General features: G+C 34.1%; 3 protein-coding genes, 1 long non-coding RNA gene and 1 other non-coding gene across 39 annotated transcripts in view; 2 read left to right on the forward strand and 3 right to left on the reverse strand.

The window, feature by feature from the left end:
• The first annotated feature begins 4994 nt into the window (after window positions 1–4994).
• Window positions 4995–10718, forward strand: LOC149075422 (uncharacterized). The gene is made up of 3 exons (XR_016193989.1): window positions 4995–5220; window positions 8500–8544; window positions 8667–10718. It is a non-coding gene; the product is annotated as an uncharacterized LOC149075422 (long non-coding RNA).
• An 8381-nt stretch (window positions 10719–19099) lies between these two features.
• Window positions 19100–19181, reverse strand: TRNAL-AAG (transfer RNA leucine (anticodon AAG)). Its single transcript has one exon. It is a non-coding gene; the product is annotated as a tRNA-Leu (tRNA).
• Window positions 19182–28881: 9700 nt separating this feature from the next.
• On the reverse strand, window positions 28882–85888 carry LOC149075424 (CUGBP Elav-like family member 1). Of its 33 annotated transcripts, none has more exons than XM_089242725.1 (20): window positions 85795–85885; window positions 83062–83114; window positions 82336–82394; window positions 73375–73541; window positions 71989–72071; window positions 69870–69918; window positions 69593–69718; window positions 66268–66347; window positions 63811–63948; window positions 59966–60017; window positions 55552–55629; window positions 55033–55110; window positions 54739–54798; window positions 53784–53879; window positions 53159–53309; window positions 52021–52115; window positions 51531–51587; window positions 39075–39218; window positions 37572–37702; window positions 28882–31591 (listed from the first exon to the last, which is right to left on the reverse strand). In XM_089242725.1, the coding sequence occupies exons 3-19, from the start codon at window positions 82386–82388 to the stop codon at window positions 37575–37577; spliced, it is 1635 nt and encodes a 544-aa protein (XP_089098851.1). In that variant the 5' UTR covers window positions 82389–82394; window positions 83062–83114; window positions 85795–85885; the 3' UTR covers window positions 28882–31591; window positions 37572–37574. The 33 variants fall into 33 exon arrangements, with proteins under 33 accessions (XP_089098851.1, XP_089098850.1, XP_089098844.1 ...); XM_089242724.1 differs by having other exon boundaries at window positions 59966–60020; XM_089242718.1 differs by having other exon boundaries at window positions 59966–60020; window positions 63787–63948.
• A 6323-nt stretch (window positions 85889–92211) lies between these two features.
• LOC149075425 (F-box only protein 3-like) lies at window positions 92212–115461 on the reverse strand. 2 transcript variants are annotated; one of them, XM_089242751.1, is made up of 11 exons: window positions 115178–115461; window positions 109515–109604; window positions 108678–108832; window positions 107917–108031; window positions 102639–102720; window positions 98086–98287; window positions 97859–97943; window positions 96511–96633; window positions 95296–95411; window positions 93735–93848; window positions 92212–92505 (listed from the first exon to the last, which is right to left on the reverse strand). In XM_089242751.1, the coding sequence occupies exons 1-11, from the start codon at window positions 115258–115260 to the stop codon at window positions 92339–92341; spliced, it is 1332 nt and encodes a 443-aa protein (XP_089098877.1). In that variant the 5' UTR covers window positions 115261–115461; the 3' UTR covers window positions 92212–92338. The 2 variants fall into 2 exon arrangements, with proteins under 2 accessions (XP_089098877.1, XP_089098878.1); XM_089242752.1 differs by lacking the exon at window positions 115178–115461 and having other exon boundaries at window positions 109511–109599.
• Window positions 115462–115692: 231 nt separating this feature from the next.
• The window catches only part of LOC149075426 (salivary alpha-glucosidase-like), a 34726-nt gene continuing 6239 nt past the window's right edge, over window positions 115693–144179 (forward strand). For both annotated transcript variants that reach the window (XR_016193990.1, XM_089242753.1), the window contains exons 1-9: window positions 115693–115798; window positions 117721–117827; window positions 121405–121584; window positions 126140–126294; window positions 130191–130316; window positions 131141–131263; window positions 132722–132837; window positions 138235–138430; window positions 139352–139537. Coding sequence is in view for 1 of the 2 variants with exons in the window: in XM_089242753.1 (XP_089098879.1) it covers window positions 117722–117827; window positions 121405–121584; window positions 126140–126294; window positions 130191–130316; window positions 131141–131263; window positions 132722–132837; window positions 138235–138430; window positions 139352–139537 (1188 nt within the window). In the remaining variant the exon portion in view is untranslated. The remainder of the gene's footprint in view (window positions 115799–117720; window positions 117828–121404; window positions 121585–126139; window positions 126295–130190; window positions 130317–131140; window positions 131264–132721; window positions 132838–138234; window positions 138431–139351; window positions 139538–144179) is intronic.

The following is a 144179-nucleotide window of genomic DNA, read 5'->3' on the forward strand; positions in this document are numbered from 1 at the left end:
TTTTCTACGTTTTTTTATTAAATTATAGTTTAGGAAGGGGCTGTTTATGGCCCCGAGGAACGAGAATAAATTATAGAAAATTGAGAAAAAGCAGGTTATCTTTTTCATTTTGAAAAACAAAAACACATGGAAATATTGGCTAAGAGCCAAAATGATACATAGTATCCTGGAAATAGGAAAGAAGCCTGGATTCTCTCTGCATAGTGTCCTCTCCGCTATACATTTGTGATGCTCGAAGATGGATCAATAACCAATAAAAAAACAGTAAAGATTATGACGACAGTCATCTTCATCTGCACTTCATTTATTCATCCATTTTCGCGTTACACGCCAGGAATTTAGTATTAACCTTTATCCGGTGACTCGATTGAAAGTTTAATGCAATGGTCGGGATAAAAAAAATGGTCCCTCGATCGAACGAAGAAGTTGTCACAAAATAATTCGTAAAAAGTTTTGTACGGTATTTCTTATAAATGGACTAAAAAAGTTTAATAGTCCCTTCTTATGGAATGGGAGAAAACTACCTTCCAGGAATTAAAGACTGGGGACTTAGGTCTGATCTGCATCTTGTGGTACAGCCCATAATAAGTAAGAAAGTGTTGAAGACTTGTGGATGGCTACTTCAAACTTGCAAACTTGTACCGGCAGCTCTGAGGATTATGCCAAAAAAAACTCAGAGAATCCCAAACATTCCAAAGAGTTTGTGGGGGTTCCAAACAGGCACCTCTCTTTCACGCCAAAGGACTTTGACAAGACCGCAACATGCCGTGACATATTGATTGAGAATCACAGCTCATTATTCGTATTTTACCCCCGAAATATTCGTTCTTCACATTATTGACACATTCCTGTCTTGCCCATACAAAGCGCATTGCAAATTCAATCACATTGATATACATTGGTGTAGGTACGCAAAGTGGGATTTTGGGATTATAACCCCCTCCCCCCTCCTTTCGAACAGAGATTATAGTGTTATTGTGTGGAAAAACGTAAACCTCCGCCTCCCCCCCCCCACACACGCACACACACATTCAGAAAAAAACAATTTAACCCCCCCCCCCCTCCCCAGGAGAAAATCCTATGTACGCCTATGTCGATATACACCAAGGGTGCTCAACCTTCAAGACCACTTCATTGGTTTGAAAACGTGTCGCCGACCACTTTAGCGATCTGGAAGAGCATCACGGGTCATTTACTTGTGATCTATGAATGTGCCGCGGATCACGTAAATGAACTGCAAATGTTCCGCGGGTCGCTCAAGAAATCTAGAACTGTGCCGCGGATAGCATTAGTGATGTGGAACTACACAGAGGGCAGCTTAAATGCTCTGAAACTGTGTCGAGGATCATTCAAGTGATCTGTAAATGTGTCGCGACTCACTCAAGTAATCTGTGAATATCCACTGATCCCTTAAGATCTGAAAATGTGCTTTTACTTCATTTTTACAAGATTAGATTTTAAGGTCGCGGGCCACATCAAATGACTCCATGGACCACATTTGGCCATGGGTTGATCATGTGTCTTGTCTATAGGAATATTTTGTATAATTAGATTGCCGATAAAATAGCACGACTTGCTACTAGGAATGTGATTTAAGCTTGCCTTCTTTCACTTTTATGGAAGATATCATAAATTGTTTTGAGTATTGCTTGAAAAGTAAATTGATCAGTATTTTATTTATCAGAATGAATACTTTATAACACTACGCTATCAACTTTTTCAACTGCGTTAAGTTATAATCACTAATTTTTCCATAGTCGAAAATAGGAAACTTTTTTTTTATCGTTCACTCACTAACAGAACTTCCCCCCCTCCCCCCACGAAAATTTACCTTCGCATAGAGTAAATCGGAATTCTCATCTACGATCTGTGTTCAGATCCTGATCATGATCGCTCATTTTATGAGCAATTATAAACAGCGGATTGAACAACGCCGACAATTTGCAATCAGGCTCTTCGTTCCAAATTTTAATGCACTAGTTTGTCTTGGATTATATTATTAAAAGTGGATTCGGAAAATTTGTCCGTCTTCATGAATGTAACAGTTTTTAACCTTTTAACGGCCAATATTCCCAATCGGGAAAATCGTTTTTATTAATTAGAAAAATATAAAAAGCAAATTAGAATAGATTATAATTAAAAAAATGAAATGAAAGCACTGATATTTTTTCTTAAAAAGGTGTGTGTGAGGTTTCAATCTCTTAATTTACAAACAAAATTTCATCCATTTAAGCACTTGTGTCATATAAACTTAATATTTTTAAATCACCTAATTTTAAGGAAGAATAAAATTTGGTTTTTAATTTTAATGCTATTTCCATGGATATGGGCAAGTCCAGTGAGCACACTAGAAAAAAGTCTTCATGCAGATTTTGATTATTTCTCTGCAGATTATGTAATTGATTGTGTAATTTTGTTTCTCCTACTTGACGTAAATATTCACATTCATACGTCATGTGGTTCCCCCCCCCCCCCCAGATCTGTCAGCAGGGCTCTTATGCTGAGATCTTTGACGTGGAACCCGAGTCAGAATTTTCACAGGCCTCTCTCTATAGTTGTAATTTATAATAATAAAAAACAAAAAAAACATTGAAAATCCTTTGAGAACCCTGGGCTGGATCCCTGTCAGCCATGTCATACATTTATATTAAGTACTGATACTTTTGTATTCAAGCTGCCCTTGGAAGCAAACAAAAGGATTAAAAAAATATTCGAACAAACAATTTATATATTTATATTATCATATACCAGAGATCTTCAACCTTTATGTAGTCGTGAGAACTGCCTGTACCCATCACCAAAACAAGAATACTGTTACAGCAAGTTTTTCGAGGCTTAGTTCGTCCTGGACTGGAGTATGCTGTAAGGTTTTGGAGACCATACCTACAGAGGGACATAGACTTGGTTGAAGGGGTGCAGAGAAGAGCTACGCGTGTCCTTATTGGCACACAGGGCTTGAGTTATGAGGAGAGACTTCATTTTTTGAATATGCTTACATTGGATGAACGCAGGTGTCGAGGAGATATGATCGAAGTGTTCAAAATTTTCAATGGGATGGATAGGATGGACCATGAACTTTTAGTACACCGCCAATCGACTGCTTTTACAAGGGGACACCAGTATCGATTGGTGAGGGATAATGCAAGGTTATGGTGTCGCAGGGAATTTTTCTCTAATAGGGTTGTTAATAAATGGAATAGCTTACCCCCGGAGGTAGTAAATTGTAACACAATTGACACGTTTAAAAAGAAATACGATAAACATGTTGGGGTAAATCGAGAAGCTATCCATTCTTTGAATAAGACAACCATAAGTATCCTTTATGGGCATTGTATAATATTTTATCATGTGTATATATTGTTTGTAATTTGTGTTAATTGCATTTTTAATTGGGTTGCTGTTTTTTTGAAACATATGACATCCATATTTTTATGGGCATCTTTTTATCAGCCACCTCGTTGGGCATTTTGCCTGTTGTGGCGTTGTATTTGTATTTGTAAATAATTTTGGAATCGATAAATGAAATAATTCTACAACTGAAACGCTATCGATGCTTCAGGTTCAGGGAGCACCACTGTGCTCGCGAACTACTGGTTGAAGAGGCCTGCCTCACATATATCGACCAAGAAAAACAATTTACAAAAAAAATCTGTATGCTATACTTACTTTGAGATTATGCAATGAAGTTAATTCAGACAGTTAATTCAGAAGTTATTCAGACAGTTTTCATTTAATATGTTTAAAAAAGCCAAAAATTGTATATTTGAAATTATGTACAAGTATTGAACAGTTCATTTTATTAGATAATTGATAAAGCTGTAATGTTGCCATGATTCTTGTCACGAGTTACTGCCAGGGCCAAGTGATTTTTCCTGAGGCACTACCAGGCAAATTCTCGAAAATTTCAACCGGTTCTCATTTTTTTTTTGAGCCCCTCCTCCTTCTCTTGGGGTCCCCCGGACCGTGTCCAGGTAGGGCCCATGCGCTAACATGGCACTGCTTACGACCCATGGAAAGATCACTTCCCTTTTGGTCAAATAGAGTTTGTTTTTCAATTGTCTTTCTGTCTTGTTTGCTTTTGTGTTGTCTTGTCTAAAAATTGAAAAGAAAAAAAAATGCTTAAAATATGGGAGAAAAGAAAACATTTTCTGAAAAAAATCGACACGGACAAAAATCACGAGAAAATACAAAACTATCCAGAAGAAAGGAATTATATGATCACTATTTTCAAATATTGAAGACAATTTTGATGATAGTGGTTCGATTTTTTGGCCATTTTCATTTTTTCTGTTTCAATTTCCGAGTACTTTCCGTGATCTTAAAAAGCCACGATTACATCATAAAAGTTTTATGAAAGGTCTTTTATAAAAGATAATGATAAGAGATGTAATACACACACACCGGCCTAAGGCTAGGATTACACTATCAAAGTTTGATAAAATTCCTTTTATAAAACTTGAAAAATCTAGCCAATAAAGCTCATAGGTTACATTCGAGCAAATGCAACCCATAATCTTACTGTTTGAATATTTCAAATTTTATCAAAGAACTTTTAGAAAACTTTTGTAGTCTAATGCCGGACTAAACCAAATTTCCCGTATTTTTTCTATCAAATATGGTCAGGTCGGAACGACGCTCATCGTCAATGGATGCCATTTTCTTCGGAGTCCGAAAGACGTCATAAATAAACATTATTCTTCACTTCTCCACAGCATTTACTCTTCCCTCATCAAATTTCAAACCGTAAGTCATCAACACATGCAAAAAAAAACAAAAAAAAAAATCAACAATTCTTAAAATAAAAAAAAATAACTTTTCAAAGCAACATCCACTCAGGCGAAACAAATCAATCACGTCGAATCTCTGATTCACCCACATCACATCCCAAATGAAAGTCCGCCTCCGATTGGCCGACGCGCGTAGTCAGCCAACCACGCACGTATAGCCCTTAACCTTTGTTTGAACGTGTGGTGGCTGGCTATTCAACACACACATACACACAGCGTATATTTTTTTTTTATAACTACAACAACAGTTGCGTCCGCGCCATTTTTGTGTGCTCGAGTGCGATTCCGTTATTTTAAGCTTTTTCCGCTTAATTTGTAAAATAATTGCGAAATGAGTTCATCGGGGAATGCGACCGAAGTCGAAAGGAATGCCGCCGACAAGGAGAAATCCAGCCCGGACAAAACGGAAACATTAAAAAGACCGGCATCTGAGGTAAGTTTGTTTCAATGTACCCGGCCGTGGGGGTTTTTTTTTTCTTTACTCTTTTTCAATACAAGTCCTAAGAAAAATGCCGCCTTTTTTTTTTTTTTACCCACTATTGTTAAGATCGCTTTAATAACAATAAAATAATTTTTCATTATTATCTTAGGATAATTCCACGTATTTGATTCAATGTCCCGGAATTATGTTTTTTTTTTGTAATAATCCTAGTTTGTTTTGATTTCAAATATCAATCGGGTAAGCGTCACCAACGTGCTGAAGGCTTACTACACAAAAACAATGGTTTTTATACGTTTGTTTTAAATGTGTTTTAATTGCTTATTGCAATTGTTTCGTTTTTGAATACAATAATGGTTATTATTTCGAAATGATGTGGGATTTTGTGAAATGTGCTCGAGGAAATTGATCTGTTTCTCAATAGGATTTTTAGATCTTTTTTTTTTGTTTCTAGTACTAGTTGTTTGATTTATTTCCGTTATAATTCCGATTTATTGTGAGATTTGTTTTGTAGTGATGATTTATGGATTTGTGGGATTTTTATTTATTTGTGCGGGACTGAGTGGTTTTTTCCCCCCATTGTTGACAGGTTAACCCTAGTTTCCGTTATGGCGGTAAAAGTTGAAAAGAAAAAGGCGGCGGTGGGAGAGGGAAAATTGGGGAATTTTTTTGTTTTTCCGTGTGCTTTGTTTTTAACGTTTATTTTTTTTTTGTAGGGAATTTTTTAAAATGTTTTGTAATTTTTTTCCGTGTTGGAAGTTTAAGTGGTGTCCCATAAATTTTTTACGGTTTAGAAATTGGAGAAATTGGTGTATTCAAATGTGGTTTGTAAAGTTACTCTTGGGAAAAGGGGATATTTTTGGGGGGGGGGGGTACAGAAAGTGTACTTCAAATTTATGTTGATAGGTGGCACTGTTCGAAAGCAGATAGCAGGGAATATGGAAATTGTAGTCCTATATAATGCAGGGTTTAAGCTACAGTCACATTTTTTGCAAAATGCCAAAGAAAATCGTAGAATGCGTAAAAAGTAGCAGCCACTTTCGCAAAAGTGCGTATAGGAGGTACGCAACGAGACGTCCAACCATCAAACATTACATAAGCATTGCAGAATTTTGCTAAAGCTTCTCCCCCAATTTTCGCTTTTTTACGAAAGGAATTTTTTATCCAGCTTAAACCCTGATATAATGTGAGGTGTGTAACGCCAGGGTCCTGTGGGTGCTCATCTCAAACTTTATGTGTGAGACTTGAGCACCCCTGGCTGTGACTGGCTCTTAAATAACGTTTCCACTGTGGTGTTGCCATTCGTGGATAGCAGCACTATTGGTGAAGTTGTTTACCTCAGCCATGAATCGCCAGCTGAAGGGATCCGTAGCTGTACGAGATTTCGCTTTAATGATTTTTAAAAGTTGATTTTACGAATTCCAACATGCGAAATTTGAATTGAAGCTTAACTTCGATCCTGAAATCGGCTTGCAAATTTAAGATATAACAATTAAATCCTTTGATGACGAAATACATTGGATTTGATGATGCAGCCAAGACAAATGTGGGAGAAATTCTCAAATACAACTCAGCAGATCTCACTGATGAACAATGCTTGGTAACACATTGGCAGCAATGCCATGAGAAATTTAATCGGAAAAAATCAGTTCCAATGAAACTATAATTTTTATATTTTTGAGAAATACACAGAATTCTCTGGTTTTGCTGCTACCAAAGTTCATATCGGGAGATAAAAATGCAATCGCTTAGTGCATTTTCATCTTGCTATTTTACTGAACCAATTAATCGCATAAAGCGAAGGACATCTGTAAATGTTTCAACACCAAAGAGATTAAAGAAAAATGGAGGGTCATTATGCGATTTACTTTTGCAGCAAGCTCTATCGACAGAAATTTGAACTAAATTTTTCTGTACCAAAAAGAATTACTCTTCGTGAGAATAACTTTTTCCACAAACCACATTCGAATGCATGCATTCATTTAATTTTTAAACTACTTATGAATTTATGGCACACCCTTTATATGAAAATGATTGAAATGAAATATAGCGATGCTTGGGTGAGTATATACATTATTTCTGGTATAGGTAAGTAAGGCAGGGCTGTAACTAGGATTTTTGCTGTTTCCCCCCTACAACTTTAGGATTCAATAATTCTATAACAGTGTTCTTTATTGCCACCTAAAACTGCCGCCCAGGGCAGTTGCCCCCTTCTAGTTACGTCCCTGGGTAAGGTAGCCAAAGCAGAATATTTTGGGAACAGATGCAGTATGGTCCGCCACGTCTTTGGCAACTTTTTCCTTGCGATAAGTCGCCAAGACCATAATGGTTCTCTGGGTTGCCATATTTTTTAATATCTTTCCAGTTTTCGCTGAGTGGTACCAGATGGCGCTGGCTTCATCAAACAGGGTTTTTCTTTTGTTCACCGCGTTTTTTAAAAAATTCTAAACAGCCGTTGTTCCATTTCCAGCGCGTCTCTTGGATTGTTATTCCTCCCTTCTGTAGCTCGCGTCATTTGGATTATTATCTACTGCTCAGGTTGTATTATACCGTTTTATTATTTCGTTGTATTTGTTACTTATTCATCCATTGCCATGCCTTCTGTCTTATTGGTTTATTATTTAAAATGAACCTATATACAATGAGCATCTTACTATTGCACCACTCAAGCAAAAGACTGGAACAAGGGCCATGGTCTTCCATTATTTCCTGATGTTCCAACCTGTAACTCTTGCGGGCATCCTCGTTAATTTTTTCAGCTCTACTCATCATTTGGACCGTGAACGCTGATTCAGGCTTAGAGCACATACTGGCTTGTGATTTGGTGATTTTGTCCTGTGTGGTCTAATTATTTTTGGGATAGGAATTTGTGTGTAAGAAGTGGGAATTAGGCTGGGTTTTATTTTTGAAAATCTCCTTTTCGGTTGAAGTTCAATAAATCAAATTCTAAAAATTCTAGTTTGATTCTCTTTCCCCCCCCCCTTAATATACATTATTTTTCCTTACCAAAGATATGAGATATTTTCACTTTAAAACATAAACAGCTGCTTCAACCGAAAAGTTTATAGATGAAAGCAGTCTGGTTCCCAATTCTAGTAGCCTACGTGACGGCCATGAAAGCCTTTTCTACATTCCTTTTATCACTTATGTAAATGATGTGATTAATGATTAACTGCTGAAGCTTTGAATAGAAACTCAACATTTTATTTTCAATTTTTTTCAAAGACATTCATTTCATTTTATTCTGATGTGTTTTTTTAATATTTTCTGTAGGTAGGAAATGATAAAGATGATGAATCAAAGACAAAGGTACAAAAGGTAAGTTTCATTTTTCATATATGTTCATGTGGGGTTGTGTTGTTATTTTCTCACAGTGTACTGATGTGCAATAGAAAATCAAAGTATCAAATTTCTTAATTTTTTTTCTTCTTTTTTTGCAGACTGGCAAAGGTTGGTGTTACGATGATGAGTATATTATTCCTTAAATTTGCTATCCTATATTTGCCTGTGAAGTAAGATAGTGTTTTCTTATTAAAAATCACAAAATTCTTAAACACTTTGGACAAGATGTAAACTATACATATGCATCGTAGCTCTCCCATTATAACACACAAATCAGATATTTTGCATCTTTATTTAGAACCTATTTGCCTTTTATTTGTCTCCCAACATGTGGGTTATTGTATATTGCAACAAAGGGTTATTTTATATTGTTTTCCTGCCATATTTTGTATGAAATGAAGTTGTTTTCCATGTTAAAATTGTGATACTGCGCTATCTACCCCCTAGTAACTACTGAGTTGGGTTTTTTACTGTGAGTTTTGGCCTCTTTTCATTTCCTGCACCTCATATCTTGTTATATTCCAAGGTTGACCAATGTAAAAATCTGAATTAACAACTCCGCATTCCACCTACATGCAATACCTATGTCTAGTTTCAGATATATGGCTATACGATGATATACAGGGTGCATAGGTGATAGGGTATATGACATTTTACTACAAGATGCCATGATCCTAGAGGCATGCTTCCAGTTAGAAAAGGTATTCAAATAATGTCTAGTACTCAGATATATCATTCATGTTTCAAGAGGTTGTATGGTTATTAAAATAAAATTCTTTTTTTTTTTTATACTGTCACCACCCCTTCCTCTAACTACCAATTTTACAGTTTTTCCGCTGTAATTTGCCATAGTGCTTTATGTACTCGTCATTGTCGTTTTAGCTATAATGGGCAACTTTGCTCATTTTTGGAAACAACTGACAATTTTTAGTTCTTTGAAATCTCAATTTCCTGTATTTAAATTTAACCATCTTAACTTTCTATTAAAAAGTTGTTGCCCAGTTTCTACTAAGACCAACAAAAATTCACATTTTTGAGTATAATATTTGCCGAAATGTTGATCATTGATATTCGAAGGGTCATCTCAATTTAGAGTAAATTGCGAAAAAAAAGTTTTTAAATTTTTTTCTCAAGTGTGCCCGTTAACGTTTTTTACTGTCACCGCGTTTGTGTTCTTCTAGCACAGAAAGACTTACAGTTTAAAATTTTCAAGATTTTCTTCAAACATTTTTTGGTCGGCATATTTTTGTCTTCTAGGATATCGAAATTCCCCAAAGCAGAATGTTTTGCGATGTTCTGCAACTGCCCTCAGCTGACTGAAAATGTTCTGCGGTAAAAATTTGCATATACATAATAATGTTTTTCTACACTTTTCTTAAAATTCTTCCAGATTGTTTTGCAACAGCACTGGTTGTTCTGCAATGTATGTCGCACATTTCAGCATATTCTGCTTTGGGGTCGAAATTTTTAATGGAAGTGAATAACACATTATTTTTCGTTGTAAAAAAAATTTTTGCATGATACTTCAGAGCGTATTAACTGCATGCAATGTCGTGGGAAAGATACAATTGCTTTTGCTTATGTATAGTACTACAGTCATTAAGAGGATTCCTGCTTCTTCATTTCATAGGTGCCTGTGCTTCCCATTTTTTGGCCTTAATAAAAAGTTCCAGTCAGAAACCAAATTTGTCTAGTTTTTTTTATGTTGAAAGTGCCTAAAAATCCTCATATTGTTGCTTTGCAAAAATGAAAAATCCCTGTGCCCTTACTATCCCAGATCGACCATGTTTTCTTGACAGAAATACAGGAAATTGAGATTTCAGAAAACTTCAAAATGAGCAAAGTTGACCATGATGCTAAAATCGACCATTACTGGTAAATCTGTGCGCAGGTGGCAAAATGTTATTTTACATCACAGCAATTTTAAGATTCAAGATGTCACGAAAATTACTCAATCGAAATGACTTGCAATTTGTTTTTATTTTCTTCATAAAAAGACTTCAGGGATTTTGCCACCTTCTGAACATTAATGAACGAGACTAGAATGCAAAAAATTTTGGGGGGGGGAAGTGACATTTCGCCATCTGAGCACAGAAAGTGCTACTACAAATCACAGTAAATTGAAATGAATTATACAAAAAAAAAAAAAAGGTTAAGCATGACAAATGTGAGATAAATATTCATATTGGCCTATATGTAGCTTAGTCACAACTCTATCATAATATAAATTTATAAGTTGCAAAAGAATTTAAACCTTGTAGAATTGATAGCACTGAGATGCAATATGCTGTTTGGGTATCATATTGGAAAGCATTAAGAGGTCTTGAAAATGCAGCTGCATGTCATATTGAAGTGGAAAGTGTTGTAAACACTGCAAAAACATAACAAAAGTAGAACATCAATCGAAGGGTAAAAATGGTAAATGCTGTAAGTGCTAAAAAGGATTCAAACAGTTTTTGGCATTGAAGTGTCAAATGACCAATATTTTATAATGTTTTCAACATGAAAACTGCCTTGTAGTCCTCTAAGTAATTTAAAAGAGCGTGTAAAGATGTTGCAAATGTATACAGACTAAAAAAATTTTTTTCTGATTTTTCAACATTTCTTCTTTTGCCACTTATGGCGTTTATAATTTTTAACCTTAAATTATGAATTTAGATCAAGTCTGCAGTGGAAGATGTGTAAACCAGAGCTGGACAAATCACAAAAAAAAAAATTCATGTGGCAAGAAAAAGGTCTAAAATAATGCTTCTTTTGACTTTTTCAGAGCTTGGTGACCCTAGCAGATATGCAGCTATAAATTTCTAACATTTTGTGCTGCTCTCAGCCTTGCAATTCAGAAACTGCACAAAGAAAATTTTAAGTGCCAATGCCAATTTTTTTAGTTGGCCGCCTAGTACTTGGGATTTGTCCAACCCTATTGTAGGCTAATGATTATATGAAGCAGGGCTGGACAAATCCCAGGCACTAGTTGCCATTGGTGACTAGAAAATTGGTATTAGTGTCTAAAATTCTCTGCATGTGATTCTAGGGTTGGAATCAAAGGATGTTAGTAAAGTTTTCGACTGTTTGTCTTTCAACATAAGAAGGGATAATTAAGTCTAAAACACACCATTTAGGACCCTTTTTCTTGAGCAAAAATAAAGTTTAGCTTCTTAGGAATTTCGATTGTTTTTAAATATATATATTTTTTTTTTGGTTTGTCCAAACCCTTATGGACAGGATTCACTCAAGCATTGGGGTGCTCTATTACTGTGATCAGTGAAAATTGAATCCACAGATTCTCACACATTTGGGGGGAAGGGTTCAGGATATAGCTTGAATGGACGCAATAAAAATTCATTTTCACATTTAATTTTTATACCACCAGCCACTAATTTTTTATGTATAACTTGTATTTGCTATGGTACAGAGAAAGAAAATGGTGAACAGAAAGAAGAGGAGCCTGAAGACGATGACAGCAGAGATTACGATGATGAAGTCGGTCCAGAGGGTGAAGGTGATTATGATGAAGAGGAGGAAGGTGACGAAGACGGTGCCGATGAAGATGCTGAAGACGAAGAGGAAGAAGATGTATAAATGCAGTGACTGCCACAGTGAGGCACTTCTCATTTCTTGATATATAAGTTTTTTTTGTTTTTCATTCATTTTTTGCATCTCTGAGTAAAAATTGTACAAAATTCATTCTCGTTTTATAACATGAGGGAGGGAAAAAAAGCAGTTGGGGATAAAAAAAGCACACAAGCAGTGTTATAGTACAGAAAGTTCAAACCGTGCATCTGTACCGAGATTTTTTAAGGAAAAAAACCATTTTGTAATTTGTCATTTGCCTGTTTTCGTTATTTTTTCTCTATTTTTTGTGGAACGTAACCCAAGCTTGCAGTTATTGTGTATGATTGTTGTTTTTGTAATGCAAGTATAATTAATGGATGGCGATCAGTTTTGTTTCTTTTTTTTATATACACCTCCATGGTATAGATAGATTGATTGTGACGAGAATATATATGAGAAAAAAAATATGTTAGCGTGTATGTGTGGGCATTGCACAGTTATATATCGAGTAATTAACCCGAGATTGGAAATTTGTTGAACGCATCGATCACACAGTATAAAATGGGGGGAGAACGGTGACTCTAGAGCTTCGTGTTGCCGAATGGAAAAGTTCAATAAAAGCTGTTTTAAACCTTTGTATTAACGTTGTGACATAGTCTTTGTGGAAACGAAAAACTAGATTTTTAAAGTCTTAGACGGGAGGAAAAAATGTCTTATCCATTTCAGGCTTTTTGTATCTTTGCGGGGGTAAAAAAAATATGGGGATAAATTGATTCAAATGAAATTGATATATTATATATATGACCTTTTTATTCATAGAGGACCATGTCGATATTTTTTTTCTCACTTTGTGTAAAACATTCTGCGTGTCAAGAAATGGAAGTTTTATAACTAGAAAATAATGTGACGAATTTTTATTCCCCCGCCCCCTTTTATTACTTTGGTTATTGCAGCTGTACGACGAACACTGTTTTTTGTTTTCGTAGACTTACAGTGAATTACTGTATCTTTTTTTTTTTGGTTTTCATATGTCTTCTCTCATGAGTCATCCAATTTTGGTGAAATAAAACTGGGTACTTAAGTATCGATTGCTCTTTCTTTCGTTTGTTTGTGATTGATTGTTTGTAGAAATGATTCTGCTTGATGTGCGTGTTTAATGTTTTTGGTAGTGCATGCTTGTATATCAAGTTAATACACATTTTCTGTATACTATGGCGGGGAAGTCTGGGGGGAAAAAGTCATCTGGTCTCCGTCGGGACTCAAATCAAGGTCCTCTTGCACCCCAGAGCAGAATATGCAGGAAAACTGTGGCGTAAATCTCAATGCTGCCGTAAAATAATTTGGAAGAAAGATCCAGAAAACACCAGGGCTTAACAAATCAAAAATATTTAGGCGTTATCCCAATTTCTCTCTTTGGAGCCATACATGGTATTTTGCTTGTGAAAAACTATCCTAAATAATGCTTTCTTCCACTTTTCCTATGTCAGAAGATGTAGCGTAATGAAATTGGAAAATTTTGTCTCTACTGTAGATGGGATTACACTATATAAGTTTGATAAAAGTTCTTTTATGTGTTAACTTGAAAAATACAACCAATAGGCTTATTGGTTGTTTTGTAGATCTTTTTATAGTTTAATCCCGGGCTTCCAATTTAGAAATTTATTCCAATTTATCAATCAAATTTTAAAATTTTTAGGCTACAATACCAATTTTCCAGTTGCTTCCTTGGGTTTTTTCATCTAGCCCTGGAAATCACTTGTGAGAATATTTACTGCAGCATATTTCCAGTTAGTGGAGGGCTTGTTGCAGAACAGTGCAAGACATTCTGCTGTGGGGGCTCTTGCAAACCAGGTGTGCTACCATATACGGCACTGGAGACACAATTTTGCCTTCATGAGGCAGTAGCCTCCCTTAAAACTTCAGCACGTGGCCCTCTGGGTGGGACAGTGGAGAGATTAAAATGATTGAAGAAAAAGCTGTCTCTCTCTCTCTCTCTACTATTCTCTCCTGTAGGGCCATTTGCTGAAGTTGAAGGAGGCTACTAATGTCTCTACTTCAGCGCCACAAAGCGTGAAATAAAGAAGGCAGTGTTGTCTCCAGTGGTGCATATGGTAGCATGCTTGCTCAGTTTTCGAAAGGATCTGGGTTTGAGTCCCGGCGAAGACCAGGTGACTTATTTCCAAGATTGCCTAGCATAATATCCGGCAAATGTATATTTCCTTGATTTAGGCTTTAAAAAAGCATTTCACTTGTCTATGCTTGTATAGCTGAGCTTTGTTATGACAAAGGTTCAAGAAATGTCAAAAAATACATAAGACATTTTAAAAAATCAGCAAATTGACATGCAATTTTTTAACTAAATACTCACTGAGGTATAGGGTTTTTTTTTTATCAATTAAAAGGTCCAAAATTTCAATCATAGATGACTCTGTGTCAGGGAAAACTGGATATAAGGCATGAAATGTGATGCACAAATAGAGCATAATTAATGTTCGTTACAATTTATAAAATGACTGTGTTCCAATATGGCCCCCTCCTTTCACCTGTTCAGATGTAGCTCAAGGTAAAAATTTTATTTTTACCCTTTTATTGTTGGTTATGGACCAAAGTAACTAATAAAGGCACATGGTGAATAAGTTTTCAAAATATGGACTTCTATGGAAAAACTTTAAAAAATCTGAGAATGCTTTCCTGCTCTTGAACATGCTACCTTATACAGTATGGGGGGGGTTTTTTTTCTGTGCAGCAAAAACAACTCTGTACAGGAAGCAGTGTTATCCGAGAATATAATTTCGAAGAGTTATTTCACTTCTCTCGAAAATTTTAAGGGCTATTGTTTTTTTTAATCAGTGAGTAACAAAATTTGAAGTAGTACTTTCAGGAGAAATTTTTTTGGAGGATAAGTCTCTCAAGAGAAAACTAGAATAGAATGGATGAAGGGTGGCGGAAGTTTGAACAAACACCACACCCTGAACACCTGTGTATATATATACTGGGTGTTCTGTTAATGGACCGACAAACTCAGAGGGTTGTTAGTAGGCATCAAGAGGAAACAAAAATTGCAATGGGACATGGTGTCGCAAACCACGTTGAGACGGCGAAAAACGCATACAGGTTTCGCCGTCACGCTGGAACGACGAAAAGTACAATAACTGCAAAAAGATTCATTTGATTAATTATTACAAGAGTTTTGTTGGAAGTGGCGTCCGCGCTGACGTCGTTGCACAGTTTACAACGACGCAAAAAAGATTCCCGGACGCGCTCGAAGATACCAGGTATGCTTTTGATGTCTGCTGTAGCGACGACAATCCGTACTATGAGATCCTCCTGTGTGTCCACAGTCGTCGCATAAATTGTGGTAACATCAGATACGGTGAGCGAACCCACAAACGCATTTAGCGATCAATTGACATCCACCTTTCGTCTCCTCTAGACTCAGCCTGCACGCTTTTTTCGCGATTTTCTCAACGAGGTTTGCGACACCATGTTCCATTGCAATTTTTTTTTCCTCTTGATGCCTACTAACAACCCTCTTGAGTTTGTCGATTCATTAACAGAACACCCAGTATATTATAGCCCACGGGGAACAAAACTATATATCCGCCTCAGGCAAAGCCTTTATCACAGGGCCCTAAAATTATGTGGCCTTGTCAATAACACCTGATAATATTTTCGTGAAGTGCCTCTATGGATCTGAGCACTCTCCAGGCCGTGCTTAGTGGGCCCATGCCTCAAATGGTAGTTTATTAAGAATTGGGCAATATCTTTTTTTCAATTGAGAAATAAACAAAATGGAACTCAGTGCCTGATAATTAATAAATAACCCCTCCCCAGGTGAAAAGTACCATTATATAGGAGTGTGCACATATTAAAAGCGGTACGGTTTTGATTGGGAGAACAATTACTGCTCATTGTTAGTGTAGTGGTGCCATCTGTTGTATACATATGTAAGGAACGTGGCCGAAGATGCTTGAGCACGCGTCCTCATGTCCAAGTTTAGGAATTTTTGGTAACCCCACTGCAATGCTTTCAATCGCATATTTAGTATGTGAATAATATTGTTATGTTGGAACCCTTGCTGTCATCTATATGAAAAATACTAAACATCAGCCTGCATAAAAATCCAGCTGAGCCGAATAAAAGTTTTTAATTCGATGGTACGAAGGATCTCACCTGCGCAGACCTGTTGTTTTTTTTTTCAGCCGAGTTTCTATATCTGTTCGGAACGACAAAATAACGTTACATTATACACAATATACGAATTTTTTTTCTGCGCAGCAAAATATGTGTACATTCTCAGACTTTTCCATACCTTGCAAACTTATTCACCATGAAAAAAATAGTACCTTTCTTTGTTACTTTCGCCCATAACCAATAAACAGGTAAAAGTAAAATTTTATCAGCAAAAAATAATGTGCCTTTTTCAGAAAATATTGGAAATTACTACACAATACGATATTATATTACTTGTAAAAAACGTCATTAGACTACTTTACTGCACACTATAACTCCGATCATATCGCTAATTTCAAACCAACGGACATGGTTGGGAAATGAAGCATTGCACCCCCCCCCCTTCCAGTATCGAAGGTGGAGTCGTTTGATCTAATGTGTATATACGAATTGACATCATCGTCGTGCCCCCCCCCCCCCCCAGACTTTCAAGTCTCTCTCTCCGCCTATGAAATGAAGGCGTCATCAATCGGCGATCACCCCAGGCTCGGTAGGTGAAGAACTCGCTTTCAATGTTTATTCCTCCTGGATTCGAGCCCGTGGACCCTACCCTTCACGGCGGAAGGTGAGCATCTTACCACTGCTCCCCTCGTACACACACTATTAGACTAGAACCACTGCTGTCACATATCAAATAAAAAAAATACAACTGATACTTCTTCGATTGAAAGTGGTGACCGGTTTACAATTAATATGTGCTGCGTTATAAAACAATATGGATATCTCGTCATTAGCCTTTTAAGCAGCAATGACGAGATATCTCGCCTCCATAAAACCCTCTTATTTTAGCATAGACAAGCCCAGACATTTTGTAAAGACGATTTCTCTAAGGAAAACCTTTTCTTACCCCACTTCACGGGTTTTACTTGCATTATTTCGCAGTTATTAAAAACAACTGTTTGAATTCCGAAGCAAACAATAATTTCATTCATATCATTGCTCATAAAATATTTTTTAATATCTCGCCATATTTTTTTTTATTCGCCACGTTAGTCGAAAACCTGTCACCAATTTCAATCAAAGAATTATAATAGTTTCGTATTTTATTTCATAGGTGACAGACGCAAGAGTTCAGACAGCAGGTGTTCAATGGTGTTTTTTTACACGTAATATAAGTCTGTCCTGTTTAATTATTTTTCAATATTTTTCTAGAAGTCATATTCTTTAATAAACTACCTCAGGGTCGTCTTAGCGCATATGCGACCCGGAGGGTCTTCTCGGGTGCATTGGAAGCACTCCATGGTAATTGGATCAGGCGGTATGATAAACAGTTGGTACTGCTTAGGCAAATGCCTCATTTTTCCACGCATAAATTCGAGCGATTGACAAGGGCCTCATAATTTTGGAGCCCTCTCCAGAGCCAGATATAAAACGTTTGGTGGCCTGTGGGCTATTACGAATTTGGCCTCCCTTCACCCTGAGAGACTCGCGGCACATTTTTGAGATAAATTGCCCGCGATACGTTTCCATATAACTCGTGTCCGACGGCACGTTTTCAAACCAGTAGTTTGTGGCACGGGTCCGAGCACAAAACAGATTCGGAAATCAAATTTTTTACATAGAGCTCAAGACGAGCACCCACAGGTTCCAAACACTTCCACCGTCCGAGCATGTTGTTCCGTAGAATTTCAACTATTATTTTTCTGGTGGCCCAAATAGGGGGGATTATATATAGAAACTAATTTTTGAACGTAAGTAATCCATTTATACACAATATTTACGGTTGTTCAAATTGTGTGTGTGCGTGCCTGTTATATAAACTATCCCGACATATGGGCCCCTAACTATCACACCATTCACAGAAACTGAATGAAATTTTGGCATAAGGTATTTTGAGGTATGCGCTCAAGAATGATATGGAAAACAACAGTGTCACTCTAACAGTTACGGTTACGGTGAGAAAATTTCGGAAATATCAAATGGCAACACCAAGTTTTTTGTATTGGAATGCGATCTGCATTGTGAAAAACCCTAAATAGCGTTCGAACGGCAACTGTAGCACGAAAATCCCCGGAGCTAGGCAAGGAAAAGGACTTTGCCGTGCACCAGAGCATTAATGTTCGTTTCATTCGTCACACCGTTTCTTCGGCTGAGATCCCAGCCTGATTAGTCCTCCACAAGGTCATGTGGAAAATTTGTGAAACACAATAAAATGCTTTATTTCATGCTGCTTCTCTGTCCTTATTGGTTGTCCTCACTTTTAGCCTATCTACCGCCGGTGATTTTCATGCTACAGTTGCCGTTCGAACGCTATTTAGGGTTTTTCACAATGCAGATCACATTCCAATACAAAAAACTTGGTGTTGCCATTTGATATTTCCGAAATTTTCTCTCTGTAACTGTTAGAGTGACACTGTTGTTTTCCATATCATTCTTGAGCGCATACATCAAAATACCTTATGCCAAAATTTCATTCAGTTTCTGTGAATGGTATGATAGTTAGGGGCCCATATGTCGGGATAGTTTTTTTATAATCACCCTGTATATAACACAGGCAACACACACAAACAGGCTATTTTGCAGCAGACAATTACGGGGAGCTATTTTCTTCTACATTTTTTTGTAGATGGCAGCAGGTGTCCCAGTGTTACAAATTACTGTACCTTCATCTCGAATCAAAAGAAAAATTTCAACCTTTTTACACTTGTGGTCGAATGAAATGAATAAAAAATTTCGGAAACCTCAATAAACAACCCGAATGATTGCTATTCGTCTGTATTCCAAGGGGAAAAATATAATATGCACGTGGCAGCGGTGGGATTCGAACCCACGCCCCCGAAGAGACTGGTGCCTTAAACCAGCGCCTTAGACCGCTCGGCCACGCTACCTGTAACGGCAGCGATTGATAAAAATATAAACACCATTCACACATGTCTCTGCGGGAACTCTAACCACCAATCTTGCTCTGTTCAGAAGAGTTTTCCTAATCACAATAGTGTGTTTTCCTGACGACAATAAATAATGTGTATTAAGAAGTGGTGATGGAACCCTCTTTCACACACGCATTTTGGTCTGGGGCTATGATGCTGTTGAGACGGCACACTTTTTTTTGGATACATATTCAAAAATTCATTTTGAGTTCTCCATGGGAATAGCCTCATGATTAGGCTGACCATATTCGCACACAAAAAAGACGGGAAATTGGGCTTTGAAATACGGGGCAATTCCAATTATCGCCAAAAATGGTGCTAAAAGTGAGCAAAGTTGCCAACTTATGAGGAAATCTCAGAAAAGCCACCAGTCGCGGGAAATGAAGTGGCACTTCAAATAGCAATGAATTTAAAAAAAACATGACAAATATGTGAGATGAATATTCGTATTTGCAGTCGAAACTGTCGTAATGTAATTTCTGAGTTGAGAAGATAGTTTTAATCGTTGATTTGAAGAATAAGAAGTCGTCTTCATTGAAAATACGTGAAAAACTAGGACATTTTTGAAAGAAAGTAGGTACAAACAGAAAAAACCGCGACTGTCTCGGGAAATACGGGACGTATGGTCACCCCCACTTATTACATTATCAGCGTCGTCCTTTTTCAGAGGAGTGAGACAGGTGCGGTCGCACCGGTTCCGCCAACACCACACTAGAAATATCTTTAGTGCGATGTTGGCTTCACACTTGCGGTATTGTATGCCTATACTGAGTGGCCTCTGACACCCGAAGGGAGGATTCAGTTTCCAAGGAAGGGAAACGGTGGGGGGGACTCGCTAAAATAGCGCTAAAGACGTCAACGGAAAATACCAATTTGCTTCTTTTCCCTGCGACCTTTTTACCGAAAGAAGATAAATGAATCGCCCATCGTGATGTTTCATGACGTAGCCAGAGGCCAACTCAGCGTGGGTATACAATAATAGAAGTGTAAAAACATACATTATAGAAAACAAGGTGGCTGAGCTTCAACTGATTTGATTCTGGAATCCTTTCATCTCAATTCTGGGATTTTTCTTTCATCTCAATTCTGGGATTTTTCTTTCAATAATTATGAATTTTCATTGGTAAGTAGATATTTTTCAGCATTCCTGTGTATTCTGTGACAATGACCCAATATGAAACTTTGGATGCCCAATTCTCCTCCACAAAATATATAAAAAATCAGGCTAAGGAACCTCGAAAATATTTTCGTACCGAGTCCCGCGTCTCATAAGGGCTCCCCTGCTCATCATCATCAAGGATTTCGCGGAACATCCTTATAACTACCAAGGTTTCCGCTAAAAACTTCATATTGGAAACCCCTACGGCGATATTGCACATGTAAACGGTGTTTTTCACTAACAGCTCTCTATAGCCCCGTTTACACGGTAAATGAAGAATTCTCTCCTCAAGTATCCTTGACTCCACAATTGGGAAAAATCGCAAAGGATTTTGCACCGCAAAAATCCTCGTAGAAGACTGAAAGTTGCTGGTCATCCCGTATATACGGGACTCAAGTGCGTATGAAGAAATGAACAGACCGTTAAAATTACAAATTCAAATGAGCTCCATTGAAAATACGGGAGACAAACTGGTCACATCAAGCGTTTTTTTTCAATTTTTATAGCACAATGAATGAACTTTGCGAAACTAAGCACGCTCATCGTAGTGGTTCCGGATATTTGAAGATTGTATAGAACCGAAACTTAGACATGAGACCTACGCGTTCGTATCTTCGGTTAGGGGCCGTTCAAGTATTACGTAAGCAAATTTTTAGCCATTTTTGACCCCCCCCCCCCTTGTCAGCAAAATTTCGTCAGCAGCTAAGAATACGCTTACTAGTGCCACTGCACTAACAAAGAACAATTATTTTCTAAGCAAAAACAGAAACCGCTTACAGTATACATACTTTTTTAAAAAAGGAATCTTAACTGCACTTTTCAACGGAAGGTAATTATTTATTATCAGGCATCGGGGGTTGTTTTACCCATATCGTTTGTTTCTGAATTGAAAAAGGAAGAGATTGCCTGTGATACGTGTACTCTACAAATTTCGCTGCCCTTTACCTATCCAAGTTTAGTTTCCGTAACGACTCATTTGAACTCCAAATTAGCGCCCCCCCCCAGCATCAAAGACGAGCCGACTGATCTAATGAGCAGATATATGCATATATATGAATTGGTATCATCATCATCACGATACCAGCTTGGGGAGGGTGCTACTACTACTACTACTAATTTGCTTAACCGTACATGCACCTTGTACACATTCCTCTACTGAATTTCTAACGAACTGGTGCATGCCAGAATGTGTGTGTGCACGTATTGTGAACCCAACGTGAAGTTTGTTTCTGTGTAATGCGTGTTATGTTGGAGGCCCTACTTACTTTCTCTCAAATCGAGAACAACTCAGGTCTATCACCATCTATGAGCGATTTACTACCCAGTGAGTTGTGCCGGAAGTGTAACTGCGTGTGTACCTACCAGTCTGAGTGCGTATGTAGTGTTGTGTTTGATTTTTCAGTGCTGCCATATATATTTCAAAAGTGAAGTGAGTGATGTGTTATGATTGAATTACATTCGTACTGTTTGTAGGTCTGTCGCTCTCTGTGGAAGAGAGAAAGTATGATAATTGTTAGGCTGTCAATTTTTAAACTAGATAGGGTCACCTGAACATCACCCCTTTCCCCCTTGATGTCCATGATGCTCTTTTCATATGTCCCAAAAGTCGATGCGTACCTACGAGGTTGGAGTCCTGTAAACCTATTGGGAGGCATAATCATGGATCACAGAAGAAAAGGGCCCATACAAGAACTCTAACATATGCTGTAACCAAGTTAATCAATGATAGTAATCATTGAATCATAGTGTTCATTTGAGTTGTCTGTGCACATCTCCTGAGAACGAAATGAAGCTACCATCCTCAATAGCTTAAGTGACCCATGGTACCATGACCCCTCGCAAGGGTAGGAGGGCTGGCAGAGCTATAGTAGGGGGGGGGGGGCCGAAGCTAATCTTATCAGTTTATTTATTTACGTTTTTTTTTTTTTTTTTGCACTATTAATTCACTACAGGAGAGATCCACTAAAGATATCAGTCTAGAGCAGTGTTTCTCAAGCGCCGGGCCCTGACATCAGTCAAACCGGGCCGTGAATAGTTCAACAATTCATTTTTACCCATTTATACCGCTATTAGGCGTGCGTATGGCCGGGCCTTCCACACATAAAAGAAATCAACCTGGCCGCGAGCTTCCAAAGATTGAGAACCACTAGTCTAGAGGGGCCTGGCTCCATGATGTGGGGGCCATAGTGAGCACCGAGGTGCTCGTGAGGAAATGAAAATTGTATTTGAATGAAAAAAAAAATGTGTGCCTTCCAACTTTTTTTTTCAGATAAGGGGCGCATTCTTTTTTTTCACCTGCACAGAATTTCGATGCCTGTGCGGAATTATGATACCCAATACAATATAGGAAAATATTTTCTGAACAAAAAAATCTGTATATATACACGGAAGCATTCCTACACGCTAAACGACCGTACTTTGCAAACGTATTCACCATGAAAAAACGGTGTCTTTCTTAGCTACTTTTGTCCATAACCAATAAACGGTTAAAAAATAAAATTTCTGCAGTAAAAATTTGCGTTCTCTAGAAAATATTGGAAATAATTATCAATACAGTATTATATATCATATGCAAGAAACATCATTGAACTGGAACTACTACTGTTATCTATCAAATAAAACTATTATAATTCTTCTATTGAAATTGATAATCGATTTTGACTTATGTGCCGTTTAGGAAAAAGTCAATACAATATGACATTTATAAATATTTTATGAGCAGTAATATTAGCGTTAAATTATCAAGTTTACTTCAAAATTTTAAGTTTTTCGTGTACGGTAAATTAACATTAGTAAAACGCGCAGTCCTTTGTGATCATAATACCCCAGGCCACTCTCTCTCACGGTCTTTTGGATTTATAATCACGAAGAATATAGGCCAGAATCATTCAAATTTTTGATCTTTTTTGGACGTTTTACTGATGTTAATTTACCGTACACAAATAATAAATGTTACAATTTTGAAACATACTTGATAATATAACTAATATTAGTGCTTAAAAAATACCTATTAATATCATATCATATTGATTTTTTCTATGCGGTGCATTACTCAGAAGCCGATTACCAATTTCAATCAAAGACTTATAACAGTTTTATTTGATAGGTGACAGCAGTAGTTCCAGTTCAATGATATTTCTTGCATATGATGCGATAACTCTCTGTCAAGTTATTTTCAATATTTTCTAGAAGGCATATTTTTACTGATGAAATTTTATTTTTACCCATTAAATGGACAAAAGTAACGAGGAAAGTCATCATCTTTTTGGGAACAAGTTTTGAAAGCATAGCCGTATGTTAATATGTGTACATTTTCAAATTTTTGCTTTCCAACGGAGGGCATTTATCAATTATTAGATACTGAGGGTTCACCCCCTTTTGGTTTCTGGCTTGAAGGAAGAGAGATTGATTGATTCCACCCTAGGACCGTCTTAATGCACTTGCCCGCCAGTCATGGCCAGGGAAGCGTATAAACAAATCCTACTTTTCTAGCAACATTATAGAAATTTCGCGTATCGTGATTGGTCGAAGTTAGTGATGAACCATTACGTCAACTCATAGTGAAATACTTGGCGAAATTCAAATTTGGCGAAGTTGAGTGGTGTTTTCTTCTCCTCTATGGTTTTGTGCTGTTGTGGTGGGTTGGTAAGATACGAAGTCAGAAATGGGAAGGGTTCAGGGTGCATGGATTCATACCCACCCACAGGAAAACTACAGCCACTTTCTTAAGTTGGTGCTCAATAATTTTTTGCATCAGCATGTATCAGAAGCCACTAGGGGTACTGCTATTTTACATTTGGTTCTTACTAGTTCTGAGGATCTAGTTGAACATGTTTCGGTGGGGGAAGAGTTTTCTTCCAGTGATCATCGTATCGTCAGATTTCACTGTAACTATTCTTCGGGTAAGGTTGATAACAAAAGACTGGTTCCTTGTTTTCGGAGAACTAACTTTGATGTTTTGAGAGGAAGGTTAGCGGAAGTTTTCAAAGACCGGTTTGAATCAGTAGGGGTTGGTAAGTCAATGGGAAGAATTTAGTACGAAGCTGTCCTCTGTTTTGCATGACGTCATACCCTTTGTTCGAAAAAAGCGTGTTTGTACATCGCACCCTCTATGGTTTACGGATAGCGTGCGGAACCTTTATCTTGAAAAGAAATGAGCATTCAGAGAGTATATAAGTGGACGAGGTGACCTATCATTGTTTACTGATAAAAGAAGGGCATTGAAGAAAGCGATAAGGGATAGTAAAAAGGAAGTTGAATCTAGGTTGGCAGATAACATTGGCTCTGACCCAAAATCATTTTTTCGATACGTCAATAATGGATGTAAGGGGACAGGTGGCCCCCCTCTTAATAGGAGGCTCTAGGTTAGAGAGCAATGTAGGCATGTGTAGTGCTTTCAATGACTTTTCCGTATCGGTTTTTAATGGAGATAATGATATTCGATATACGGGTGTTGCATGGGGTGATAAAACCCTCAACGATATTCAAGTAGAAGACGTGGAGGTCCTAAATCTTCTAAGAAATGTATGAGCAAACAAAGCACCAGGACCAGATGATATCTATCCCAGGGTCCTCAGGGAATGTGCTAATGAATTGTTGGAGCCAGTCGCACAGATATACAGGAGTAGTGTTCCTAAGGGTATCGTCCCAAGGGATTGGAAACTTGCTAATGTTGTTCCGCTATTTAAGAAGGGTAGTAGAGAAGCTGTGTCCAATTATCGTCCACTCGAAAATTTTGGAAATTATCATCAAAAGGCAGTTTGTGAAGTGGATAGACGAGAATAATGTATTGTCGGATAATCAGCATGGGTTCAGGAAGGGGAAGTCATGTGTGACTAACCACCTTTGCTTCTATGATCACGTGACGAAGGCTTTGAGTAAGGGACCATTCAAGTATTACGTAAGCAGATTTTTAGCCATTTTGACCCCCCCCCCCCGTCAGCAGCCAAGAATATTTCATATCTTCAAAAACGGGTGGTTGATGACGTAAGCAACCTTCAAACCCTCCTTTCCACCCCTTTTTGTCAAAAGTCAGCAAATCCGAAACCCCCTCTCCCCCCCCCCCCCGATGCTGACGTAATACTTGAATGACCCCTAAGGGCAAAAATGTAGATGTTGTTTACCTTGATTTCCAGAAAGCAGTCGATCGGGTCCAACATAGTAAACGCTTTCAAGCGTGTACACGAGATTGGGGGCAACTTGCTGAATTGGATAGAACCGTGATTAAGATATAGGTCACAACGAGTTATGGGGAACGGGGAATTCTCTGGTTGGACACAAGTGGAGTTTCTCAAGCAAGTGTTCTTGGCCCCATACTTTTTTCACTTTTTATCGATAAAGTCGATCAGGATATCGATGGGATTGCTAGCAAATTCGCAGCTGATGTGAAACTAATGGGGGTAATCGGGAATCAAAGCAATGAGTTGCTCCAGACCAACTTAAACAAGATTGCAGCATGGGCAAATGAATGGAGCATAACGTTTAGCGTTGACAAGTGCATGGTCGCTCATTTTCGTTCGAACAACCCACGGTTCTCTTATGATTTGAATGGGGTCACCGATTTGTGGAATTCTCATTGATTTTCAACATTTTCAAAGTTCTTAGCATTCTTGACAAAATTAGCTGTTTCACTACGATGATGAACTAGCCGATTACCATGGGAAAAATAATAATTCTGTCCTGGGAAATACAGGATGAATTTTTCTATTTGTTCAAGATTTCTCAGTTTCACGATATCAAAGTTTGCATCACTGTGTTCGAGCAGCAACACTGTAAACCAATAGTGGTTCCAACCTTTTCCCCTCCATGCCCCACCTAAATATTTCGTAAAAGCCTGATGCCCCCCCCCCCCAAGAGACACACAGTGGGAAACGATCGAAAATTTAAAACAAATTTGTAAGTTAAAATAATGAAAAAATCTATGAATGCCGTTTCAATCAATTTCTGTGAATGTAAAACGCTTTTTGAAGTTTAAAAACATAAATTTCCTTTTGTAGATTCTCTTCAAACCTCAAATTAGCCTGTGTTCTCTCCCCCCCCCCCCCCCACACACACACAAAAGTAGTCTCTATTTATGCCCTTGTCTCTTTCCGTGACATACAGTCAACAGTCAAAGACTCCCTGTTTTAAGCAAAGAACATAAGAAGGAATTGTAAATACGCACCCGGGAACGTGGGGGTCTTCTCGGGCGAACTTAGCACTCCACACGATAATGGGATCAGGTGCCGCTTGGGCAAATGTCTCATTTTTCCTCGTGGAAATTCAAGCAATTGACAAGGGCCACAGAATTTTAGGCCCGCCCTCCGAAGGTGAATTTATGGTTTTGTCGCCTGTGGACCGGAATTAAGGGAGGGGCAACTGCGCGGACAGCAGTTTTAGGTGGAAACAAACAACACTGTAATAAAATTATCGAATTGTAAATTTGCGGGAGCGGCTAAAATCTAAGTTACAGCCCTGTGTGTGAGCTACCCATATTTTGTCACCCTTCACCCATTGTAGTCGTGTTTTGAGAGAGCTCATTTCTCCTATATATATGTATGTATATAATTGGCTACCCCCCCCCTCGCACTGTGAATATGCCTCTGTCTGAGCTACTCATTTGGTCGGTCGTTCACGCACTTTCACACCCTCTATCATTCGATTCGTCCTTTGCTCACAGGTCATATAGTCATTATTTTGGTTTACTTACTGTTTTGGTCACGCGCATGCTTGCACACTCTCTAGGTTAGTTGTTTCTAATGTGAAACTTCTTGCGGAACCCTTGATGATAATAAGGCCGCTGCAAGGAACTCAAAATTTTTAAATACTTATCGAAAAAAAAATTGCATCCTTACAGCCGCCCCAGGGCAAAATAAGAGGGTTTAGGCACAACCTTCTAATTTACATATTGTCATAAATCATTGCCACATCTTATCGTGGAAGTCTGTATGCCTATGAGGTTGCCTTACCCGGGTGGGACTCATGCGTTAAGATGGACCTGGGTGTCTCGTAAAGTACACGTCTTGCTATTCAAGAATATCACTAGTGAATGAAAAACTTCCCAAAACGCATCGTTTATACAACTTATAATTTCCTGATGAAATGAAGAATGACATTCATGAACTTTGGGAGCTTGTGATTCAAAATATTGATGTGAAAATATGTAATGTCACTGTTTCCCAGTCATCCAAGTGGTCTGGATATTTTTTTAAATGAGACACACGCTATCTCGTTAAATTTCAAAACAAAGAACAGCTTTGCGAGATTATCAGTGAAAAGAAAGTTTTCTTCATTGAAAGCTTCCCGGGCGATTTTTAAGGAACGTTTGATCATATGGAACCCCCAAAGAAACTGCCACCAGGGTTCTGTGAAACACAAGTTGGAAATCCATGCACGCAAATGACTCGTGAAGGTTTTATTGCATGTTTAATTTGGCTTACTTTAAGGAAAAATTATGTGAAATCTTACATATCAAAAAATAAACAATGCATGTGTGAGAACTCTTAAGGCTGAAACACTGCACTGACGTGGTGTTTTCACGTCGTGTCAGAGACGTTGTAAATTCTGATTCGTCGAAATTCTGTGACGTGGGAATTTCACACCATATAATTTCAACGTCACAGAATTTCCACGAATCAGAATTCACAACGTCTCTGACGAGACATGATAATCGTGTCACGTCAGTGTAGTGTGTGTCAGCCTTTATTCTTGCATCTCATGTACTATCATTAGTATCTCTTTTTTTCATTACCCTTTCAATAATAATCTCCAATTATGAAATCAAGCGCTCTCAAAATTTTAGGTTTCAACATTATTGTTGTGGCTATGCAGCGTTCGAAATCATTGATGGTCCACTGGTCCGAGACTAGTGATTAAACAATCGGACTACCGAGAAATAAAATTTTTGTGGTCCGCGGGACCAGTCGCCAAAAACGCCACCAGTCAGTTTGACACTTGAAAATGTCTTAATTTTTGCTAAATATGCTAAAAAAAATACGCGCATTTATGTAAAGATATTTTTTAATTATTTCATAATAAATATTGCTGTTTGAATCTTAGCAAAAAAACTATTCAGTATATTATACTTTCTTAGTAACAAACCTTTTGCAGAATGTTTTCTGGAAATATAATTTAAGAATGTCTCTTCAAACCTCCACACTTATTGATGAAGCCACACATTAGCACATAATCAACAGTGGTGTCTTCATAAGGTTTGACTATGGTTCTAATTGTTTTTTACGGCTTTTTTGCACTCTATGGTGGTATATCTCTCTTCTAAATGACAATATATTTAGGATAAATGAATTATTATTCAGATGAGATTCTTCGTTTAGCAAACCACTCATGCCTGCAGACCAGTAAATAAAAGAACTTTTTCCAGGGCCCATTTTCTTCCGATTCCCTCAGCACACGCTTATTTTGCATAATGGTTAATACAGCCCTGAATACACAAAATGAGCATTTGATTCAACCATGAAATAAATGAATTAAAAAAAACACAATCAATAAAACACAAATGAATGCAGAAACTACTTACTTCTTTTTATTAATGAAAATTTCCCAAACTCCATAGTATAATTTGAGTATTTTTCATCTTTTTTTTCTCTTTTTTTTTGTTTAACGAAAGATATAAAAGTTTCAGCTAACAAAACGCTACAAACGTTTGTTACTTTGCAAATTGTACACACATACACACGCTGTGAAATTTTTTTTGACATATACTTCAGCAGATTCAGTTTAAGAGGATATGTTCAAGCCTGATGATGATGACGACGACGATGTCAGTAAAACATCTAAATTTTTAAATGGCTCGAGAGGTGGAGGGAACAAAACAAGAAAAAAAAACCCATCCAATACAATTTATGGTAAATCAGTCGATCGGACAGTAAGACATATTTTGTCTAATTAAAAATAAACAGAGGAAAAAAAATATTACTTATAGGAAAAAAAGAACCCCTAAATTAGGCAGGGGTTTAGTTAAAAATGCACCAGGACTGCTCATCAAAAATGCACAGAAAAAAAACATTGGTGCTCTGAAACGACAAACAAAATTATCTAAATGTGGAAAAAAAATCATCTAACAAAGAGACTAAGTACCAAACCTTACTATCACAGTGGTATTGAAATGTCCAAAATATATATCTCTTTTAAAATCAACAATGTCCTACTACCACGTAAAAGACCAAACAGTAAACCACCATTAAGTAAAAGTCAGCAATAGAAACAATTTCATTTTTTTCCATTTTTTTTTCGTTAAAAAGCATTTCGACGTACAAAAAAGTACTTGCACTGAACGTGTGACGAACATGTCACCGTGTTTTTTTTATATATCATGGACAGCAACAAGACACAATCAGTATTTTTTTTTCTTATTTTTCTTTCAAAATTAATTTTCTAACCCGTTTTTTTTACACTATTTTGACGAAAAAAAAACATTTTAAAATTTCTTAACAACAAACAGCGAAAAAAAACAAAAAGAATTTATTAAATGCTTTATATAAACAAATTCAATAACTTAAACTACATCTATAATGCACATGTAAGAAAATGAAGAAACATCGATTAAAAAAAAAACGTAACTGATATCAATAATTTTTTCCCCTTTTTTTTTAACGGCATAAATTCCCCTATAATGCCTTAAAAAATTTTCATACATAAGAAATGAACTGAAACATGTTTGGCACCCAAATTTGTGTAGTCGGGCAGCAGCTCTTGTAAATCACAGTATGATATATATATATATGGTTGAATTTTTTTTTTAAGAGGCATTTGCGAGATGCATGGTTTTTTTTTTTTTGAACATGTAATATGTGCACTCATACATACACACTGCATACACACAGAACATGCACATAGACAGCCAAAAAAAAGACATGAAGACTATAATATATATATACGCGTGGAGCGAGAAATAGAGATAAATCGTTACAGAGCAGACAATAAGATAAATTCCCAACGGAACTATACGAAGTGATCAAAAATAGCATAGAAAATTTTTTTCTCCCCATGCATAAAAGTAACGCTGTGTGTGACGAGACAATTACAGATATAACCAACCACATTACTACACTCAAGACAATTGTTTACACTTTTGTCGCTATCTTGTTTTTTTGCAAATCACGAACAACACCACACATCTATAAACTGACACACACACGCACGGGCACACACACACGAATATTGTCTGGTACACAAAATTTTTCAGTGCCAAACAGTTTAAGGCAGCCATATTCAGTAAATACATGCTTATACAAATTCTCTTTGGTTCCTTTTACAGAAACACGACGAAATTGGTGACAAATACGGACTAGATATCCGTCCACATAATATTTAAAACAGCAAGCTCATGCGGAGCAGTCTCTTCTTCTTTTTTTTAATACTGGGGGTTTTACAATAATATTTACGGATAAATTACGCTCTCAAAAGACATTAGTTAACATAGAAAAAAGACATTTCACAATAATCACCATTTCGTGTATGTACTAAAAGTTGCCTTTGAAAAAACTGAGACATTTTTTTTTCTCTCTTTTTCTTCTTCATTTTTCTTTTTATTATTAATATCTTGGTCGGATTTTAACAATGAGCAGTCAATGCCTAGATTCACATTAATTCTTTTTTTAATCTATTACGTTTTACTTATAATTTTTTCTTCTTTCTTTGCACGAATTATAAACTGTACAGATTGGACGACAATATCAATACAATATTTTCACTTTTTCATATTAAAAGAAAAAAAAAACACAAAGAAGCTAAAACTAAAAAAAAATTATTTTTTTTCACATCAACGAACCAAATGCGCCAATTACTCCCATATGAAAAATGCTCGTCTAGATACATATTGCACACCTTAACTTGGGTGCGCCTACAATTATAACAAGACCATGCCTTGATACTACAGTTAGATAAAATAATACTGCGCACAAAAGTTAACAAAGCAAACAACCAAACATACCTTACAATATACATATTCTAATAATTATATATATATATAATATATTTATATTTTTTTTCGAATTTACACAACCATCAAGAAATATTAAAAAGTATACATAAACCAAACATGTTAGTCCTAGTTTTGTTTCATTTTCTTTTAAATTCTCTTTTTTTTCCTTATTTTCCCCATTTCATTTTGTATAGACCACTTCACTTTCTGGGAGTGAGGCGAATAACAAGTGACGAAAAATTAAAACAATACAGGCGCCACACATAAATGCTGTCATAAAAAAGCAACCTGGAAGAAAAAAAAAACCGAATTACTGTTAATGAATTTTTATTGAATATATTTCCATTCAAAATCTATTAATATACAGTGATATCTCAGATTACAAATTTTTTGGCTAACAAACATTTCAGTTATGCATGCGTTCAGATTACGGATGTAAAACAGCTGGTCGCGAGATAAATTTTCATGGTAATCAAAATTAGTCCAATGAGTTATATTACTTGAGCAAAATTAATTTATTTCTACCTCGGAATTGCTTTCCAGAGATACATCTCTTTCAGAAATATTCTGAGCCATTCATGTCAAATGAATGATTAAGCTTGACAGAAATCATGGTTTCAGTGCATACGTTAAATGACTCTTAATACCAAACTGAACAATTTGAACATTCTAGGACCTCCTCTTTTTCCTCTGCATGTGTGTGTGAGCACATCAAAGACATATCAGCTCATTTTCCTCCATTAATATAAATTATATTCTATGGAAGAAAATGAGCTGACTGTATCATATAGCACATCACTTTGCACACTTTTTTCCACACTATGGTTCATGAATCCAACTGCAGAGCATATATAGTATAAAAGAAAAGATATGCGTTCAGTTTTTCCTCTTCCTTTCAATTTTCCATCATCCCATTGTGAAGTTTATCTCAGCCTTCATTCAGTATTTGTATTTTTATGGCGCTTCTTAGTGTTTTATGACACTTATTTTTAAATTTTAGATTGTTTCTGGAATGAATTAAACAATTTTCTGTAGAAGCCAAAAAAAAAAAGTAGAATAAGTTTTCAAAGTAACAAATAAATCTTATCGTCCCGGCAGAGACGCGATGACGTTTTTTTCCAACGTTTTTTTTTCAAACCCCAGCAAAATATCCGGAAAATAACCGTTTCCTTGATATCTCAGGCTGAGAAAAAGCCACCTATCTCACTCCAAACTGTCCCACCCGGAGGCCATTTCCTGAAGTTAAGAGAGGCTACGATGCCTCTACGTCAGCGCCTCACGCCACATTGCGTGAAATAAGGAAGGCAGGGTCATGTCTTCAATGGTGTATATAGTAGCATGCTTGCCCGGTATGCAAGAGGGTCTGGGTTCGTGTCCCGGCAGAGACGTGATGACTTTTCTTTCCGAGTTCAACTCAGCAAAATACCCAGAAAATAATTGTTTCCTTAATAAATCTTATGCTCAATTTACTCACAATGCCCACAAAACAGATACTTATGTACTTGATATAACAATAAATCTCTCCACAACGTTATTTTTCAAATATTGTTTGGAATAGCCTATAGTCTGTAATGTTGAACTTTTCTCGATACAAAACGATATCTTTTACTATAACAAACTCCTATATAACAATATTTTTAGAAGGATTTTGAAACAGCTACAACTTATTTATTTTTTGCTCAAAATATCCTTGAGTATATTTTTTTAACTCGTGTCACATGTTTCAGTTCTTCTGAGGACGCTTAATAATAAATCGGTGTTGGGCATCACCTAATCACCAAAAGTGTACAGTATTGCTTTGATACTTTTTGTGCAACACACCAAAGTGTATTGTGATAAAACCCTTTTACAGGAACAATACACTTCTAACTGAATTTCTTTTATCAGCTAATCAATTAAAATATTTTGCAGCAAATAAAATACTCAAAAGCACATTTTTTGGTGGTACTCAAAACATAAATTTAAAAAAGTTACCAACAGCAGCATAAATTTGATGACACATGATAATTTTGACTGCTGTTTTAAAGATAATTCCTATACAAAGATACTTTTTCTTGGTTCAGTATCATTATGTACAACAAGGTTTTACAGTATCTTATGCAGAACTTGAAATACCAGATCGTCAGATCAATTCCTTAATCTGTATTATCCATCATCTGTTCTTTTTCTTTACGGCACAAGTATTGTACATGTTCTTTCACTCTCTCACTATTTTTCTACTGAATTTCTAAAGAAAGTATCCTCAAAGCCGAAACTTCCACATCTTTTACCTATTCAGTAAAGATCATAGACTGTATTTGTCCTGTTTACCCTGCCACCCCAGGAGCAAATTTTTAAACTGTCTCACCAGCTAGCAGCAACCGCATTAGTCGTTGTCATCCTATTTACAAATGTTTCTAACCTGATAGTGTCATACAGAAAATCTGATTGATCCGAAAAGGTTATGTTGATGCATAAAGATTATAAGGTTATACAAAAAAAAACCCTATCGGCTCTGAATGCACTAGAAAGGAAAAAAAAAACCACAAAAACTTGTTTTTTCCAAACTCTTATCTATGGCTGCAGACAGGTTGGCCGCTGACTGTATTAAAAAGTAGCCGCGGAATGGGGTGATTTTTGTATCATGTCTATGGAGCCTATTGTCCGTTCGGACGAAAACTGGCCGCAAAGGAGGTGACCAACTAGGGGAGTTTCACTGTACTTCATTTTTAAAAATTGGTCTTAAGTGAGTGGATGGGGCACTTGTGAACAAAGCTTCAGAAGGCAGATATAAACAGTTCACAAGAGCCCCCTCTCCATCAATTAATTTATTTTAATTTTTTATTTTATTTTGCAAGTATTATACTATTTAACTACAGTAGAGTCCCGCTTATTTAATGTCCCACAGCAAAAAAAACACAAAACGTATTAATTGGCAATAAGAACTGCAAGTTGCGAGAGTGAGCACAGTCTATTTTTTGTTGCTCCCACCTCTATCACAGTACCCCAACTAAGTAAATTAGTTACCCCAACTGTACAGTGGTACACCCGTCTACACTATGACTATGATGATCAGTATGAAATAACTGATGAAGAAATTCTCACTATTTCCAATTGCGGTGACAAAGAAATTGAACAGCAAGATCAAGCACCAACTGTTGAGCTTCTCCAAATTTCGCACAATGACTGAGGCTCTAGAAACTGTAATTACATGAGCAATTACAATTGCAATACATTGAGCAACAAGAAGCTACAGGAATCGACATAATAATGCTTCAAAGATGGCAAGATCTGGCAGCGAAGAAACGACACTCATCAGAAAAGCAGACTATGATAAAAAATTTCTGTAAATCATTACAGGACTGAACTTTTTAAACATACTGTATTCAGAATATTCTGTAACTGTTAATTTTCTGTAATCAGTCAATTTTTTCTGTTTTGTTGCAAAACATGATTATTAGGTTCATAATGTGTAAAATTTTAACACAGTTTGACATTTAATACACTTTTTCTTAACATCTCGCTATGACCTATTATCCGACATTTTCGTTTACCCGACGTTCTGTCTTCCCATTTATGTCGGATAGGCGAGACTCTACTGTATGTAAATAAAAACCCAATTTGAATTTCCAATAATGAACAGTAACAAATACAAGATTAAAAACTTAAAATATGACTCTAGCTGAGCAATGGCGATTAATTGTGCATTATTTATACATAAAATAAGTCAAACATGGTATATGTTGCAAAGAGATACCTTTTAGCAAAACAAATTCTATACTGCTCATTAAATAAATATGAGAAATCATGTGATTATTTTACTTTTTAGGTTACATTATTGGCAAGTATAGCAAGAAATCGCATAAGACTGAAAGAACTGTCATTTCAGAAAAAAAATGTAACAGATGCTGTACATAGGCTGTTATCAAGGAACAAAGTGTCTTAAGAATTGTGCAAAAAAAACCTTTTGATTTAAAACTGACAAAACTTTTCAAGAAAGTAGGAAGGTTAGTAGTGAAAGTGATCCTGATGAAATAATGCCAATGGAGAATAATTTTTGAAGCAAGTATGCCATTAGATAAGTAGAACAGAGAAGAAGAGAGTTGAGAAGAATTTGAGAAGTTGAACAGAGAACTGTTCTGTTGTAAATAAATCTAGAAAATGAACGCTATAAGCATTAAGTATAAACTCACATGGCATCAAAGATATCTGCGAGTAAATACAAAATAGTATAGCAATGAAAAATAAGTATTTATGATTGTTCACAAGTGACCCAGGAACGTTAACTACCTCCCTTAGTGGGGCACAATTTCAAACATTATTCAAATTCCTTTAAAAATAAAGAAATCAATTTTTAAACAATCCAAAAAATTCCTAAAGGTATAATTGGAGAAAGGTGAAAATTGGAAATATTGTTGTGAATCTTTTTTGATCATTTTGTTTTCAAAAGCATTAAGAAACAACCATAGATGTGAAAAATGTTCATGCTCCTCCATATCTGGAAAGTGATTCTGGGATGGATATAAATTCATCAGGCTCGAGTGATCATAGTCGTGATGATGAATGGTGCAAAAATTAATCTCAAAAAGCAAATGTCAAAATCTCTCATTTTTATTCCTGACTCCATTATTGATTGTCTTGTTGAGTTGAATTTGTGATTTTAACACTTTCTTTTTGAGATAAATTTTTGCACCAATCACCATTACAACTATGATCATTCAAGCCTGATGAATTTATATCCGCCCCAGAATGACTTTCCAGATATAAGGGGAGTGTGAACACTTTTCACATCTATGGCTGTTTCTCAATGCTTTTGCAAACAAAATGATCAAAAAAGATTCACAACAATATTTCCAATTTTAACCTTTCCCCAATTGTACCTTTAGGAATTTTTTGAATTCATTCTAACAAGACAATTAATAATGGAGTCAGGAATAAAAATGAGAGTTAGGTATGACCAAGATTTAACCTGAAACAGTCCTGCATAACCCTTCTTCTACTGAAGGTACTTGAAATACCACTTTAGATAATTTGTTACGTACAAACTAATTGTGTGAAAAACATTTTTTTAAATCTTTAATTAGAAAAAACGACCTACGACCAACCAAGCAGTCCACATAATTATTTATCATGTTTATATTTTTATTTATATTTATTACCATTTTCTTCTCACTCTACTATTCACCATAAAGATTAAGGTAAGAGTTAATATACATATATATAGTTTGGTAGAAAAGACATTAACCCTTTTCTACCAAAATAAGTCCTGATTATAGAATTCCCCAATGTTGTTTCTACTATGGATTACAGAGCTCAGCACATAAAATTTTGATTTGGTCATGTAAATTTTTGGAGATTTGTCCAACACTGCTGTGGATGCCAAAAGGCCACAGAATCAATTAGATTAGTCCCTTGAAATTATGCTTCTGGTTTTTGTTTTTAAAAAAATTAACTTTTCCTCCATTTTACAAGTTATAAAACCACTCAAGTGACAGTGACCTGTGTGACCAGGTTAACCTACTCTCTCCAAAATCTGTTTTAATCTATTTTTGACTGAAGTCGCATTTGCGCAACACTTTGTTAAAAAAAAATTGCAATTAATTTTCATACAAATTTTATGAAATTGATATTTTTAGAAATTAAAAGGTCTAATGAGTACTAGAGTATTTTTTAAAACTTAAATTCATTTTTTATGACTTTTTAAAAATGAAATTTTTAGAAATTTCATCCCGATTTTTGATCTGGGTAATTTCGTTTACATGACCAGAAATAATTTTTTCGAAAAACAGAAAAAAACAGTTTTTTCTAGTCGCATAATTACATGAGGCTGCCCAAAATCATAATTACTAATTATTTCAAATAAATTAATTTGTTAATTAAACAATTAATTAATTGAAATTTACATTAATTACAAAGGAAAGGCTGCTAAATTACTATCCAATTTTTTGAAACTTCTGTTATTTAAGTAGCCAGTTATGTATAAAAAAAATTTGGAGGAGCGGTCGAAAATGGGTTGAGTAATAAAGTAAAGTAATAAGTGGTACTTTGGTAAGATGACTATTTAAAATGTGAAACTTGTCATCTAATGTTTGCTTCCACGACTACTAGTGTTTCACTGCATTTTCCCACCAGTCATTTTGTTTACCAAATATGAATAAAAATTAGTTTCAAATCAATGTGTCAACTGCACTTTTAAATTTTTAAATACATTGAATTTTTACAGTTCTTTATTTGAATGAATTGTAATTTAGAATTTAATGTATGGAAAAACTGTTTTTTAAACACTTACTCTCTAATAGGGCTTGCTAGCATCTTTTGAACGTTTCAATTGAACTTTTAGTCTTTTCATACCAATCTGAAATCCATTCATAGACTGGATGGCACTTTGGGCACTAGCAGGGCTGTCGTAACTAACAAAACCTATAAGGAAGGAGACAAAAAACAAAATCAAGTCAAGAAACAAAACTTTTTATAAATTGATCTCATTCAAGTCTTGAATTTATCAAGTTGCTTCTATTTCACATGGGATTTTTTTAAATTTAGAAATTATCTCTGAAAAAAAATCAGTTCATAACATAACAACATGTGACATAAAAACATGAATGGATGTTGAGAGAAACTTAATTGATAATTTTTTACAAACACCATAAGTTACCATAATTTCCGGTCTTCCTCAGTCTACTGCAGAGCTACCAGCTTAATATAAAAGCACTTGCTACTCGCATCCTTTTCTCTCTATTAACTTTGCTTTTCAAATTCCTCTCTAGCCATCTCGATAAGAGACAACCATTCTCGCAAATTAAATGGATGGACTGTTTAAAATATAGTTTCCTGTCTCAAACATTAACAGAATGGACCCCCCCCCCCCCCATCCTCCACAACCAAGTCTAAAGATTATAGGTTTTCAACAAGGAAAAAGATTTTCTGGATATTAACCCATCAATGTTGAGCGACATGGTGAGTATGTCAGGCCTGGACTTTACATACCATCAAGCAGCAGTTAATTGCACATCTTAATTTTTTAATCCATCATATTATTTCACAATCTATGCATGTTTGGTATCATTCAAAAGAGGAATAATGTGGCTTTGTACAATCATATATATAACTACTACATTATTTTCATTTATCATATTTTATTGTGAGTGAAACATTTACGGCTTAACACATGTGGGGATCCAAGATATTGGAAGAACATTTTTTAGCCCCTTGCGTTAAAATGTCCTGTATTAGTAGTTCTTTATTGCAGGCCATGAGGCTGAGTTATGAATCCGACTTTTGGCAGCGGCAGAAGAGAAAAAATAATTTTACAGAAGAAAATGATATAAATTTTTAGGTAAAACAAGTGATACTATATATATTATATATAGACAAGAAGCTATTTTATAACAAAAAATTCAAATTAATTCAATGATTAATTTAAAAATTTATTTTTATTTGCTAAGCATCAGATTGTATTTGAATGTCCTCTGACCTACGAAATGGGATTCATTTAAATTCCCTCCAAGCCTGAAGAGTTAATGCCAAGACGAACGTTAGAATGCAACATTGGTTAGTGCACATGCCACGAGTTGCAAGAGGAAGAGGGTTCAATTTCAGTAAAACTGAAGACAACCAATTTTTCTTTCCAAAGTTCACTCTGGCATTGATATCAAGAAAACCACTTTCCTTTCTGTGTAATGTGCTCAGAAGTCACTTCTCTATATTTTAGATTTTGTTCAAATCCCCCCGTTCTATATTTAACAATATTGAATAAATACAGTTCTGTTCACATGATTCAAATACAACATACCAAAACATTTGCTAAGATTGGTCTGTTTGTCGATAAACACTTTTGCTGAAATAACGTTTCCGAATGGTGAAAAGGTCTGGGCCAGGTCACTATCAGTGAATTCTTGAGGCAGATGATAAATAAACAGATTTGCTCCTTCTGGACCTAAGCATAAAGAAAAAGGGACCTTAATGACAAATCGCAAAAACAAAATCAGCATACTTATGACTACTCAATACGATAGACCATGAATTCTATTAACTTTTTAAACAATAAATTTTGTACACCTTATTTGAACACTAAAATTGATTTTTAAGAAACCCTGAAAATAACTAAAATTCCCTTTGCTGACAGTGGCTGTTGTACAATGTCACTTAGCTACAGGTGATGTAAGAATTCTTGATTCACATACTAGCAAGAATGATCAAAACAGGTTCAGCTTAGTTTCTGTAATTCACAAGATCTATTACTTTCCTGTGTTTGCCTCATGCACAAGATTAATGAAATACTCATATTTTCTCAGCAACTTTCACATAAGTTTCACATAAGTTCACAGGGATGGACTGTTGCATGATAAAAAGAAATTCTCTTAAGGTTGAGATTATACTATAAAAGTTTAATAAAAGCTCTTTGATAAACATTGAAAAATTGAACCAATAAACGTATTGGTAACATTTGAGCAATCATGGCCTATTGGGTTTTTTTGACAACTTTTAGAGTCTAGGAATCCAGATATTCTCTCGGGAGCACCCCCCCCCCTCCTCCTCAGCTACCATAGCCCAGATTAAAAGACATTCATTTTTGTGAAATAAAAAAAAATCAATTAAAAGGGAAAAAAAACCAGGCTGGTGCCAGACAGCCACGATCATCGCTGTACGCCAAAGGTAACAGAACACACAACCAGTTGTCCATCTAGCGCTGTTTTTCACAGAGGAACCTGTTTCATAGTAGAAAAAAACTGTCAAGAATTATGCGACTTCACTGTCTGCGATCACCAGGCAACTTCAGTTCACTTTTCAATTCTCAAAGCATATAACGAAAATGACACGTGCAGCTAACATTTGTAATTATTCCACTAAAATTGGGAGAAAGCTAAAAAACTTGGGAGAAGTTTAAAAAAATTGAGAGCAAGAAGAAGGGTAAAAAATCAGGAGTCTCCTACCTAAATCCAGAGGGTAGGCAGGTCGGTAACTTTTCATTAATTTATATTTTAGTGTAGTTTTTCCATGAATCAAGCATGAATTTGTATGTTTACAATGATTAAAAGATTAACATCACACATAAGTCTAACATTTATGAAATATGCATTCTGGAAACCAACCTCAATCTGAAAGTCTGCCCCCCCCACTCACTCTTAATTACTTTATAATTGTGATGTATATCTATAAACCTGTTTTTTCTCTCACTATGTCACCCCCTCTCACCCTCCACTCCATGCAGGAGGGAAAAGATATAAAAAAAAATGGAAGATCCTTTGCTCTGTTCAATTGTTGATAAAAAAATTTGAGTTTTAATGAAATAAAGATGATGGAAAACAAGTGTTTTTCTCATACAATCACAGGCATAAATTGTGGCTAAACACCAGTGGAATAAATTCAAACACGTTCTGTTTTGTTTTCTTTCTCTTCACCATTATGAAACTTATACCCCTATTATGAAAGTTGCTCTTTTTTTCCCTTTTTATAATCCTTTCAATGATTTTTTCCCCCCCATACACATAATGTATCTTTTTACTACAGATGTAAGAGCGAAAGAGAACACTAAATTGAGAGTGAAAAGAAGACTCTAAAAAACTCTTATCTACCTATTACATTTTTTTCCATTTATATATATATTCCCCCACTCCCATCTTTTTTCTAAAATGTGGTTAGGCTAGGACAAGGTCGCCAGATTTATCACTGATTCGTCAAATAGAGATAATCCAAATTTCTTGCCAAAAGCTTGTACATGAAGTGGTTAAGGGGGTCTCATACCTTTTAACATGGTGGGAAAAAAACTGTGCTCTAATAGAAATATCATTAAAAATAGTATTTAAACATTGATTTATTTCAAATTTTTTATATATGTTCTTGATTGTATATGCTACCTTATGCGGGTATAAAGTTTTACATGTCTTGGATACTTACTTTTATGTAAATTTAAAACAAAAAGCATTAAAAATAGCTTGCAAGCATGATAAAGTGCCATGGCATTAATGTAATTTGATAAAAATTGATTCAAAATTAAGGAAACTGTTGTATTTGTGAAGAAATAAAGCAAAAGGTTGAGATTCCATTGACTCAATCTTATCTAACTCCTTCGTGTACAAGCTACTGCCGATAAATTTGAATGATCCGTATTAGGTATATAGGAGATAAATGTGGTAGCCTTATTCCACACAAAAGAAAAAAAGAGTGGGGAGGAACAGTACATAGGGAAGAGAATATTAGTATAGTGCCTTGCTTTTTCGCCCTCACCAACAAACTTGTTTTGTAGTTTCTTTTACTTGTCCTCTTTCTCACTTTTATGTACAGTATGTAATAGAAAGATTAGCTCTGAGAAAGATACATTATATATGTATGTGTGGAGGGGGGATGCCATGGAGAATCGTTACCATTGTTATCTTAGTTGCTCGTTATCTCATTAGGATATCATAAATATGGCTGGAGAACAGGGGGGCAAAGCAGAATGTTTTGCATTGTTCTCAGCTGACTGACTGGAAATGTTCTGCAGTAAAAATTCCCACAATAATGTTTTCTACACTTTTCTTGGTTCTTTTAATTTGTTCTGCAGGAGCATTGATTGTTCTGCGACATACATCACACATTTTGGCATATTCTACTTTGTGGTGGGGACACACACACACACATATAGCTTTGTTTCATAAGGTTACAATAAACCTTTGTTGTAAGAAAAAAAAAGAGGTAGAAAAAACAGTCAGCTAGATTGAATTTATTCCACTGGCATTTGGATACAATATTACGTCCCTGATCGTAAAGAGGTAAAAATTAAATTTTAAATTAAGTATTTACGATACGTATATATACTTTATGACAGCATAAGATAACACCTACAATCAAGAAAACGTGTAAAACATTTTAAATAAATGAATGGTTTAATAGTAGTTTTAATGATATTTCTATTAGAGAATAGTTTTCCACCCATGTTAAAAGGTACGAGACCCCCCTTTAAAAAAAACGTTAATGTAAACGTTTATTGCAACCATTTCATTTTTTTTTTCAGTGTTGCATATACATTAAAAAAATAAAGCTGAAAGTAAAAGACAGGAACCAGGGCAGTCACATCATCTATACTTTGGTGTATAGTAGAAACGTAGGCTATGCATTACTGGAATTGCAAGGCTTATGTATTATTCAACAAACGCAAACACTAATTTCTAGAAGATAAGTCGTGTTAGTAAACTAATAGAAGAAAAAATTATTCAGTAGAAATCTCAAATATCACCTAGTCTTATTTTATAAGTAAATCCTATAAATAATTCAGTAACATCCTACAATTAACTTACTTACCCCGTTTCCCAAAAAAAAAAAAAAAAATTAACATTTCACAAGACATTAACAAGAAACTCACTTATCAGACTAAAATTCATGATCAGATAAAAAAAAAAAAGAAATGGGATTTTAAATTAAATCCTTCACCCAAAGCGCTGTAGATTTTTGAATCTATCTCAAGCTATGTAATATACAAATCCCTTGCTTAACATTGATTATTACAATCAGGCCGGTCATTTGGGGGGGGGGCAGCTTTTGAAAATACACTAAAAATAATATATATACACACATACATTGAGTACATGTGCTTTGCCGCCCGCCCCCCCCCCCCCCGGAAAAAGTGCTTCTGATTGATTTTAGTGAACCTGGTAAGATAGGTTGATAACTCTTTTTAATAAAACAGTTGAGATTTGCCTGACAAGAAGCATTCTTCATCTTATTTATAAAAACTTCACAGTAGCAAAGCAACAGAATTCTGAATATTCCTTGAAAAATATAAAAATTCTAGTTTCATGGGATCTATTTTTTTGATTAAAATTTTCATGGCTTTGTCAATGAGTTCCCAAACTGTTCATCAGTGAGTTGCATTTGAGAATTTTTTTCATATTTGTCTCAGCTATATAATCAAATCCAACAGATTTTGTCATCAAAGGATATAATTATGTTAGCTTCAATTTGCAAGCCTATTTCCAGGATTAAAATTAAACTTCAGGCTGAATTTTGCAAGGTGCTATTTCTAAAATTAACTTTTCAAAACCACATAAAGCGAGGGATATCTGTACTTGAAACACTCTATTTTAAAGTACAGTAAAACCCCAAAAAACTTACAATAATTCAGTATTCCAAGACAGATGACTAGGGGATACATAATTTTCGTCCTTATAAAATACATGTGATAAACACGTAGATATAAATAGGCCGATTTAAACCAACTTGATTTAAATCATGATTAAAATCACAATTTAAACCACTTGAATTTTTTTTAAATTGATTTAAATCACAAAATTTAAATTTCATTTTTCCTTTGTAATAACTTCAATGATATTGAGGAAAAAGTAATCTACTATGGTACGCATGTTATTGATTAAGAGAAATATAGAAGATTTGGTAAATATATAGACTTGAGCCTAATCCTTAGATACAGTGCAGAAAGAGTTAATTTTAATAAATATTTGATTTAAATCAAAGAAATTTTTTCTTGTTTTTTTTTAAATTATTTTTTTCATACCCTGGTGATAAATGTAAAATTTGCCATTTTTGAATAAATAAATATGCAAATTTGATTTTTACTACTTTTCCTATGAAATCTTGATTATTTACACTTTTTACGGCAGAAGTAGGTCATGATTTTTCAGGGAACTTCAATTCTATCTGAAGATGTCACTCTCTGCCATTCATACAAAGGTTTTAACAGGAGGCGAATGTGAATATTAGAATTTGCCAGTCACATGGCCAATTTTCTCATTTTTAAAAGTTTGAAGCTAATAAAATATATATTTTCCTGATTAAAATTTTTTTTATGAATACATTGAAACAGAGTTCATTATGTTCTTAATTGTGTTTTTAAATCAACAAAAAAAATTAATAATTGAACTAATTACTAATTTGTTTTCAAAAATTGAAATAATTAGACCAAAAATTGTCAGGACGGCATAGCCGGATGACTGGTTTAAGTGCTTTGTACTTTAATTCTAGCTCATGAAACACAAATTAAGTTGACTTTCATTTCTGAGTTATCAGAAAATTATGGAACTAATAGACAATTTGGAGAGATCAAACAATCTGCATATGTTTTGAGCAGTAAAGGTACTATAGTAGACTAGAAAGCGCTAAAGCCAAAGCCATTTTAGCAAAAAAAAATTGACAAATGAGTGGTGAAACTGATGAAGAGCACAATATTATGCTGAGGAGAGCAGAATATATCACCTACAAATACAAATTCATTATGGGGAAGCTTCTTCAAAACATTTTTTTTCAAAGATGTGCCATGAGGTGAATTCATCTGTAGATACAATCAAACAACTACTTTCAATGATCAATTAAAATGCTGCTACTTGAACTTTACAAAGATTTCTATTCAAAATAATAGAGCGTGAATGCTGAGATATATTTTAGTATCTACAACATCCTTATTACTGGCAAAAGGCTAAGGCTAGAAGAGAATATAGGAACTACTGTAATATAGCTAAACTAAGAGCAATACTTAGCCTCATAATTAAACTGGAAAAAAAAAAATAACTATGCTATTTTAGTTTGTTTTAACCCCTTTGCTTACAAGTGAATTGGCAAGAAATTTGGATGCTCCCCATTTGATGAATCAGCAATATTGGAATTTTCTTTTTGCCAAATTTATGAATCTCTACCAATGATACACATTGAGGAAAATTTTTTCACTGATAAGGTCCCTCTCTCCTGAGGAAGGGTGGTAAAAATGTGTAGATTTTTTTATCCTTTCTTATCTATTCGTTTTTTCATATGAAACTCTAGTGGAGTAAACATTTCAGTTCTAAGAATGCAATGTAAAAAGCCTTTAACATTTGCTTAAAGTGTGTCTAACTAGCAAAAATCATTTTCAGGATGAAACATAAATGTGGGGTGGCACAAGTGGTGATATTACTATATGTGAAATAAAGTTGAAGAAACTAGGCTGGTTCAAGCTTCTTATTTAAGAGTAGAGGTATGGATCATACTAAGAAAAAACTGTTTAGAACTGGAACACATTACTCAAAAATTAATATTAAAAAAACTTCAGTGGCATTTCATTACTTGCTAATAAATAAAATACAGTAAAACCTCGATAAGTCATCACCTCAAGTTATCGAAAAATTATGACGGCTTATGCGGAGTGACGACTTAAGCGGAGTGCCGTCAGTTTTAATGTGCAATGTTATCAAAATCGTATAAATATAAAGTAATATGACATTTATTAAAGTATGAATCAAAATAAAAATATCAATAAAAATTAGAATGCGAAAGAAAAATAATAGCAATTTTTTATCTTTTTCATCTTTTATTACTTAAATTATTGTGGTGAAATGTACTGTACACTTTGGTTTATACTAGTAATTTTTAATTTAGACTAACAGAGCAACTGTTCGAATAAATAGCTTTTTTCTTCATAATAGAACTCTCTCTATTGCACATTAATTTAACATATACATCAAAAATTTAATTTTAGTACTTTAATTCTTGATTAGTAGTTCATGATACATTTACAAAGTAATCTCGGACACTTTTGACTTGGTGGAGGGGCCCTGAGCAGGAAAAAGTAAACAGAAGACCTCAACTTGGGGAAGAATGTCTCATTTTTTTTCAACAAAGATATTTTGTTTAAATTTAAAGCCCTAAATTAGTAGAGCCAATGCTTTCTATTATTATTTATTATCCGTGCCCGTTGCACTTTAACTTGATTAATTTGATTCTTCGATTTACATAATTTTTGACTTCCTTGCACTATATGAAATCTTTGACGTATCAATAAATTTTGGTTTTGCCGAAGATGCCATGGGGGGGGGGGGGGAAGTGCTTACGTTGCTTCTTGCGACAGAGTTTGGGTGTCTCGCGGTTTCCCCAGTAGAGCTCATGCAGAAATGAGATCTACCTTGAACAGTCCCCAACGTTCCAAAAATCTTAGTCGGCAAATTAACTTCACCAGCGTAACTTTCGTTACTTAAACTGTTCCGTCTGGGTATATAGGATTTTATGGCAATGCTGTTAACAAGCTCTTTTTTTAATGGGAGCTATAAAAATAGTCTGTTCCTCTTTCTCAAACGTTTTCATAGTGATGACTTAACCGAAATTAGCGACGAGTAAACGAGGGTTTAATAACATTGTTGTCTATGAAAGCTGGAAGGACCTGAAGAAAAACGACTTAACCGAAGTGACGACTTAACGAGGTTTTACTGTATATTCAGGAGTCAAATTTGAAATTCTTTGTGAAAAAAATATAATTTTAAGCGTGTTAAGAGACACGCAAAACCTCCTGTTGCACTTCGACATTTCAGCAGACATTTGAAAACAATGTGTGTTTTTCATAAATTTCTTACATTCTGATAGCTCATTTTAAATTTGGAAAATCGCTGATAAAGATTTTTTTTTTTTTAAAGCACACATATCTTTTTTTTAGATTTTTCTGTTCAGCAAAAATTATAGATTAAAGGGGGGGGGGGGGTGTTTGGAGTCATAGTAAAGACAAATTGTGGTAGTACATTACCTCTTAGAAATATATTTTATGGAGAAAAACATTTCAGTTCTAAGATGGAAAGTTATTTTTCAATAAAATGGAAAATGACTTTGACATAGCCATGAGATAGGCATTTAGTCGAGAATTATTTTGTTTGAATTTATTTCAAAATTTTATTGATGAAAAAATAACAGATGTGGACATTTATTCAAAAATCAAATATAAGTACTAAATAAAATGAAAATAATTAAGTAAAAACAAATTTGCTGGGGACAATTATGACCTATTTCATGCTGTCCTGTATCCATTCTAACTAGATGATAACCACAATGAAAAGGAAAGCTTAGTGATGCAAACATAAATAGAAGAAAATGTTACTACCTTTCTACACACAAGAGCACAGGCCCATATCAGAATGTGGGTCTCAAATTACCTTTTCTCAGCATAACCCTTTCAAGGGGGCCAGAGCCTAATGTTGACTTTTAACAAGATAGGGCTTACTGTACACAATATGCAAAAAACGTGTAAATGATATAATTCAAGGCATCACGACCTTACTAGAAACCATATACAGGGTGCATAGGAAAGTCCCTTTATCCTGGATGGCATGCTAACTAATGCAGGGGAATACGGTGTCATCATGAGAAATTTATCCATTACGGATAGAAATTATTTAATAGATATTTAACAATGTAAAATCTTCCAGACCAAGAAATCATTGGAGTTTGCAAATGCCCCCCCCCCCCGCCAAGGCCAAGATTATAGTGTTATTTTGCAGGAAAAGAAATAAAACCTCCTCAGAAGGGGAAAAAAATTTGACACCCCCCCCCCCTTGAGAAAATTCTGCGTACGCCTATGCAAGAAGTAATAGTTTTTGTACAAGTTTATCTTCATAGATGATATTGATGTAGTAGAACCTGTATGAAATGCAAGAGACCAAAATAATATTTCATTTAAAAACAATTATCTGTTTTATAAAAGTGCACATCAAACCACTAATCATCGATTAATGGTTTAAAAAAATTTATTTCGATTAATTAATAAAAGCTTGCAAATCACTGATCCCAGAAACATACTTCGAATTGGAAAAGTATCCATATAACATGTAGACCTCATATACCTCATTCATATTGCAAATTAAAATTAAAAAATTAATTTCATCGGCCATCCTGTCCTAAAAAACACAATTGGAAAGTTGTTGCTTTGTCCTTGAGGCCAACAAAAATTATTCCATGTTGCTAAGTGAAATAATATTGGCGCCAAGATATTTGAATTTAAAAATTACTGAGCTGACAGAAAAAATATGTATTGCTGATAATGATGGAAGAAAATATGATATAGTCACATAAACTGAGACGAGCTAATTCTACACTTGACACACTGCTCTTTCCTTCATTTTCAGCGATTTTCAAATCCAAATATCTAAGCTAATATCACACTTAAAAACGTGTAATTTTTTTGTACGATTCAGGAGAAACAGCAAAAAACTTTCGAAATTTTTTTAGGACAGGATGACCAAATAAAAAGTTAATTTTTCTATTTTAATAACTATACAACCTTTTACAATATAAATGATGTATCTGAGGTATACACGTTATTTGGATACTTTTCCGAATTGGGAAATTTGCTTCTATTATCAACGGTTCATGAGTTATTTGTAAATAAAGGAACTTATCTATGCACTCTGAATACGTATAATACAGCCAAACTTCACTACAGAAAACTCAGCGTATAAGTCAAACCACTGAATATGGTGGAGAAAACTTTTTGGTTGATGTCATTATTCCTATAAGAGATCTGATTTTACAAAAGAAATTTTCTGTCTTTTGCAATTTGTTAGAATGATCATTTGATCATTTTTGTCACACCACGGTCATTTTCTGCACATGAGGGCTAATTAGACTGGGACCAACAATTTATTGCCGATTCCGAACGACAGGCTTGTTGTTTGTTATAGTCAGAGAGGTTGGTGCACTAACCCCTCGATGGGGACTCCCTGCGGTAGCAATTTTTTCTGCCGTTGTGTTGCCATTTTTGTTGTACTCGTGTCAGGAAAGTTTTCTGGCAAGGATGAACCGGTATCGAACTCACGACACCTCCAAACATTATTCTGTACTTTAGGCGAGTATCTTATCGACCTGGGTTACCGTGCCCTTGTTAGAATAAGGTTTGACTATCACAATATTTCTTAAAATATAAAAAATTTTGAATTTATGTGTGCTTCCATGCTTTCTAAATGGAAACGGGCTAGTAAGATACGCAAGCAAAAGAGCTGCAGCTAAAATTCTATTTCACAGTGATTATTCTGAGAAATGGACTACAATTTAAACTTAATTTACTAGATTAGCTGTCAGGCATGAAAAAAGTTGTGCACAGATTTTTTTTTTTTTTTCAATATGTGCCCTAGATGCAAAATTGCATACTATGCCATCTATTTATTAGCAAAATTAGCAGGCAGCAAAACGTATATCTTATCAAAATGGAATGTAAACCCAAGTCAGGTTGGAAAATAGGGAAACAGCATTTTCAAGTGCCTTCCTTTAGAGAGGAATCTCAAAGTTTCTGTTAGTTGCTCTTGTGATAAACCGCATTCTTCTTTCATAAAACTCGGCATCTTCCACAAACCAAAATCAGGCATATGTTAAGGCTGCACTTGCTTATGTCAGTTTTTATTCCACTGGGCAAAAATTCTTTTGGGCATTTGAAAATCTGTTCTTTGTTTTGAAAACTTTTCAATTTCTTTATTCTCTGATAGGTTTGCTTGCACTGTACAAAAGGGTGCACATGGGGTTTAGCACTGGTAGAGTGTCTGCCTCCAATCACTATCAAATAGGTGATTTTGGGTCTGAATCCAGATTTTGCAATTGTATCACCCCCCTTTCTTTTAATTGTATAACTGAGTTTGATTACCATCTACCTTTCACAAAGGAAAATTGAAAAAAAAGGAAACTATGCTGACAGTGAGAGAAGCATTTCTCTGACTGTTCCTGCAGCGTAAGGCTTAAGAAGACCCATACATAATAAATACAAAACAAATAAATTATTCAAACCATTATTATAAAAACTTACCATCATGTTAATATCATTCAAGATACTAAATTTAACAATAAATCTTTTGGATGCATTTTCATCAAAAACCCATATTGAGAAATTTTCAAATATATAAGAAATGATGTCACAACATCCATATCAGCATTTTATACAGAGCACTCTGAATTTTTTATCAATATTTGTGGAATACAGTAACCCATTTTAAAAACTGTACATTCGAAGTACAAAACAAAAAACATGGAATATCTTTAATTCTATAGGTTGCAAACAAACTGTTATACATAGCACGAGATATTTCCATTTAGAAAATATTTAATTGATTTAATATTGCCTAGCATCAACACCATCACAGTAATATATAGTAATGGAAACCATCTATCATATATCACCACCATTTGTGCAAAATGTCATGCATCAAAATTATCAATTTTTTTAATGCCACTAAAAGCTTCAAGTGTTTCCGTGCACTGTAAAAATGTCATATTGGTTTTTCTATTGGTCAGAAACAAACAAATACAAATCAGAAACCTAAACCGGCAAATTGTCCAACAAAGTGGCTGGACAAAAATAAATTATAGAAAAATGTCCAGAAAAATATGACTGTCATAGCCTATATATCCAATAATAATCAGCCAGAAAAATTAACTAAAATATCTGCCCATAAAGATATGGTTGTAATTCCTTAAATATGGATAATATTAACTCTTGATCTTATTATAACTTCTTGATTGCTCCCACCCATCTTCTCATATTTCCTCTTGAAGGTGTCTGTCTTGGGGAATTCATGACATCGGAAGATAAATCTATTCCATGCATTCACAAGCCTGTTGGAGAGCATAACAGTGTTTCATGATCCATCATATCTATCCTCTTGAATATCTTAAACCCTTCAATCATATCTCCATGCCGTCTATGTTGTCCCAAAGAACACATATTCAACAAATCACGTCTCTCTTCATCACTTAAGCCTTGCATACTCACAAGTGCTCTAGTGGCTCTTCTTTGCACCCGTTCAAGTCTATATCCTTCTGAAGAAAAATATGACATTTTTACAGAACACAAAAACATGTAAAGCAGCTTTTAGTGGAATTTTTTCAAAAAAAGGTAATTTTGACATACAAGATTTTGCATTAATGGCAACATATATTATATCAGTATTTGAAATACTTGTAAACATTTTAGTTTACACTACTTTGTAAAAAAAATCAAAGCTCCGAAACCACAACCTATAAGAAAGAATGGAAAACAAGTTTAAAAAAAAAGAGAGAGAAGAGAAGAAAATCACCCTTTTTTAAAAGTTTGTGAAACAGAAGAATCATGAAAAACACACGTCAGCATAAAAAACCAAAACTGACAATTGACTAAGGGAAGTGACAAACAGCCTAGGCTACAGAAGTTGAAGCAACATCGTTCAATCATGTTCAAGTAAAAAAGAAAAATAGAACAAAACATTATGGGGGTAAACTATTTTCAGCAGCAGCGAGGTATAGATTCATAAATTTATGCATGCTCTTCACACAGCACTCAATAAGCATTGCACAGTGCAATAAAAATTTCCATTTGTCAAATTCCTCGTAACCTTTTCGAGTATAAAAGCGGACAACTTGGAAAGAATTAGAATTCCATAAACACAGATCACTTATTTTATCTAGTGAAACTATCTATCCATTTTTTTTGTCATTAGAAAAACTATAAGAAGCCCAGGTGAACTGCATTACTTAAAAGTAAATTTGACAATTAAAAATGGCACACCTTCCAACTGTTTCCCAGGTGAACTCTGGTGCTGCATGCCCATGTTTGAAAATGTGCCTAAATAAATACAAAATAATGAATTAGCGTAAATAAAGAACAAACCCTTAAAATGTTTATGAAATTCTTTTTGTCATTGAAATATTTTAAATGGAAGAAGCTATTTCTGTGATTGATAGATACACAAAGCTGCCATGTACCAGAAGCCAGTTGTGAGAAAAGCATTTAGACTGTAAGTGAAAAAGAAGAGCTATGGTACTGGATTAAATAAGGTTTAGAAATGATGTGATTTTATATGACCAACTGCCAGCCAGCTTTGTATGCATGTTGGCATACGAGATGCATGAAAAAAAAAATTCCAGAAGTGAGACTACAGTTATTGAAGCATAAAAGATCTGTGGAATCCTATAATAAGATGTGAACAAATAAAGGATTATGCAAAAGAAGTAGTTAATTTTGTTAATAGGCTTGGATATTTAGCACAAACTCTTACCAGAAAACTGTTGTATTCCCTGTAATCCTGAATAAGCTTGTGCCAAAGCATCAAGGTTAGACCCATTGGCAGCTAAATTTGCCATGTTGCCTATGCTGGAATGCGATAGAAAAAAAGATACTTGATAAGTTCTCAAAAATACTAAAAAAATATAAGTCAAAATCATTATAATAAGCACAGAATAAGCACTGCATGGCCAGAAGCATAGCAGTAAAGAAAAAACACTTGTGATCTCAACATAAATGGAACATGCAAATCTTCTTCCCATGATAAAATTTAGCTTTAAAATTTATCGTTATATCTAGGCTCACTCTCTTATAGCTTAATATTTATTCTTTTTGTTTATATATCACACAAATAATTATTCGAACAAATTTTTAGATTTAATTTTCAAAAATTTGATGTCTTTCTTCCCTTACTTTAAAATCTCCAGGACTCGTCCTATAATAAAAATTTAGCATCACAACCTTTTGAGCTGCATAAACGGTGCAAATTAAGTAATTTTTCTTTTTGCAGTTTATTGAATTAACTGGTTTGCATTTAGATTTTATCACATCATTAAAATATCATTTTCTTTAGATCAAAAGTTTCACATGCAAAACCAAACACGGGAAGCCAAGACAGCCCCTTACAGAGATGAGTCTGATGATTTTTATGACCGTAAATTCATTTACCTAGTATTAATGTGCTGTGAGGCTGAAGAAACAATGATGCATGAAGTATACAATCCGATGGTAATATGAACATCACACATAACAAACAAAATATAATTTTGGGTGCGCTACGAGATGAAAAAGATTAAAAATAACCAAGTTATTTTACTGAAGGGCATTGATTTTTATTTTAAAAAATAAATTAAAATATTTGATATGAAATTAGAGTTTTAATACATCTGGAAATTTCTTGTTGAAAACTATTAAATTTTAAAACTTATCAAAGATAAAAACTGAAATATGTACATTTGTATAAATTTACTATCAATTAAAAACAGAAAAATATAAATTATTTTCGGATAACTTGAAAAACCTAATATTAAATGATATTTTCTTCTATGAAGAGTTATTGACTGATATCAAATTACAATGAAATTAAAAAAAGCTCAAAAAAATCTTTTGGTAGAAAACAACACGAGGCTCACATTTTGGTTACTAACCCATTAACTCCAGTAAGGGCACCTATGTTCGAGATGGAAGTATTGTTAAGACCCATGGCCATACTGGTTACTGGGCTGACAGATCCAACGCCACTCATTGGAGAACTGGCGCTTGATGCACTGCCAGACATATTACCTGTAACACGTAAAAGAAAAGATATAAATCCCTATTTAAAAAACGAGCATGATTCAGAGAGTATTCATATACTTGTAAATATTTGTGTTGAAAAAATATTTATTTCTCCCAAAAATCACTACTATAAATTTTTTTAAATAAAAAACCAGATGAATATCAACATTAAATAAACTGAAAGGACTAATTTGATTGAAATTGTGCTACAGAGCTTATTGCTTTTTATCTAAACTGAAAACAGATGACATGAAGCACACAGTGCTGAAAGAACATTTTTATTTCAGTTTATTAATATATGTATGAATTCATTAACTAAACCACAAGCATAAGGAAATAAACAAAACTATGGGAAAAATCAGACATCCAAGTTTACAAATTTTTGAAATACAGTATTAATATATTTGATTGGCATGTTGACACTCACAAAGATAGAATTTAAAATAAACACAATGAATGAAATGGTGTGAAAGAGCATACCACCAGAAGGCAAGCCAGGAATCCCGCCTGAGTTGTTGCTGCTTCCAGCAGCAGCTAGTGCAGTCAAGTTTTGCATCATCACTGAATTCATGCCAACTGTAATAAAAATTTGGTTTTCGAGTGATATTCCAAAAAGAACAGATAAGTCTACATTTTATTCGTGAAAAGTACATATTTTAATTATATGTAGTCAAACTCAATACAAGCACATCTGATACGAGTATTTCCAAAACAATCTTAGATCACTATATGAAAAAAACAAAAAATTTCATGCTTTTCGCGACTGTTAAAATGAGAAGTTTGATTAATATGAACAAATATTGGATTTTGAGTGGGTAAATTATCTTTGTGTTCCCTTCTTAGAAAAAGCATAAATGTGATAGAGCACTTTATCACTTTCAAAAATGTTTTCTAATCTGAGGTGAGGTCAAGGGTGCTAATCAAGGAATTATCTGCTGAATAAAGCCTCAAGTGATGAATGTTATTTAAGTTCTGCTTAGTGTTATGATTATAACCCTACATGGTTGATCTATTTTCATTATCTACAGTGAATGTGATAAAAATAAAAGATGAAAATTTATTTTTTGACTTGAATTTATTCAAATTTTACATGAACTGTTTTGACTGCTTTGGACTGTTTGATTTTTCTATCTAGAGAATTATGAATGATGGCTAATATAAAAAAGGCTACATTCTTCATGTAAAAAAAAGGTAATTCCTTTTACTCAATTAAGTTTTTTTCACTTTATTGAAGACACCCAATTTGTGATGAATGATGAATTCACACACACAGTGACCTATCTTAGAAGATTTATAAAATTCAATGGAGTAAAAACTAGAAGTTAGAACTTATTTGTGGGACAGTAAATGTTTTTGTGAATATAAATTCATGTTAATCATGGGGTAGAAGAAAACTATCATGATATATCCAAATTATCAATGACCTTGAACTTACCAGGAGAATTTGTTAGATTAGCTAAAGCAGCCAAGCTCTGAATATTAGCAGCATTTATGTCTGGAAAACAAAAGTAAGAACACATATTTACAACACATGTATATGCTGCAAATGTAATTTTTTTTTGCTACAATCAAAAATTAAAATAAACTGTCAGGTTGTGTTTAATTTTCAGATTAAATTAATTGATATAGAAGGCCAGGTCAGGCGTATACTGGCAGTTTAATATTATTCACTGAATTCAGAAATCCTGATTAAACTTTAAAACACAATATAAGTGAAATAAAAATTCACCTGAAGGATGATTGCTAGAATTGAGTGATAATCCACCACTTTGTCCACTTAAACCCTGTAAACCCAAAGCATTCAAGCCTGAAAATCATGGGGAGAAAAAATTATAAGAATAAATGAATAATTCATTATATAGGAAATGTGAAAGTTCATGAAAATAGATCATAATTTTTTTAAATATAGTTTTTAATTCTGTATTTTTACATTACATGTTACAAGTATTTTGAAAAATAGATTCCCTAATAATTATTCTATCATCTCATTAATAGGGGCAAACTGTAACTGTATAAGAAAGGGTGAAAATAATTATAACAAAAATAACAGTAGCAATAGGAGTGGAGAGATATTTTTTAAATGAAATTTACTGAATATGAAAGAAAGCATAAAATTTTCAAAACTGAGTCACATTTATGTGACCACCAGCTAATAACTAGAAAAATAGTTTGTGTCCCCTGAGCCACAGCGAGGTAGTCAAGGGTTACTATAGACAATACTACAAAAATTATGCAACAAGAAACAAACCTGAATTGGTGCTGTTCGGCGACATTTGTGCAGCAGCCAAAGCAGCCAACTGCTGCTGCACATTCAAGGAGCTTAATCCTATTTGATAGAAAAAGGGTAACAAAAATTACATAATTCATGATTAGATTCTAATAAATGAATTAATATCCTATCATTAAGCATCATCACCTTTAAAATCTCTACAGAAATCAGGTAGATTCACAAACACTAAAAAAATTAGTTATACTAAAGCTTCTGCCATTTTCACTCCCGATTTGAAATATTGATGTCAGCACTTCAAAAATGCAACATATACATACCACAGACAATTAATTAAAAATACAGTGAAGCCTGTACAAACTAATTTTGACACAAACTATTTTATCTAAAGGTGTACATCCTTACCTGATAAAAGCCATTTCTCATTTTATGAAGGTAAAATGAATTCCTCTGTATTCCCATTATTTACACATTGATTAGGGTTGATAAAAAATAATGATTTTATTTGAATTCAATGTTTACTTCTTTTTAATTAAGAAAATTTCTCTTTTATTATCTAAAAGTTAAAAGAGAAATTATAAAATAAGTTAAGCATTAACTTATAGATAATAAGTTAAATGCTAATGATTTTGCTTTTGAAAAAACTACTAAATATTTCAGTTAGCATACCAATGATATCTAAGCATGAGTTTATGTTCGAAACAGTATTGAAATTTTTACTCAATAAAGTCAAAAAGAGCATAGTCATATGCAACTAACATTCATTATTTTACTCAATTTAAATATTCTGGAGTAATATCTTTATAAAATATTGCTGCAGTACCACAAATTTCTTTCAGAAAAGAACTACCTTGAATGAACAAAACGTTCATAAAAAGCTATGAAAAACTGCATTGTATTGTAGCATAATAAAAAGCATTGAGGGGAGAAATTAGAAATGTGAAAAAAACGTAATTTTTATTACTTCTTTGGAAAAGAACCATAGAATGAAACCTCAACATAATGATACTCTGTGGAGCGGATCAAAACAAAAAAATATATTTTGTAGATGGATTATTGTTATATTGAGAGGCAACACTTATATGTAGAAATGTCCTCTCTACTTGTTAATACATGATTCCTCGAAAGACTGGTTATTTTTGGAAATGATTACAAGGAAGAAAATTCATCTCTGCCCCTGCGGGGACTCAAACAAGTTGTTTGATTTGCCAAACGAGTGCTCTACTAACTAAGCTATGGAAACCGAACATTTCTCCCCTGGAGCATATATATATGTTGAAAAGCTCTGTACAAAGATGGCGGCAGCAATCAACTGATAGCTTGTGAATGACATATGCCACCAGATGGTGACATGTATGCAGAAAGATCTCTCCACTTGTTAATACAAGATTCCTCAAAAGATTGGTTATATTTTTGGAGATAATTACAAGAGAAAAAATTAATCTCTGCACCCACACAGACTCAAATCTCCTGACTTTAACATTGTTATACCAAGTATCATTATAGCGAGGTTTCAGTGTATCTTGTTTCACAATTGCAACAATTATTCCTATAGATAGTGAGTTGCCTACTTCCTCAAAGGTTATAGTACATTCTACGCCAGGTATATAAATCTGTCTACACAGTTAACACACTCTTTAACAACCTTACGTTCTTCCATGGAAGAATTCCCCCACTTCCATATAGAAACCTCTTTCTATAAAATCTTCTAATCTGAGAAAAACTGAATTAATTCGACCAACCTCACTCTTCATCCAAAATGAACAAAAAATACTGTATACTCATGTATAAAGCCGACTTGTATATCAGCCGACCTCCCACTTCAGGTCCACCAAAACCGCAATAAATTGAAAACCAGTGTATAAGCTGACCCCAAAAAATCTGTGCATTATAGAGAAAAAAAATTCTTATATTTTCATGCAAAATGAATAGCTTGCGGAAATTTACAATAGAAAATGATTCAAACTTTTTAAACCATTTCTTCTGAGTCTCCAAGCTCATCGTAATCCATCAGATCATCATAAAGTGCGGCATCTTTGTTTTTATCTTCATCTGGGCTGTCTCATCGCTATTGTCACTTTCAAACAGGATAGATATCATCTTCAGTTCCGTCCATTGTATTGCTGATGCAACATTTTTTGAAGGATCAGATGATAATTTCGGCGGAAGCAGGAATTCCACGCCTCATGTACCCATTGGCACACCAGGCCAGTGCCAGTTTTCTTCAAGGCACCACTTTATCATCGGAACTCATCCATTCAATCCACAAATTCCTCAAATAGTCTTTGAGAGGCTTGTTGATGCTCACATCTAAAGGCTGTACAATCAACGTTAGCCTACCTAGCATCAAAGCCAATGATGTTTTCGATTTCTTTGCCTCGGCTTTGACATTATCGGATCTGTGAAGTTTGAACATATCCCATACCAATAATGCCTGTTTCTCGAACACTGCTACAAAAATGATTTGAAGGGGTAGATATTTTTTCATCAGAAACTGACTGAGTATAAGCCAACCCCCCCCCCCCACTCGAGGAACAAATTTTTCCACAAAAAAATTGGCTTATACACGAGTATATACGGTACTTCTATCACATTTTTTCAAAATATTAATTAATGTGTAAATAATTAAAATATGAACCTTACTATCTTATACTTACCCACATTGCGTCACACAAGTTAAAAAAAATAGATATTTCAAGCAATTTTGAATAATATGAAGTATCTGAAAAATCATGTGATTTAAACTTGGATACCCTGACATTAGTAATATCATAACATGAATTTTCTGATATGATGGGAATTGTGTGAGAAATATGAAATCAGAACATTGTGCAACAAATTATCAAAAAAATCAATAGATGGCGATGTCTTAAAACATGATTTTGAACTATGGAAAAATGTATTACTTCTTTCAAAATAATTGGAAATAACAAGCAACAGTAAAATGTCATTTAGAGGATAAATGAAATCAAAGAACCTCAACCAGTCAATTGACAAATTTATTTGATGGCATATGGTCAGGAGGACTAATTTTAAATTACGAGATAACTGTTCTAAGAATTGACACATTACATAAAAAACCAAAGCTTGAATTTGTTAATCAAATTGAAAAAGTTTCACTTATAAAACATTTTGATTTATTAATGACTCTTTTAGGATCCATCAATGGTCAAAATTGAGAAAATAAAGTTAGAGACAAAATTGAAAAGTTATTTTTCGCTGGATGAATTTGTTAAATATAATTTTGTTTGAAATATCAAATTGTGACCTTTAGTATTCTATATTTCCAATTCAGTATCATTAGGCAAATTCACAAATAAAATTAAAAAAAAAAAAAAAACTAGAATGACAGATGCGTTTTCTAACACCGATACCATTAAATAACGATGATTTTTTAAAAACTTAAATTTTTAGATATTTAAATGGGGAAATTTTTTTTTTCGTACAACAACCCTTCGCTACACTATGCATGTCAGGAGACAAAGGAAAAGAATGATACAATATGCTTCTTATAACTACCCCCTTCGTTCCCTAGAAAAAAGATGTTATATGGGAGGGGGTCATTATATAGAAAGTTTTGAAGGAAAAAAAAAACAAAGTAAGCTTGTCTGGTAAATATTATGTATATTGTATTATAATGGAATTTAAAAAAAAAATTCTCTCATTTTGTTGCAATGAAAATATATGTAGCTATACAGGGACTGTATGTATATTGTACTTACGCAAATACTGTGCATGGTCTAAACCTACATTTATTTTCTACTATATGCAGCAAAACAATTAGTTCACTAGCCTGTGTATTCCCCTATTGAGAAATCAATAAGATATTTGCAAATTAAATTTAGAATAAGGTAAAAAAGCATCTACGTGGGAAGTGAAGTGGGAATGAGTCAATACATGAGAAAATAAAACAGAATGGTAAGCAATTTCTCCAGTGGTAGCACCATTTGGGCACCGACTTCTACACAAGTAGAAGTACCCACTTCTCATCTTTTAAATAATATATGCTTCATACCCCTTTCTTCTATAAACATTAAAGGTCAAGTCAATGACAGATTTTTCCAATAATCAAAAAAGAAAGAAAAACAGGAAGTCAAGCTGAGTTTGGTTATTGTTAATGGATTGAATGATATTTACTGGTCATTATATTGGATAAAAGAATAGCCTGGCAGAAATACAAAAATATTTGGGACCTGTCATACACCGGTCATTATAATGAAATGGTCACTATAATTGGGGGGATCGTTATAACGAGCATCCACTGTATATTGAAATACTGTGTATTGTGCAATGTAACTGGCAAGATGATTTAAGCCCTGATATTAGTTACATTTTTTAAAGTGAATCCAATAAATGACATGAAATATCTGAATATGCATTATAAGGAGGGGTATACTGTAATATAAAAGTAAAAGGTTTGAGAACTACAACTTACCACCAGGTAATTGAGGGAGGCCAGTAAAATTCCCATAACCACCAGACTGATTCTGCTAAAAATTAGAGAATTTAAGAATTAATTGAAATTTTCCAAACATCCTTTTAAGTGAAACTAAACTAAAAAATATAGATGGAAAGACAAAACACATTGTAATACAACAAATACCAGGATTTTAAATGTACATGTGCTATGCCTATAGCTATGGTTGGGCTAGCAACAGTGTGTGGCTTAAAAAAAGTGTGACATTGGAATTGAAGTTTTTTGGAGCAATAACCTGAAAAAAACTACTGCGCCAAACAATTCATTAAAGCCAAAAAAAGTGATACTATATTGTTATAATATACACTGTTTCTCATTCAAGCCTCACAAATATTTTTATTCGACTAATTACCTGTTTAAGTGGTTTTTGGAATTTCCCTGATCTTCAATATAACTGCCACAGTGGAAAACACTAATCCTTCTGCAAAATGCTACATTTTTTTTCAGGAAGAATACTTTCTTCCAATTTCATGCACGTGCTCCCCACTCCCAAAAAATTCTAATATTAAAAAAAAAAAAACCAAGGCAGAAATACTTTATATTTTTCTATTATTTATACTGTACGAATATTCCTATACTACTCTGAAGAAAAAGGGAAAAAAGTATTTCTCCTTCTGTTATCAAACTTTCAACAAAAGCTGCTTCTGCTAACACGCAATTGATCTAAAAGGTTAGGGGGGAAACATTATCAGGAGAAAACTTACAGCAGTATCTGGGCTGGACATTGCTGCAATAAGAGAGCTCTAATGAAGCTAGATATCTCAGAATCACCAAAATACAAGGCATCAAATTTGGACAGATATCTTGTGATTGCTGTTGTAAGGGTTACGCGTCAGTAGTACTGTGAAGCAACAAAATCCTAACATAACTGACCAGTAAACTAACAGCCTTCATGGGACAGAGGGTACGTCTGGTCTAGCAGTTACAGTAAACTAACAGCATAAATTCTTATCCATTAATTTTTTCTGAAGACCATAGGTATGTTCAAAGAATATATTTACTGATCTCAAACTGTGAAATATTGGCTTAAAGAGCACACAGCACATCATTCAGATAGTTGGATTGGTCATCACCATATTACATATTGCAATAGAGAGCCAATGAGACTGGTCATGTCAGAAAGGAATCTGAAAGGTCATTCAACTGTCTTGAACTAAGATTATCTCACTGCAATATCAGCACAAATTTGGCTGAAAATAAATGCAGAAATAATGCATGACCAAACCAGAGCACAATCTCAACCTTCCACGATACAGCAGGTTACTGTTACCACATGTATTGTACGACCTCATAAAAACTATTGTCTGTAACAATGAACAAGAGAGAACATAATATATAAATACGTATGGGTTATTCTCATGAAATTGTGTCGTCCCCAGCAATTTACTTTAAATATATTTGGGATAGAACTTTTTTTTAGCCAATTGCTATTTATATTTCTATCTCTGAGACATGTTGTAACCCTATTTAAAATTTTTTTATCAATAGATTTTTAGAATTTGCTTGAAAAAATTTTCTTAACAAAATGCCCTTCTCCCTGGTTGTCCCCAGCCCATTTCTTCAAATTTTAAAGTGAAAATTTTCTATCGTAAAACAAAAATACATATTCTCTGTTTCAATAATATATTTTTAGGACCATTATATTTTCATATTTCATTTTTTTTAAATTTCAAAATATTTTTTATCAATAGTTTATAGTCAAATGAAAAATTTCCCCCGTTTTTTTTCTCCATTTGTGAAAGTTGGAAAACATAGGTGGCAACTGGTGTTGTGTAGGATTTGAACCAATCAAATTTTGCTCGAAAAAAAGTGAAATGGAGCCATCACTTGAACTTTCATTCAAATTGAAAATTACTTAACAAATTAGATTTATTCAGAACAAAAAGAGGAGAGATTTATTAAATGCCCATCCCCTGGCTATTATTTTTTTGTGGAAATTCTTTTCACTTATGTTTCAGTTCAGAGACTTCTATTATTTCTGAAAAGCACATGCTTTCAGCATGTTTGTTAGATCAATGTTCAAATAATATAAAAATGTTTTTCTCCTGGAATTAGGTAACCAAAAGATAAATTTAATCATAAGTTTGGGGGGGGGGGAGGAATAATGAAAATTTTAAAAATCCAGATTTCTTGACTGCAAATCGAATTGCAGTAATGCTTTATCTGAAGACATTGATTTGAGAGTAACTCTCATGCCCTAGCAAAACAAAAACAATGAAAAAAAAAAGGGCGAGATACAAATAAAAATATTAAAATGCAATTGACAAAAAAATCTTTTAGGGTATCAGTGCTTGTCTACATTGAAAATGAGCTACCAAAATAGATGGAATATGCTGTAAGTAGAGATCTCAAATTATGTTACTCTCCACTTCTCCTGCAAAATACGAAATAATGGATACCAAGCAGAGATGGATGAAGTTCAGAAAGAAAATTCACATTCCTCTGTGGCGAATCAAATCACCAACCTCTACATTCCGGATGAGTGCTCATTATATTTTATGAAAAGCAGAGAATATAGCATAGTTTCTCTCTCTATATGTCGCCATCTGGGGGTCAATTTGTTGTTAAGAGCTATTAGCTGACTGAGGAGGCTGTACATGCTCAGTGCCATTCAGCACAACTATACGCTCTAAGGTTAGAAAATGTCTGTCCTTTGTAGCAAGAGCACTCACCTAAATTGTGAGAAGTTGGTGGTTCGATTAAACACAGAGGAATATGAATTTCCTTTCTGAACTTCATCCATCTGCGATTGATATCCAGTCTTTTGTACTTTTCATGTTGCAAGTTTCAAGCATAAATATCAAATTGAGTAATGAAACAAGAAAAATGCCACAACAAATTTGCCTATTTATCAACATGGTTGAACTTAAATTCATTTTTTTCAACATGAATTTTGAACAAACTGTGCTGCCGAATATATTTTATTTATCAGCAGGAAAAGAAAAGCTTTCTACGAAAAAAAATTTATTGATTTATATTTATTTTTGATAACTTTTGGTTTAATTTCATGAGAAAGGCTCATGCCTATCTATATTATTTCAACAGGCAGTTTATAACATACATAAATTAAAAAAAATCAAGATTTATGTTATAAAAATATGCATCCAGTCTATATTAAAGTATTGAATAACTTATAAATCCAAGGAAAGTGAAAGTTATATGTATTTGAAATCTCTATAAGGTTTATTTTGGTCCCGCAAACAGTCTCCAAGAAAAAGGTTACTCAGCACAAAAACATTAACCTCTAAATAAATGGCTGTCACACTTCCATCAATAAAAACTCATTGTAATCAGTTGCGTATAGACGATTATTCACTTAAACAAGTAATCATAAACATTAATTAAATACATCCAGTATTCTGACTAAGCCTTCTTAAGCTTCCAATAGACTTGACCACTCCAAAAAATTGAAACATATTTTTGCCTCCAAAGACTGTTTGAAATAGTTTCTTTCCTAATACCATAGTTGAATGGAACATGCTCCCCTCCACTATTGTTAATTCCCTCACGATCTCAGATTTCTTGTCAACTGTTGCAAAACATCTATGTGTAAAGCCACCACATCCTCTTGTATAGGCCTTTGAAAGGCCAGCAATATTGCATAAATAAAAATAAATAAATTACCCCTAGTTTGCTAAAAACCTGGTGTTTAAAAAATCGGGTGATTCATTCATTTAATGCTTTTAGTTGAAATATATTTCAAAATCTCCTGTTACAGGCCACATAAGAATTATAACGAATTTGAAAATGCAACAAAGAGAAGAAATTTGAATAATAACCGAAAGCAAATTATATAAACTTGCCGCAATGTACTGAGAGCCAAGTCCCAAATTATTAAAACTAGTCATATTCCAAATATTAGTCATCATTTGCTGTTGCCTCTTGAGGTCTTTTTCTTTTTGAGTGTCAGCAAACTTCACAACTAATGGACTGCTACAACCCTGAACAAACACAAAAGAAAGAATATTTAATATAGCACATCAATAATGGTACAGAGAAACTATTCACACTGATTTTTTTCCTGAAAGTTTAGACCACTGTTTCCCATCCGGTGTGCCCTGGCACCCTAGGGTGCTGAAAAATCAGTTAAGGAGTGTCGCGAGATGTTATGGAGATAAATAAAAAAATATTACAGTCCACTTAAGGTCTTAAAATAAATCAAGTCGAATAAATTACTCTCATGCATGACAGACTTATCGGATAAGTCGCCATCTGTGGTTGCAGTGTCAGCAATGTGAACTTTGCCTGAGTCTAACTGTCCATGTATGGTCCCGTTCAGAGCACATGAGCTCTAAGGGAAGATGATTTGTTGGCTTTGTAGTCTAGTGCGCTCATTCGGCAAGTGAGATCGGCAAGACCTAGGTTCACAATTTCCCTCAAAGACAGTTGAATTTTTTTTTTTCTTGAATTTATCTTAGCATTAGCCAGCTGTCGAAACCTTCGCAATAATAGCAGAGGGTGAAATAATCTTCGAATAAGCTGAAAGACTTCATTTTTCAACACTTATCAAGATTGCAATATGCAATAGATATGTACTTTCCATCTCTTTCCACTGAGAATCTCGACTGGGTTGTGTCACCATTTGATTTTGCAGACAGTGCTGAGAAAACAGATTTCATTACTTGCTGAACCAGATGAATTTATTGATCTTTGCGGTGATTCCACACTCACAGGTAAGCTCACCAAAAGTGAGGCGTCAGTGGCTGTTTTTGGGCTTGGATTTAGAGAGGAGTATCATAATCTTAATGATAACACACTTTCACCATTTTTGACATCATATCATTCTATGCGAGCAAGCCTTTTCTGATTATGAAGACAATAATATACAAAGCAATAAATACACTGCAAGGCCTTGAGGATGATATAAGTGTTTCGTACAACTGTAAAGGAAGGGTGCCCCAAATTTTGATGTTATTCCCAAGGGTGCCACAAACTTCAAAACGTTGGGAAACACTGGTTTAGACACAATACAATAATTGGGAATTTCTGATGGTATAGTTCTTTGGATGAAATAAAATTTTATCTTTCAACTAAAATTTTATGCTATTACAGCTGAAAAATATTCATTATCATTACGAATTAGCAGCATGTCATACTTATAATTCATGCCATAAAACAACTAGGTCTGGCTATGTACGCCAAAGTTTGATATTAAAAATATCAATAAGTATGCAAAATTTAGTAAAATCTTTAACATGTGCACATCATATCAAGTGTAATAAGTATATCCCGAATATTTTACTAATGTAGTCATTGTTCCATTTATTTTACCAGGTATAACTATAAATTTATGAGTACTGCATGAACATGGAATCCATTCCAGCTCTCCCTCAGTAGAAAGTCACAGGAAAATGTAATCTTGACCTACATTTAAGAAATGGAAGGGAAGTAGGTGAATAGAGACATGTTTATCCCCTTTTCTGGTTCAAGAGACTTTTGGTCATGCTTAAGCATCCCCCCCCCCACAATAATAAATTTCGAGTTCTTTTTCTACCGTTATAAACAGCTACACTGACAGACAAGACCAGTAAAGAAAACAATGACTTAATCGAATAATTTTTTTTGTCTGTGGATGAATAATTTTCATATCCCAGCTTGGCACGGGGATGAATATATAAAAATGTATGGCAGTCCTGCATATATTTTTTCATACTGTAGCAGATATTATGCTACTTCAAAAACACCCTCTTTTGAAGCCCTACCACCTCAATAACATAACATACAGTAATCAAAGTGTTGAAATGCATTGGTGTTGAAATGCATTAGGACTTTTATTATTTTTTGTGTATTTGCCTTATTCGTTGGTGTCTTCTAAATAAAAATCAAAGTGTTCTCTATAAATTGTTGACTTAGAGAAATAAAATATACAAATACAATCATTCATGTTCAAACTTAATTCCAATGTCTTCATTACAATTCAAACTGCCATGGAGATCATAAAATCACTAACAGTTAAGCACAGTGTTTCCCAAAGTAGACAATATCAAGCTTTGGTGAGGGGAGAATGGAACAGTTTGGAAGGGGGGATACGATAGAAGCTATAGGGTGACTTGAGATTGGGGGATGGTAATGAGTACAAAAATTTTCTGATGAAGGGGTGATGTAACTAAAATTTCAGGAAACTGGTTTACCCGAATCAATATACAAAATCAAATATGCACATATATATACTACATATAAGAAAGAACTCTCAATCATTACTAAGCTAGAACAAGTTTGCAAGCAAAAGACGAGAGCATCTAAATCCATTTTTTACTCACATCCATTGTCTGTGAATGATTCATAGATTTTATGGCATTCAGTGCACATTGTCTGGATGCATATGTGATAAAGGCGCACCCTAAAACCACATAAAAAAGAAAGATTTTAATAAAGATCTTTTTCATACCGCAACACTTTCATGTCTTTAACAATGAAAGAAATTAACTGTGATTCTATTTCTTCACAGAATTTCTTTTACTCTTAATTCCAATACTGTTAATTTGGAGTTAAATAAATAAGTGCACAACACTTATACTAGATTCTGTTTGAAGACTGAATTCCTTTATCAAAAACAGTTCAAAGTTAAGTAACATTAAAAACCTCTTATATAAATGTTTTCAATCATTCATATCATTTTCCCCAACTTGAAAACTTTATTATAATTAATTTTCATTAAAATATTATTTGTTTTTACCATTCAAAAAAAGAAGTAAGTTTCAGAGCCAGCACACACAGTTCTCTTTCTCACTTAAGATTTCAAATTCAGACAAGATTTCTCATAACACATAAAGACTTCATCTATTAATAAGAGCTGAAGTAAGAACTAAATGGCAGTCCTGCATGTATATTTAAATAAAATGACTTGTACAGTAGAATATCTTTTATATGGCTCTCCTTAATCCCTTTTGGCAACCCATCCATCATGGGACCCTTTCTTCAATTTTTCTTAGAAAATCACAATAAAAATTTATTAAACTCAAAAATTGTGAAGATATTTGCATTTTTCACCCATGAGATTGGTTACGATCAGATAAAAAGCAAAAATTCAAGTAAATTTTTATACATTACATTCAACAATAAATACAGACAAACCTTATTACGAGCTTCATGGAGCAGAAAATTTGGTTTGCCATAGTCAATCTAATTTTGGAAACATTAACACTGGACAACAATGAAATTGCATCCAGGTGAAAATATACAATATTGAATAATTTTGATCTGCTTAATACAAATATCTCAATGAAAAAGTTTTATGTTCATAGCTGAAAAGTGTTTTATGAGCGTTATTATATAAAAAAGTGGTAAGGACCATAGAACGTTATCAGGGGAAAATGGCCAACTTTCATGCTGGCTGACTACTGTTGGACAGTTGTAAGACGCTCTTTATGTCCAGAGTACAAGCATAATGCAAAATGAAGTACATGTCAGATAACAATAAATAAACTCTTGCGCTGTAATACATTTACATTTCTTTGTATTCTCTGGGTTTTTATGTATATTAATGTTGTGCAACTATATATTGAAGTTTCCAAATATTTGTGTGGTTGTTTTTCTGCATATTTACTTTGATTTTTGCTTAACTATGTTGTGATTTAATGTTGTGCATTTTTATATGTGCATTAAATGTGCACTTTCAGAGAAAAATGGTAGCCAATCCAGATTTTTTATGGTCACATTTGTGGTCAGCACAGTGAATTACCTAAGAAATGACTATTTTTGTTTTGGATGGAGAATTTGTCAAAATTTGTTTTATCCAGTGTCATAATCTCATGAGAAGTGGCCAAAAATTTTATTAGCTATAAGTTTGATATAGCAGAATTCAATGGCATGTAGAAAAATGAAATAGCAAAAAACTGATTTTAGAAAAAAAAAATCAGTTAAAAATCATAACTGATTTTTTGGAAATGAAATCACACACACGTCATGAAGTAAAGATGAAAAAAAGTCATAAGTCAAAAAGCCAATCAAGTTTGGTTGCCAAGCCCTGATCTAGACCTTCCCTTCAAGTGACTTTAAAAAATACTATTTACTACAACTATGATAATCTACAATGATATTTTTTCTTGGTCTGCAGAGCATAGTTACATTGAGGTTTCACTGTATTACAAATATTACAGGAGTGCTATTCAAAAATTGGCTAATAAATTGATTTAAACATTCACGGACTGTTTTAAAAAAGCCATTAGGTGTTTTTGCTCTAAAAAATTAAATGCTATAAATATTGCTATACTTGCTTGTGTGCACAGTATTTTTTTAGTACGAAAAAACCTAATGGCTTTTTTAAAAAACAGTCCCCTAAATGTTTAATATCAATTTATTAGCTAATTTTTCAATAACAATCTTCTATCATTCAATAGCACTAATATTTGTAATACAGTGAATCCTCAATATAACGATACTCTGCAGACCAAGAGAAACTATCATTGCAGAGGGATTATTGTAATATCGAGAGGCAGTAGTTTAACATGAGTAGACATTTCAAAACAAGACGTGAAGAAATATCGTTGTAGGGGGATTTATTGTTATATCGGGTATCATTGTATGATGCACCTAACATTTTCAGTATAAGATATTTAGTACATAACAAATTTGGCACTTGCTTCATTCTCTGTTGATTAACCTGATCCCTTCAGAACATGTGAGAATCACATTAATTAAAAAAGAGAAAAACTTAGGCCTGATAAAAGTCTCCAATGCACTTCCTACATGTCTGATATGTACTGTATTCAACACACACGGCAAAAAATGTCTGATACAAAGCCACACAAATATTATTTATATAGCTTGATTCAGACAGCAAAAAATGGGAGCAACAAATGGCCAGAGCCAAATTGAAGTTTCCTTACTTGAAAGATATAACACTTTTAAAATAATTTTGAAACAATACCTTGAGTTTTTTTATCAGACTATTTTGTTGACCCACAGGATTTCAATTGGTTAACTCACAATGTTATCTGTTAAATGTTATTGGTCATTCTATCATTTTGCTGCACTGCTGTCATTTTGTGCATATAAAGCCTATTGAGCAGATATCCATAGTTTCATACTAATTCTAAATGGCTTTACGTTTTAAACCTAATCCTGTTGAATTGAGGAATTGGCAAGTTGCCCAATCATTGGATTGAACGTATTGATTTCAGATATTAATTCTGAAGCCATTTGTTTGGATTTAAGTTATATAAACATTGCCAAAGAACGTCACGGGTTTTATTTTCATAAACTTCAAGACTATATTAGTTTTTCATACACAATCCACAAAATTACCAGTCCTCTTCTTTATATACATTTTTCCATTTAAGAAAGGGGAAATTAGGTTGACGAAAAAGATCTAAGAGAGACAGAACAAAATTTTCAAATGAAAATCTATCAGTTGTCAGGGCCCCGTAACTAGGATTTTTACCACCCAGAGCAAACATTATTTTGTTGCCTCCACAACTTTAAAGTTTGATAATTCTATAACAGTGCTCATTGTCCCCACCTAAAATTTTGCTGCCTGGGACAGTTGTCCTCCCTGCCCCCTCTAGTCCTGGCCCTCTCAGTTGTAATTCAGCAGAGAACTTGTACAATAACATTAATATATATTTTGAAAAACATTTTTTTTACCTCTACTCTGTCCATTGGTGTCTCGTAAAACGGTACATTCTTCAATCTGACCAAACGCTGAGAACATTACACGTACATCATTTTCATTGCACTTTTTTGACAACATACCAATAAAAAGCTTGCGTTCTGGAAAAAAAACTGATTTTAATTAATTTTCTAAATCATTTAGCAATAAAATATTAATTTAAAATGCAATCAAGTTAATATCGAAATTGTATAAGATCCCAAATAATAAATGCTTACAAAATATATGAAACATTTAAAAAAATTAACTAACCATTTCGGTTTTCACTGTCAGCGGGTTTCATTTGTATTGGATGGTGCATCTATAGGGTGAGAAAAAAAATATTAACATGAAAATTCATTGATAGCCTATGAAAATATATATATATATTGTAAAAATATAACCATTGCAAAGAATATTTCGCAAAAAATTTTTCAATGTGTTGAGGCGTCAAGTTTTCAAGGTAAAGAAGAAAATAAACTGCTAAACAAGCCACAACAAATAGCTTTTATGAAAGTATAAGTTGTCTGACCCTACAACATCATTTCTACATGCTTACTTAGTCAGCAATAGTCTACATTTTTAAGGCAATATACTCTTTCAATGGACATTTTTTATTTCACTGTGTTTAGTAGCACACTCATTTTTCTTTTGTTAAAAAAACCAGCTATAAGCATTAATGATTCAAAGAAATAACATTTTTACTACTAGAATATCGCTCATATCTGTCCAAATCTAAGTTCAATCTGTCATGGAACCTAGCTAAAGGTCAAGAACTTGAAGGAAGCATCCCAACTATTTCACAATGTTCTTGATGAAGTTCAGATCTGAGAACTTGGAGCTATACAGTGTTGATTGCTCACTAAAATGCTCTTGCAACCAATCTTTCCCTAAATATGGGCAATGTAGGAGGACATTATCATGATGGAAGTCTGCATCATTATTTAGCACGAAGTACAATTCAATAAGCATGAAAGATCATCTTACACATAGACATACATCCCAGAGCACATGTTACGGATGTCTATCTTTTATTAGACATTATATTAACTCTTAAACTTCTCTCATCACTTTTAGATGATGGTCTTAGCTTGCTCAATCATCAGGAGATGATTTGAATCGCTTGGTTTAGGAGTAAAATTCTCTAGAATTATGTCTTCTCAGACAATTCAACCAACTGATAGAAAAAGTGAAATTCTTAATTCCATAGCTTTATGGACTTAACACCTTTGTGCTAATCAGAAGGGTTTTCTTAGTCTTCTGTCCATGACAGAAGCAACTTTGGTCAAGGAAATAAGCTTCGGTCGTGGCAAACATCTTTTTCTATAGATCTGTTCATAGTATGTGATTCAGCTTGAAATGCAAACAGGTAAATCAAATAGTTATGGGTCCTGTGTGAAAAGCCAAATGAAAAGGTGATGGAAAATGTAACTTTTCTGTGAACCCCTCTGTTAGAAGCATTGCAGATTAATAGTTGGGTGGAGCTTGTGTGGTAATAATTCCATCCTTAGTTCAATTCTTGATGAAAGAGAAAGGAAAAGAAAAAATTGGCATTTTCAAGACTTTTAAGTCGCTATAGTGAATGTTATCTAATTTTCAACTCGCCATAAATGAATGTTTTTTTTTTGTATTTTTAACATCCTTTTTGAAAATCACCTGTGAATCATTCATTATGGTCAGTTTCTTCCTATAAGCCGTATTAGTTATATCAGACTTTTACTACATATTCTACACTTTTTATTATTTCCCTATTTTCTGACAGGTTTGCTTGTACTACTACTAAACCACACACGCACCTCGCCCATATTCCTCTGCAGAACTTCTAATGAGTTGGAATGTGTGTCTATGCTGTGAACCTAACATGAAGCTTGTTATAGTGCTGCCATCTATCACCAATTTTTCAAACCATGAGTAAAGTGTAATAATTGAAAATTTTACAGTTATAGCTTTGTTGCTCACTGTGGCAAGACTTTTTGAGAAGATCGGCTCATGTTTGCATAGCGAAAAAGTTGAGAACCACAAAAAACCAAATTCAGCCGACCACCACAATGACGAAGGTTGGGTTTGAACCCTGGGTCTTCACAATGTGAGTGTCACTATGACCACTCGACCACCACAGAGGCAAGTTTGCTTGCACTGTAATAACCCCACCTTTTTGATTTTATTGAATATCTACAATGTCTGAGTATGGTTGCCACCTATCTTTCACAAAAGAAAACCGAAAAAGGAATTTTTTTTATGTACACCCAGAGGGCAAAGTAAATGCCCAGCCAAGGGATTGAACAATGTTTTTAAGATGAACTGGCCCTGTAAATCGTCACAAGTAAAATCTAAGCAAAAATTAAAAAAAAAAGTTGAATAGGCTCTAAAAAAGAAATTCCACACTACTCACCCCAGGTAGAATTTTGATGTTATGTAAAGCATTCTGGGCATCAACAGCAGACTTTCGAAAATAAAATGTAACAAAACAGCAACCTGTGGAAAAAGTCACATCAGATAATTTTTTGCAATTCATTAAGTCCTTCAGCAGTGGGTTTTGTTTTATTTAGCACTAACAGACCCCAAAAGATTTCTGACCATACCACTGAAGGAGTTAATCCACCAAATGGGGAAACTGAGTTGGAATATATGTTCAAAATACAAATAATCATAACGCTATTATGATATATGCTATTTTGATATGTAAATGCTATTTTGATATATTATCAATATGTAACACCGTAGAACCAGGGTTACACTATTTGAAAAATGCAATGCAGCTAAACTATCTCTGCCAGTATTACTTTTAAATACCCTGATTATATTCAATTTTATTTAGCAATAAGTATTAAATGTGAATACGTATGGAATACTGCAAATAGACAAGTTACTTTGCATTAGAGCTCTAACTCAACTACCTATTTGTTAGCAGGATCAATAATGATTTTTAAACAAAATGAAATTTGTCAGTTTTTCGATTTAACCCTACAGTGCATACTGCCAATTGGCAACATCTACTTTAAATATGTTTCTTTTCCCGTTGAAAATTGACAACTTCATGTTTGAGACATCCATTATTCCCATTTTTCATTTTCATTCGAAAGCCATTGATAGATAGCAGTGAAAACTCCTCAATTAAAAAAAGAAAAATAAATCTGTAATCGGTCAAAAAAGAAAATTTTGCGAAATGAGCGAAATGATTTATTTGCATTTCTTTTTTTTTATGTTGAAGTTTGCAACCCAATATTTTTTTCTGTCTATAGTTTGAATCATAAAGAAGGTAGTTATGTATTTGGAAAGTAATAATACTTCAATACATTTATTTAATATATGATTTTACGTCATCTGTATGTCCTCTTGGAGATTTTGTATGAGGAATACAATTTGGAATAGATTTTTTTTAATATTTTCCCCGGCCTTCTATAGGCTTCATTAATTATGGAAAAAATTATCAGCTGAAAATAAAAATTCATGCATTGTAAGATTAATACTTTTCTTGAATCAACTCCTGATATCAACCCATTTCTATAACAATTATCAGTGGATCTACATTTGAAACAAACATCTCCATAAGGTGACATTTGTACCAGAACAATTATCTGGAAAATTCCTGTGTGCAGACTTTCATTGAACTAAGAAATATATATATAAATACTCGTGGCATTAAAAAGTTTAATGACTCGTGTCTGAAAATGACAATAAAAACTCTAACACAATTGATTTCAACTTAATATCAAGCATCTTAAGTCCTGCAACAGATAACTGCAACTTCATAGAAACTTTCAAAAAAAATTTTCACCTCTACTAGTTCCAGTAACTTTATCTCTCAGTACATTTATCTGGTGGACAGGTCCAAAGTCTTCAAATAGCTTTCTTAGATCGTTCTCATCCCAGTTTCGAGGGATCTGTCCAACAAACATTTTGATGGCATCAGAATCAGGCTGGTCTTTTTGAATGGAGTTCATGCTATGGAGAAAAAAAAAAACCAGATTTTTTAAAATTAAGCATCAAAGAATTCTAAAATGTCATGAAACCAAGAGTTATACCAGAAATTTTCAAAAACAAAACCCCCAGTAATATGATAGGCGACGGTGGGGGGACCTGGCATAAGAGGTGACTCAAATCTCAAAATAGAAATTTTTGTGAAACTCACAATTTACATATACTATATTTTTCATTCATATAAAAATTTTCATGAAAGAAAACTCCACAATAATAACACTTTTCAATTTACAAGATATTTACAATCGTGAATTTAGTATAAAAATACTCCCAGGCTTTGGTTCAGGCAGGTCTACATCTGCTTCTCAGTGTGAAAAAATACAGTTTCATCTACAGGGGAATATGCTTGTATTCTGTAATTGCTATTACTTAAGCTAGCTTACATTATGTAATAGAAATTTATGCTATAAAACTTGCTGAGATGCTGAATGCCTCAGCAAAAATTTTTGCAGCATTTCTTTACATTACAAAAATTTACATCTTTCAACAGCCACCTATAAATTTTGAAGATAAGGAGCAACATTAGCACTAGAATGTTCTCAAGAGTTCTTGAGATTTTAAATGATGAATAAAATTTAATTGAATTTATCATATTTTCCTGTGTATAATCCTAGGATTAAACAATATCTCTGCATTGAGGCATGTATAAATTTCATTGATAGAAACATCACATGCACAACACTACTCAATATGTTGAAAATTTAACAATTTCTTCTTGTGCCAAAAGTTGCATGTAAATTTTCGGACAATTCAGTAAATTTTCAAACGAAAACTGCAGACAACCCCATTGGACTATAAAATATGTATTATGGTTTCAATTAATCGAATAGCAAGCAATTCAAAAGGCGGAATTTTATTTGCTTTTCATTAACTGTTAAATTTTATTATTTTAAAGTACTCTACAAGTACTCATTTTTTGTTGAACACTCACAACATATATAATCATCACAAATCTGACACTCCTCAGAAGGGTACACCAATTTGAATTAGCTTGATTTAAATCACATGATTTTTTAAAAAATTAATTTAAATCACAAAACTTAAATTTTGTTTTTCCTTTATTTAACTTCAATGATATTGAAGTAAAAGTAACCTAGTATGGCATGCATGCATGTTATTGAAATATGAATTTCTCGATTAAAAGAAATATAGAAGCCCTGGTAAATATTAATCCCTAAATATAATAAAGATAATAAAGATAACTGTCCCATTTCTAGATAGCAATGTATATTTATATGGTAATATAGTATTTATATAGCAATATATTATACACAGCAATCTATTTCTGGCAGGGCCGTCCTTACCAGTCGCAGGGCCTGGGGCAAAAATAATTGCAGGGTCAGGGATGTCTAGCAGTTGGGGGGGGGGGGAAACTAGACATACAAAAGTTCATATATTATTACAGAATAGGAATACTGAAAAATATCCATACAAAAACACGTAAACAATTTGAATGTAAATTAACACAAAAATTAATGGAAATTTTGAATTGATGAAAATTCAGAGTGAAAGCAAATTTTAAACTAACAAAAGTATTCCAAAACTAATGAAAATTAAGACATAATGAAATAATTTAAAAACACATGAAAATTATGATTCATGAATAAAAAAAAAAAAAAAGATTTAAAAAAATATTAGCATCAGTGGAAATTCAGTATTGATGAAAGAAATAATTCTAAAATTAGTGAAAGAAAAAATTTTGGAATTAATGAAAAAAAAAATATTCCTGAACTAATGAACAAAATAATTCCAGAGTTAATGAAAAAAATAATTCAAGCATTGATGAAAACACTCAATAATCTGGGGCTTTAAACAGCCTTCCTGTTTGATTCAGGACTCTTGAGTCTCTTTGTTCTACAAAGAAAAACAAAAATCCATTTATTGATCCTGGGTGATAGAGTCCCTCTTCCCAAGATGAATAAAGTTTCTGTAAAATATGCATAAATTTATTTTCCTAGTTGAAGCTCAAACACCTTGTTTTACTTAAAAAAATATTTATCAATTAAATTTTTTCTAGTAGCTCCCATTACCATGAGCACGGGCCCGGTATAATTGCATCTGACGTTTTTGCACAATCCAAAGGGCAGCTCTGATTTTCTAGAACAATGAATTACAACGGAACACTCTGGTTCACCTGATGCAGAGAAATGAGTTTTCTTTAAAGCATTGAATTTTATGCCCTAATTGTTGATTTAAAATAATAGATGTTGTGCAAACAGAAATACCGTTGTTCTTGAAACTTTAATACTAAAGGTGAAAAACCAAAACTCATTAAACTTGTGGTAAAATAAAAATATGTAAATTAGTAAGCAACCTATAATGTAAGTCAGAAACATCATAATAAAGGCATCCATCAATTGCACAAGAAAAAAATCTTGTAAACAGAATGTTTTTTATTTAGTTGATGCTGAATGACCCTTTGGTTATACATGGAGTGAATTGAAAAAATCTGCACCATATGTGGATACTGAGCCATGACCACACATTTACTTCAAATGGGGAGGAGGCTCTTAATAAAAGCACTCTACAAGAAAAATGTTAATCTGTGAAGTTAATTCAGGCTCAACAATTTTTGATGTTGCATAAACAGATTTTTTTAGTGTTCATTTTTCATACTTGCAGTTCATTTGTTAATTTATTTATTCATTGATGCTGAATGAAATTTGAAAGATTAGGTGAGAAAATATAGTCAATGATTAAAAATATGTGTTTGAATTAAAAAGCAGCCAGTTAATTTTAATAAAAAACATATTTGAGTAAAAAAAAAATTTTGATTTATCCGAGGATGATGCCATCGACAGCTGGTCGATGCAAAGATGAATTTAGGAAAGAGTAAAAATTCAACTGCCCCTGCGGGGAATCGAACCAATGTCCTTTCACTTTCTGGATGAACACCTTAGACTACAGAGGCAATGAATATCTCAATCTTTCCCTGGAACTCGTGCACACTGCATGGGGCCCGTACATGGACGGTTGACCTGATTTAAGCTAAAGTACACAATTGCTAGCACTGCCAGCACATCGCAACTTATCCGAGGATATAATGTCACTATCCGCTATCTATACAAAGGTTTTAATAGCTGGCTGATGTGAAAAACATGTATGGTCCCATTCAGTGCACGTGAGCTCTAAGGAAAGATTGAGATATTCGTTGTCTTTGTAGTCTAGTGCTCTCACTCGGCTAATAAGAGGACATGGGTTTGATTCCCTGCAAGGGCAGTTAAATACTCTTTTCTAAATTCATCTTCGCATCAGCCAGCTGTTAAAAACCTTTGTATATAAAAAAATCAGATTTTTTTTACTCATTTAAAAAAAATCATTATTTTTTCATACCCTGCTCCTCAGGTTGCTGGATTTTTGAATGAAAACCTGTACCAGTTTAAATGCATGCATGATTCTCTAAGGTCACATTTTAGCTTTAATCATGAAAGCATAGCAAACAACAGTTCTGAAAGTTGCAGTTATCTAAAATTCTTGGAGATTTTCTATACACCACAAACATGATCAATCAATCATAATGGTTTTATCACAAAAGCTTACAGGAACTCCTGAATATTTCATTGGAATATGTGCTGGAACTTTTCATAAATATAAGGGGTCATTCAAGTATTACGTCAAAATCAAGATGGGGGTTTCGGATTTGCTGACTTTTGATGACAAGGGGGGGGGGGAGAGGGGGGTAAAATAGCTAAAAATCTGCTTACGCAATACTTGAATGGTCCCTAACGCTTGCACATGAATAGTGTTGGTGTATTAACTTGTCTTAACTTACTGTTTAAATGAGCATAATAAAATGTGTACTGCAGATACTGTTTGAAAATACAGTAAAATCCCTCTCAACAGTCAACCCTCTTTCATGGCAAAATAATATTTTCCTGTATAATAAAAGCATGAATTTTAAAGCCCTGATTAACAGGCACCCCACTTTCATGGATGGATTTTTTTTTGTCCTGGCGGTGTCTGAAAAAAAAGAGGACTTTACTCTTTCACTGTAAATTTGTTTTCCTCCTCTAGCAGTCAACAGAAATAGACTCCAGACCATCTTGGGTACCACCCACCATTTTTTTCCTGAACATACTTAGTGTTTATCACTGAGGCCTTGACATGAAAACCCATGTAACTCACAAAAAACAAATTTTACAGGATAAAAAAAAAGTCTTCCTTGAAATGATTGTTTTCTTGTAAGACACTTCAAAATCTAAAGTGTCTTATAAATAGGAAAACATTTTTAAAAATTAATTTTTTGAGAGCTTCCAGGAACGAACGCTTTGTTATCAAATATTGCACTCCAGTGACTTATAGACCAACCCCTCTTATACACTGAAGAGCCAAAAAAACTGGTATACCTGCCTAATATCGTGTAGGGCTCCCGCGAGCACGCAGAAGTGCCGCAACACGACATGGCATGGACTCGACTAATGTCTGAAGTAGTGCTGGAGGTAATTGACACCATGAATCCTGCAGGGCTGTCCATAAATCCGTAGGAGTAAGAGGGGGTGGAGATCTCTTCTGAACAGCACGTTGCAAGGCATCCCAGATATGTTCAATAATGTTCATGTCTGGGGATTTAGGTGGCCAGCGGAAGTGTCTAAAGTCAGAAGAGTGATCCTGGAGCCACTTTGTAGCAATTCTCGACGAGTGGGGTGTCGCATTGTCCTGCTGAAATTGTCCAAGTCTGTCGGAATGCACAATGCACATGAATGGGTGCAGGTGATCAGACAGGATGCTTACGTACCTGTCACCTGTCAGTCATATCTAGACGTATCAGGGGTCCCATATCACGCCAACTGCACACACCCCATACCATCACAGAGCCTCCACCAGCTTGAACAGTCCCCTGTTGACATGTAGGGTAAATGGATTCATGAGGTTGTCTCCATACCCGTACACGTCTATCAGCTCGAAGCAATTGGAACCGAGACTCGTCAGACCAGGCAACGTGTTTCCAGTCCTCAACAGTCCAATGTCGGTGTTGTCGGGCCCAGGCGAGGTGTAAAGCTTTGTGTCGTGCAGTCATCAAGAGTACACGAGTGGGCCTTCGGCTCCGAAAGCCCATATCGATGATGTTTCGTTGAATGGTTCGCACGCCGACACTTGTTGATGGCCCAGCATTGAAATCTGCAGCAATTTGCGGAAGGGTTGCACGTCTGTCACGTTTAATGGTTCTCGTCAGTCGTCGTTGGTCCCGTTCTTGCATGATCTTCTTCTGGCCGCAGCGATGTCGGAGATTTAATTTTTTACCGGATTCCCGATATTCACGGTACACTCGTGAAATGGTCGTACGTGAAAATCCAAATTTCATCGCTACCTCGGAGATGCTATGTCCCATCTCTGGTGCCCCGGCTATAACACCACGTTCAAACTCACTTAAATCTCGATAACCTGCCATTGTAGCAGCAGTAACCAATCTAAGAACTATGCCAGACACTTGTTGTATTATATAGGCGTTGCCAACCGCAGCGCCGTACTCTGATTGGTTCCATATCTCTTTATTTGCATACGCATGCCTGTACCAGTTTTTTTGGCTCTTCAGTTTATATACACATGCCGAACCATTTGGAATAAGGTGGCAGAAAAAGGGCCTATATATGCAGAGTTAAATAAAATAGAAATCTGTTTTCATTCCTGTTTTCTAATTTTAGGACAACATCCTTAAAAAAAAAAACCCATTTAATCTGTTTTTCTAACATTCTCTTAAAAAAAAAAAAAAAAAACAGAAATTATGATAACGCTACACAATAGAAACTGATCTAACTCAATACGTAAGTCACTTTAGAAACTTAAAAGCATTAAATTGAAATATCAAAAAAAAAGTTTGAGAAAAGAAAACAATCATGAAAACCCTAAGAATAAAATGGCTAAACAATATAAACAAATGCTATACCAATATGATGCACATGGGCCATTCTCACGAAATGGTACAAAAAATTAACAAAAATAAATGTAAAAAAAACCAAGAGGGGCACGTCTTTGCCTGCGTAAAATATGGTCAGCAGCGAAATTGGTTGAAAACTCATGCTGAAAAAGGATAATGTATGTTTAGCAGTGTTGAAAGATTTGGCAAATCCACCCTAGCATTTTTGCCTCTCTTGACTTTAATTCATGCTTGCCCCCGCAATACATCATCCATTTTAATAGCTATTTTTTTTTTTGTCAACTGCATTCGTTTCTTTTTTTAAAAATTAGCATTTCTTGCTTTTTTTCTCATCAATTTTATGGGGGACAACAGATTTCTAACTTGTTTTTGTTTTGCTAGAGCACAAGAGACACACACAAAGAAGTCTTCAAATGAAACATTACCACAACTTGATGTTGCAGTCAAGAAACCTGGATTTTTTTTAATTCCCCCCCAAATTACGATCAAATCTTCCTTCTGGTTACCTAATGCCACGAGAAAGACATTTTATGTTTCACAACACTGATAAAAAGCTAGGCATGTTGATGTGCTTGTTATAAAAAAGACATCTAATAAAAGCAGTTAGATCTTTTTCCATGAAGTTCAATTCGTTCAATAATTAGGCTATCCATTGTTGTTGCTGTTTAAAGTAAGTCTCAATAGCTATATTTCTCTACCTTTTCTGCAAAAAATTTGATTTTAGGCCCTATATTTACTTGTGGTAGATATGTTTGAAAAGTCATGTATAAAAAAAAGCTGGCGAAACTTCGATTTGGCTTATAAAATATTGGTTAAAAATATTTAAAGTTATAAAATGATGAAATATGAAAGTACACAGATCATAAAATATATATTACTAACAATACAAATATATTTTTGTTTTAAGATTGAAAGTTATCTTAAAATTTGAAAAATGGGATGAGGGACAGCCCAGCGAAAAACATTATCTTTAAGAAAAATTCTTTTTGAGGTGAATTAGAAAAATATATCAATGAAAAACTCAAATAGAACTGGGACATGCCAGAGACAGCTAAAGAAGAAAATGACAAGAGAACGAGTTCTATACCTAATGCGCATTTTGCATAAACTGAACTGTTGGGTACATGGTTTAGGCCAGCGGTTCTCAACCGGTGCTCCGCGGCCGGTCAAGAAAAATAAAAAAAATTATAAATATTTTTAAATTGTAAAAATAAATCAATAATTTTGATGAATAATTAAAAAATTTTTTACACTTTTTGAATTTTTTCACTTAAAAGGGCTCCGCGAGTCAAAAAAAGTTGAGAACCGCTGATTTAGACCAATTTCTAGAGAATGACTCATATTTGTGAATAACCAATTATTGTGAGTATAGCCTATAGATATAATTAATACTGGCATTAACAACATTGCATCAGCTAGTTTGCAAAATAATTTAATCAGCTAAATTTTTTTTGTTTAAGTTTCTACACTTTAGTGTCAAATGTGAAAAAAAATTTTTAATAAGAAAAATAGGATGGATTTCTTTTTGCACGAAAGTTTAGTCTCAAACGTACAGTATGTCTCAAACGTAAAGTATAAAGAGAATGAAAAACAAAAATCAGAGTACACGACACCTATAAATGCTGAAACAAAATATTTTCTACAAACTATAACAAATTTGCAATTCTTAATCAGGAAATTTATAATTTAAAAATAATTTATACAAATGGAATGGCCACAACAGGCAAAATACCCAATGATGCTGCCCGTCACTCAGACAAATATTCTTTCCGTCAGCATAGACACGACAAATGATTTCAATACAGATTATGAGTCATGCGAATGTTATGACCCATACTTATACCTCATACTTTCAAAACCTTGTGAGTTCCCCCTTAAAGTTCGAACTGCAATAAGTCCAACCAAACATGCTTCTTTCATCTACCGTTCCAAATACAATTATATTTTTCAACTTAAAACCACATCATATCTTCTATTCACATAAAGACAGTAGACATAATGGTTTTAAATTTTTTTTTGGTTCAAGTAAAACTATTACTAAGTCATCATAATAGACATGCATTCTACAACTTTAAATTTTCAAGTAATCTTTTGCAAGGTAGCCTATCTGCTAGAACAATGTATGCATGATAATATCCGCTATAAATGAAGAAATAAATCAAAAAGAATCAAGGATTGATCCTTTATTGTTTTGAACTAAATTTAAATCATCCCTGTATGTATGACCTAACTCACTTTATTAGATTTATTCACTATGATTGAATATTCACGCTTCCATGTTCATTTCCAATTATTCAATTCCCCTTATATTTTCCCTTGTCATGCTATTCTAACTTATTTCTGGAGCTCTAATATAATGTCTACACGAGAAGTCAAGGAAAGTCCTTTTTTAATGTATGTTTATTCATGCAGATTCTTATGTTCATATTCAAGTATGTATAATGAATTTTCCCTTTCCAAATATATTTGCATAATAAACATTGCCATACTGTCCATATATTGGCAGTTTTAACTTTAAAATTTGATAAAAGAAAGAGAAGGAAAAAGTATTCAATGCAAATTGAAAATGGCACATCTTAAATTAATTCAAGTGAATTTTGAGCAAAATGTTTAAGAAACCAATCGTGATGAGTACATTATATAATTGATTTTTCCAATTTTCTACATTATAAGAAAATAATGAGTGCACTAACCATTCAAACACTGAATGGATTATTTCTCGTAAAGGTTACAGCAAGCAGCTAAAAATTCAAGTTAACTAAGAGCATGGTTAGCCAATTAAAAAAAACATTGCATTTATTTGTTATTAGTTAGTAAAGCAAAGCATAAAAATATATATTTTTTAAAGGAAGGGAGAGATAACTCAAAAGTATAAGTGACTACCTGGTGTTAGTTATGTTGGGCCTTCTACCTGACACAAATTCCCCAACGAACATTATGACCTAAAAAAAGACAACATAATCACCACCATTTTTTTAGATACTAAAAATTCTGCTTCCACAGGGAGAATAATTGATATGAGGAAATAAAATTTTTATAACTTCCAAAAATAATACAGCCTGTAAAAATTAGCTGCAAAAATAAGAAATTATAAAATATGATAAATAAAGGATTGATATTCATACATTATCAATTAGACAATTTTTTTCTGTATGACCAAAATACCGCATCATAATATGTTTGATATTCTTCCAAAGTGCTCTTTTTTTGTGTGTGTGCAGCTATTTTGTCACTTGTGACTTATGAGTAATTACATCTTGACCAAAATGTTAGTGCACATTATAGTTAGTGGTGCAAGCAATAGATCAAAAAATTTAAAAGTATATTTTTCCAAGAAACACATCAAAAACCAAACCAAAAATAAATTTACAAGCAAACATCAAAATTGTGAGAAAAATCAAAAAATGTCAAGCAATCCACCATAACCATTGCAACTGAAATGCCTATTTCATGCTTTGGTGTTTCATTTTATGGCAAGATAAAAGTATAATATGAAAAAAAAAAAAAAAATTGATGCAATAAGGAGATAAGTATTTAAAACAGGGAGGGGAGAAAAGAAGTTGTGCAGATGCTTATTGAAATTGTAAAAAAGAAAGAAAAGACACTCACCTTCTCACCAAGTGTTTTCTAACAAACACACAATACAAAGCTGACAATCACCACTGTAAATAAACAAGCAGTCTTTGAAAAAAAACATAGCATAGTAATAGAAAATGACAGCCAGTTATTTGTAACAATTTTAAATTAACACATCTTTCTACAATGTATATGTTCGTCTCCACATACGTAGAATGTTTTTTCACAGCTTTTCAAAAACTAAATGGAATATTTTACATGAAAATCAGAATTTAAAAAAATTGCCTATATTTTCCACAACATTTAAATATTTTAAATTCAGATATCATAAATTCACATAATAATACTGAAATAATGATACAATACATCCAGTCTGTAGGGGAAAAAAGATAACATTTTCTTAGGAGCCAATATTTTTTAAAAGATCCTAAATCAAGTGCATTCAACAGCACATGGGCCACATTCAACATTTTAACGAGGCCTACATTACAGAAGAGCTCGATAGACCTTGTGCCCCTACTTTGAAGCCTACTGCAATTGTCTGACCACATGAAATCTTTGTGGCCGAATTCCAATAATGAAAATGTATCCTGATAGCTTATTAATATCAGTATCAAAGAGTATTTAACCAGTCATGACAATGAAAATTTATAGAAAATTATAAAATATACAGAAGTAGGCCTAAGGTAAAGCTTTGCTAATCGAAATTTATTGGTGGCTGAACCTAGAAAACAAGGTGAGAACAAAAAACCAAAAGTGAGTTTTTAATTTGTTTCGTAAAACCATAGAAATTTTCCTCAGGTTCAATGAACTTTTTCTATGTCTGTGGAAAAGATGACACAATTTCTGAAAACTTAGTGTTATCCTAAGACTAATAATAATCAAATCTAATAATGGAATATAAATTTTAAGCACCGACATAAATTATTTAGTCCATGTTGCAACTAGGTGCCTGGATTATATAATATGGCTTGAGAAGCACCAGAACACCATGGGGGTAACTAAAAAGTCTGTATTAGCGCCTAAAACTTTCTGAAGGTGATTGCTAAATTGGAGTTTAAGGATGGCACAAAATGTTTTTATTTAATTGCAGTATCTCCCCAACATAAGAAAACGCCATTAAATACCAGAAAAGTTTCAAAAAAGTTCAAGGCTGTTTTTAATGAGAAAAATAAATAGCTCACTCCTAGGAAATCTCGCTAGTACCTAAATATGTTTCTTATCTATCAAGCCCTCTACTATGCTGCAACAGTGTTTTTTTCCCTACACGACGATATTCAAGGGGGCTGAAGAGACATAATTATAGACGGAATATATAAAACATATGAAAGGTGCATCTAGACAAGAAATAAAGTAGGCTCTCAGTAATCTACACTTTGATCTTAGCCAAAAGGCTGAGAAGCGATTAACTGGAAAGTTAACTGAAAAAACCTATTTAAATAATGTAAACATCTGTGCACAGGCATACAATGACATGTTTTCATCTTCTATATATATACACAAAGAAAACCCACCTAAATAATGTCGGCTTACTAAATAGACAAGATTAACGCACTGCCCGATTATCGAGAGTATAGCATTGCTACATAGTCAAGCAATGTTTACCGTTGTACAAGATTTTAACTATATATATTCTTGCCAATTAAGATCAATCACCAAAAAGGAATACACTATATATGTGCTATATAACTACTAATAGATGTCGGAGACTGAACTATATTGAGTTCAGTCTCCGACATCTATTTGACTCATCACCCCCCCCCCCGATAAGCCAGCTCATTGGAGCTTAATGTAACATCTATAGCTTTAACAACCCCCTTTACTTTCCATGTTTCCTTCGGGAAACACTGCTGTAGCCATTTAACGTCTATGTCCCACATATACTGAATTCATTCAAGTTTATTTTCACAACATCCCTGAATCAAAACACTAAAAACTTAATAACAAAAATCAATCGAAAGATATGTAAACCTAATTAGACACATACAACCATCAAAGAATATTAGACACATATCTCTCTACCTCAACCAATACAAATAAAAAAATCCCAAATTTATCAGATAAATAATTATCATTCCATCTGAATTTTTTTATTGGATTTTTTATTAAAAAGAACCACGAAATTTAGATGAAAACAACCAAAAAAAAAAATCCCATCACGTTTGTCACTACACTGGATGTTGATAAGATATTCAAATACAACCAGTCCTACATATCAAAAAGAAATAATAATAATAAACACACATATGTTCATAGAAATTCCATATATTCAACAGGATTTATGTTGATAATAATAATAAATCAAAATCAACAAGCTGCGCGACGAAAATAAACCACCGATATACGGTTACAACTACAATACACACTTGTGTTGTAAAACCCTACCATATGTCATGCGCTGAAAATTTTCGGGGAGACTTGTTGCTGCGTAGTTAATAATAAAAGTTACGGCGACATATTAAATCCCCTAAACAACCATTAAACTCCCCGAAAACTTTGTGGGAAAATTCGAAAAATAAATCCTCACTCAACTTGGACGTGCGATAGAGATCTTAGCGGATCCAACAGGGAGTAACACGTATATGGGGTATTTAAAACCTCGTAATAACTTTCCAGGAACCCTGTACTTTGTTGACATTCCCAATGTAAAAAAAATAATAATAAAAACTAAAATGAAACACCCGAAACTGATCGAAACGCGAAAAGATTTCGTTTTGATCGAAACTCGACTCTAATTATAATTAAAATGAAATGAATCCAACTAACCTACGTCACAACGAAGATTACACAAACAAGAAACACTTCACGGAAACAAGACTAAACAGCAAACAAAATGGCGATGATGTTCACGACCTTTGATGCCAGATTTGTCAACGTAAACAAACGTGACCTATTCTTCGATGTTATTATTATTAATAATAATAGTAATAAAATTAAAATAAATGATAATAAAAACTATTTTACACGAAAATGTTTTGAAACGAAACCTAAAACAATGAATTTGTTTGTAATGAAGTGTTGAATCATCGCAGGTGAATTGTATTACTATTTTGTCGCTGGTGTGGGCGTGAATTATGGAACCGATGATGGGATGAGTCATGGTTTTTTTTTAGCCACGTGAGAGGAAATAATTTCAAATATCAGTCAACATTAAGTTTAAAATTAAAAAAATGTCAAATCCTATAAAATCTCAACCAACCACAAGCATATTGTTTATTTTGTCTAGATGATCATAAACAGGGGAGCTATAGCCCATGGCGGCAAATTTTAGTTGGTAGTGAAGAAAATTTGGATGGAACGGGGGGAAAACCCCATAAATTCGCCTTCGATCAAACTGTCAATGGGAGCGGCATCGGGGCTAACAACATCAATTCAGTATTCAAAATCACAGTAACAAATCCCCCGTGGTGGTCAGCTGAAGCTGGTTTTCTGTGGTTTCCCTTTCAAGGCGCGAATTCGTGCCGATATCCGTTAAAAAGTCTTGCCACAGAGAGCAACAGGCCTACAGTGGTACAAATGTTCAATCATTAAACTCACGGGCATTCGCGGGATCGACATTTTGGGGGGTGGCACAATAAAGTGCTTGGGGCACAAAAAGTTACAAGCCCCCTCCAGCATACGCCTCTGATTTTCCTTCACTCATAGTTTGAAAAATAGATGGCAACACAAAATTCACGCACGCACAACAATAGATACCCACTCACATTGTTGTCAGGCCCCGGCTTTTAAAAATATACTAAAAATGATATATATATATATATATATATATGCGCGTACATTTACATGTGGTTTGCACCCCCCCCCCCGGAAAAAGTTGAAATGACGGCCCCGTGTTTTGTACACACACACTTCTGGCTCAAACTCTATTGGCAATAAATTGTTCATGGTGATAAACCAGAGTTGTGCTCAATTTAAAAGAAAGAAAGTAATCAAAATCTGCAACTAAGATTTTGCACTGGACCAAGAAATGCATAGCCCCCTCAATGGTGCGGTTGACAGGGCCTCAGCCCACGTGCTAATGAAGATTTTTATCATTTTTTTTGTTTTTTCACTATAAAAAGGCTCATGAAAAGCATTGCCCCTACATCATGGAGCAGGGGCCTCTAGACTAGAATCTTTGGCAGTTCCTAATCTAGACCTTCCATGGGCCTTCTACAACTAATTTATGGTGTTAAAAAAACAAAAACAAAAAATGATGGCAATTGTCCCAAACCATGGGACTGCAGCCGTCAGCCCTACCCTTGTGGGGGTCATGGTGAAATGTATAGCCTGGGGGGTCCACCAAAGGTTCCAACCCAAGGGCCATGTTGCATTATTTGGGGCCATACGGGGACTGAATTTATCCTTGATCTGCTCTTTCAAAATTATACGGGGATGCCACAAATTTCGTGCTTGCTTCTGCTGTCCTTATCTCTGCATTGGGATTCTGATTAAAGTATTCCCATATTAAGCTTCCAAAGGTTTAAAAAACTTTTGTACCCCCCCCCCCCCCCACACACACACACACACACATCCTCAAGAGACATGCACGCCGGGATGCTATTTTACTCAGCTCCTCTCCAGAGTATATTTTTTCATACAATAAGGATTAGGATCATGTCTCCATGGGTGCAGAGCCCAGTCAGCACCACCAGACAGGGTTATGCTGACATAAAACCATGAAAAATTTTGAAATATTGAAAAAATACCTTAACGTATTTTATAATTATAAAAAATACCTTAAGGTATTTTAATTAATTAATTATGTGGTTTTAATCAATTTCCATTAACTCAAAATGCTTTTCAAAGGTTAGTAGTACAAAAATTTTCTAATAGAGATTTTCTGTGCCCCCCCCCTCCCCATACACGAGCTTCACATCCATGAGACTACCCTCAAAAGCAGGTCCTGTGCACACCTAAATATCATCTACATTTCAAAAGGTCATGCAGAAAAAAAATAAGAATTTAGGCCCACATTTATTTGCAAGTATAAAGTATATTAGAGAATATAAAGTTTGAAGGATAAAATTATATGTGGGAAGTGGTAGCCTAGGTTGATAAGATACTCGCTCACAGTACCAAAGGATGTTTAGAGGTGTCCTGAGTTCAATACCCAATTTGTCCTCGTATGGGCATCCTTGTATGGGTCCTTTTTATGGGCATCTTTTTATCAGCCACCTCGTTGGGCATTTTGTCTGTTGTGGCGTTGTATTTGTATAAGAAACTTTCCTGACACTGGAGTACAACAGAAATGACGACATGACCACAGAAAAAGATTGCTACCACAGGGACTCCCACATTGAGAGATTAGAGCACCAACCTCTCTGTGAGTATAAAAAAGAAAGGCTGCTATTTAGAATCGGAATTAAATTGTAGGTCCCATTCTAATTAGCTCTCGTGTTCATAAAATGACTGTGCTGTGACAAAAATGATCAATGATAAAATTATAGGGGGGGGGGGCAAGAGGAATTATTACAATTATCATGCAGAAATAAAATCTGGCTCATTATGTAAATACATAACTGTAATATAAAATAAATTTTGTGTGCATTTTCAGCCTCTTGAAGCCATTTTGGTGACTCCGTCATGCTGTACCCTCTAGAACGTAGGTTCTAATCCTTCTCTTTCTAAGGATTCCCTTAATAATAATGAGGATGAAGGCCACACACCAATATTAAGCATACAATAATATTAAAAAACGAGTAAATTCTTTCTCTACCCAAGTGTTCTAGAACCTTGAAATCTTTTCAAGTACCCCCAAGACGTCTGTGCTCCCTCGGTTAAGAACACCTGATGTCATTGATGAACAACAATTTTTTTTATATTACAGCGAAACTCCCATATAACGATACTCAAGGAACAAGAGGAATGTATAGTTATATAGGGCTAGGATTCAATTAAAGTTTTTAACTGGTTAGTCAAAAATCTCTAATCAATTCATAGATTAGTTAATCAAATTTTAATTGACCATTTATCATAACTACATTATATAAATTGATACTATAAATATGTATTTTATTTATTTCTCTCATGCACCTATTCACCACAGATGTAAACAAATATAAGAATAGCTTAAGAAAAAACATTGTCCGCTTGAAGCAATTTGATATACTCAACATATATGTCAAATCCTGGAATTTCTTCACTTAGACCTCATCAGATTTTTTTAAATCAGTTAGTTTAGGTTATTCAATGATTTCAAAACTACTTTCGATTATACTGTTGCTGGTTTTCCTAGAAACTCTTCCCAAATGTTATAGTATAGTTAATGTTAATTAACTAAATGTTATAGGAGTATAGGAGTTGATGCTTCTCAAATACGAAAACTGCTGAACTCAGCAGAGAAAATAAATTTTGGTCTTGTCTTCTAAAACTACAATCAAACTGAATTTCAAACTGAAAAATCATCAACTTCCTTTAAACCAACATGTATTTTCACCTTCTGAAAATTTGATCAAAATATTGATTCAAATATTTTAAAATATTTTCATATATCCAAAATGTTATGTAGGAATATAAATTAAAAGACATCTAATCAGTTTCATCCATGGGCAGAGATATGTGGGAGGGGGTGGGGAGCCCCCTCTGCCTTTGGTGCTGGGAGGCAGAGCTGACTGATCTAATGTATATGCATATATAAGAATGAAAAATTTAGAGGAGACCTTCATCCGGCAGTGGATTGATGATGATGATGATGGTATAATAGAAATCATTAATCATTGTGCCCCCAGACTTTCAAGAATCTGTCGCCACCTATAGTTTCATCAAACAGTTCAATTTAAAATATTTTAATGAATATTGATTTTATTATTTATAGTGATTATCAAGTTGATTAAATCAACAAAAATTTTAAACAAACGATTGACAGTTGAATTATTAACCGATCTTATTAATCAGACCAGTCCTAGTTATGAAGGATTCATCGTTAGAGATGGAGCATATTAACACTATGAAAAGTGATAATTTTTGTCCCACCATGGTCATTTTCTGCACACGAAGGCTTATTAGACCAGGACCTACAATTTATTGCTGATTCATTTCTGTTGTATCCCCCACTAAATGAATTAGACCTTCTTCATCATTATTTTGATCTTTAATTATTACTCAGGAGCAAATAAGTTGTGTGTAACTTTTATGAACAATGAACATTCATTAAGCTATTAATTTAATGGTATAAGAAGAAAATTACTCAGAACATATTTTTTCCCTTAAAAATTCTCAACATCAATATTATTTTGCCTTTGTCAGGGCAGCATTTTGTGTATCACCCACTCCCTCCGCTTTTCACTTTTTTTTCCACTTTCCACAGCAAAATGAGTGCAAAGGAAGGATAAATATGTATCAGCCATTAAAGAACAAAAATAAAACCTTACGCATCTGGTAAATCTAAAAGCACATTCACATGGTGAAATCCAATTAAATCTACACTAGTTAGCTGCTTCCATTATGACTAATAGGGTACATAGTCTAAGTGACAAAACAGCCAGCCATACAGAAAAAAGAAAAGAAGAAAGATCAGTAGCAGATTGCTCAGGTATAGAGCTTGTCACTAGCCATAAAATTTAGGCATCCAAATGAACTAAATTTGCTTTTGAAGATTAATAAAAAACTCTTTCGAACACTTTATCAAACTCTTTTTCCCACTAGAGCATAAACTTGTCATTGACTGGTGCATTAATAATACAGAGGAACCTCCATAAGAGATACTGCCAATTAGTGGGCAACTCTCATTAATGGACTCTTCTGAGGAACAGGACCTTAATATATTTCACTATATATTAATAAACACTCTCTGTTAGCAGATGAAAATTTGCCCCCCCCCATGTTGTCCATTCTCAATAGGTTTCACAGCAAGATTTTAACTCCATATTGCTTTCAGGCATTCAATAAACATATTTCATAAATATGCCTTATATGGAATAAAAAGTCCACACATGTGAAATTGCTATGAAAGAGAAAAAATTGAAATCAAAATGAAGTAACATTAAAATTATAGGGTTGATTGAATTAATGTAATATTGTATACAAAAGTAATACACTAATTTAATAGAGAGAGAGAAAAAAAAATTGAAGTACTGTATGTGATACCACAGCACAGTGATCCGACAAAAACTATAATTATATTCTTTGCTGAGAACTTCTGACAATTTATCTGAATATTTTACTGCAGTGGTGTTCTCCAAAGCAAAATATGCAGAAATCTGTGACATACATCACAGGACAATCTGAAGGAATTTTAAGAAAAATATAAAAAACACTATCATGGAAATTTTTGCTGCAGAGAAAATTTCCAGTCAGCTGATCAGAAATGTTTGGCAGAAGAGTGCAAAACATTCTGTTTTGGGGGTGGTGTTGAATGGTGAGCAAATACTGCCTCAAGTTGCATTTTGATACTGAGAAGTGATAAATTATCATGTAACAACCTAGCTAACCGAATGATTAATTTACTTAAAGAATGTAAATTTGAGAAGGAAGCAAACAAATGCTTAAGAGTGCATACATTTTTCTCAACCTCTCTCCTTTGGCATGTGTGCAATGTGAAACTCTTCAAAGCATCATCAAAGCCAACCAACTAGCTGTATGCTTGGCAAGAAGTGCCACATTGTATTCCCCCAATCTGACCAACAGGATATGAAGGAAATATACAAGAATAATATAATGTGAAATTTTTCTGACACAAAATACATATGGAAAAAAGTTTTGAAGTCGCAACAGGCGAATCGCCCAAGAAGGTGAAATCACCTCAGACAAAAAAAAAATGTAAGTAAGAAATTATTTTATAAGAGAAGATAAAAAAATATAAAACACATATAATATGTATATCATAATGTGTGGGGGAAGAAAAAAAATATATAGACGGCTTAGTTCAAAAACTCAAAATTATGTTTTAAGAAATCTGCATTTTAAAGCTTCACTTTGTATAGAACTTAATGGGAATCAACTCAGATTTAATTACAGTAAAGAGCATATAAGCAGAATTGGGACTTGTTGTTGTTTTGGAATATGTAGAGGCATTTTCCACCATTTAACGGTAAACGTAACTCAAAAATGCCATTTTCTGAGTTGTTGCCTTTTTGAAGTGGGCTGTTGATACATGTATGCTAAAAGTTATAGAAATCAAATAAAAAAAATATTATACATACAATACCAGAGAAATTTCACACCATAATACTCATGCATTAGTGAAGGAGAAAGTGCTTAATATTTGATGAATGTGTAATGATTTATTCTAAGTACACTGTAGTGGATATTTTTGAAGATGATGAAAATATATATCATAAAAATGTATTTTACAAATAGACATTTAAGTTTATCACATTGTCAGCTGATTTCATTTGGCACAAGCATCTGGTAACTGTTCAGAAACTAGTTCCATCATGGTTGGCGAATCACTTCTTTTCTGCTTCTTTGCTTCTCTATTAGAAGCCCTTGACTCAGCAGTTATGTAAGGCAAGCTCTTCACATGAAATGTAGGACACACCACTTTGAGTCGATCTCCTGAAAATAAAAGTTGTTTTTGACGAGATGACAACCTAATTCAATCAAAAATCTAGGATGAAATTCAAAAATTATTTTGCTATAGCACTGTTATATCATATTAGACACGCTCTTTATAGCAGTTGACAACAAACAATCTAAACAAATGATTTATAACTCTCTCTCCACTCGACTGTCAGGCGGCAGTCAAGTAGTTAGAGAGCTAGCTTCTGACTGTGCAGGTCTGGGTTCAAATCCCGGTTCGGGCATGGATGTCTACTGATGCTAATAAATTCTCTGGACAGATGATCATAAAAATCTCTTAGGAATATGTGATGATCACGTTATTTAAAAAAAAGAAAATGATTGAAAAACAGTACAGAACATCTTCTCAACAGCAGGAACCATATGAAAGTGGATGTGTTTTCAATATTTTTTCCGGTGTGGTGTTCTTTCTGCCCCCTCAAATAGAGAGAAAACATAACACTAACTAATAAAAAATCTGATCACCCACAATTATTTCGAATTAGGGGAATCATTATCTCAGTGGTCTGAATTTTGAGGCCATAATGCTATTAAAATCAGCAGTTATAAGCACGGTAACTATGAAGCTTTGTGCATTTAACACTTTCTCAGGCATTGCCAAGTATTTTCATATGTGAATTTATTAGACAAAATATAAAAATACAAATCATACACAGAAAAAGAGTTGTCAAAATTGAAATTCATATAAGTGATCACTACACATTGATAATGTGTGAGTGATCATGATATTAGAGTAAATTGATATTTAAATGTAAAAAACTGAACATGAAAAGGCTTATGACTATTGGTAGTACATCTAAAAAATGAGAATATGCAGATAACTCCAGCTTAATTTCATAAATTTCTTTCTAATATAATCAATGCAAAAGAACTTATGAATAACTTGTTCATTAGATGTATAACTTGCAAAGAAATGAATAACAATATATGGAGCATTTTACATTAAAGGAAAATAATTTTTAATGTAAATTAACACAGAAATGCAAACATTATGGTATAATATAGTGGAAATACCTTTTGAGCACAGTGTAGAAAGTCCAACATACAACCCACTTATTTTGAGTGAATATTGTTGGACTTCATCTTTCTACTTTATGTGGCAAAACTTTCATTAAAGGAAAATCTGCTAAATTGAAGTTTATTATAAGCTGAGTTTTTTCACTTTGTAATAGGGTCTGATATGATCAACATTAAATATACTACACCTGTAGCTATATTACGAAGCATAAAATATCCTTTCATGCTCCCATATGTTGTATTGAATGTTGTGCAGCTGATCCAGGTATAATCAGCTCCTGGCACCAGCACAGGATATTGCCCTGAATTGAAAGAATAAACTATATTTATCCATTCAAAAGTGCACACATCTAACATTTTTAACACATACTATACTAAACATTACAACTTTCTCCTTCATAGCCTTTGACAGCATCTTTTTGATTATGATAGGGTCTAGTTGATCTGGAACCATGGAGAAATCTCTCACTTAAGTTTGATAAAGAATTTTATTGGGTTCAAACTGTAAAACAACATAAAACTTACTTCAAAACCGGAGAAAAGTTGATAATCACAAATCCTGAAATGCACAATGTTGGGGCCGTAATTTTGGGGACAAAAAAAGAATAAAACTATTAAATACATAATTCGAGAATCATGCATAAAATAATTTGCTAACTGAAATGGCTATATTATTTACTGATTGTTCATAAACATTTTGAATCTAGGTTTTGTTATGACTTAAACTGAAATTTATCTAACCCAGACACATTAATTTTGTATTAGAATGTAAAATATATATTCATTTATATAACTATCTTTTTTCAACCTAAAACCTCATAAGCTTACTGCTTATGAGTACTTTTTTATATCATCATCCACTTCCAAGTAGGTCAACGGCTTCAAACAGAGCTACTTCCACCTCCATGGGATGTCTAGAAATACATTATTACATGAGTTCTCACACAGTGTGCCGCAAACCTTTGTCAGGGGCACAGTAGAGTGGTGGTCTGACAAAGGTTTTTCAAAGAGATTCTTTGTTAAACTTCTCTGGAGAGCCATGGATAAGAATTAATTAGGGTAAGGAGCACTGGGGTGGAAAAAGTTTGAGAACCCCTGACTTATTGATTGGTGTTTTTATTTCTTCTATCATCTTTAACTTTTGTCACAGTTCTAAGAATAGAACTATCCTGATTCTCATACCCATAATTTTTTCAAAAGGTGGGTTTCATCTTAAAACTTCTCAGGATCCTAGTTAAGTTCTACTTCCTTTTATTCCCCCCCCCCCCCCCCCCTGTAATACAATAGTTATTCTCCCAATCGTCTGGAGTGATTTGTTTGATTTTGAATAAATTTAAACCTTGAAATAAAAGATTGAGGTATCATGACATCAACTGTTTATTATGTCAATGCTTTCTGCGAAATGAACCGAATGTACAACACAAACAATATCGGAGAGAGACAATTACACTGTAGTAATACAGTTTCAGTTACAGTTATTGAAATATCTACAACTTCCTATTACCAAGTAAATCCTTTTTTTTAAATAAATTTGTCATGGTCATCAAAAACCAGAAGCACCTGTCTATAGACTTCTACTCAGATGCATAAATATTGGATAGCAAAATTTTGATTCTCATTGATTAGAAAAATGACAGTATGAGTTGAGTGGAATTCATAAATGTGTACTGAATAGGTTTTAAATCATATATTAATAAAAAAAATTATGTGGTAGATAAGGAAATACAGCTTTGCCAATAACAAACTTACCAACTACCCCATTACCAGAAACTGTCCTTTCTCTACCATATTCATCTGTAATAGTCCAATGACGTGTTTCTAATTGATATGCATCAAGTGCTGGAGCGTCTGTTGACATGCTCATACTGGGGGGGAAAATCATGATTTAAAATATGTATAAACAGTCGAGCTCACTTATAACAAACAGGAATATAAACGTTTTCCACATATAACGAAGTTTTTCCATGTCCCGTGAATTTTGTATTGCTTATCTGTGTTATTTTGATTGATAATAACAAACACCTATTTCAGCAAAGTACGCTTATAATGAATTTTCAACCGGTTTTCAAACAGGAATTGCCAAGAAATTCCTGTTTAATTTTATCTAAATCTTCTTCTATGAAATTTACATTTCAACAATCCTTAGCTACAGCTGATGATCTCCCTCTTTTTTTCTTCTGGAAGACATTCGATTAGAACATTTTTAGGAATTTACTGTAAAGTCCTCTTTGCTTAATTGTTTTATTGTTCTTGACTGAGTCTTATTTTACTCGAAGAAAGTCTTAGAAAAAAGAAAAGTTATTTATTCCCAAGACCTCAACCTCTAAACACCTTTTGACCTAAACACCTTTGTTAAATTTACCACCTTTTGTTTGCCTAGATTCAAAAATTGGCTGTGGTGGTGTAATCAAGTGTGAGTAAAGTTTGAGAATGTCAAGCACAAAACGCTTTCCATTGCTTTCAAAATTGAAGTTATACAGTTGGTTTAAAGCCAAAAAAGGAAAAGAAGCGAGGTGTCAAAGGGATTTGGAATTATTCCAATTCTTGGTTTTGAAGGGATAATATGATTTCAGTCCAATTTCAGTATCTTTTTAAATAGACAGTCATAATTTAACATAAAAATCTAATTATTTTTAAAGTGCTTATACAGTATTGAAGAATGCATATATGCTTGTAAATTACGTTTAATTTTGCTTAAATGTACAATTTTCTAAATCTGTATACAACGAAGTTCGCGTATAACGAACAAATTCACAGTTTTTTCCGACTTTGTTATAAGCGGGTCCGACTGTATCTATATAACATTGAAATGAAAGGGACAGTAACTATGTAGAACAAAAAAAAAAGACCGTAAGACACATAAGACATTTCGAACTACCTAGAAAGTTGTGATTCGCTAGACAGGTTTATATAAAGTTTACATCCACATTATTATATTGATTTACGGAGAAATAAATTACTTACGTGATGCGGTAAGTGTGAAAAAATTCTGGAGGAGTAACTTTGCTAAGCTCTGGCATGAAAAATGTTGCAACAGAAACACTTACAAATCCTGTAGTAGCAATACATACAGGATCGTGATGAAATCTGTTGAAGAATCAAAAAATGTAATATTTTTTAGCCTTTTAAAAATTTTGACACTCGATACTATGATATACAAATTTCTGAATTTAAAAATAATATTTGGCTATTAGTAATGCATTTAACAGTAAACTATATGCAGTTGGAAGTTTATAGTCATGCAGGTAGGTATATTTTAATAAGAACTTTGAATTAAAAAAACCAGATAAATTTTTTTATGGCAAAGTTGAAGAAAGCTTAGAAAATATTCGATTTACACAAGTGCTTTCATACATATAACAAGTAGAAAAAAAATTGTACTTGAGTGACTGTTTAAAAGTACACGTGTATGATAGATGAAAAATATAAGGATGAAGGAATGAAATACAAATCAAGATTCAGCATTCTGGCTTATCCCATAAGTCAGCTGTGGTCTGACTTGCACATTGTCGCATCAAGTCAAATGGGATGTTCTCTAATGTTATAATTTTTTACACGAACAAAACTATGTGAGATTTTTAACAAACCATTAATACACTTAGAGAGATATAGATGGCTTCTTTCTCAGCCAAAGATATCAAGGAAACAATTATTTTCTGGATATTATGCTGAGGTGAGCTCGGAAAGAAAAGTCATCACGTCTCCGCCGGGACTCGAACCCAGGCCCTCTTGCATACCTCTAGCATGCTTGCCCGGTATGCAAGAGGGCCTGGGTTCGAGTCCCGGCGGAGACGTGATGACTTTCTTTCCGAGCTCACCTCAGCATAATATCCGGAAAATAATTGTTTCATTAATACACTGCTCAAAAAAATTAAGGGGAAATGTAATTTCTATTTAATTGTGATTTTTAAACATTTTAAATGATAAATTATTGACAACAAACATTATTAGGTATTCAGAAAGAGTTTTATTGCAAGAGTTAATCATCAACTCTAAATTTTAATAAATGTAAATGAATAATGAATATACCTTAATTATTTTGAGCAGTGTTAATCTGATACTGTAAAGAAATTATAAAAAAATATTTTAAATGAGTCATCTGAACTGATCTTGTAATATACTTGCATAAAAAAGCTGAGTCATTAGGAGTCATTACCACTTTCAATAAAATTTTGTCTCTAAAATATCTTTCTGTAACCCTGATAGACGTCATAGCACTTTAGGGTGCAGTAGAACACAATTCGGGAATCATTTTTTGATACTGAAAACTTGTCTATTGGTATATACTCAATGAAATATTTTATGAACTTACAAATAAAGCTGATGATCTCCAACATCAGGATTTTCATCAACTAGAAATGTGGCATAATTTGATAGCCATTCTTGAAATGACCTCGCTATGGGAGTTAGAAACACATGAAAAAAATTACTTCTTTCAAACAAATTTGAACTTTCAGGCTTGTCTAAATTAAGAATGGAAAAAATAGAATAGCAGCCTAGAAACTTTAAATGTTTCAAGAAAGTTTCATGGATTATTACCAGTTATAAAAGCATCTCGGTTGGTATTGTAAGTCTGAAATGGATACATGAAGAACGATGAGCCTGAATTCATTTCGTTTCCAGCTAGGTAAAAAACAGTATTGATATCATAACCTTCCTCATCTGTGATGGCTAGATACTGAGAGGTTCCAGTGCGAATGCAAAAAGTTACCGGTATACAACCACGTAGACCTTCACGATCCTAGTGTGAATAAAACAAATAAAAAACTTGCAAATGGAGTTCTAACGGAAATGAATTAATGTTTGTCTACCTAAAACACCAGGACACCACGGAAAAAAATTGATTAAAGACTATTTTTTAAATATAGTCACATCACTATTTATTTAAGTCACTATTGTTCAATAAAAAACTTGTTATATAAAGAAATTCAATATCAATCAAAGCAAATGTGAGTGTTTCAGGGAAAATTTAGTTTTTTATACAGGGTACACAGATTTAAATCAGCTTGGTTAAAAAAATCACTGAGAAAGATATTCAAATAATAAAATTTAAATTAAATCAATGACCTTTCATGTTACATAAACACAGATTTTTGGTGTTCATATTTCTTGCTTGTAGTTTGCTTGTTTATGTTGTATTAGTTTGTTTCTTATTGTTTATTAGTTTATTCATTAATGCTGAATTAAATTTGAGAGTGTCAGTGAAAAATATGAATTCTTAATGATTAATTAGATTTGTTTTAATTAATATAAGCAGTCAGTTAATTTAAATGAAGAAATCAGGTTTTTCATACTCTGGTTTTATAGAGGTTTGTTATATAAAGGCAGGCAAGTCGATGCATTGAAAAAAATTGTGGGAAAAGGGGGAACGAAACACAAATGAGAAATTTTATTTCGTACATTTTCAAACAAATAACAAAAGTAAACAATTTAAAAGTAGATTTCATGGTAATAAGAATACGAAAATATAAGGAAATGAAAAATCTTAAATCAAAATATAATTTCCTAAAAATGCATTTTAGTTTTTGCCATACATCACAGAAATGGCCAAACTTTCAATGAAATCTGATGATGACTTAGCTCATCATGATATAGTAAAAAGCCTTCTATTTTGGCTAGCAACATAAGATAAATTAATATCACAGTAAAGATATAAAATTTAGTTGGAATTCGCTTTCCTTTCCCTTAATAAAACCATTTATAATAATTAAAGAAACAACTTATAATGAAATAGAAGCCACTAAAATATTTGAAATAGACTGCATGAAATGTATTATATGAATATCTGCATACAAAAAAGAAAGATGTACTTTGCCAAACTTGAACATGAATGCATTCAAGATACACAATTTTAAGTGTCTTGAGTATTCTTCAAATAAATCTGAATTAAAACTAATAGAAAAATATTGAATGAAAAAAAAATGTACACCAGTCTTTGTGTACATACTTATAGACACCATTAAAAATATTTTTTTGTTTGCATTATTGGTTACATAATGTCCTGCAATGCTCTGCTTCTTGTGGTGGCATAGCTCAGAAAAAGTGTGTGAGGTTTTCCTAACTCTGAATGGCTATGCAGTTTATTATATTTTTTATTTACTTTTTGATGCCTTCATCATTCAAAATCACCTGAATTTTGGTTTGGATTTTAACTGAATATTTGCATCTGGCATCTTCTGTTCCAGAAGAGTATTACCTCATTATTATAAAAACACCCTTGGAGAGAAACTCCATGAAAAATAATGACTTCTTTGATGCAAGATTTATAGTTTTATCATCTTTTAAGGTTAACCCATACCTAATTACAGTAGTCTAATGAATATGTGAGTATGTATTCAAGTTATTTTAATACATATTAATTAATACATAATACTCAATGAAAGAAAAAAACTTTCATATCTTCTCAACAGTGAGGTTACAACCAGTCATTTTTGAAAAAAACAAAAATTGGAGGAAATAAAAGAAAAACATGAAACAAAGAATGTACTAAGAACCTGAAAACTCACAAGATGAGCATTTTATCAATACCTGAATTCATATTTTCAGAGGGATAAGAACTTTTAGTTGTTAGCTGTAACTAATCTGCACAGCTTTAATGCATTTTAGACACACACAGGAGAACATGTTTCTATAATTAAGGAAAGTGGTTAAAATTTTTGTAAAATGCAACCTTCACATAAATCATCATTCAAAGTAAACAGTCAAACTAAGATTTGCATTACAATCTGTCAATGTTGACTTTTCAACAGGAGTATATTCTAAGATATAGCTTACAAATATTTATTCTATTTATCAGAACATTTAATTTACCAGTATAATAGTGTTAAATTTGCAGAGTTAAGACTATTAGTAAAAACTAACAACTGCCACAAATACTGAAAAAATCTTTATTCAGTGTTGTGTGTAATTTTTGGAGTTGCATGTTGAGTGTCGTTTATGTTACGAAAAAAACATGTTTTTCTACCTTCTGATGTAGGGAATTTATCCATATTTACTTTGATGACATCCAATTATCATTACATACTTTTGAAATGAGCAAAGTTTTAATAGGTCAGTCTGCTTTTACTTATGGTGGTCAACTATAAGCAAGTGCAAGCTATTGGAAAAAGATCTATGATGTATTTAAACACCTTTTACCAACTTAATCAGCACTTTAAGAATGTGAATGCTTGTTTTGTTGGAATTAATATAACATAAGAGGATTGATCTTTTTTTAAAAACAAAAAAACAATAAAAAAAAAAAAGGTCATTAGTAATGGAATTACATATAGGTCAGCACCAACAGATAAATATTTGTACGTTAATTATAATTCTTAGCTGCTAAGTACTGGCATGTGAAAAAAAATTTTTTGTTGAAAATTTTTATATTTTTTAAGTTTGGCGAGAAGCCATCTAAATAAATAGAATCAATTCATTCAATTCCTGTAGGAGGTATTTGAATTTCTGAACTTTTAAAAACTAATCAGGGATAAGTAAAAAATGATATATATATATATATATATATACACACTATCCACCAATAAGTATTTGGACACCTGTGATAGAAAAGAAAAACTAACTTTATTCAAAATCAATAGTTGGTAGAGCCTCCACAAGAGGCAATTACAGCGTGAACCCTCCGGGGCATACTTTCCAGAAGTCCTTGTGTGACGGCTAGTGGTATTTTCTTCCACTCGGCTTGGAGAAGACATGTCAGTTCCTTCACCGATTTTGGACGGGTAGGGCACCCCTTAATTCGGCGATCCAACTCGTCCCAGAGGTTCTCGATAGGGTTCAGGTCTGGGCTCTGGGCAGGCCAATCCATTCGATGAACCCCATTGGCACCATACCAAGCCTTGGTTAACCTCGCAGTATGACAGCTGGCATTGTCATCCTGGAAGTAACAGGGGTCCACCCCGTAAAACTGCCACAACGTAGGAAGCACATTGTCATCCAAAATAGTGCAGTAGGCATCGGCGTTGAGCTTACCATGAATGGGGACCAAGGGTCCCACTCCATACCAGGAGAAACACCCCCAGACCATAATTCCACCTCCGCCGAACTTGACTGTTGGCACAATGCATTCTGGCAGGAGACGTTCTCCAGGCAGACGCCAGACCCAGACCCTGCCATCCGAACGGTAGAGGGTGAACCTTGATTCGTCGCTCCAAAGAACCCGTTTCCACTGATCTACGGTCCAATTTCGATGTGCTTTGCACCACATTAACCGAGCAATGCGGTTGGACTTTGTGATCAAAGGCTTATGAGCAGCAGCACGACCATGAAAACCAATCAGATGTGCTTCCTTACGGATGGTATTCATTGAAACAATACTCCCGGATGCCTGTTGAAACTCCTCGCGGATGAGGGCCATCGGTTGGGTGCAGTTCTTCCGAATTTCTCTGGACAGCACCCGTCGGTCTCTATCTCCCAGTTTCGTTGGTCTGCCGACTCGGGGCAAATTCCGACAATCACAGCTCACCTTCCACTTCTTAATCACATAGGCCACTGTCAATTTTGGGTACTTCAGCTCGCTAAATTGTCCCTTAAGGATCGGTCATTTTTGTGATACCCGATAATTATACCTTTCTCGAAATCAGAGAGCTCCGAACTGCGCAGCATCTTGCATGCGACTAATGCCGATGTTGTTTCCTACACGATATATACCGGCAGAGGGCGTGACGTATCTCAGGACCGCAGATATCGTCATTTGCATAGGTGTCCAAATACTTATTGGTAGATAGTGTATATATATAATATTTTGCTTATGATAAATATTGAATTTTTTTTTCAGACACTAACTTGAAACTACAGAATATGAGGCAACAGATTTTTGACACTCAGAAGGACCAAAGAGACAAAGAGTTTGAAAAATTTTGCACTAGATGGTAGACTGAACCATTACTAACCAATAATTGGTGCCTTATTAATAGTTTAAATTCTTGCTCCTCAAAATTGAAAAAAAATCATTTTTTTCTTTAAAAATATTAATAACTAAAATTTATCACAAAGTTTGTAAATATTATATAAATATTATAAGATTATGTACAACAAGATAACCGATATATAAACTTGATTTACAATTACAGAACCAGAAAGAATACTGAACCTACTGGGTCACAAGCTATTATAGCATCCATGTCTAATAAACTCTCGGATCTGTGATGAGTATGGATATTCATACTTCCCATTAACCTACAAGAGATACAATATGATTCCACTGAGCTTAAGTTTCCAAAATGGAAAGAAGAAAAAAGAATTAAGATTTAATAACTGAAAAAGGATGTACCTGACCAAATATTAAACAAAAATAATAAAAAGACTCAAAAAAAAGGAGAAAAAAGAGGAAGACGCAAAGCACAACTTCACTTTTTTCTTTCAACCTTTTCTCTCTTGTAAAGAAACACTATACCTAAAGTTTAGGCCTATTTTTAACCATGCTGTCTTTAAAGACCACATTACTAATTTATATCCTTTGATTACTTTGCACAAAAATAATTAGACTGATAACTAAGAATTATAGTACTCCCTCACTTGAACTTTTCCATTCTCTAAATATTTTACCCCTTTGACATCTCTATTTCTTTGAATCAATAGTTATTTTATTTAAAAAGCAACATTCTTTACCTTTGAACACCTTTTGTTCTTCTGCTAGAATCAACTCCATCTATTTACTCCCTAGAATCTATAAAACGATTGATAAGAAACACTTTTCATATGTTCTCCCGAAATTCTATAACTCTTTACCTAATCAACTCCTTAACAACAACACTTCACATTACTAGCTATAAAAAAGAAACTTAAATGCTGTTTTCAATAAATGATATTGAAGAATTTTTTTGGGTTAAATTTCCCTCTCCTATAGCTTCCCCTTTCTCTCATTAACATAATACTCAAAATGAAAATTTTTCACATTTTTTCTACTATCAGTATATCATCACTACATGCCTGTGGCCACCACAACTTATTAATTCATACTGTGTTTAGTTTTTTTTTCTGCATACCACATGTTGTATTAATTAATTTTTGTTTTTATGTTTACTTGCTCATATAATTCATACCAAACTGTAATTTGTGATTGCCAGTAAGGACCATTTGGCTTCTTGGTAATTTTTCCACTTTCTCTGTATTCAATATTTCTCACTAATAAAGTATTGTTATTGTTGTTAAAGATGTGGTGCGTGTGTGAGAATTTTACACATACAAGATAGGTCTTACCCAAAATAACTACTTCAAATAAGAGTAGAATTAAGTAATAGAAGCTTTGAAATTATGATAAAATCAACGGAACCTTAGTTTTAAAGTCTGTCATTTTAAGTTCTAGTCAAATTTTTCAGTACTTGCAGGATATTTTTAGCTGCTATGCAGTTGTGTGGGCATCATGCTGGACTCTCATCATGAGAATCCTGGTTCGAACCTCGTTGACTGCGCAGTGGTGGTAGGCTGAAGTTTTGGTTTTCGACAGTTTTCCAACTTTAAGGGGTGGAGACAATTCCAGTCCCCTGTTTAAAAAAGTCTCTCTGCAGACAGCAGGCAGACCTACAATACGATACTCACATAACATAAAAATTCAACCATTTACCATCTTTACTTCCAAATATAGGAGACAGGACAGTGCCAGATGAACATGAAACAAGCACAATTCTGACAACATAAATACATTAGGGTCACACATACACTCAGAACATACATTCCGGAATGTACCAATTCATTAGAAATTCTGCAAAGAAATGTTACCTAACATTCCATTAAATAGTAGTACTTATAGGATCCCCAATGTCAAATTTTTCATTTTGTAATTATTATGTTGCTCTCTGTGGAGAGACTTTTTTTTTAAATGGAAGATTGGGTCACATTTGCACCTTAAAGTTGGAAAACCAAATTTTCAGTGATTAGTTGAATGGATCTAAACTCCAGCAAAAAAATTATTCTCATTTGCAAACATTTTTCTCATTTGCAAACATTTTTCTCTGAAAATATGGGAAGATGATGGAACAAGAAATGCAATGACAATTTTCCAGAATCTCATTTGACTTCATTTCAGATATTATTTCACTGAAATATTGAAATTCGTTTTTATGCCATTTAAATTAATAGGAGATTTAACTGTGGTATTTGATGATATTTTATGGTAGAGATATTTTGAGCACCAATAACTCAGAATCAGAGTTTTCAACCGATTGAATTTTCTTAAAATATAGGCTATTTGTAATTTTAAAACTAAACTTTTAGTCATTCAAATGTAATTTAGATGTAAGTCATAATTCAGGGTTGTTTGGTTTAAACCATGTTGGTTTTAACCAAATGGTTTTTTTTCAAAAAATCACATAAAAGTGACCTAAATATAATTTTTTCCCCTGAAAAATATTATATTGGTTCATTATTAGCCAAAATGTTTGATTTGATTTGCCACATTTCCTATTCTTGGGTACATTCTGATGGTATATCTTTAAATTGTGTAAGATGATATAAGTGTTTTTTTTCAAAACAATCTCGTAAAAGTGGCCTGAATATAAATTTTTTTTCATATTAAATATCTTAATTGCTGAAAATTATATATAGTATCAAACCATTTCTTACTGCATTTTCTAACTTTGCGCTACATTCTGATGCTCTATATCTTAAGCAAATTCATGAATGAGGATTGCATCACACATATGTGGTGGTGGTGGTGATGTATTATCTCACAGGCTTTTTTTTTTTTCTTCACAAAGAAGCAACAGCAGTAGTGACTTCACTGGCATGCTAAGGCAAGGTGGTCTTATTATCCAAAAAAGACCAGCTACTCTTTAAGGACAAAGACCAGTGTAGTTACATTACCTTCACAGACATTTTCATTTTCTATCCATGGGAAGCAGCACATCTCATACTGTATATCGCCACCAGGCTTAGTACTGAATTAGTTTTTCCATATTTTCAACATTACCAACAGTTAATCAAGGTTCTACTGTACAGTAATAAAAGCCCAAAATTGGCCAGTTCATGAAGTGGCCGGTGATCCCTCTCCAAATAATTTTCAGGTAGAAATTCCTTGGAATATGGACTGGGTCACCATTTGGTTAGGATGCACAGTAGTAAATGATTTATGAAAAATAATCAAAGATATACAGGGTGATAATAATTAAAGTTCTGATTCCAAAAACACGAATAAGAACTGCGGGTTAGAATGACTTGAAAATTTACATGGATCCATTGCATGAAGCAATGGAATTTTCTTTCACAAAAGAAAAAAAAAACTAAAATATACAAGCAGATAATGCTATACTTGGCCAGCGGTAATATTTTGCGCAACCATATCATTTCGGCATTTCAACAGCATCAGTGTGTGAATAGCAGGGCTGGACAAATCCCAGATGCCAGGGTGACAACATATTTAGCAGTTCTTGTGTAAGTTGTAGTTGTTTGTTTAATTGACTTTATTTTTGTGATGTTACCATGAATTACAGAATCATGCCCTGCTAATTGCATTATCATTTTGCCTTGACTGGCTATCATATCCATTCTGCGAGCAAATTTCCCATGTGTTGGATGAGTACAGCGTTATCCATTTTACATTTTTAAAAATTCCCCCCCCCTTTGCCATACAAAATTCCATTGCCTCAGGAACATTCACACAAATTTTCAAGTCATTCTGATCAGTGGTTTTTATTTTAGTGTTTTAAAATCAAAACTTAAGTTATAATCACCCATATATCGTACCAGGTGTACAAGTATGAAATGCGGATTTCAGACAACAGATAGCGCACCAATGCAGTTTGTGCTATAAAGATTTGACACTGCACCATTTTGTTGTGCACCATTTTGTTGTGTCAGACGCGCACGAGTGATAAATTGGAAAAGTGCGTGCATAGTGTTGTGTTGTTGTGTTCAATATGTCTAAATTTATACCGAACAAAGAGCATTCGTGGACAGCATTAACTTTTTGTTTTCATTTGAAGAAAACTGCAGAAAGATTCAGATGAGATGGGATGACATTCAGAGAGATGGGAAAAAACTTATTGACTAACGCCCAATTGCTCTGCAAGTTGTTTCTGTGTTTGCATATCATCTTCCTCCAACAATGCTTGCAATTCCACATCTTCGTATTTTTTTGGCGGTTTTCCATCTTCCTTGTCTGCAACATCGAAGTCACCACTTTTGAAAAGCAGAAACCATCGTTCACACGTATCTTGCGATGGAGCATGTTCTGATAAGATGGAGCATGTTCACCATAAGCTTCTCGAAGTAATCGGTATGATTCAGCAGCAGTTTTCTTCAAATGAAAACAAAAAGTTAATGCTGTCCACGAATGCTCTTTGTTCGGTATAAATTTTGACATATTGAACACAACAACACAAAACTATGCACACACTTTTCCAATTTATCACTCGTGCGCGTCTGACACTTGTTGATGACACAACAAAATTGTGCAGTGTCAAATCTTTACAGCACAAACTGCATTGGTGTGCTATCTGTTGTCTGAAATCTGCATTTCATACTTGTACACCTGGTAAATCATTGCTAATTAATCTGTATTAATTATGCTTCATTAAACACATTGTATTTGCCTAGTTTTTATCATAGTTTTTGCAAAATAAAGTCCAAATTAAGCATATCAAAAGTAACTATGAAAAACATCTTTATTATATGGTTAATAAGAATTCTCAAACAAAAAATAATTCCTTGAGTTAAGCTGTAAAATAATTAGTTTGCAAAAGTAAGTTTTTATTAAAATGAAAGAAATAGATTAATTAATATGGGCATTGTGTTAATTACATTAATAAACATCTTATTTTAATTAACTATTAGAAGTTTGAATGATTTTTCAGAAATGTCATTGTTTTTAATGTCAATGCTATTAAAACCAAAAAACTGGTTTAAACCAAAAACCCAAGTTTTTTGGTTTAACTCGTTATCAAAAAACCTTTTGATAACCGTTTTTTGGTTTTTAAAAAAAAAAAAGTTTTTTTACCAACCCTGAGTCACATTGCATCAACAAAAATCAAGATTGCTTTTATTAAAACCAATCTTGTTTATCCCACATTTAGCCATACACAAAAAAAAAAAAAAAAAAAAAAAACAGAAAATTTTATTTATTCAATAGATAAAATTTGCTTTACAACAATTTTCATGTTATTTTAGTCAGTGTTTAGAATAGAGATAAAGAACAACTCAAAAAAAAAAAAAAATGAAAGACATGTTACAAAGAGGGTTTTTTGTAAATCTCATGTTAACAGACAGAAAATTAGCACTTAAAACAAGAGCTATGAAACATGTAAATATCCCAACACCACATATATGAAGGTCAAATGAAAGGAAAGCCAAAAGAAAATTATCATATTGTCAAAAAATATATATATTTATGTATGCAAATACACAGTTGATGAAGGTCTATAATTTTTACAAGCTTACCCCAGAGAGGATAGTTTTTGGCCGTTATGAATTCTGTATGAACATCTCAGATCATTTGGTAGTTTCAACCTTAATAAATTTTCAACTAAATTAAGGTGCTCTTCTGAAATTCCATCTAAAAAATAAATCCATGAAATGAATTTCACACATGTATATGCAAATGTGATAAAAGATTTGATTACTAGAGAGAGAGAGAGAAATAACGTTTGCTGTATGTTGGGTGGCCAAATAAAATAACTAGAAAATTAGACTTCACCATTAAGAAATTTTTCATTGCATGTTTGTCATTTTATACACAAGAAAGATAAATAATTAGACTGGGCCAACTCATTGGTGTCTGAAATTTTTTATGTGCAATGGCTAAATTGGAGTCTGAAGAAAACGTAAAATTTTTAGAAGTTGTGTAACTGTTTTATTGCACTGTTTGTTTGGTTTTTGGGAAATTTGGCTGGGGCCTAATTTTTCTTTTATGATTTGTCAAGCCCTGGTATAGACCTACAATCATTTTGTGAGAAGTCGAATTCTGAAGTGAATACTTGTAATGTCTGTTTTCACTTGGTACTCAAACCTTCAATGTTAGAGAGCAATTAGATGAATTTGGTTCACAAGCCAAGACAAATAAATCAAAGTTTTTGTCTGCCACAGTTTTTTAATAAATTTTCTGTATTTGCTATTAATAATTTGAAAATCTGAATAAAAAGAAAAAACAATATTTTTTGGAATTTAAAAAAAAATGATAACGTTTCTCTCAAAATACTCACCATTCACAGTTTGCCATATTTTAGAGCAATTTAGATTCATGAAGTCCATAATTTTCAACCATGACGTTCGTATAGAGGCATAACAATTGATATATCTTCCCATATCTATGTAGAATGATATAAATTGCTCCTTCCAAGTCATATTATAGGGACATCTGATTAAAAAAAAAATGTTCTCATTAAACTTATTTTTTCTAATAAATACAAATAAAAAAAAGAGGGGGGGGGGAGGGAAAAGATATTTTTTGTGTTTTTTGTGATTATCATTTCCAATCATATGCTAGAAAATAATACAGCTGAATCCTGACAGAATGACTTCATCGACAAATTTTTTTATTACTATTAGAGCTTGTATTAACTAAACTCGATCATGAAAAGTAACAAATTTTGGCACCCCCTTGCAATGTTGAAGGAGAGGTTTGAGAATAAAATTTGAGCCCCCTCTGTTCCAGCACTTGGGGCATGAGACTGGCCTGCCCTCCCTAGTTGTGGCCCTGCAAATAAGTAATGTATTGTTCAGTTAAATACGAAGGATCCCAATTTATAACATTTTCAAAAAACAATCATGAAAACGTTAGAAGTGGAAATGTTGTAAGTAGGATCCACTGTATGTATAAAGTAACACATTCAGCAAAACATAAAACCTGATACAGTCTAATCCCATTATAACGAACTCCAAGAGACTGAAGAAATCACTCCGTTATAAAGGAACTCTAAATTTATGCATTGTTCCTATGTAAACTTATCTGGGAAATTAGAAAAGTGTTCGTTAAAATGAGATTTTTGCTATATTGGTATTCGTTAAAACGGGATTCGACTACATCAGTTTATACCTACTCTTGCACTAACCAATACTTCTGACATAGCGTTTTCCATCTTGCTGGATAAGCAGCCAGATCCCGAAATCTATGGTTCAAATAACTCACACTATAAAAAAAGACAAAAATATCATTCATGGATCAAACAAAAATGTTATAAGTATTAACCATACAGGCTTCCTCGAAGAACAAATGTCCATTGGAGCCAAGCCACATATATAATTTTTTGTGTGTATTTAATTAGTATCACCCATGTCTGTGTTTTACCCTTATTTGTTTGTGTATGCGTGTTTAGCATTTGGTGTAATCTAGGCTTAACTGTGGTTTTTGTGTTCCCTAATCCTATTCCCCACCATTACCTTGGATAAACAGGGTTCTACTGTAATATGATTTCATTAATAAAGTATGCTGTTTGATATATGATCCAATATATTGTTTTTCATGCTTGTATTACATTGAAATACATACCATGACCCTACATGAGGATGCCTCACTAGGATGAGTCTCATAGGATGATGTCTAAGAGTGCAAGATCAATATTACAGTGAAACCTCTAAATAATGGACGTGGGAATGAATTTTTTGTCTGCTAATGGGAAGTGTGCATTAATATATTATTTAAAGATATGAGGTAATAATATTCTCTCGGATCTAAAAATTGCAGAATAATCAAGAATATTAATTTTTCTTTTGAATAATTACATTTTTTTATTAATTATGTTTACATAAAATATAGTTCCATTTTCATTGCCACAAACATTTGAAACAAAACAATTTTTGTTATTATCAACTAATAATGACAACTTTCAGTTTGAGAATATTCTCAGAATTTCTCAATAAATAACATTTCTGAGAATATTATTTTCACATAAAGAATATTCTTTTTTTGCATAGTGAGCAGTTTCAAAATTTTTTGTTATTAAGATTTTGGTAAAGATTAAAAAATTTCTTTTTGGAATTAGATAAATTTCAAGGAATAAGTTCAAAACCAAAAAATTTTAGCTAAGGTTGATTGGAAAAGCCACCTGACAGTCCAGTGGTTAGCAAGCTAGCTTCTGAATCTGCAGGTCTGGGTTTGAATCCTGGCTTGGGCATGGATGTCTATTAACATTGACAAATTTCCTGGACAGATCATGCATCTCTTGAGAATATGTAAGGATCATGCTATTGTTATTAAAGGAAACTATTTTCTATTCTTATAATCACCTTCATTCTAAGAAGATACAGAACTGTTATTTTCTTCAGTATACAAAAATTTTAATTTTGTATTGCTCATATTTCTTTGTGCAATTCAGCTATGTTGGTTTAATTTTCTCGCTTTTAAAGTTTAATGTTGCGAGCTAGACACTTTAATTTTTCCCATCTTCTTAATGGGAAGAGAGAATATTCTCTAGAAAACTGGGGTTCTCAACCGGTGCTCTGCAGAGCCCCAAGGGCTCTATGTGCACCTCCCAGGGGCTCCACGACGACTCAAGGAAAATAATATAAATCAGTAAATTTGATAGATAAATAAAAGAGGTCTACAAGGTTCTGCCATGAAAATTATGTGCAAAAATGGGCTCTTTGAGTCAAACAGGGCTCCGCCATAGAAATTATATACTGTGTCTCCTACTGGATAGGGCTCCGCAAGTGAAAAAAGGTTGAGAACCGCTGCTCTAGAAGGACTACTATCATAAATTCATAAATTACTGGAAAGTATTCATATCAAAAATAATAAAAATTATCCCCAAGTTATTTATAATAATCCTTTCAGAGAATATTCTCGAATATATTCTTCTCGGTGAGAATATTTTCAAATCGTTTGCAAAGACTTTTTATTATAATATACATTATTATAAATATTCTTGAGAATATTTTCTGGAAGGACTATTATTATAAATAACCGGAGAATATTCTCATAAAAAATAATAAGAATATTCTCAAGTTATTTATAACAGTAGTCCTTTCAGAGAATATTCTCAAGAATTATTCTTGCTAGGCTCTCTCTCAGGCTTTATTCTCCTAAAGATTATTCTAGAGAATTTTACATCTCTAAATAACTACTACTACATTCAGAAAGTTCTGAGACTTATTTTATTACAAAAAAATAAGTACAGGTATATATTTGGTATTTCCTACAAAGTAACTGCCCTGTGCAATTATGCATTTTTGCCATTGTTTATATGAAGATGTAAATGCGGATTGCAATAGTTCTTTGTCACTTTATCCCCAGGGCCTTCATCGCTGCACTTCTTCAAAATCTGAGAATTATTGCCCTTTAAGAAAATTCTTTATTCAAGGAAAAAGTCACAAAAGGCAGGATTGTGGGGGAGGGGGGATAAGCTGGTTGTAGAAGTATTGAAATGCAGGTAATCTGACACCAGAAGGGACCTGTGACAAGGCACATTGTCATGATGGGAGATGTGATGATGACTTGGCCTTACAAAGATCTGGTTGGTTGCTTCTCACCAAATCATGCAGACAGTTAAGGACTCACAGGCCCCTCCTGGTGTCAGATTACCTGTGAAAACATAAAACTCAATTCTACAACCAGTTTATTCCTTCCGATCTTGCCTTATGTGACTTTTTCTTTTTTCCTTAGATAAAAAAATTTGCCCCTTAAGGATAAAGAATTTCCTTTTATACAGTTCCATCTGTATTCATTTTTTGCAATAAAATAAGTCTCAGAACTTTTTGAACGTATAGTAGTATAGCAAAATACATTAAGGCCCTGTTTCAGTCCTGAAAAGTGTATATTAACGAAAGGTGTCTGCTAACAAGAAATGCCAGTTGTAAAGGTTTCACTGTAGTTTTTTTTCCCCATCTATGAATAGTACAGAGCCTGTAAAAAAATGCTGGCCTCAAGCGCAACTGCTACATCTAGAAACCCTAATATACACGACCAAATCACAGCTGTTAGCAAGTGTTCAAGAGAAAGAATGGTGCATATTATTGCTATTCTGAAAGTTTCCTGATAACTTTCACAAATTTAAATTCTTGGATAGAATTATTGACTTAGTGCGCCTCTCATGATTACGAATTCAACCCACCCCTTCAAATACACCAATTATATGATATTTTTAACATATATCATAACTATAGGTGTAAAGTTAATGATAATATTTAGGCATGGACTCCAACTCAGTATTTCCATAGGCATTATGGAGACAGTGAAAAATATTGGGGGGATCAGTATTTCCATAGGCATTATGGAGACAGTGAAAAATATTGGGGGGATCAGTATTTCCATAGGCATTATGGAGACAGTGAAAAATATTGGGGGAATCGGACCTAATAAATTTCATGCCTATGACCACAACATACTTCCATAGGCAACTACTACTTAACCATACATGCACCTCGTACAAATTTCTCTAAAGAATTTTTAATGAATAAATTTCTACGGAATTTATAATGATGGGTAGGCCTACATGCAGGAATGTGCATAATATGAAGTTTGTTCCTGTTTAATGCTTGTTACGTGTGGTGCTGCAATCAGTCATCAATTTTTCTAACTATGAGTAAAGTACAATGCTTGAAACATTGTACCTTGCAGACCTGTTACTCTCTGTAGTAAGACTTTTTAATGGGAAGATCGGTTTGCATTTACTCCTCAAAGTTGGAGTCCATAAAAAAAACCAACTTCAGCCTACCACCAGTGTGGTGACAGTGGGGTTCAAACCTAGGTCCTAGCGATGTGAGTCTGTTACTATGACCGCTCGACTACCACAGCGGCACTTCCATAGACTGCAATGAAAAACCTACTTCTGGAGAACATATAATATTGATAAAAATCCATTTCCATGGCAAATTTTTTTTGGCCAGTTAATTACAGGGAAGGAAGCTGGAGTTTTTTCTCTGGTCCCCTATTTGGTGCTGGGTTGCCATTTCCTTTTTTTGCAGCACCATCTGTGATGCAGGTGGCGATAGTTTGAATACTTCATCCATAACTGCTGGATTTTCAAACAGGGTGTTCTTTGTCATCTAGCTCTGGTCAAACAGACCAGGGGCACTAAACTTGACCTTCCTTCTTTTTCATGGGTTATTTGGGTTTTCATTTCTTTGTTCCATTTTAATGTGAGGTGTACCATTCCCCATCATTGTCAGGTCAGGTTATACCATTCCTTTTCTGTTTTCTGTGTTCAGTGTAGTTACTCTTATAGCATATTAGCCATTAGAATAATCAAGCAATCGTGTTTTTATTGAACCCAGAGACTGTTTTTGACCAAACCGAGAGAACTTTTTTGCCCCAAGTTTTGTATTATTATTATTATCAAAAAAGTCCAGGTTTACAGTTATATTCCAGAGAATTATATATCGGGAGGGATGGTTGTATTGTTCAAAAAGCAAGCCCTTGTTTTTTTATTTTCAATCCTGTGTCTGGTCTTATATTTGTAATCTTGATCCACTATTTAATCAAGTGGTTCCCAACCTTTTTCAGGCCAGTCCCCCACAAAAGCATCTCTGAAACCCTGATGCCCTCCCCATATGGTTGTAGACAAGAGGTACACCCTTCCATGAGAAACTTCACATTTCCATAACGTTTTTTTTGTTACATACAAGCCATTCTTTAAATTTTTGCAACCCCGGGGGGGGGGGGGGGAGGGATACCACATTACTTGTAATTCTTGTTATTCACATTGAAGGAGCCAAAAAACCATTTGGGCATTTACTTAGTAGGTAGGGGCTCGGGGATCCATGATGTTCTTAAGTCAGCCACCTCGTTGGGCAGTTTGCCTGTTGTGGCGTTGTATTTGATATAAAGACATTTTGATTTGATACTTAGTTGCACAAGAAGTGGTTCTTAACCAGGGGTCCTTGAGGAGACTTCTGAGGGTCTGTGAACTTGGATGAAATAACAAACTCATTTTTTTTACATTGATGTATATAGAATACTATGTTGTAAAGGTATCCGTGGCTTTCATTTTATTAGTAGCAGGCATGGACTTTGGAACAAACAATTTGAGAACCCCTGGGCCAATTCCAAAGAAAACACAGAGAGTGAAAAATGAAAGAAAATTATCAAGAAATGGTATAAAAAGTAGGAATTTCAGCTGATATAGAAATGGTGAGTTTCAAGTTCCAACCTTAATAGAAAAACTCATTCCCAAATTGCTTCCCTTAAAAATCCAATTGTTCCCTTGTGGGGTATGGAGCCCCCCATTGGAAATCACCGATTTAGTCTGATAATGCTATTGTTTTTGTTGTTAATTTTTTTGCTTTAACAGCTATAGTGTTATGACTTTTTGACAATTTTTTCTTCAGCAAGAAAAATGTCTGAAAGCATGACTCTGTTTCACTCTTGGCAACTTCTCATCATGCTTTTGGATGTCTTTCTCGCCAACACATCATCAAAAGGGATTATACTATAGCTGTTCCCTATTTTTTAACCAAGAGCTTTTTTTTGTGCCCCTAACAGCTGCAATTGTTGGGCTGATTTCCATTAGTGTTTAGGAGGAAAAAAATCATTGAAAAATACAAAAATATTATTTACATTACAAAACAACGCATGATTTGGGGGGAAAAAAGAAATGACTTATTATTTTTTCATAAGCGTTAAAATATTTGTATAAATAAATAATGCTTCTGCTTCATCATGTCCCTTTAAATAACATTAAATATCGATTTCCTTAGTGTCGGTGATATTATTGCGCGATCGATGTTTTGAAACATATGTAAGCATGTAATTATTTATCATAATTACTTGACTAAGTCCGTATAATCCAAACTGGAAAATATTTGAAGAATAATCTCAGATGGTAAACCTTCGAGAGAAGGCTCACTCATTTTAATAATACGTTGAATACGGTATAAATACAAATTTGTATTTGTATTAACACCATTAACAGTATTTCCGGTAACTCAAGAACTCGATTGTTTTCTCTCTTAACCACCAATTCCTGTGTAATATGTTTTTCTACTAAGAAGTCTTGGCTAAATCCCAAAATGTTGTTATTGTTTTTTCTTTCAATTATCGACTTCTATGGACGGCCCTGACCATTGATTTCGAGAAATACTAGAAATAAATTTATAATAGTTTTAGTAATATGAAATTTATTTGTATATACGAATATTAGAATATTTATTGCAATATCATATTTATATTTTTGATTTTTTCTTCTTCTTTGATCGAAGTTCGAGTGCGAAGTTCAATTTATTGTTGCTGAAATGAAAATCCGATGGTCAAAGTCCTTCAAAACAAAAGTTTAAATTAAAAAAAATAATACACCAGTTTTTTAGAGGACGTTAATCTATCTGTATCTATCTACCAGTTTTTTTAGTTAAGGGCGTGTCTGGTTTGGTGCCAAGATCTTGTTGATAAGCCGTGAGTTTTGTTCAGTTATGAAAAAAAATATTTATTTGAACCTTAAATGTTCAATTAATGCAATGCGTTCAAAGGTTAAATACACCCCCCCCCCCCACCAGGGTGGGGCTGACAGGGCTTTAACCACGGCCGTATTGAGAGTATCATGGGTTCCCCGAGCGAAATGTTTTTTCCGAGGACCCCCTTGCCCCTTGCCTGAAGAAAAATGCCCGCCTACCAATTTACATGCTCATTCATTCTCCAAAATTTCAATGAAATTTATAGTTTTTATGAAACCCTCTGCACCAAAGCGGCTCAAGATTCTTGATTGATTGAAAATTCAATCTTTATTCAGCTTTGCTCTGCACTTGAAGCACCCGCGCTGGCTACGCCCAGGTGGAGTTATTCCATCCTATACACAGGGCCGTCTTAAGAACATCATGGGCCCCTGGGCCAAATGAATTTTTTGAGGCCCTACCAGGCAAATTTTCGAAAGTCTCAACCAGATCCTATTTTTGTTAGGCCCCCCCTTTTCTCTTGAGGCCCCGGGCCGTGCCCGGGTGGGCCCATGCCTTAAGACGGCACTGCCTATACATTGGATTTTAATATGGGGTTACGCCAGGCCCGTCATTTCGGGGAGGGGGTCCGTTGCCCCCCTAGGTTTTGAAAGTATGCTGAAAATGATATATATACACACATACATTAGTACATGGTCTTGGCCCTCCTGGAAAAAGTTGAAATGACGACCCTGTGTTACGCTCATTGGCCAAAAGATCACTATATTACTTCACTAAAAGTTGAGGCAGGGCTAAAGAGGCAAGGGGCTCAAAATGCTTTAGTAGACAGTAGGGTAAATGTGATAAATTTATATTATGCGTAATCACGAATTGCCTTCATAAGTTGGTAAATTTATCACTTTTACCAGTGATTATGCATAATACCCAAGAATCATTGGTAAATTTGATAATAAAAAAAATCATTTGTACAGGTGGTTATACATAATATCCAAGCGTAGCTGGTTAATCAAATTAATACTTGAAATTTATCACTTTTACTGGTGATTATGCATAATAAAGGCCGTAGCATGGGGAACTTGGGGGGGGGGGGTCTGTGGTCCCTCTTGAAATGTGAGAAAATGACCGAAAAAAGGGAAAAGGATGGCCAAATCTATTGTTCTATCACTGTCCCCCTCCCCCGAATGAAATTTCTGTCCATGGGCCCGTGCATAATAGACTTCAGTGACAAATATGGGAAGGGATGGGGGGTCTGGAGCCTTGGGCTATAAAAATCGCTAAGTTTACTCTTTTTCCTATTAAAAATTAAGGAGGAGGAGGCTGCTAAAATGATACTAGCAGCAGAGTAGGTTTTTGTTTCCAGTTGCGGCCCTGGTCAAGTGCCATGCGAGCAGAACTAAGCTTACCGTTCTTTCTCTGTCTCTGTAGGCAACACCATTTTAACGAGTTCAAGGACTCAACCATTTTTTGGGGCTCTTTTTATTTTAACGAAAGACCAAAAAATATATTGTATGCATTTTTGTATTAATGAAACTTTTCGATATTTTAGGAGTGCCTTGTTTATCTTGGACTGTTTTCTGGGATACCATGGACTCATTAATTAGAACTTCACTGACTATGGGAGTGATATTCATAGCAGAAGCCGAATTAACCATCTTGTTATATGTTGATGCAAGCGGGATTTCAAATTTTGGCTCCTCTGTTTTTTTGTATCATTCCAAAAATACTTCAGCCTTTAATATAAAATGAGTAAAAATACAGTAATATGAATTAAATCAACCTGCCTGTTATCTTTGAAAATAATCCATGGCTGCTGTGAGAAAGACTGTTATTGAGTGAACCATTAGAGTTTTATTATTTTTTATTCTGAAGTTTGTTTTGATATATATGAATGATACACATCACTTAACACATTTACATATCTTTTAGAATGATGTCTGGTGTTGATGAAGATTGGTGGAAGAATTCTGTGATTTATCATATTTATCTTCCTGCATTCAAAGATGGTAATGGTGATGGGATTGGAGATTTCAAAGGTAAACCTTTTTTTAATACTTTTGATCATTCCTGATTAATCTCAGATTTTTATATTCTAAAAATCTTAGCAATATGCAAGCATTTATGACCTAAAAAAACATGGAAATGCATGACCTTATAATTTTCTTAAAATGGTTTCATCTCTTCTTCTTCAGTTATTGCTTCCCATAGTATTAAATTGAAAAATAAACATCAAATGCATCAATTTAGCTGATTAAAAAGTTCCCAATGATTTAAATTGAAACTGCCTCACGAAATTCAAATGGAAACCATGCCAACCATATGCCATTACTAATTTAAATAAGTTTTAAAATTACACTGAGTAATTGGATGCTTTTCTCAAATGTTCAAAAGCTGCTGTCATTTTGTTTTTTAAAGGAAACTTTTAAGAAACAATTATTTTGGCAAAAGTCTTTCAAAAGTTCTGGAAAAATTACCTGATGGAGCAATATTTGAAGAAGCCTTGTCATAAAGTAGATGTCTGATTTCTTCACTGATTCTTTCTTTAGCTGAATTGCAATGTTGCTGAACATCAAATTACTTTTGTGCAAGAACTCTTAACATATTTTATAAAATAAAATGCAGTAAAATGCTCATATAACTCAAGGGACTGGAGAAAGTTATTATTATGAAGGAGTTATTGCTATAGATGGAATATATGTTTACACTATAAAAAGTGCATCAGAACCAGAGAGTAATATCAGGGGTGCAAGAGCTGCGTCAATTGCACCAAACTGCGCTGAAATGGTTCTCTTGCTACATGGTGCGCTAAGGCGCCGAATCCCTGCGCATTTGCGCCAATTCTTGTTTCTGATTCGCGGAGGTACCGCTAATGCACTGTAGTGCATCAAATACCGGGAATTTAGGAAAAAGAAACATGAAAATTTTGTTCACGGGACGCGTTCTTTCCGAGACACGGAAAAAAATACGGAGGGAGAGACTTTAATTTTTTTTCCACTTCCCACCATCTACCACAATCGCGTTATGTCTTGACCTTGGAAAGTAGTTCTACTACCTTGAAGTATAAAGTCCTATACTGTTATTGGTTAACCGGCAAAGTCCCTGAATGAATATGCCGAATTTTCCTTTTCTGAGACCTTTTTTTCTCCTGCGGGTTATATACTGAAAATTACGGTAATTTCGCGGCTGCCAACCTGCGTTCAAAGACCGCATACATCGAAAAGAGGATTGATTTACTCGTTTAAATTACCGACATTTTTCGAAGATCATTGGAAAAAAATGGGATCTGTTAAAACTCCAGCTAAAATATTCATAGTTTTGTCATCTAGTCACTATGCGGTCGTGTGATTATCGTCGGCAGTTGCCGATCGTGGCAATTGCACATTGCCAAAATCTGGATTTGGTGAACACAGGGGAGGCTCGAGGAAAACAATTTCTACCCATGCGAAATCTGTTTTTGGCGCTACTGACGGCGTTTTTTTTCGGTAAACAAAGCTTTTTTTCATTCTTTCAATTCCATTTGGCACCCCTCCCAGGGTGGTGCCCAATATGGCCGCACGGTCCGCCACTGTATTGGTGGGGGAGGGGCATGCTTTTAACAATAGTCAAAGGAAGGAGTTTGCACTAGGAGCATGTGCTCATTTTACATAACTTCTGAGATATCTTTTTTTATATTTATGTCCTACCTTTCGAAAACATGTTGTTGGAGAGAATGAAACGTTTGCACTCCCTCTTGTGCATTGCTGGGATGGTACATTACTCCTTCACGTATTGTTGGGATGTTGCTCAACTTTGTATCACCAACAAAACTATTAATTATGTGTGATGAATGGGTTGCACTACAATGCAAATAATTACAAGAAGTGAAATCAGTTCAGAGAATAGATAGATATTGGGCAGACATATTCAAACTTTACAACCTTGAAAGCAGCCCAAAGTTCAAAATTTTTCCAGTTTTGGTGAAGGCTTTTTTATCTTTAGCACATGGTAACGCAGACAGTGAAAGAGAGTTCATTGTTAACAAATAAATAAAAGTCTGTTCAAACATTGAAAAATCTGTCCATCCAATGCTTTAATGGAATAAGACATATAAAATCTTATGTTCAAGGGCATGAAATATTTGAAAAAAATTGTCATTGAGATGCTGAACTTCTGAAAGCAACTCGTGATTCGTAATAGCATGTTAATATATTACGAATCACGAGTTGTTTTCAGAAGTTCAGCATCTCAATGACAATGTTTTATTATATTTTTCTCGTTTTTTGCATTTTGCTTTTAAATTTAATAATTCCTTCAAATTTTGTGAGAAGCTAATTTTTTTTCACGGAAACCCTTATTATATTCTGCACACACTTTTTTTATATATCAGGATGAATAAGATTTTGGTGTTCAAGCAGCAGAAATTCTTGTTGCCTAGGTTTTTAGTATGCATGTTGCTTAATTTGAAAAGATTCTCATAATTTTTATTCGTCATTTCAGTAATGCATGTTTTAGTAGTGACATAAGATAATTCAGAAAAAATTTAAATGGATTTTAATTTGTGAAGGAAATTTATTTAGAATTATTTGTTTCAACCATTTTTGGCAAAACTTTTGACATTCCACAGAAAAATTACTCCTTATATTGCAGACATAGTTTGTTTTTAGTTCTGCTCCATTTTCAAAATTTCTGCTCCAAAAATGAAATTTGCTGCTCCGAAATAGATGAGGGGTGTTTGCACCCCTGTAATATCATTATATAGCATTTTCCTTTTATCACCATCGGTGATGAAATGTTTTCACCAAACTCTTGGAAGAAATTTCTTAACTTTTGACCTCTCTGAGCACTCAACTTTGTGCAGAGCCAGAACTAGACAGAAATATAAAGTAAGCCATTGGCCCAGGCGAAAAATTTTAGGGATAAAAATGAAAAAATATGCTTTATATATTAAAAAGTATATGCTTGGCACGCCTTTCATGAATCCCAGAAAGAAAAATGGCTACTGCAAAGAGCAATCTTCTTTTCTTTCTTTTTTTCAAAAAAAAAAGAAAAGAAAAACGCAGTAATCCATTATAAATACGCATCTCAGAAGGTATATACTATGTCTCGGAGAAGATAAAGTGTACCCAATTGAAATTTTCGATAAATGACCAAATAAATTGACCAATTGCTTGAAATTTCCTAAAATATGACTGATCGCTCAAAAATGCTTAAAATATAATCAATTGTTGGAAAAAACCTGAAATATGACTTTCCATAAAAAAAATATGACATAATAAAAATCAGAGCTCTACTGATTAATATTAGCTTGTTGGCATTTTGATATTCGATGTAAAATTGAAAAGATAAATACATGAAAAAATATGCGTTTGTGGTACATGCGTAATGTTTTTTAGCATTATCAATTGAACCATATCTTTGCCACAGTCTACACACATTATACCACCTATGTGTTATTTTGATGTAACAACCACCTCCTATAATGCCAGTTTTTGTTAAAACGATTGGGGGGGGGGGGTCACGTTATAATGTGCAGCATGTATAAAAATGATTTTTGTCACTTTCTCACTTTACTATCTTTAAATGTAGATTTCACTGTATTGAATGTCAAATATGGTTTGATTATTTTATGTATAGGCCTGATATCAGAATTGGATTACCTTGATTACTTGAAGGTAAAGGTTGTTATGATAAGTCCATTTTATCCATCTCCCATGAAAGACAATGGTTATGATGTCAGCAACTACACTGAAATAGATCCCATGTATGGTAATATGGAAGATTTTGATGCATTTATGAAAACAGCTAAGTCTAGAGGTATTTCAAATCTCCATTGTTTTAATAAGAATTAGATTATATGTATGTAAAAATGTGGGCATGCACACACTCTTTCTTTCTTTCTTTTTTTCCTCCCCAAAAGCTCTCTCTCCCTTTGTCCAATCAGGAACCAACAATGCTTGTTTGTACCTACCCCCCCTTCCCCCGTCAATTTATCCTGCTCTCCCAACAAAACACACTTGTCATGCTGCTGTGACAAGAAACACACGGGGATGACAAGTGTGCCTTGGAAGAGTGGGAACAACGGGTAGTGGGGATGGGGGTAGGAACATACATTGTTGGATCCTGATTGGACGAAGGAAGAGATAAGTTCTGGGGAGGAAAAAATAGTGTGTGCTCACACAGAACTACTAACAAAATTTTATATTTATAGCTTCAGCGATTTCTCAGTAGAATCGTTTACATGTGCAATATTGCAATAACATTGGGAGTTCTAGCACCTGCTTGACGACTTTTTTCCTTCGTAAGGAAAGAAATGAAGAGCAGTCATTGGTGAAAATTCTTGGTGAGGGTTTTAAACCTGTTTTCCTATTTTCCATGTAAACAGGGCTTAAATAATCTTTGACCCTTTGGGGTCAAATTTCAAAAACACCTTTTTAGTTAGTTTTTACGTCATGAAATGAAACTGACCAAATTGCATAATTATAGCTTTGGTGGTTTCGACTTGGTGTGATTTCTCTATGTTACCTTTGAACCCTTTTATGACCCCTTAGAGATCAAATTTAAAAAAAAACCCTTCATACTTAGTCCTTACATGATGAAATGAAAGTATTGACTAAATTCCATATTTATAGTTTCAGCTCAGCATGATTTCTCTACATAACTTTTGAACACCCTTAGGGGTCTTTTTTGAAAACACTTTCTTAGCGGGTTTTTACTTCATAAAATGAAACTACTCACTAAATTTCATATTCATAACTTCAGTGGTTTCGGCTCAGTGATAATGAATCAGTCTGGACATGTCATTACATCTGTATTTCATAATGTAAATATATTATAAAATATTTTTATAAATGAAATGCCTATCTCTAATGTATCTTGAAGCTTAATAATACATAGTACAGTGATCACTCGCTTATGCATCAGTGCAAAGGATCAAGAAAAAAAGATTCATAAATGAGAAAGGTGTATAAGTGAATAGCATTATTGACCTATAACTTTGACTGGAAATGCCGAAAGTCATCTTATAATTGAGAAAAACATATAAGTAAGAGATTGTTGTACTTACTTCCAGTAGAGGTCTCGGGAACTAAATGGGAAGACCATGCCCCCCCCGCCCCACACATCCTAGAGCAGGGCTCCTAGGCTGAGATTACTTGCGAGCCCATCAAACTTTTCACGAGCCGTTCTATAGTTAATTTATTGTGTGAAAAAGCCAAAAAATTTTGAGAATTGTTGCGAGCCTCAGGGGCAGAGCCCTGCCAGCCCCACCCTTTTAAGGGCTATGGGAAAGATTGTTAAGTGCATTATTGGCCCAATAGTTCATAAAATAATCTGTATATACAGGCATACAGTCAAATTCGGTTGATATGAGCATTAAAAATGCAAGCATTTGCCTCTATTAATCGTAAGGGCTTCACAAAAAAAAATTGTGCTACCCAAATTTTTTAGGAGTAAATTACCTTTTTTTTTCAAGAAGAGAAGTCCAAAATAAATTTTCAGATTTTTTGACTGTTCTGAGACTTGATGACCTCCCATTACATAGTAGCAGACACGCCGACATTGACTTTTAAGATTTGGTAGTGTTGTCAGACCCAAATTTCTCACAAGAAAAGTTTTGGGCGTTAATTCTAATTTCATCATTTCCATGGCAACCTGGAATTTGTGAAGGCCTGGCAACAATTACATATCCATGACAGAATAAAAAAATGAGAGTAACTATTATAGAAATTGGAAATGCATAATAATAAATGCATAATCTACAAATGTTGAATCAAATTATAATGCAGTTTAGCTTGTATTGTGTCCTATTTATACAAGATATACAGGAAACTGAAATAGGTTAGGCTCATGCATATGTACATACAACACATTTCAGCATCCATCAATTAATTATAAATTTCTTAGATTTAAATATTAAATTTCTTCCCAAACTTTTTGAAGCGAGAACCCCCCCCCTTTCTGACACAAATTTTATTTGCAAGAGAGAGAGACCCCCTCCTACATAGTGTGACCATTCTTCCCATTTTCCGGGGCATTCTTGATTTTTTTTGGTAAAGTGCTTAAATTTCCATAACCAACTATGAATGAAATCAAGTTGTTTTTGGCAGAAGCATTTTATTATGAGATTTTAAACTACCCACATGCTTTTTATCTTTGAATCTAAAGACCGGTGTCATTAACAGAGCTTCAAGTTAGGACAAACTGCATATTTTGTGCATCGTAATGGTGCAGTATAACTGTGTAACCAAGCTCAGGGTCACCATCAACAAGTGTAGGGCTCAGAGCAAAAATATTTTTGGTTCCTTTTGTGGGGAAAATAATTTCAGCTGATTTTTTATATTATTTTTTACATTATGTTATATTATTTGCTTTATTATACAAAATAATTTTTTAACTACAGCAGTTATTTTCTATTATATCAAGTACCCGGTATACTCCCCACAATACTTTCAACTTCTGCCTTCCATCCCAATATTTTCAACAACTTCACTTAATCAAAAGAGCTTCATAAATATTCTTCACTAGCATTATTAATTGTTCATAATCTAAAATGTAGACATTTCTCCTATACATTCACATATTATTCATCGTTCTGTGTTTCTAATTGTTTAAAAATTAAAAAAAAAACATATTTTAAATCCTGATTCTTTCTGAATCCTCAGCATAAATATTTACTTAATTTATTGATTATTACATGTAGAATTTGATAAAATCACATTACATGATACGTGTATGGTAAGTAGCTGTTCAGCTGAGTTAAGGCATTTTTTAACTTTGGCATATTTTTATTCTCACATTGCAAAAAATAAAATAAAAATTCTTGTTCGGATGTTTTCATTTTGAAGAATTTCTTGCGACCCCCCTCCCCAGTTCACTAATGTGACCACCCAGGGGATCACAACGCACACTTTGAGAACCACTACCTTAGAGAAATGATTGCAAGGTGCATGTATCATTAAATAGTAATAGTTAGGGGGGGGGGGGAATTTGTTCACTGACCAATTTTTGAAAACCACTAGTGCTTATAATACCTGTTTATTTTCTATGTATCAACAACAGAAACATTTTTTTTTTGGTTTTTTTTCAAAAAATCACTGGTTTTTTATTATTCTTTTGTCATGTTAAATTTTTACAAAGAAAATTCATTTGCACAAAATCTCAAATAAATGAAAGAAATTTCTAATGGGGGTCATTCAAATATTACATCAGCATCAGTGGGGGGGGGGGAAAGATCAGGTTTGTTAGATTTTGATGACCAGGTGGGTGTTGACTGATGCACATGTCATCAAACAATATTCTTAAGAAATATTCTTAATGATATCTTACTCTGTGTGCCAAAAATGAGAAAAACCTCTCCCTAGTTTGTTTGTCACCTGAACTACCATTCTTCCTATTGATAAGTCTTCTATGAAACCACTTTAGTGATCTATAAATGTTCCATGGATCCTTCAAATAATCTGGAAATGTGTCTGAGATGCTCAAGTGTTCTAGAAATGTGTTGCAGGCCACTTAAATGCTCTAGAAATGTGTACGAGCAGCTTAAGTGTCTGGAACTGTGCCGTGCATCACTCAAGTGATCTGTAAATATGCGTGATCTGTAAACATGGATCACTTAAGTAATGTGCCATGGGTAACTTGAGTGATGTAGAACTGCGCTGCAGGCCACTTAACTTCCCTAAAACTGTGCTACATGTCACTCAAGTGATTTGTAAATGTGCCATGGGTCACTTAACCGATTTGTAAATGTGCCATGGGTCACTTAACCGATCTGTAAATGTGCCGCTTAGTTCATTTTCACATTTTTACAAAATTATGTTTAAGGTGGCGAGCCACATCAGATAACACAGAGGGTCAGGGGTTTAGCATATATGGCTTAGAAGATGGATCACAATGAATTTCTTAAAGAGAAATTTTGAGTTCTTAGCCTTCAAATAGCATTGAAATTAACAGAAATTAAAGTATAATAGCATATAAAGGTATTTTCCTCTGATTTTTTAAAATATTTTTTGCATAAAATAAATATTTTTTTGATTATATGGGAGAGGGGGTACATAAAGGGCTTGTGCCTCCCCCCCCCTTCCCCATCGTATGTCTCTGATCCAAATATGAGCTTAGGGGGTCAGAGGTTTGTTGACTTTTGCTGACGTGGAGGTCAAAAATGGAAAAAAAATCTGCTGACGTAGTACTTGGACAGCCCCATATGATTAAAAAGTGAATTAAAGTAAGATAGGAATAAAACGAGACATTATTTTTATAAATATATAAACTATGATTATATTGTGTAAAAATGTTGACAGATTTTTCTTTCACATTTGTTTTTTATATTTAGAATAGCCTAGAATTCTGGATCGTACATTATTTTTCATTTAAGGTATTAGCATAATAATAGACTTGGTATTCAATCACACAAGTGATCAGCATGAATGGTTCAAGAAGAGTGTGAAAAAAGTGAAACCTTATGATGACTATTATGTTTGGGTTGATCCTATCATCAAAAATGGTGAACGATTGCCTCCCAGCAATTGGGTAAGGGAAAAAATATCATTGCAATATGCACCAGTTTTATTGATATTAAGTAAATAAATGCACAGAAAGATTATTTTTTTTATGGTGGTGTAAAATTCCAAAACATTTCGTACAACATTTTCCTATCTCAAGAACATTTCTTATTCTTGAATAATCATATCTAAAAAGTATACAGTGGTTACACCGTTTCTAGTTTTTAGGTGATATGATTATACATCATATCAACCTTTACATATCATAAAAAAAATCAGACCACTTTGAATGGTTAATCCTCTCCGATGCTTCCCCCCCCTTTTATGGCAAAAAAATAATTATATATATTTTTTAAAACTCTGTTCCATAACAACCTCTCAGATGTGGTCACCTCTCTTTAATGAATGGTTTTGTTTTGTTCTACCTGTGTCTGCAAAAGAGGGGTTTTACTGTATATTGCTTTCAATAAAGATTTAACTTCTATTCTGTGAATCTATTTGTAAATTCAAATCAAGTCAGGGCTGAACGTCTAGAAAATTTCTATGATCTTTATCTTAGAGCATGGATTTCAGTGACAGTTTTTTTTTTTTTTTGGTGCTTTGCCGAACCCTTAGGGTTCCACATGATCAAAATACTGAATCCTTAAAGATGCCAAAATCCAGAGCACTTTCAACGAAGAGAATTTTCTTGTTATTTATACTCACAAAGCTGTTCTTTATTTTTAATTTTAACGACACTGTGCCATTGGAAAGAAATCAGACCACTTTGAATGACTAAACTATTCAGGAAACAGTAACATTACATTTTTCACATAAGATTTTTGAATCAGAAGCTCCAAAATATTTCTCGTTTCATCAACAAGTTATAAGTTGTAAAAATTATGTGTTTTTGGAAATTTTTTATTCACTAGGAGTGAGGATTCTTAAATTGAAGAATTTATGTATACTACTTTATGGAACACCCAGATCCACCTTAACACGAGAGCCACCCGGGCTCAGCTTTGGGACCTCATTTGCATAGGGGCTTCCACAATTAAATCTGGCACAATGATCTGTGACAATAAATATGTAAATTAAGTGGTGCTGCCTAAGCCCCCTTTAATTTTGTCTTGCGCCCCCCCCCCCATACTCTCATCTGAACGAAATTTTATAACTATGGTCGATCTATGGAACCCTAGGCCAAACCAGATCCATTTTTTTTATCACCACCCAATAGGCGAATTATATGTGATACTCCTCTGTATTGTGATACAAAACGATTCAATGGACCTATGCAATAAATTAGGGCTGGTCCGATTAATCGATCAATTGTTAATTACTGTTAAAAATTATAGTTGGATTAATCAGCTCAATCAGTTTGATTAACATTTTTATTAAAAGATTGTGAATTGACTTGATTTAAAAAAAAAAAAACCAATTAGATGTCATATAAATCATGTTCTATATAGAAAATTCTGGATAAGTGACCATATTTAAAAATATTTGAATCAATATTTTGGTCAAATTAGATTCAACGAAAACTGATGATTTCAGTTTCAAATTGAGTTTGATGGGAGTTTTAGAAGATGACCAAAATTCATTGTCTCCACTGTAAACATTAGTTTCTTGTATTCATGGAAGCATTAGTTCATCTCCTCACAAGTACCATTCGAAAGGAGTTTCTAGGGAAATAAACAACAGTATAATGGGAAATAGTTTCGAAATCAGTGAATAACAACTTAAAATGACTGATTTAAAAAAAAAAAAAACGACATGGTCCAAGGGGAGAAATTACAGGTTTTGGCAATTATATATATATCATATTCAACATATCAAATTGTTTGAAGCAGACAGCCTCAATTTCTTAACCTATTCCTATATTTGTTTACATCTACCGAATAGGTGAGTGAAATGAATGGAATATACAGTATTTTTATAGCATCTCTGTTAATATTGTATGGTCACACTGTTAATATTGTATGGTCATATTGTATGGTGATTAAAATTCAATTAATTGGTCAAAATTTTTTGATTAACCAGTTAAAAATGTTAATCGATTCCCAGCCCTACAATGAATCCATCCTCTCGACCCTATGGGTCCTCACCCTGTATCCATGCTTAACCTGGGCTAGAGTTCAGTAGCTTCCTTCATGTGGGGTTCAATGCATGTGTGTGGCAGTCTCAAAATCATGAGTGATGTCTCGGGGCCCCATACTTAGCTGGGTAAAGCTTGCATATTTGCATACTTATAAATTAGAATCATAGCACCAGATCTCATCATGTAGGCCCTACAGACACGAAGCCTGAGCTATGAACATCACATGGGTCTCCCTAATACCATGGACAGCTCTGCTAGATTCTGAAAGTAGTCACATTTTTGTCCACCATATTTCAGTTGGAAGCTTTATTTCTTCACAGTTCTCTGTGGGCTCCCTACACTACTTATTGTGGCTCCTTTTAGAACATCTCAGGACTTCAAGAAGGCCATATGGCCCCAAGTTGAGAAACACTGACCTAGAGGATGTGAAAGCATGTGAACTGACCAATAAAGTGACTTAGACACAGAGGCATATTTGTGATCAGCCTAGGGCTGCTAATTTTAAAGGAATGAGTAGTCAAAAAAACTGATTATAATGAGTGAAGGGCGACAAAACCATAAAAAATCTGCCTCTCTTCATCAGAAAGCCCTAAAATTATGTGGCCCTTGTCGATTGCTCGAATTTCCACTTGGAAAAGTGAGTCATTTGCCAAAGTGGCACCCACTGTTTATCATAGTACCTGATCCCATTCATCCATGGAGTGCTCTCATGCGCCCGAGAAGTTTTCCTTGCTGTTCCTAGTGGGCCCATGCTTAAAGACAGTCCTAGAGTAATTTAATAAAGAATCGAGCAATCTCTTCTTCAATTCAGAAACAAACAAAAGGGGAGAAACAACACTCAATGCCTAATAATTAATAAATAATCTCCATTGAAAAGCACTTCCTAAAAATGTATACATCTCACAAAGTTAGGTAATTCTGTTTTTGGTTGGGAAAGAAATTGCTCATTGTTGGTGTAGTGGTGACATCTGCTGTAAACCTATGTAAGGAACTTAGCCAGAGAGATGTGTGCACATGCATCCTCATATCCAAGTTTATGAATTTCTGTTAACTCAACGCTTTCTCTTGTATATTGAGTATCTAAAATACGCTGTATAAAAGAAACCAATATGGTATAGTATTAATAAATATTTTATGAGCAAAAATTAGAGACAGGATTTTTTTAATTTTGCTGCCTGCGGGCAGTATATGCAAATTTGTTGTCGTCTTCTTGCCTTTTCAGTCAATTTGCATGAAATAATATTAGCTAAATTGTTGAATTTGTTTCAGAATTTTATCAGTTGTTTGTGCATTGTTTAGTAACATAAGTAAAACCGACAAAGAGGAGCCTGACCGAAAAGGATTCAGAAACTCCACCCAACATGAAATGATTAATAAAAAGTGACATCTGACGATTCCAAGGATCTTCTAAGTTTATGCCAAAGTAAATCAAAATCAAAATTATTCCTAAACCAAATTACAAGATACATGTATGTAAGTACATAGAAGTTTATTTTTGGATTGTGAGATGTCAAAATGTGAGACACCTGTAGATTTTGTCACCTGTAATGCCTATAGATTTTATATTTGCTGCAAATTTTATTTTGATTTTTTTTTCGCCCTTGTTTTTTTTTTTTTGAATTATTTTCTTCTTTTTATAAGTTAATGTTTTATTTTACAGTAAAGTCCCTCTTAACATACATCCCTCTTTTACAGACAAATTTTTGTGTCCTTCTAGTGACTGTAAAAGAGAGGTTTCACTGTGTATAAAAATTATCAGAGGTATTTAAACAAAAATGTTTAATAAAAAGTCATTAATTTTTATTTTCAGTTTCACTGCATAACTTTATGTTTTACCATTTATGTAGATAAGTGTTTTTGGAGGATCAATGTGGCAATGGAGTGAAGAAAGAAACCAGTACTATTTGCATCAATTTCTTTCAGAACAGCCAGATTTAAACTTAAGAAATAAAGATGTTCGACATGAACTCAAGGCAAGAACATTAGGTTATTTTTATTAGTATATATTATGGTGGCAGATGGGAAACCAGGACAAATCCCAGAATTTATTGTTATTAAAAACCGAAACAAAATGGGGACATTTTCAAAATTTTTATTTCATAGACATTACAGTGTAGAATTGTAAACTTACAATATATAATTTACAATGCAAAAATATGACACTACTTCAACACAGGTGCCAAAATGAGTGAAACATCAGGATGGGGGCTATGGTTGTCTGACGTCCCATGACATTTTCATGTAACACATTAAAGCAATGTTAAACAATCTTGATCCTTCTTGAATCAATAAATCTTTTCTTTTATTCCGGCAACACTCGCATTTGGCATGGCTGTGCAAAACAAAGCTGTTTCATCACAATCAAAAACATCCCAGGCTGGTCTGATTCGTTGGACGAGAGAGAGCGCAAAGTTCATTCTGTAAACTCTCTTTCAACATTATAAGGGAGCAGGGGCGTAACTAGAAGGTGCAACAGGTGCACCTGCACAGGACCAACTTGGAAGGAGGCCCCAGAATGGGCCTAAATGAGCCAAAAAATGGGCCAAAAGGGATGTGTTTGGTTCCAACAAAATGTGGCTGTTGTTCAGAGGTGGCTGTTAGAGGAGGTTTTACTGTAATACTATTTTTATCAGTCACACACACACGTGTTTGTAAGCACTCTATGTGCTCTAAAATATTGAATATGAGTACAGTCAACTTCAAAGCATTTTACTTGAGAAATATTTTAGTGACACTAACTTATGCATTCACTGATGTCCTAATTGTAATATATTTATCCCTTCTTTAAATTTGACAGGAAATAATAAAATTTTGGCTTGATAAGGGTGCAGATGGCTTCAGGATTGATGCTGTTAGTCATTTATTTGAGGATGAACTCTTTCGAGATGAGCCTAGATCTGGACATAAAAATCTTGAGCCTGTATGTATAAAACAATTTCATTGCATTTTGTGTAATTATTAAATTTTCAATTTTGCTATTTACTTATATAATGTTGGCTGTATAAAATTATAGAAATCCCCGTATTGGGATACCATGGGGGACCAGTTTAATTAATGTACATTGTTTTTCTTCTGTTGACTCTTTAGGGTCATATCATTGTATTAATCTTGAAAAGTTTTCTAGATTAGGTTTACTAGAAGAAGGCTTGTGGAGCGTAAAGACAAATTTTTTTCTGAAAATAGTGATTTATTATTTTTTATCAATGTTTCAATGATATCTGGTAAAAATTTAACGTATTTGTCCCTTCGGAACTGAAATCATAGTGATAAAATTGTGGGAAAAAATTATGTAAAAACAATGGGAGATAGCAAAAAACTAATAAACCAATGTTCTAGGTTTGTAGAAAGTTCTTTTCATAAATAATTCTAAAAAAAATTAAAATCAAGTTGTGTGTGTGTTAAAAGGGTAGTAGGAAAGATTGATTGTCCTAGACCAAAAGCAGTTTTGTGAATTAATGTATTAAAATGTTTAGAATGTTTTTATTTAAAAGGCTGAAGACTGCACAAAGCAAAAATTAACCCATCCTTAGTTCATCCAAAGAACTCCCCCCCCCCTCCACCATAGTGGCATCTTAATGTATGGGTCCACCCGGGCATAGCCGGAGGGGGGGGGGTTCAGGATAATGAGATCTGGTTAAGATTTTTGAGATTAAGCATGTGAATTATAGAAGGCACACATTTCTAGACAGATTGGGGGGGGGTGGCTTCAGAAAAATCAATTTGCCTCAGGCAAATTGATTTAAGGCAGCCCTGCTTCCCCAATCTCTTTTGTTGTACTCAAACATAGAGAAGATTAGGACAATTGAATGAACAACGTTATTTGAACCCAAAATTGCAAAAAAAGCTACGGCTATACGCGTTTCGGAACTATAGGAAGTTCTTCATCAGTAGCAAAAACAAAACAACATAAGAAAAATAATGAAAAATACTCCTTATAGCAGGAGTTACTCGCTGTTGTAGACAAAGGTCGAATTCAAAAATGGAGAAGATTGGATAAAATCTAGAAATTATACATAATTACAAATAATAAGATTTGAAAGCAAAATTTGAACACATGGTGAATTCTGTGTATAAACCAGTTATACAGGTGTGATAAATATCAAACATATTCTTATTTTCATATTATAGATTCATAATGTGGATTGAATTCAAACAAGATTTAAAGCATTTGATTGGCTGTTCAGAATAATGTTTGAATTGTAGGCCCTGATTTTTTTTTAATTACTTAGCTCTTAAATGCTGTTATAGGTACAGACTCATCAAGTGATTAAACAAGTTTCAACCAATGATTTCAGTAAACAATTTTACCAAGTGTTTATGGGGCACATGAAAAGGGATTTTTACATTTTTGCTAAATGTTCAATCTTCTTTTCCTTAGGATGAGTATTATTATCATACTCATATATATACTACAGGGCAACCTGAAAACTTGGCTATATTAGAAGAATGGCGAGGAGTTATGAATGACTACTCCAAGAAAACAGGAAAATACAAGTTAGTTACTTTAAAATTTTTGAATAATAGAAATAGAGTAATAATATATCAGGATAAGAAGGGGAAAATTTATTGTTACTTCTAGGAAAAAATACTCAAATGCTGCTTGTACTACTACGTTCAAAAAGTTCTGAAACATTTTATTACAGAAGAATTAATGCAGATAGAACCTGCTTATTTGCTATTTCCTTTGAAGTGACTACCTTGTACAATTGTGCATTTTTGCCATTGTTCATACAAAAATGTAAATGCGGACTGAAAACCTTCTTTTGTCACATCCTCCAGTGCCTTTGTTGTTGCTTACTTCACTTCTTTTGAATTTTAGAGTCATTGCCCTTAAGCGAATTCTTTATCTGAGGAAAAAAGAAAAAGTCCCATGAGGCAAGATTCTGGGGAATAAGCTGGTTGTAGAAGTATCAAATGTTATGTTTCGACAGATAATCTGACACCAGGAGTGACCCCTGAGCTGGCGCATTATTGTGATTTAGCATCCATGACTTGGCCTTCCAAAGATCTGGTCCCTCGCATCTTACCATATCATGCAGACATTTAAGGACTTGCAGGTCCCTTTTGGTGTCAGATTACCTGTCAAAACATCACATTCTGATACTTTGTCAACCAGCTTATTTCCTTGATCTCACCCCATGTGACGTTTTCCCCAGACAAAGAATTTGCTTAAGGGGCAAAAAGGCTTGAAATCCGCATTTACATGTTTGTATGAATAGTGGCAAAAATGCATGATTGCAAAGGGTAGTTACTTTGAAGGAAACACCAAAATAAATAGATTTTATCTGCATTCATTCTTCCATAATAAAATAAGTTTTGAAACTTTTTGAACCTAGTAGTATTGCCATACAAGTGTTGGAGTAAGGAATAATGGCAAAAACCAAAAACCTCCCCAGGGAACAATTTTTTAATGTACTTATGAAAAAAATGTTTGGTACAATTTAAAATATAAATAATGCAAATCATAGGAACCAGGGATAGGTGGGAAATCTAAAAGTAAAAGTTTAGGAACAGTATCATATTTCATGTGTGTATATTAGGCCAGTTTCTCACTGGACCGATACTAGAATGATACAATTTGCGACATTAACACAGATTGGTTAAAAAACCTGAAATTCAGGTTTTTAACAAATCTGTGTTTATTTTGCAGCCATATCACTTATTGTGTTGGTCCAGTGTGAACCTGAAGGAAGACTCATTATAAAAAGAGCTAATAACTACAGATGAGACAAATATTTGGTATTCGTCCCAGCTAAATCTTGCTTAGGTATTCAGCCGAATATCTGTGTAAATCTAATACATCAAACTAATTTTAAAAAATAGTATTAATTGGAATTTGGGCGCGGTAGCCTGGTCGATAAGATACTCGCCTAAAGTACCAAAGGATGTTTAGAGGTGTCGCGAGTTCGATACCCGGTTCGTCCTTGTCAGAAAACTTTCCTGACACAGGGGTACAACAAAAAAACGGTGACTTGAACGAAATATCAGTAACAGAAGGACATTATTTCTAAAAAAATTGAACACTTTTAACATATCTAGAAATAACGTTACGATAAAAGGTTATTTTGAAAATATAGTAATACAAACATCTCTATTAATCCACTAAATCCCACCTGCAGGAGGGGGGGGGGGGAACAAAAATATAAGAAATATTTATATTCGAAAAATAATAAAAAAAGGGGATTGAGCTCTTAAATAAAGCTTCAAAATATGCATTTATTGTCGTGAGTTTGATACCCAGTTCGTCCTTGTCAGAAAACTTTCCTGACAGGGGTACGACAAGACAACGGCGACTTGACCCCAGCAAAAAATTGCTGCCGCAGAGAGTCCCCCATCGAGGGATTAGCGCACCAACCTCTCGACGAGTATAAAAAACAAGCCTGCCGTTCGGAATCGGCAATAAATTGTAGGTCCCGGTCTAATTAGCCCTTGTGTGCAGAAAATGACAGTGGTGCGACAAAAATGATCAAATGATCAAATTAATTGGAATTTTTTGCATAAATTAAAAATTTACTGATTATATTTCAATGTGTGCTGTGTGTCTCTTCCATGAGATTACTTCTGGGTGAATTTCTAGGATAGGTAGAATATGAAACTGAAAATAGAATCCTACCGCAATAAGGTGAAAGTGAACATGAATTACGCAAGTTCACTACTGAAGGATGTATCTAGACAAGATACTGTGATACCTCGGCTAATCAGTGCCTCAGCTTATGAATTTTTCGAACAAAGATTTTTTTTCAATGTTTTTCTGCCTTGGCTAATGAATGTGGATTTGGCTAATGAACATTTTAGTTGATATGGATGCATCAACTCTCATAAAACAGCTATGTTGTGAGCTAAACTTTTATGACAACTGCAATGAATTTAATGAGTAACGTCACGTGAGCCAGATTAATATTTTTCCACCTCTCAGAATTGCTTTTTGATAACCTCTTTCAGAAAGATTTTGAGCCATTTGATGTATAATGAATGAATAAGCTAAGAGAAAATACATTTTAAAAAAGCCTTTGACTTGAATGGTTTTAGTTCAGTGCATGCAACAATTTTTGATACCAAACTAAATAGTCTGGACATTCTAGGAGCTTATTTTTTCCATCTGCATGTGTGTGTGAGAGAGAGAGAGAAATGAGCTGACTGTATAACATAGCACACCACCTATCACACACTTTTTTTTTCCACTATGTATCATGAACTTGACTGCACAGCGCACAATATGTTCAGTTTTTCATCGTTTTTTAAATTTTCCTTTAATTGTGAAGTTGGTTTTTTTTCAACTTTTGGTCAGTATTCATCTTTTTTACAGTGCTTCTCTGTGTTTTATGAAAGTTGCTTTGAAATTTTTAGCAGTTCCTACAAAGAGTTAAACTATTTTCCATAGAAACATATAGGAAAACATTTTGACTACTGAATGCAATTCTGCAACGAATTATCTTATTATAATATTAGCCGAGCCTAATATTAGCCAATAAAAAACATTATCGTATTTGAAAATGGCATTGTATTTTTTCTTCTTTCCATAAAATTATAATTTCAAAAATAACCAATAATAATTTCATTTATTAATTATTGAAATTGATTATTAATGAAATTCTTTTTCAAAATGAACGATCCCTGTAGTAGTAATAAGCTTCTGAAATCTATTTCAGTTTTTTTTCCGAGCAAACACCAGCAGAATTAGATCTGCCAACAGGGAAAACTTTGGCTATGAACCTAGAGTATTGTGCTTTCCAAACTCCACACGCCATGCAAAAGTGGCCAAATTTCACCGCACGATCTCCTTTACAAACATACAAACAAGCTTCTGAATGGGGCTTTCTTTCGCGCAAGAAAGGGAGTGCACAAGAATGTGTCTTTATCTGACAATACACTCTTCGAATGCCGCACTTTTAACCATGTCCAATCCTTCATGAAAAACTTTCCCGCTCCAGGCACGAGAGGAAAGATTATATGTGTAAAGGGATCTTTACACTAAAAGAATGGATGCTATGAAAACATAGGCTTCTTTTTTTTCAATGCATTTTCTATTAGCCGAATCTTTCATTTTACATGAAGTAACTCAAAAACTTTCAGAAAGAGAAGAGGTATATATGTGAAAAGATTCCAAGGTGGGCATGAATTAATCAGGTGTGAGTGACAGTAATTCTCTCTGATGATAATTGGCGCTAAATTTCAGCTCACTGCGCGACTATTTTATGTTAGTCATGCATCCATATCAACAAATGTTTGTTAGCCGAGGCAGAAAAATCATGAAAAATAATCTTTGCTAGCTGAAAAATTTGTAAGCTGAGACGTTCGTTAGCCGAGATATCACTGCACTATTTTAAATAATTTCTTTACGAGTCTCACTCACCTACTGTATTGTTCGTACTTTTAGCACTATCATACTCCAACCTTTTTCATTTTTATGTTTTCAAAAAACTTCCCACTTGTTCTGCATTTCACAGGAAAAAATATATACAGGGTGTAAAGTTGAGTCCTTATATTTACTGTATCTTTTGAACTGTTGGTTATAGAAACATACTTTCATTAAAAATGTGCTCATTTAAATAATATATTAATAACATGCAAATTTCAGATGTATCATTTAGTTTGATATATATACATCAGGATACAAAATTTAGTTTTTTATAGTCTTTCTGTTTTTTAACTAAAATTTAAATTAAAAAGGTATTGTCCTGTATCCTCTAAGCCCAACAAAATAAGGGAAAGTTAAGGACATATCTCAGAATTTAGAAACATTTTAATAAAAGGCACCTTTGAATCATTTTGCTAAGTATTTCTTCAAGTTTGTCCCTTAATACGTAGTCTGTTTTTTAAGTAAGTACCGTTTTGAAACGATAAGTAAGTACCGTTTTGAAACGATAAGTCATTACCATTTTGAAATAAAAAGAAAACAAGTTGACTTTCATTAACAATTTTTTTTTACATGAAAGCCTGCACCTAAATCTACTTTGCAACATAATTTCCATCAATAATAAGACATTTATTGTATCATACAACAAGCTTTTGAATCCCATCCTCATAGAAGTCTCCCCCCCTGATTTGACAATCACTGCAACACGGTCATTTGACTTCATCATCGTCACCATGGCGCTGACCACCCAGATGCTTCTTCAAATGCAGGAACATGTGGTAGTCACTGGGTGCTAGATCTGGACTGTATGGAGAGTAATCAAGTTGCTCCCAGCAAAATGAGGCAATGAGATTTTTGGTCCAATCAGCCACGTGTGGGCCGGCATTGTCATGAAGCAAAACGATCCCCTTACTCAACATGCCACGTCTTTTGTTTTTGATTGCACAATTTTCGATAATTTAAGTGTTCAGTCACAATTTCATAGAGAAAACTTCTGGAAATTTGAAGAAACTCAGTAGATAATGACGAAATCATAAAGCATCTGTTTTCCCTCGATTTTTCGTCAACTTTCTGCAACAAATCTTCAGTAATGACAGAAGGTCGCCCACTTCGTTCATCATAAACATTTGTGCGGCTATCTTTAAAAGCTCTAATCCAATTTCTGTACCATTCCATCGCTCATAATGTTTCCTCCATACAAGAGAGAAAGGGCAACTTTTTAATTGCCAGGTGGCTGTACGAAGAACTGAATTTTCTTACTATCAGTACATATAAGATTCCACCAAGATTGAGGAGATTAAGATACACCCTGTTTCTCAAACTGATTTCAAAACAAACCAAAAAAAAGAAGAATCTTTGATGTGGTATCAATTCTGTTAAGGATGTGTAGAAAACCACAAATTTATTTGAGTATAGAAGTTTTTCTTGAAAAAAATGATAAAAGAGTAAAATGTTAAACATTGCCTGTGGTTATAAGATTGGTATAGAGTATTTGTATTAATAACTTCACACACACATGTAAATATATTTCTTAGGTTATTGTTGACAGAGAATGTAGAGTCACTTGAACTTATCAAGCCTTATTTTGGAACACAAGATAAAACCATCTCAGACATACCTTTCTACTTCAAGTTAGCACATCTGCGAAAAGAATCAACAGGTAGAACATTACTATGGACTGTCAAAGAATGGATAGATACAATACCTGAAGGAAAATCTGCAAATTGGATTGTAAGTTTATCAAACTAAAAATATTATTTTCCAGTCTTTTCCTTGTCTTAAATGATTTTTCTTTCAGCTTTACAAAACCATTAAAAAAAATTATACTGACGGTAAAAGAAATGGACTGAAAATTTTGGGAAATCAAAAATTTATAAGCATTCAAAAAGAGATGAATTTACTAAGTAATTATAAAAATACATTTAGAAACATTCACCTCAACAGTTTTCTTTAACACCTCTGTAAAGTTGCAACAATAACTGCTTACAACAGCAACCATAAAAGTAAATCCTTATGCAGAAATCTCCATCGTATTCAAAAAAACTAGTTGCCCCACACTTGTGCTGTCTTCTGGTAATCATAAAGTTGTTAGCGGCCTTTATACCGTGAAACCTGTATGAAACGGAATGTCAACAGACTCAAATAATATTTCATTTTAGACAGATTTCCATTTCATAAAGGTGCAAATAGAAGTTCTAATAATTGAACAGACTATATTTTGATTCAGTTTGAGACAGGTTTCTGCCTCATACAGTGTCCGTTGTTTCACTGTACTTAACTCCCAACAGTGTATGTAAGGGACATTATGGAATTAAATAGAAAGTGGCGCTTGAGTATACCATCAGTAGATAAAGGATTAAATAAATTTTATTTCAATTCAAAAATTTCTTTCAGCACAGTGAATTGAGGCAAATTTTACTATATGACATTTTTTGATTGGAGGTAGTATTAAAATTCTAAATTTTATATCTACCCCCCCCCCCCCACAACTAGAATTTCATAATAGGAACTGGCACAACTAAATTTCTCTCACAATCTCTGATTTTTTTTTGTAGTTTTTATATTTTATTTCAATTTTAATATCAACCATAAAAATTTTATTCCTTTTGCACAATTTTCATGAAACATCCTCTGCATGATTTATCTTCAAAGCTTGGTGACCACGACTTTCATAGAATGGCATCTCGTGTAGGAACAGACATGGTTGATGGAATCTTAATGATAGCTTTTCTGTTGCCTGGTGTGCTTTTTACATATTATGGAGATGAGCTTACTATGGAGGATGTTCCTTTGAAGTTGGAACAGATGAAAGATAGTTTTGCCTTGCGTACAAAAGCTGTAAGTATACCCAATATAGAAGATTCTCAAAATTTTAACCCAAATGATTATATAAAGAAATATTTTTTACTCTGTATGAAATCAATTTTTTTGCTGTTCTTGCTGATTTAAAAAAAATCTTTCAAACCATATTGTGAAATGGTTTAGTGCTTGTTTATGCTATATCATTAGTTTTATTCCGTAACTTTCTGGTGTGCAGAATGGATATTGTAGATGAAATGTGCGTTTTGAATGAACAACTAATGTGCGTTTTGAATACTGCAAATGAACTATTTGCCAGAAATTAATTTTGTTTTTATTTTCTGAACTATTATTATATTAATTATAATTATCTTCTTTTCTCTCACTTAATTTTTGTTGTATGAATGTGTTGAACACTGTGTGTGTGATGAACACTGTACTTTTCCCTCTTTCTTTCACACTCTGCATCTGTGGTTTATGAAATGCTTTCAAATATCAAAATACTTATATATCTTCCCATGGCCCCCACATCCTAGAGCAGGGCCCCTAGGATGGGACTTTTGGCGGGCCCCCAGACCAGACTTTTCATGGGCCCATTTATAGTGAATTTATGGCGTGAAAAAACAAAAAAAATGATGAAAATCATCCCGGGCCCCAGGGCTGGAGCCTTGTCAGCCCCTCCCTTGTGGGGGCCATGTATCTTCCCATGATAATACAGTTCGTGCTGCTTAATGTGATGACAATGAGACTCAAGTTTTCTGATAACAGTAACCAAATGATAAGTATATTAAAAAATCCCATTTGCAAATACGGTGACCATACATCCTGTTTGGTTGGATGAGATATATGGTAAACAGGTATTGGTAAAAAGAGACAATTGTTAGATTCTTTTTTAAATTCTAAAACGACTTTTTTCCCTTTGAATCCTGCATTTGGTTTTTTCTGTTTAGCCATTGTGAGGCATTAGAATGGAACTATCTAATACAGGGGTTACCAAACTTTTATCACCCCTTTCCCCTATTCAGTGCTTATCTACTAGTTCTGCTGGCTCCCGAAAGCCATTTAAGAATATTTTCAAAAATCTTTGCACAGTTTGAAAACCCCCGATCTATATCAAGAGAATAAATTACAGTATTTTTAATGTAAAATATATATGTTTTATAGGTCCCCCAAAAAAAGTTTCTCGAAAAAGAAATTTAAATCTGGCCAACTTAAAGAAACGTCAAGAACTGAAGTGGAAAGTTTTGTTTTTTCATCATACATTTGCCTTTAATATAAGAAGGCCATTGCAAAAAAGCAGCTTCACATGGTTCCCAGCAAATAATACTACTGACTGATTACAGCAATAAGGATGGAAATATTTGCAACAAGGAAGAGCGGTCGAGAATATGCAGGTGTATGCAGGAGAGAACATAGGGAGCAGCATTGATCATTTTTGTCTCACCATAGTCATTTTCTGTACACGAGGGATAATTAGACCGGGACCTACAATTTATTGCCGATTCCGAACGGCAGGCTTGTTTTTTCATACTCATCAAGGGGTTGGTGCGCTAACCCCTCGATGGGGGAAAGTCGCCGTTTTTGTTGTACCCCTGTGTCAGGAAAGTTTTCTGACAAGGACGAACCGGGTATCGAACTCGCAACAGCTCTAAACATCCTTCGGTACTTTAGGCGAGTATCTTATCGACCGGGCTGCTGCGCCCCTTACTTTTCACTCATAGTTAGAAAAATTTATGGCAGATGGCAGGGGAGAGCAACTGCCCGGCTGGTGAAATTTAGTGGGAAAAAAGTGGGCCATTATAAAATTACCAAATTTTAAAGTTGTGGCAATGGCAAAAATCCTAGTTACTAGAGATGGGATGGATATTCAGCCACTATTCAGTATCTGGCCCTTTTGCCGGATATTTGGTTCGGCTGAATAATGCTTAGGTATTCGTGAGTAAATCCAAGCACAATAAAATCATTAAAAAACCATATTAATTGTAATGTTTCGCATAAATTAAAAATTGCTGATTATATTTTATTGTGTACTGTAAGAGAGGCTATGTCGGTGAATTTCTAGGATAAAGAGAAAACATAAAACTGAAAATATAATCCTACTGAAATTAGGTGGAAGTGAACATGAATTACAGAAGTTCACTAACTTAAGGATGTACCTAGACAAGAAACATATTAGGCTACTGAAAGAGGTAAAATAAGAAAATAAGTAGTAAATTTTATGATGTATTACAAGTTGAGAGTAAATAATGGTTGACATTTTTGATTAGATGTAAAATTATGAGAAGTGTTGAAAAAATTGATTCTTTAAGTAATATTTAAATACAATACAGTAGAACTTGGTTAATTCGAAGTTGATTAATTCAAATTTTGGGTAAATTAAACTTTTACGAACTCCCCTTGAGTTTTCTGTCTAATGTTAAAATTTCTTGTTTAATTAAAATGTTTTAGATAATTCAAAGTTGGAAGGGAAAAAATTATGATTTTTATATCTGCAAATTTAGTTTTAAAAAATTCTGGAAGAAATCACACACAGACTTTGTTTTATTTAACCAAGTTGTTAAACAACAAATTTTCAAAACAAAAGTTTAAATATTCTGTTTTTCTCTATTTTTTCTATTATAATTTAATGCCCATCGCCGCCTGGCAGTCCAGTAGTTAGGGAGCTGGCTTGTGACTGTGCAGGTCTGGGTTCGAATCCCAGTTTGGGCATGGATGTCTACTAACACACTAACAAATTCACTGGACAGATCATAAAGATCTCTTGAGAATATGTGGTGAATATATTATAATACATTATAATAATAATATTGTTCAGCGGAGTGCATCAAAAATGTGTACCACTTGATATGCTGTTCAACCTATGGATCAAGGTGTACCATTCGAAATCTGAATCTTTTTATAGTCAAAGTACAAATTGTAATACGTAACGAGAGTATACTTCCTTGATAGCATAAGAATGACAAGCAAAATTTGGAAAACAGTTTCGTAACTGATGATAAAATTTTAATAATTTATAACTATTACCCTCCTCCAATATGAATGTTGAAGATTAAGTTGCAAATTGTAGCCTTTTTATAGGTCCAGGATAGTTTAATTGGATAATTTGAATTTTGGATAAATCAAACTTCTTTCCAGTGACTTTGGATTTTGAATTAACCAAGTTCAACTTTATATCATCTAAATTTGATTGTCAGCATCATGAGAATAAAAATATTTCAATTACTAAAGTTTTTAATATTTATTTAAATAATAAATTCTATAATTGAAATTCAATATCATTTAAAATTACTAATAATTTCATTTTCAATTAAAAACACCAATTTTATTTATAATTTTGATGAACTTTATGAAAATCAATATTTGGCCAAAATAACAGCTGAATATCTGGCATTCTGCTATTTGGTCAAATCACTATTCATCCTATCAGTTACAGCCCTGCAAATGGTAGCACTACACATAATAAGCATTACACTAAAACAAACTTCATGTTAGGTTCACAGCACACACACACACACATTTCCCAGCATGGCCCATCTTCAACAATTTGCTTAAATCTCCTCATTGAGACAGTGGCAGACCATGATCTGGCGGGGTATGCAGTTTTAAATATGCTGCTAGTGGGTTCTGTTCCCACAGGCGATTGTGGTGGCGGTCGGTTGAAGTTTGTTTTCTGTAGTTTTTCAACTTCAAGGTATGTGAATGCTAGCTGATAACTTCATTAGAAAGTCTTGCCACGGAGACCAACAGACACAAAATACAAATGATGACAATGGTATGTACAATCATTACTCTTCACTCACCATTTGAAATACACAGGGTGTTCTGTTGTGTAAAATGGTACACTGTGTGAAATACACAGGCTGACAAACTCAGGGTTGTTAGTAGGCATCAAGAGGAACAAAAATTTCAATGAAACACTGTGTCGCAAACCATGTTAAGAGGTGAAAATCGCGAAAAATGCATGCAGGTCCTGAGTCCACAGGAGACGAAAGGTGAATGCCAGTTGATCGCTGAATGTGTTCGTGGGTTCGCTCACCATATCTGATGTAAGCAGCATCGCGAAACGTATGCACTGAAGTAGGATCACGCACTGTGGATGACGTAAATTAGCGCTATTTCGGTAGTAAACACATGTATCAGTTAGGTGTCTGTTTCAATGAGTATCATGATGGCTGACTACACAAACGAGGAATATGCCGATATGCATCTGATTTACGGTCAAGCATATGGCAATGGGCGGGCTTAGCACAGTGGATGTACCGACAGCAATATCCGATGAGGCATTGTCCGTGCCATACTACCTTTGCCACGATTGCGGATTGTCGTCACCGCGGCAGACATCAAAAGCATACTTGGTATCTTCGAGCGCGTCTGCAAATCGTTTTTAAAACGTTGTAGATTGTGCAATTACGTCAGCGGCCGCCACTTCCAACAACTCTTGTAATAATTAATCAAATAAATCCTTTTGTAGTTATTATTGTACTTTTTGTTGTTCCAGCGTGACCACGAAACCCGCATGCATTTTTTGAAGTGCCTCTCAACATGGTTTACGACACCATGTTTACATTGCAATTTTTGTTCCTCTTGATGTCTACTAACAACCCTCTGAGTTTGTCGGTCCATTAACAGAGTACCCTGTAGATGGCAACACTAACTTATAACTACCACGCAGTGTTAGCTT

This window comes from Pholcus phalangioides, unplaced genomic scaffold (assembly GCF_987345545.1).
Source record: "Pholcus phalangioides strain wild (caught in Gottingen) unplaced genomic scaffold, Ppha-v1.0 ptg000015l_1, whole genome shotgun sequence".
Taxonomy (NCBI): domain Eukaryota; kingdom Metazoa; phylum Arthropoda; class Arachnida; order Araneae; family Pholcidae; genus Pholcus; species Pholcus phalangioides.

What these genes read in the sequence shown, in the direction of transcription:
- LOC149075425 (XM_089242751.1), bottom strand. Translation starts at nt 115,260, where the DNA reads ATGAGTGAGCCTTCTCTCGAAGGTTTACCATCTGAGATTATTCTTCAA. An exon ending in CAAAAACTATCCTCTCTGGG is followed by an intron (nt 102,721 to 107,916) that starts GTAAGCTTGTAA and finishes TATCTCTTGTAG; the next exon opens with GTTAATGGGAAGTATGAATA. An exon ending in TTTCACACTTACCGCATCAC is followed by an intron (nt 95,412 to 96,510) that starts GTAAGTAATTTA and finishes TTTCCCCCCCAG; the next exon opens with TATGAGCATGTCAACAGACG.
- LOC149075424 (XM_089242715.1), bottom strand. Translation starts at nt 82,388, where the DNA reads ATGTTCGTTGGGGAATTTGTGTCAGGTAGAAGGCCCAACATAACTAAC. An exon ending in TGACAGTGAAAACCGAAATG is followed by an intron (nt 69,731 to 69,869) that starts GTTAGTTAATTT and finishes AATTAAAATCAG; the next exon opens with TTTTTTTTCCAGAACGCAAG. An exon ending in ACCTGGGAAACAGTTGGAAG is followed by an intron (nt 39,219 to 51,530) that starts GTGTGCCATTTT and finishes CTTTATGCTTAG; the next exon opens with GTCCAGAAGGAGCAAATCTG.